Source organism: Maniola hyperantus, chromosome 13 (genome assembly GCF_902806685.2).
Source record: "Maniola hyperantus chromosome 13, iAphHyp1.2, whole genome shotgun sequence".
NCBI lineage: Eukaryota > Metazoa > Arthropoda > Insecta > Lepidoptera > Nymphalidae > Maniola > Maniola hyperantus.
This window is the reverse complement of record NC_048548.1, coordinates 4984938-5129116: the sequence shown is the minus strand read 5'-3', so window position 1 is coordinate 5129116 and position 144179 is coordinate 4984938. Positions and strand designations below refer to the sequence as shown.

Genomic DNA, 144179 nt, shown 5'->3' with positions numbered 1-144179 from the left:
TTTGTTTATGTCCTATTATATAGATTCTTTAAAAAAAATATTAGAAAAATACAAAATTACTCAAAACCACCCTTAAATTAGTAAATAAACAGTAGGCAAGTAGTGATTTTCAATTTGCTTAAATTTGTGATGTTCGAATACGAGTAATAACAATAATTAAAAAATAGTAGGGAAAAATATAAGGCTTGACCTGCCTATGTACATAATATTATCTACCAGTACCTACTCAGTTTTTTTTGTACAAATTATACTTTTATTAAAACGAATCTAAACAATTGAACATAAAAATTACAGTTCGAAAATATCATCTCAACCACCGCAAAACAACAACCAACCAACCTACTCAGTTAATGTTAATATAATAATTTTACATGGATATGAGGAAGTATTGTTTATGTGTTGCTTTGGAAACAGGAAGGCGTTACACATCACAAAGGGTGTATAATAATTTACTTGGAAACTATACAAACAAAGATTAGCTTCCTGACTTTACGGAAGAGATGGGACCTAAGATTAATGTTCGCGTAATGAGTCAGCTTTAGTGGAAAATCAGTAAGCGATTGTGGTATGCCTTGGGGATTTTATTCACACTGTAGTAGATAACAGCTATTAAAGCTATCGCACACATTATCACGTGTAATAAAAGCGCGCCCGATGAAATAAAAGCGAGGTGTGAATGTTTGCAGTCTGACCGTAAGCTATCTGACATTGACTAAATAACACAGGTACGATCTTAAAAATTTGCTAATACTATCGTCTGAGCGTCTAGTGGGTAAGCAACAGCGGTGATGACGGCGGTAAGTGATGACTTATCTGGCTCAGTGGTGAGCGCTATGGTCTTATCAGTCGGAGGACATGGGAAATTTGAATTTTATAATTTCTAAATTTCCTCTGGTCCGGTCTGGTGAGAGGCTTCAGCCGTGGCTAGTTAGCACCGTACCGGTAAATCCATGCCACCAAGCGATTTAGCGTTCTGGTACGATGACGTGTAGAAACCAAAGGGGTATATATCATAGCCTCTATAAAAACTGCCACCTTCCAGGTTAGCCTACTTCCATCTTCGACTACATCATCACTTCCCACCAGGTAAGATTGTAGTAAAGGGCTAACTTGTATCAGAATAAAAATAAATAAAGTTCCAGTGTTTGTACGGTAGCTATCAAAATTTATGTTCAAATCAAACGCTCCCGAGCCATCCTCTTCCTCCCTCCTCCTCCTCAAGTTCTTGAGACTCAAATCCTCGAAGAAGGCTACGGCCATGATTACTCAGTCAACATGAGCCAAAGCCAAAAGCGTAGAGATTGAGTTAATAAAATATATTGTGTCCGCCGTGTATGGAGTTTTAAAATTACATTGTCCTTCCACCCCACAACTCCTCGGTGTTCCACCCTAAGTGAAAGATATACATAAATGGTCTTTCAAACTAGTTATTTTGATACAGTCACGTTGAAAATATATTTATACGATCACTAAATTAAAATCATTAAGAATTATTAGAATTAATTATTAGCTTAATATGTTACCCTAGCACTTGATTACGAACTCGCCTGATATTCCAGACATGAGGCAATACAATAATTATAACAAGCATTCTAAGAAAATGAGAAATTTCCTAGAAAGGTAGTGCTAGGTATTAATAAAATGAACTAAGTGGGTATTTTTTGTATAAAATTCTGCCAAAGTTTCTCTTCCAAGTATTCGACGCAAATCAGAAGTTTCTCTTTCAAGTTTTCTATGAAAATATTTTAAAGGCAAACGCAACTTGGAATTACATATTTAAAATAACAAGTTTCAGAAAGAGAATCGCAATAAAAAAGCAATTTTCCTCAGCGCGGGCCCACGCCATTTTGCTATTACCTAATATAAATATTGCTTCGTCTATACTATTCAGAAGTGTAATTCCCTAAGCAAATATACCTCGTCGGAAACGCTAGTTTTGGTCTACGGGGAAAATTGCTCCTTTTTCTATATAAAACTGTTTTCAGGAAAAATCTACGTGTATCCATCTAATATTACCCAATATTCGAAAGTCGCCAGTACACAGTGATTCAATAAACCTATCCCATAAAATGAAAAAGGCGTGAAAATGTTCCGTCTTCGTTTACTTGAATTTCACATCATAAAACAAATTCCTCTCTGTTTGACTGTATGTTTAATTTACTTACTGATTTGCACACCCGGCAGCTGAACTAGTCGTGATGAAAATAGTCATAACAAGACTGGCATTCGTTGTAATGCGAGTCGCGCATCAGTAATCGAAAACCTTCTCGCAATTCCCAACAACAACTCTACAAAGTTATTCAAACGGATGAACTTTGCGCTACCATACAGGTAATTAACAAACCAGCTATATAAAATACATTGACTTTTTGTAACGAACAGACAAACAAAAAAATTTAAACTAAATTTAATTTAATTTTAATTTAATATTATAAAAATAGTAAGTAGTAGTATATATTTATCTTGCATTCTGTAAAACGTCCTCGCAGGTTACTTCACCTCAGAAAAACACCTAGTCTCAGGGGAAATCAGAAACTTTGATAAGTATATAAAGTCCAAGTACCCCTATGCAACAGCTTGACTAAGGTAAGTTCTTCGTCTTTGCATGTTTGCCGCTTCAGAACATAGTATGCTTAATCAATCAATTTGTAGTTTTAACTCTAGCGACTGCCATCTAACCTCCGCAACCAATTATGATTGGACTTATGGATTAAAAAAAGAATAAAAGCCTTGTTTATGACTAAAATCCCCGTTTTCCCTCCAACTAAGCGAAAAGCTTGTGCTAGGAGTAGGTATGACATTATAGTGCAACGGGTGGGGTTTCAACCGGCAACCTTTCGGAATTCAGTCCGCTCCGCTCAGGTAATTAATTAGCTCTTAGGTACTTTTAAAATAACCAAGCTCCATAAAAGTTCACGCTACAGACCCTCAAAGTAAGACGTCATTAGTCCAGTTACCGACTTAGATCAACTTTACTTTCTAATATACCTATTAGATGGTTCCCGCGACTTAATTCGCGTGTCCACGTGTTTGGGAACTCTTTCATTCAAAATGTAACCTATGTCCTTCCCCAGGATATAAACTAACTCTGCACCAAATTTCATCAAATTTCTTAAATGATGGGTCGTGAAAAGTAAGTAGACAGACAAACATATTTTCGCATATTCTATTATAATAGTGTGGATAAAGTAAGATCACACCACCGTCAACTGCTTTTATTTTATGATGACGTGTTTTTTTAAAGACCATTGTTCAAGATAACTTTTTTAATAAAATAACAGTACCTAGATAGAGTAAAATTAATGTTATGAAGTTCGAAGATTCAAAGGCTGTTCGTTGGCAGCTGTCGAATGGTGCTGCAAGTTTTTACAGCATCGTAAACACAAAATGAAATCATATTTTAACGATCCAATAGATGGGAAAACTTTCTTTATAACTACAGCCGTTTTGTGCTTTATGATGATTATTAGGGAGGGTTTGTCTATATTTTATTTGGTACCAATTTAAACAAACTTATTTATTTAATACGGATTTTTTTTTGTTTTCAGGGGAATAACATCATCTCAGATCGGAGTTTAATACAAAGGCCCCAAAATAAATTATCGTAAATTCAAATCGTCCGAGCTTCGAGCTTTTTATATATTATATGACTACTCTGGCCATATTAGACCAACTGTTTTATCAAAACTATTCACTATATCGTACATTTGGTTGCTAAGTCCAGTTGGACGCTAACGCCTACCTTGCGTCCAATGGTCTTGGACTTGGACTTGCATTGAACATAATGATATAAACGTGGTCGTCGTCTCAGACCGGAGCTTAAAACAAAAGCAATTCCAAAACACAAGTTCGTAAATCGTAAATTTAAATACTCCACCGAGTTTCAAGCTTTTTAAATATAAAGCCTGAACAGTAACAAGCGTGATAGTGGGTACATTCCCTCGAAAGTTGAAAGAAAACTTTCCCCTTTGTACGGCAAGTGCTCAGTGTGATACGCACGCTCGAGCCAATGTGGCGTATATTCAAGCGAGAGGCGATTGTCCCGCGACTGCTGCGCAACGGTACGTGATAACAAAACTTCCAGCCGCGCTTATTGTCCACGGAGTATAAAAGATGTACTGTTTTACATTATATTTTGTCTGGAATGACGATTGGATTTCCAATATGAAACAAGACTACTGGTCGTCTTCTTCTTCTTCCTTACCTTATCCCACGCTACGTGGGGTCGGCACAGCAACACAAATAAGACTACTGGTCGTATTAGACCAAATGTTCTATGAAACTATTCATTTTATCGCACATTCGGTCACTTAGTCTAGTTGGACGCTAACGCCCAGCTTGCGTCCAATGGTCTTGGACTTAGACTTAGAGTTGCATTGAACATAATGATATACACGTGGTCGTCGTCTCAGACCGGAGCTTAAAACAAAAGCAATTCTAAAAACACAAGTTATCGTAAATTCAAATACTCCACCGAGTTTCAAGCTTTTTAAATGTAAAACCTGAACAGTAACAAGTGTGATAGTGGGTACATTGCATTCGCTCGAAAGTTGAAAGCAAACTTTCCCCTTTGTACGGCAAGTACTCAGTGTGAATCGCACGCTCGAGCCAATGTGGCGTGTATTCAAGCGAGAGGCGATTGTCCCGCGAATGCTGCGCAACGGTACGTGATAAATAAACTTCCAGCCGCGATATCTTTCAGATATCTTTTATACTAGTATAAAAGATATCTGATTTACATAGTCTGTCTGAAATGACAATTTGGATTTTTAATATGAAACAAGACTACTGGTCGTATTAGACCAAATTGTTTATGAAACTATTCTTTCTATCGCACATTCAGTCAATTAGTCCAGTTTACGTCCAATGGTCTTAGACTTGGGGACTTAGAGTTGCATTGAACATAATAATCGATTGATTGATTAAATCGGGCAGTAAAAATGACCCAAACAATTACAGGCCAATATCAATTTTGCCGACTTTTAGCAAGATATTTGAAAAAATTATGCTCAACCAACTGCTCCGACACTTCAATCTGAATAAATTACTTCACTCTGAGCAGTACGGTTTTACTAAGGGTCGATCAACAATTGATGCGGGCGCAATGCTTTTAAAGCATATATTCGATGCGTGGGAGAACTCACAGAATGCCATTGGAATTTTCTGTGATTTGTCTAAAGCGTTCGATTGCGTTGAGCACGAGACTCTTCTAACTAAATTGAGCCACTATGGAATTAAAAACACTGCGCTTAGCCTCATTGCGTCTTATCTGAGTGACCGTATACAAACCGTATGTGTAAATGATGTGAAGTCATCCGGATCACCCTCACTAATGGGCGTTCCTCAAGGCTCTATACTAGGTCCCTTCATGTTCTTGGTATATATAAACGATTTACCATATTTCGTTCATGATACTTGCAATATTGTGCTATTTGCAGATGATACGTCCCTAATTTTTAAAATCGATAGAAATAAAAACAATTTTGACGATGTAAATAATGCCATATCGCGGGTCACACATTGGTTTACTGTCAACAATTTACTTTTAAATGCAAAGAAAACCAAGTGTGTTATATTTTCTCATTAACTTAATGATAAATAATGATATGTTAAAAGTGGAGGAGACCACCGTGTTCCTGGGAATCACGTTAGATGCAAAGCTTCAATGGAACGCCCATATATCAACACTTGCTGGTAAACTCAGCTCTGCTGCTTATTTTCGACAGGTAACTGACGTGGAAACTGCAAAAATTGTGTATTTTGCCTATTTCCACAGTATTATGTCTTACGGAGTCTTGCTGTGGGGTAAAGCGGCAGATATTGGGAAAATATTCGTATTACAAAAAAGGGCAATACGTGCAATTTATAATTTAAAACCGCGCGATTCCCTACGAGAGATATTTAAGGAAATAGGTATTCTTACAGTAGCTTCCCAATATATTTACAATAATATAATTTTTGTACGACAAAACATTCACAGTTACAAAAAAATCAGTGATCTCCATGATAGGCAAACTAGAAACAAAAATAAGCTAGCTACTCCTGCGCTCCGCCTCTGGAAGGTGCGAAAGTCATTTGTGGGAATGAGTGTAATATTTTATAATAAAATTCCACAAGCAATTTTAGACTTGCCTTTACACAAGTTTAAAAAATGTGTTAAAAGTATGCTCCTAAAAAAAGCATATTATACAGTCGCAGACTATGTAAACGATAAAAAAGCTTGGATTTGACTCGCTCCAGCAATGCACGGGGCTGCAATGGCTTGTATAGTACGGTATAATAACATTGTAAATTGAAAAATTAAAAAGAGCAACCGCCGAGTTTCTTGCTGGTTCTTCTCGGTAGGAACGGCATTCCGAACCAGTGGTAAATTAAACCTGACTATTCATAAGCACTTTTAAAAAGTTTACATGAATAAAAAAACATTCTATTCTATTCTATTCTATTCTATTCTATTCTATTCTATTCTATTCTATTCTATTCTATTCTATTCTATTCTAATATCAACATTGCCATCGTCTTAGACCGGATCTTAAGCAAAACCAAAACAAAAGTTATCGCAAATTCAAATACTCTCCACATATACTGTCCACAGTGCAAGCCTAGCAGGAAGCCTAGCCAAGCAAGAAGCAGTGATAGCCTAGTGGTTAGGACGTCCGCCTTCTAATCGGAGGTCGGGGGTTCGATCCCGGGCACGCACCTCTGACTTTTCGGAATTATGTGCGTTTTACTTAATTAAATATCACTTGCTTTAACGGTGAAGGAAAACATCGTGAGGAAACCTGCATGCCTGAGAGTTCTCCACAATGTGTCTCAAAGGTGTGTGAAGTCTACCAATCCGCACACGGCCAAAACCCTTCTCACTCTGAGAGGAGACCTGCGCTCTGTAGTGAGCCGGCGATGGGTTGATCATGATGATGATGATGATACTGAAGACGTGATCTCTCCACTTGCAAGTGATCTCCATTACACATGAGTAATCCTGAGCATTTTTAATTGGTCCACATTGTAATCTTTATTTTTTTCTCACTTATTCAAGAACGGTAGATATAGTTACATTGTTTTAGCTTTATAAACCCATACTGCTCTTGAACTCAGCACAAATCAGCATATTTGCACCACATTCCTAAGCTTTTTAAATCAAATCTTTTGCCATTGAATAAATGAAAGGAACGAAAGTATTCGTTCTATATCCCATTATTTATATTGAATCCAGATTAGTTCTAGGGTGAACCGAAATAAATGATATTAATACTTGCAAAATCTATCGTCGAACACTCGCTGCGACGCGAACGCGTTTGCCGATAAATTAGCAATAGGATAAAAACTCTCTGTATGCAAATTAAACAATAACTCGTGGTATAAGCGTATAATAAAATTTATCTTAGCGCAGTTTATGATTTATTGTTATGGACATTTATTGGTCCACTAGGTATAGACAGTTTATTGTACAAAAGTTAAATCGCGACAGGTTTACATCGCAATCGGGGTGGGGATTCCCCGCATACCCGTACAGCCCCCGCGCTGCGGTGCAGGATAGAACGCATAGACACGGTAATGTTATATGATAATATTACCGTGGCATAAACTTATTGTAGAGATAATCATATCACTGATAGAACGGGTGACGTGCTGATGTGCGGGGCGTCCCCCCACCTATGAAAGATTACAGATTTGTTTGTGAAACCGGAGTTATCGTAAACATAACCGGAGTTTTATTTTCATATTTTTAGAAAGAAGTCAAGCTTTTTCAGCGTTTACAGTCTTCATAAATTGTACCTAAAAATAGGGTAAGACTTACCAAATTTTATTGACAGAATATAAAAAAAAATGAAAAAAAAAATCTTACTATAATAATTTTATCAGGTGGTAAAATAAAGTTTTTTTTATACTTTTTAGCTGATTTGTTTTATTTAACCGCAAAAAATATTCAAATCAAACGCATTATTTAATCACATATATTTTTGTAATGAAACTTCGAAACTCCTGAACTCTGGATTTGGAACGCTCATTATCAAAATCAGAAGCTGAAAAATAGTTCGATTTTCAAGCCGACGTGTTTTTAATTTATATTATTTTTGTATATCTAGTGTTTGTGTTTGCTTATGATTTCCTAACTACCTATATTTTATGTTAATCAGCTATCCTAATTGTATTTATTTTTGGTTCACAATCGTTGTGTGTATTCAAATATTAAATAATAAACAAACAGAACATTAACATATTAATGTCATACCAAAATAACCAATCAAATATCCAATCTGTCTCGCATATATGCCATTTTAGGTGGATAAACATTGACCAAATTTTAGAACATTTCCATACCAGTTATACAGCAATTAGTCAAAGTTGGTCAATTCAGAATTAATCACTATTGTTCATACATCATATTTTGTGGGCATCGTTATAACAGACTTTGGAAGTTGACCAAGTATTTTTATTTTATGTTGTTAAAATAATTAATTAATGAAAACAGGTACTTTAATTAGGTATATTTAGAATAGTGTAGAAGTAATACCTACTTTTAATTTTAAACTACTTATGTATCGTTAGCAACTGAGTATAATTCAACACAACAATAGCGGTGTTTAAAAGTTGCAAACAAACAGATTTTGTTTTGAAAACGCTTTTAAAAGTAGTACTTCAAAACTAGGAGAAGAATTATTGTACTACTTAAATATCCAACATTAAAATGTAGCCAGTTTCAAAACCGTGGCTACTTATCATTCTTCGTTATTATTCGACTGCTTATTTGCGCAAAACTTTAATTAACTTCGAAATGAAACGAATATTTTACTAAAGCGGAATTATAATTTTACAATTGCTTTCAATTTCGTACTTAGCCTAGCCTAGATATACAATTAGAACTACGAAAAATATCAGGAATTTTTTCATTGCCTTGTGCAAATTAAAATGTTCAATTCGGTAGGTACACAAAAGAATAACTGAAAAGGATCTCTCATATAGACTTGTAAAACACCCCATTCGATAACTCTAAATCCAATGTACTTACAAAAGAAATAAAAACAATCTGAAACTCAACCGTTATTTTATCCAACCTTTTTGTTCTCAAAGCCGCATAAAATTCCAATACGAAACTATTATCTACAAAATATAATTCTATAATATTCGATATTTTCATAAAATACTTTAAAGATAAGAAGCGGGTTTAAGAAGGACTTCCTCACGTCTTCATTCAAAATCCATCGCACGTAATTGCATTATATTCAAGTGCGTGTCTAGGGTGCCAAGTTAACTTATAGTTATCCTATCTTTAGGTACTTTGTCGACATTTTTACAATAAGTATTTAGAGTTTTAAGAATTAATACTATCGTGAGTGGTACTGATAATTATTCTGAATAAACAGAGGATTAATTTACGTTAAGTTTGTTTGTCCTGTGCTCTGAACTAATGCTTTTATAGCCTTTCCGGATCTTGCCCAGCGGTAGCGCAGATAAAAATCTCAAACGATTCAAAAATAGGTATACACTGAGCATAATTAAGTTCATGTCATGGGAATAAATCGCTACATTGAGACATAGGTATAATTAATTCTAATTATTATAATTACTAGCTGCCCTAGCTGCCTAGCTGGCGAACTTCGTTCCGCCTAACAGTCGATTTATTTTTTTTAAATTATTATGGGAAGACACTGCCTCCTGAAACACAATTTTCTCTACCTCAGGACGCAGGGCCTGATAGCTTGTCAATTATACACTTTTGTTAAGATAATAAAGATTATAGGTGGGTTAAGTTAACCATAGACGTGGTGATCTTATTAAAGTTTTCAAAGCATTAGTTAAAACATTACAACAAAAAAAATTGAAAATAATATATACCTCAATATAGGTAATTATCTTCTTATTACGAATTAAGTTATAAAAATAATACTAGTATCTGAAGCAAAAACATCTTTTTGTATTCATAATTATATTATTAGGTAACTGGGTCCGGAAAGAAAAATTGTACCAAATTAAGAAAAGAGCAATTAACAAAAAATACAAAAGAATTTTCGCATTTCTTTGACCATGCCGTAAATTAATCAAAACCTTTGATCAATGTAGGAATTTAATTAGCCCTATTTCTTTTACCGGTGGAGACGTTTCTTACATACTTGTGGACGACTCGACTTATATTGGAACTTGGACTGAATTCTTTTATTTCTCCCATTAATTATATGTACCTTTGTTAATAGTATAAAGGAGAATGAAGGTAAAGGTAAAAACGTCTAAGTGTCTGTCTATTCGAAGATGGAGACGTTAATAAGGAGATCAATAGCTACGGACATAAAAAGGACAGGATTCAGGAACATAGGCTATTGTCGCTGGGGATCGACATAATACCTATCAATTCATGTAGGAATTATTAGGCTTCCGTACCTCAAAAGGAGAAACGGAACCCTTATAGGATCACTTTGTTGTCTGTCTGTCTGTCTGTGTGTCTGTCTGTCAAGAAACCTACAGGGTACTCCTGTTGACCTAGAATCATGAAATTTGGCAGGTAGGTAGATCTTATAGCTGACATTTGGGGTTAGATCATACAAAAAAAATTAAATTGTGGTCATGAACTAATAATTAGTATTTTCAATTTTCGAAGTAAGTAACCATTTCAAGTGGGATATCATATGAAAGGTCTTCACCTGTACATTCTAAAACAGATTTTTATTTATTTTTATGCATGATATTTTTTGAATTATCGTGCAAAATGTCGAAAAAATACGACTGTAGCACGGAACCCTCATTGCGCGAGCCTGACTCGCACTTGGTCGGTTTTTGGTAAATAAAAATGATTTGAATCGACAAAAACTGTGACATATGAACAGACGGTGAAGAAAAGTAAAAGATTATTATGGATAATGGATTCCATCCGCACGAAATGTCCAAGTGATTCCGAGTTAGCCGGTTCTGTTTTTTATTGTGTCTAAAGATATTGCCTGCTGTCGAAGTATAATGATAAAAGTTTTAGCAAGATTTGTGTGTATGACTTTACGATTAGGAACTTATGATTGACAAATATTTTATAAAGAAGAACTTTTGTTATCGGAGTTGTGTTTACCGCCTTTAGACCGACTATTAAATGGGATTTGTGTTTAGGTCGCCATTTTGATTGAGTGGTTGCATTAGCAATTATTGTGTCCTAATTAAGTTAATATTGCAGTTAGGTTATTATACAAGGTAAAACTCTCGATAAGCCTTTGCACGTCGTGATTAATATTTAACTTCACTTCTGGTATGTTTATATTTTTTTCAAATTATAGACTAGCTCGTGGCTACAATCAAACGTACTGGTAAGTAATGATGCAGGTTAAGATTGAGCGTGTATGCCTTGCGATTTGAACGTAGGTTACCTTTCTCAAACTCATCAAAATTCGAGGAGAACTTAGTTTAATTCTAGACAGAATTAACAGATGTAACGGCTTAAAAATCCTTGACTGCAAGAAAGCATATTCCTTAAGCAAAATATTGTAACTACAGATGACAAAGATCATTACCATCATGATCAACCCATTGCGTCCACTATTGAGATATATTTGAGTCTCCTCTTAGAACAAGAAAGGCCACGCTGGCCCAGTGTGGATTGGCAGACTGCACACATCCTTAAAACATTATTGAGAACTCTCAGGCATGCAGGTTTCCTCACGATGTTTTCCTTCACCGTTGAAGTACATAAGTCATACCTATTTAATTGCTTAAAACGCTCGTAACTCCGAAAAGTTAAAGGTGTGTTCCTCCAGACCTCCCGAATAGAAGGCCGACGCGAAACACTAGGCTAACACCGCTCTATATGACAAATATAGGTATGATTATTATTATTGGTCGCTAGTGTAAAATAACGTAAGAAAAGTAATCCAATTTGAATATAATTAGGTATCTGAAACAAAATGAAACGTACATTTAACAATCGTTATAAAGGTTCAAGAATAGAAACGCCCTCATTACCATTATTACACTGCTCGGTTGCGCTGACGATTGTAATGTATTCTGCTTTACAATTTAAATATTACAATTTTCCTCTAGGTCTACGTGGCAAAAATTACAGGAATCTAGGTTCCTAAAACTTATTTATTCATATACTTAACTACGCATGATATACATTTTTCACACCACTCGCTCTAGAATGCCTTATCACAGACCTGTTAGCTAAGGGTATGTCATAACATTCCTATTACTTAGCCGGGTTGTAGTGTTGTACTGAAATCCATTACGTGTTAAAGGATGTAATGTAGCCGAAGTAAATTCTGTACAGTTAGTATAAGATTTCATAGTTTTAAAAATACCAAAGTCGAAATCGACTGTTTCCATACATCTACAGGCAGCGACACAGCGGAAATATTGCGAACTAAAGATGATCGAGTGTTTGCGAGTATAGCTTTCAACTTTACGATACCAATTACCACATAACTACGTCACCATCGAGAATGGTTTGCGTTTACCTACACCAATACCAATATCGAGTAATTTGGCAGTACGAGTCCTAAGTTTGACGTCCTAAAACTAGTAAATGACGTCATTTTCGCTTATGGATACGAGTCGATAGTCGAATTGTAACTCACCAAAAAATACTCGGTGAGAGAAGCGTGAAAGCTTATTGATAATTAAACAAAATGATGAAATTTAATAAGTGAAGTGCCTTAATTTGCCCACGGAGGCAAGGAGAATGTTTGGGAAGGTAGTCAAAGCTAACCGTCGTGATTGTGTAACTTAAATTTGGTTCAGCGGCGTAATTTGTGATGTGCGCAGTGTATCGGTCAAAGAAACAGGTTCTCACATAGCCCAAACCCTCCAGCAAGTTGAAGTGACAGTGAACAATCCATGCATGTCGTACTGGGTTGAGCATCCGTCAAAGAAACAGGTTCTCACATAGCCCAAACCCCCCCGTAAGTTGAAGTGGCAGTGAACAATCCTTGCCTGTCGTACTGGGTTGAGCATCCGTCAAAGAAACAGGTTCTCACATAGTCGAAACCCCCCAGCAAGTTGAAGTGGCAGTGAACAATCCATGCCTGTCGTACTGGGTTGAGCATCCGTCAAAGAAACAGGTTCTCACATAGTCGAAACCCCCCAACAAGTTGAAGTGGCAGTGAACAATCCATGCCTGTCGTACTGGGTTGAGCATCCGTCAAAGAAACAGGTTCTCAAATAGTCGAAACCCCCCAACAAGTTGAAGTGGCAGTGAACAATCCATGCCTGTCGTACTGGGTTGAGCATCCGTCAAAGAAACAGGTTCTCACATAGTCGAAACCCCCCAGCAAGTTGAAGTGGCAGTGAACAATCCATGCCTGTCGTACTTGGTTGAGCATCCGTCAAAGAAACAGGTTCTCACATAGTCGAAACCACCCAGCAAGTTGAAGTGGCAGTGAACAATCCATGCCTGCGTTCCTACTGAGTTGAGATTTGGTACCACAGCATACCTACAAGTACCTAGTGGGGTACCGACCGATGGACCGTTCATATTATAGAGTAGGTACCTAACATGAAGTGGCTGAATGAGGATGCCTCAAGACTGGATGTAGAAGACAGACATCCACAGGCTAAAATGATAGATAATGATAATAGTGCATCTCGGATGAATCATTTTGTGCAGCGATGACTGGATGTAGAACACAGACATCCACAGGCTAAAATGATAGATAATGATAATAGTGCATCTCGGATGAATCATTTTGTGCAGCGATGACTGGATGTAGAAGACAGACATCCACAGGCTAAAATGATAGATAATGATAATAGTGCATCTCGGATGAATCATTTTGTGCAGCGATGACTGGATGTAGAAGACAGACATCCACAGGCTAAAATGATAGATAATGATAATAGTGCATCTCGGATGAATCATTTTGTGCAGCGATGATTGGATGTAGAAGACAGACATCCACAGGCTAAAATGATAGATAATGATAATAGTGCATCTCGGATGAATCATTTTGTGCAGCGATAGCCATCCATACATATAGCTCGCAGAATGCATTTACTTGTAGCGTTGTAAGATCGATCACAAAGAGTATGTCACACCTTGATCATTGAGGCAAAGGTAAGATATGCACAATTTATTACCTACCTATACCTAGGTACCTAATACCTACATAATATTATTCTAAGCCTTATGGGTAGGTACATCAAACGTGTGGCTCAAATTTCCTACTAAGTAGGTGCCTACTTACATTAATTTATGATTCAATTATACATATAAGTTGGTACCTACATCTGATAAAATCAACCCATTTTTTCACCAGAATAGAAACCTAGGTAGGTACCTACCTACCAGGTATATTAAGAAACATACATACAATAACAGAAAATACCTACCTACTACCTACCATTACTTGCATCCATTCACAAACAAGAAAGTAGGTACTTAATTTATCTATATATAAAAAAGGAAAAGCTGACTGACTGATCTATCTAATTGAAATTTGTGTAGTCCTCGCGGACAAAATCGCGGGCACAATCTAGTATAGAAGGGTATAAGTTAGTAAAATTTTGTATGAAATGGACCTACCTACCAAATTTAGCTAGCTTATTATATTAAGTATTTTTCTAAAATAAATTATTATTTTCAGGTTGCAGATCATCTATGGTACCTAACCTATACTTACCAGATTATGTTGCCTATCTTCCAGCTACCTAAGCTAGGGCCACTAGAACCTAACTTAATTCAAGAGTCAAGACTGCAACTAACCTGGGGGTCATCAGACTTGTAGAATACCTATATAATTTGAACTGTTTATGATGTACCTACTTAAATACACCTTATGAATTTTACAGCTGATGTAAAATACTTATACGCATACCTACCTACTTATAGTATCTAATTTAAATTTAAACAAAAGAATTTAATTTGTTTTATTTCATCCTAAAAAAAGTAAGTTTTCAGATGATACTAATAATAGTTAAAAAGTATCCTGGAATTTGCCTGCCTGGATATTTCCGGGAATCTATGATCAAAACTAAATTAAAATGACAGGTTTATGTGTATTGCTGTTCCTTTCATAAGCTCCCTGCACTGCAGAAAAGGATAGCAATACATTTAGACCTCGTCTAACAGAATTAGCCACACTGTCCCCAACTGTTTGTGCACCAAGTCTCATCAAAATCGGTTCAACACTTCAAAGACTAGCTCACAATTTTTTTAATTATGAGCTTATTGAGAACGTAACAGGCAATTTTCAATTTTGTTTATTTGTATGAACATTTTGAAACGTGCAGCCTTGATGGGGGTAGCTGAGGTAAAAGGGAGGGGAGGGAAATCATTCCCTTGGAAGGAGTGATTTTCCGCCGGGGATGTATACTTTTTTAAATGATTTTTAATTTTGATAAAATTGTCATTGACTTAAAACAGCCTCGGTAGGGGGCGGCGGGGTAAGTCAACCCCTTCACTCCTTCAGCCAGAGACTCACTCACGTTTTGTATGGATGAATCCAGAGACTCCGGAACGTCCCTATCTCCTCTTCTTTTCTCCATCAAGGCGGCAAGTCTCAAAAGCTAGCCCGTTGTATGTAGGTATGAATTAAAATGCCTATAAAAGAATCTTATGGCATGACTAGCTATAAAAACACTATGTTCATAATAGAAAAGCAGAGACAAAAAACATTTTATTTACTATTAAATTTTTATATTGTTATAAAACTGTAGTTTGTTGCGCAGTGTTACTGCACTTAGATGACTTATGAGGATTCTGTAGAGTGTAGTCTTGATGCAGCAAAATCAACTTGCATTCTTCTAACAAAGTGGATTAGGCAGGTGGTGTGGTCATTCACAGGCTGTTAACATAACGTAACTAACTGGTCCACAGTTATCACTGAAAAAATAGAAATTATTGATCTTTAATTTTTTAAATTGCTAATTAGACAAGAACTATTCTTCTTATTTTACTATCTATCTTAATGAGGTCTAAGTTTTATTTATAATATTAATTAATAAGTAGATGATGCCCGTGACTTTATCCGCGCTGATTTAAAGGGTAAAAGTAGCCTATCTCCTTCTCCAGCATGTAACAAAGCTCCACACTAAATAATTTATACTCGCAACTTCATTTATCTTGTGGGAACTGTTCGATTTTCAGAGCCTAGTTTATTTAAAAATAGGCTATATCCATCCCCAGGATGAAAGATCTTTGTACCTTTTGTCAAAATTGGTTGAACGGATGAGCTGTAAAAAGCCAGCAGATAGATAGACAGATAACCTTTATACATACACTAAAATACAGCTCAAACTCAAGGTCCCGAACTTAATTACATGTCTTAAACAAAGAAAACTGAATTGATTATTAAAGAGTTGCCTTTCTGTAATAGATTACCTAGATGTTTTATTGCAACTTTAACTTCAGTGTACCACAAGATTATGTCTAAAATGTGTTGTCATTTATCAAGCGGTCAGTAGTCAAAACTGTTCTAACAAATATAATTATTAATGATGGCTCAGCCCTTTTTGAACTCATTTAATGCTAGGTACCTAGTAGACAGTAATTATTTAAGTAGGTAGGTACATATGAAGTTATGTTATGATTTAACTATACTCTTCAAACCTGGCCACTTGTCTATGTGTCAGAATTCAGATCAAGAGATTTGTATTACCTAGTAATTAGTACATTATGTGAGCGTGATCCGAAGAGAGAGAGTAAACTTACTTAAGGTCGTCAGTCCAGCGGGTTGGAGGTCGTCCCACACTGCGCTTGCTGATACGCGGTCTCCACTTCAGAACACGTCTGCCCCATCGGTTCTGCGGCAGACGTGGCCTGCCCACTGCCAGTACAGATTTCTAATTCGTTGGGCTATGTCAGTCACTCTGGTCATCCAACGGATTTCGTTGTTACGGATTTTGTCCCTCAGAGTTACCCAACATAGCCCGCTAAGCGACTTTGAACTTGTGGACAAGGCCAACTGTCAGTGTCCACGTTTCAGCACCATACGTCATCACAGGTAGGACACATTCATTAAAGACTTTCGTCTTTAGGCTTTGGGGTATCGACGAATTGAAGACTTGACGCAATTTTCCAAATGCTGCCCAGCCCAGCTTATTTTTCTGTCAGCTTCCTTGTCGAAGTTGTTTCTACAAAGTTGTATTACGTACAATAATATATACCTAATAATCAGTAAAACTTCAGTTTTCTAGTTAAAACTAAAGCGATTGTTCCGTTTGTTTCAGTCTCAACTCTCAGTTTCAGTTATGATAAAAGGTTATGTTGGTATCGTTGGTTTGTTTTGATTTATTTTTTTACTGACAATGACAGAGTAACAGACTAGAAAGCGGTAACTTTTTTTTTAATCTGATGAAAATTTGGCTCTGGACACAAGTTTCTTGAGGTTTTTAGTGATCTTAGACAAATTACCATAGACACACACACCATAGACTAAGTGGTGGACTGTCACTTGTTTGTCATTGTCACGCTGTCAATCTGTCATTGTCAATCTGTCAAAAACGTCAATAAACGAAATAATAAATGCCAAACTCAACAAAATGGCAGCGTATATCTGTCCCCCTTTTTTTGCGAACGTGTAAGAGAGACAAATTGTGGCGAGAGTTGGACCATCACGTTTACTATTTCTTTTACTCGATGAGTCCAATACTGACTGTTATGGCCAACTCATACTGCCGGACAATACGTAAACATTGACCGTGAGGAGTAAACGAAACGATAAACGATAAATGCATTGTTCAATCTTGTACTAACTGTACTGTTCCTTACAAGAAGTTTTTAGTTCAAGCTGCTACTGCTGTCTCGCTTCGACGTTAAATTTATTAATTAATTTTTGTTTTTTCTTTGTTTTCTTTTTAAATACCCACAAACAAAAAATGCAAAACTCAAGATTTTTCTTTTAATTTATTTAATTTGAAAAAAAATGTCGAGTGAAAATATCACAACGTTGAAATTAATTTTTTTTTTAAATTTACTTTTTTTTAATCACCTACAAAAATTGCAATATTATTTGCTCCCAGAAACTTCTAAATACAGGTACCTAATATATTAAGCATACGAAGATTTTGATTTTATTGTCTTGCGAGGTGTGAAACGTAGAATATTTAACTTGGGGGTAATACGGTATAAATATTAGACGCCCTTAAACCCCACGCTTCACTCAGGATTCCAAATGCAACACCCCCGCTACGCTTGGGAGTTACTCTCACATCCGTTGTTACGCTTGGAATTATTTATCCCCCGTGTTGAATATCTACTATTGTGACCTCAAATTTGGCACCTCTTTTACAAATAGTTACACACTATTTATGGTAACCGCAAAGAGCATAATATCAACTATCCACGCATTTATAGGGCTCTTTTACGCCGAAGCAACAACATTTTGTGACAAGAGTTGTACAAGTAGAAAGTCAGGATAACTTTGATATTTCCATATATTCCACCCACAAAGATTTGCACGAATCTAATACAGAGGCCTTAATTAGTTTCAGTAGTTCTCAACTAGTGAAGTCGGACAGCAAACGAGCTGCTCCAGTTCTAACTTAATACTAGGTTTAGTTAACTATTCAAATAATAAAGTTACATTTCGAGCTTATTTTCTCGAATAGTTACAAGTTAGGGCCCATTTCTCAATCGCTAAATCCTATACTTTAAACAAGCAATTCTTGTATATTTTAATTAACTATAGTTTATCGGAAAAAGCTCTAATGATTTGTATGAAATTTTGTATTAGTGTAGATTGTGTTCAACTTTCCGAGTTTATTGAGATCCCGCGACAGTTCAGCTGTATAACATGATTTCTCAAAAACTTTAAGACAATAGAAAGTATAAAACTACGTCTGTTTTCAAGTCTATCTAAATAGATCATAGATTTCTGTTGTTTCATTGAGGAATTTTAACGTTTTGACAGTTTTTGTATTGGAAATCTCTCAAAACTTCTAATGAAAGAAAGTTACATTAGGGCCTAGAGCTTCTGTTGTGCAGATGTCGCTCTTCTCTGCCACCGCGCCGCGCTGCCGCGATCAGTGTCTACCATATTTTAGCTCACCTTGAGATGTTCTACCAATTTCATATACCTATAGGTAAACAGCTTTATACCTTACCGCGAAATGATTTGTCACTGGAGCTTGATTCATTACACGCGCTTTAATCTTGCAATTCTGTTTCGCCGTAATTCACACCCGCCCTTGTTTTGGATACGTACTTAGTGTCTATTCAGACGAACCACGCAACAACGACATGACAGTGGTAAAGATGTCAGCAGGTCAGTGCTTGTGTCTGTATAGTCCCACTGAAGATGCTTAAAGTGGCGATATCGCCTACCAATCTAAATCTAATCTAAATATTATATGAAAGGAAAAGATGACTGACTGACTGATCTATCAACGCACAGCTCAAACAACTGGACAGATTGGGCTGAATTGGCATCCAAACAGCTATTATATCGAAGACATCGTTTCAGAAAGGATTTGTGAAAGTTCAACCCCTTAGGGGGTAAAATAGGGGCTTGAAATTTTGTGTAGTCCACGCGGCCGAAGTCGCAGGCATAGTTACTGAGAATAGTTCGGTAATTACAATACGGTCTGCCGCTTGCATGTGAGTGTTAAGGCTAGTTGTGTGGTCCGCGATGTCATTGTTATTGACAACACCTTCATGAGTCGTGGCAGCCGTTGAACGCGATTGCAAATGAATTGTGTGAGTGAATGGAACCATACCATTTTCAGACAATTTTGTACCTGATTACATTTAGTCGTGCTGTATTTGTGGCACATCTGAAAGAACTCTTAAATTAATTGATTCAATATTCAAACATTACATATCTCAAAGAGATTTACTTAAAGGATTTAGGATATTTTCCATACCAAAGTTTTGATTATAAAGCGTTTTATACAAGTAGAATCTAAGCGTGTTGCAATGCTCACAGTAGTGTAGTGTGTCGTCGAGGCGTGACTTCTTCATTTATAAAGTTTTAGTAATTATTATTGATACAGTAAATTGACAAGGAGTAAAAAAAACTAATCATAAACCTGCGCAGTGGGTCATTTATTGATCTATTTGGTGGTCCGAAACGCTATGCCACGAGTGTCTGTGCTGCCGCGCTATTGGTTCGTCAGGATACTGACAGTACACATCCGCTACTGTCATCCAGACCACTTTTCACTTGACTTCTACTGACTTATTGAAAAGTGAACATAAATCCCTTGGTGTGAAAATAAACGTAGTTAATAACCAGAACGCGCATACTCGCTAAATCTAATAACTTCCATTTAGCAACCCCGGTATTGATTCGTGTTGGCGTAACCATACATCATGTTGGCAAGCGTAGTAATTTCATAAACCGCTGGGCTGGTACCGACGGCGTTTATTATTATAAACAAGCCAACTATGCTAATGGAGAATAAAAACAGTACGGGACGCGGTTTAACGGGACGTGCACGAAAATTACTTAGCTGCGGGTAGTTTGCGAAACTAGCTCTATTAAAACTTTTAAACAACACAAGCATGAAATTGTAGAGCAGGGATATCGTGATATTTACTTTTGGTTCCTATTATTGTAAACTTATTGGATTTGCGAGAATACGGTTTAAACTATTTTGAGCACGATTAGAACTTTTTCAAGAAATTATTTGTTTAATAAAAATTGTAATTTATTAGCCTTTAGCTTCGGCTGCATGAAATACGGGTGAACTTTGGTAAAATCGGTCAACTAGGATTGATTAAGCCCAAATAAAAGTGATATTTTAGTCAGTAAATATTGCTTGATTTAACCTACCTACCTATTAGGTACAAGTGTTTGCAAAAGACGTGTACAAATAAATAAATAAACTAAAATTTTCATAAAATTTTCTGACAGCCTTAAAGGAATAGAAAGGCTGATATAAAACTTTGTGTATTTTATGAGATCTCTGTATAATACAAATAAAAAAAATTGTATACGATTTTAAGTAACTTAAACGGTAGAACGTGGTTTTAAGAAAGGTCAACAACAATCGGCTAAATGTGCCAGTTTGTGATTACCATTTCACCCAAAACTAAGACGAGCTAATGTAAGCCATGAAAATGAAGTTGTCCTATTAATAGGTTTCGCAAAACTTATTTAGTTTTATGGAGTTCACATACAACCCTCGCCAAACATAATCCCTTCAGAAATTGTAGCCTAAAAGCTGTATAAGTTTTTTGCAAACTCCCAATATTCTTGAACAGCTTAGATCATAAACAAGTACGAATATGGCTAAGACGTGTTTCCGCATTCTTGTAATGGCGTACAGCAGAAGAGTTCCCGGTTCCCGTTTATAGAGTCGTTAGAATATAATTTCATCTCGTGTTTATGGCTCCATAAAAAGTTCGCAGCCCTCATATTATTAGGCTGAGAACTTGTTGACTTAAATGGCAGGTCTTAAGACCCAGAACAAATTGTTTCTGATGATGACGAATCACGTATTGAACCTTTTACACAATACCATCAAAATAAAATTCTCGTGCAACAAAACCTTATATAAGGTAGTGTTTTAATGTAAATAAAAATCAATCCAATTAATAATGTTAGTGCAATTGATGCAATTCCGAATATGAATAGCAAATACCAATACTGTTATGTCTAAATTTTATAAAGAACTAGCGATAGCCCGCGACTAAAAAAGCGTACTTAGTAAAAATTATTTTTTTGGATATACTTTTTTTTTGGAGCTTGCAATTTTAGGTGGAACTTGAATAATATTATTCAAGAGCCCATAAGCATCAGCAATCGGTGGTAAATCAATTAATTTAGGTATCGTAAGATAAGCAGATTCGATAATGCGATACTTAATACTTAGTGTTAAACATGCAATTCGGCATCGATGGGTCCGCAAATCGCTGATTGTTAATGCTTAAATTATTTTTTATACTTTATTTTTAATGTAAATTGTAGACCCAATTGAAAACTTTGAAGAAATCGTTGACTAGCTCTTTGACTATACAACCGCTGCCAATCACCGACCGTAACCTCTTCGAGGCGTCTCGTTCAAATTTTACCTCCAATTTAAGACTGCATTTCATTTTTTCTCCTTCAATATTTTCTTTCCGTGATTAACCTCTGTTGAGAAAATTGATTTCTTCTGTAGGAGCACAAACTTAGGAGATTTTAGAGGACTTTAAGGCCAGCGAAAATTTTGCAAAAAATCGCAAGCAAAAAAACGCACGCGTGGAAATTCCCTTTACCGTTTTGTACGCGTAGATACCTACGTTTTATGTGGCGGATTCCTGAAAGATTTGTCACTGGACTATAAGAGAACATACGTGGCCTTTTATTTGGCCATTTTTCAGCACAAAAATACAAGTGACGAGGACGAGTTGGCGGCATTATGGTGGCATGTGTGTGTGTGTGTTTGTCGATATCAGCTAAGGTTAGTATTGACATTACTTTTGCTGCTCCGTTCTATAGTCACGAGATTGATCGGAGAAACATGTTTTGCTTTTGTAACACGCACTCACTACAGCAATGTTCGAAGTTGTATTATTATTTCAAAAGTGCACAAGGTAATGCGTTGATGTTCGTAAATGGTTTGGCGTACTTACCAATGTAACGCTCAAATCTGAGCTTATTACATTACAAGTGAATGCTTCTGGTAAGTAGTAGGTAGGTACACACCTTTATGAAAAATGCGTTTCCGCTTCTTACGGTTATGCAGGCTCCTTTAAAATACTACAATCTATGTCCATGTCCGCGACAGGTCGAAATGGCATTCGGGGTATGAGGCGGTGGGACGCGCCTCACACCCGCACGTCACCCGCGCTTGCCCGCACCAGGTTAGCGCAGGGGCTGTGTGGGTGTGCGGGGTGTCCCACCGCCTCATACCCCGACTGCCATTTCGACCCGTCGCATACTATACGTAGAATGTAAATATCATAAGAATCAATCTAACGTCTCTATATTAACGTATTTTCATTTTGAAGAACCCGAACAATTGCTGCCTCACTTTAAATTTTAATTTCAAACCTAAAACTCAGTTTGAAAAGAAAAATCCGACGAAAGATTCTCGAAATGAAACCATTTTGCCTTCAATTGGAAAACGACCACTTGCACTTATGAAATGAGTGAATGAATGAGTAGCACAATAATTAACTGTAGTATTGATCTCACACCTAGCGGTCTATAATTCAGAATTTTGCGTCCTGCATTCGCTTTTATCTATTATGCGATCACTTAGTCCTCTATATACGCACATAGGGTTGCCAGGCGTTCGGATAAAGCCGGATACAGTCAGGTTTTTTGGTTTCTTGAGCGGCCAAATTAGACGGTGTCCGGCCTGTCCAGTTTTTGTTAGGCTTTTTTCGATTTTACATTTTGCAGCAATAATAATTAAAGTAAAGAATAGTGATTACTGAAATAGGACTGGTTCATTCATTAGTTTTGTTTAATTTTGTTATTCAATGAAAAAGGCTTTTCCGGCTAAACTGGCTGGTCTGTTCGACTTTTGGGTTTTTAGAACCCTACACACACAAAAGAAGTCGACACAGTTAAAATTCTGTCAAATTGAGTTGAGTGTACTAAAGCGTCCTTATTCATTTGAGACAAAAGACTCTAGTGCGAATCACAGTACATCTTACAGATTGTACGATGGTGCGGAACCCTTCGTGTGCGAGTCCGACTCGCACTTGACGGACTTTTTTATTTTAATTTAAATAGAGCCAACAGCGAGAGCCACGGCAAGGCCAAGTTTTTGGTGCTATTGTTGCACTCGACACGTCCGACGCCGTCGAACTTCATCTGTAAACTGATTCAGTGACAAATTAAGGAAAGTGTGATCAGAAACGTAAACTTGCATTCCTTTCCTACATCCTACCTAGGACGTCCTACTTCAGGTAAGTGTAATAAGCCTTTAACAAAACAAAAAAATTAGTACTTTGTCTGCATGATTAATAATATTATGGATCTTACTACTCATGCCAAACTACACCTTCCCATTTGTGTTTCTAGTACTAATAGTCTCTGAGCTAAGCCGCGGATGGACGGCCGGAGGGACTGATGGACAGACGGCGAAACTAGGTATAAGGGTTCTCTGTTTACTACGTTATCCTAAAAATGCATATTTACATATTATTACATTTACACCGCACGTATCGCGTAGTTTACGTAAAAAGTTATACTAAGTCTGATAATATGATCATCATAATCTGTATAATTTACCTCCATTTAAATTAGAACTGGAATTTCAAAGATTCAAGTTCAAAAAGAAAAGTCTCTCTTACCTTTTTTCACGTCGTTTCTTTTTAAGTTCGCGGAACTGTGTAAGGGCGGCAGTTGTATAAAAGACCAAAAGAACTTGGGTGTTAAAGCTAAAAGGCAGACTAAAATTCTAATTACTTAGACCCTACAGTAGCCCAAGCATGATCAGTGAGACGACGCCTTCTCGCGGCGCGACAATGTATTTCAGTAACCTCGAGAGCATCTCTCTCGAGGTTTTTGTCACACTGATAGTACTTGGACTGCTGGCATGCTTACATTTTACCTTACGATGTTTAAATGTAATAAATATTATGTGTGTTTGTTTATACGTAAAAATATTTTGTATGCTTGATATTATGTAGGTACTAATTATGTGTAAGGTATTCAATCATGAGTTCTCTGTGGTATCTTAAACTACAGAAAAGGGAATATTATAAAAAGCTCGATAACTATTAGCAAGCTGAAGTGGCAATGGGCAGGTCATGCTTGTCACTGAGGCCATATGGCCATTGGAGCACGAAAAACCTTGAGTGGAGACCGCGTATAAGCAAGCGTATTGTGGGACACCCTCCAGTATGATGGACCGACTATATAAAAAGCCTGGCGAGAAGTGGCTGGATGAGGAAGGCTGAAGACCGGGTGTGGTGGCGCTCTTTAGGGTAGGGTCCAACAGTGGACGTCCACAGGCTGGTGATAATGATGATGATGATGAAGAAGCTTGATTGATACTTAAAGATAATCTTATTCGAGACATAAGACATAACCTCTTAGGTATGCTGTGCCATTACAAGCTAAAAGTAGGGAGTTCCTAACAGAATAGACTCGTGAAGATCCTCAATCACATAGTCTATTCGTCTCACGTAATCGCAATATATTCTCAAGCTTATAAATATTACAGTCGTTGTCGCTAGCTCTTTTTATCGGTTGAGTTTTTAAATTTATTTTAGATCAAGTTTTCTAAGAAATAAATTTATGATTACAATACTTACTAATTAATGTTTTAATGATGATTATTATTATTGAAAATCTACTACTTTACTATTGCTTAAGATAAACGTAGTAAATAAGAACGAAAATAAGAATAATTTATTAAGATTTTTTTAAAATTTTACGCGCTCTCCTGTAAAGATACGAAAAATAAGAAACGACGTTATTCTTTGCAGGTGTCGATATTATCCAATATGACCAAGTCTTAACAGAGCTTTGTTTCTTAAACCCTGTATATTGCTGGTAACAATATTGCTCACACATTCCTTATCCTCAGCTGAGAGCCTTAATCTACAATAGCCTTCAGTCTTCACCGACAAGGGAATTTAATTAACCCAATATCCGTTAGCCTCAAGACCTTGACCAGATGTTTGAGCCAAGTATTAGTTAAGGTAGCGTAAGAATGTTGACTTGGGCTTAATAAGGCTAACATTATTTAACAGCAACCCAAGCACAATCAGTGCGACAACACTTTCTTGGTGCTTATTTTGTCGACGCAAAAGCTACAAAAGAGATATGTCGCTCTGATTATGCATGGGCTGATGTATCAAATTAGATTAAAAGAAAACGCATAATGACGTTTCTCTTCGTACCTATTCGACGCGACGTAGTACGACGTGCCTGTTCTGATAGTGTTTTTTTATTGAGTGCTTAATAATTATATTCTGAAAGTTCGCTGTTGCCGGAAGTAGAGCGAAGTCAGCGCGGACTTTTTTTGACGTCATCAGCGTTTTTTTATGCGATCGATGTTTTTTTTCGTATTAGATACAAAATAGGCTTCCGTTTGACGACAAATTATGAGGTCTAGGTTGAAGCCCGCTTACCTAGAAGATGCCTATTCACTGTTTCTTGAAACTATTTAGGTTATATTATGTGCCAAATTTGACAGAAGACACAGACGTCGGGAGGGCATTCTAAATCTTAGCGTTTCGTATCAGTAACATTGAGCAAAAACGTTTCGCGTACCTACAACATCTTACTGCACTCGTCGCGAGAATGTTTCGTATTAAAAAATACGTCGTAATATACGATCACCTTAATTAAACACATACTCGGATATGTATCACGATGTACATAGAAGCAAAATTGCTTAATAAAGCGCTTTTTCCTCAGAAAAGCGCGTAGCGATATTTTATTATGTACAATAAACGATGTTGCGTGTCTCGTATAGGTGTTAAATTGATCGCATACCAAAAAACGACATCTGAGAATGTAGGAGCTAGAACCGGAAGAAGCTTATGCAACCAATTTTTCAATACTTAAAATGCGTGGATCTGCACTTTACGTAGTCGAAATTCAACGGACAGGTACAAAGCGATTTGCTTCCTCATTTCAAATTCTAACCAATGGATAAAAAATGCCGTACCGGCTTCAGTTTTCCGCTCAACTTTTCAATCTTTTAGGCAACTGCGTTCCACTTTAGGCTGCATCATCACTTGCCAGCCAGTTTGATTGCAGCCAAAAGCTTCGCTTTAAATTAGAAAAAAAAGCAATATTCGGCCGCATCGAGCGGACTGTGGAGCGGATCTCTCGATAACGCTCTACGCGTTGTGGCATATGGCTCCGCGCGTGTTAATCTGAGAGGCTGTACCAATTATTTATTAAAAACATTTCAATACCTGCTTTTCTAGGGATCCTTACAAGAGCGATGAAATTTTAATTTTGTCAGAAGATGTCAGCGATATCTCTGAGACTCCCGCGTCGGACGCGTGCGGCCGACACACTACATTTTCATCATCATCATCATCATCATCAACAACCGATATATATCCACTGCTGGACATATACATAGGTCTCTTGTAGGGACTTCCACTAGCCTCGGTCACCACATAGTCATAGTGTTTGGTATTGTCGCGAGAGCCGCGGCGCGACCGCCGCGTCGCGCAGTCCGTCGCTTCAGCCGCGACTTACGGAAGTCTACATACAGCTACTTACAGCTCTTCCGACTCCTACAGCCGTGTGCGATCTTCATAAACGATGTTGCGTGTCTCGTACAGGCGTAAAAGTGTGTCAGAGCAAAAATGCGTGAACGGGCGGAATGAGGAAATCCTGTAACAGAATTATGGATAATGGATTCTGTACACAAAACGGTGACTGGTAAATGATTCGCAGCTATCTGAGCCATTCTTATTACGATTGTTTTTAAAGAGGGTTGTTTTTAGGGAGTGGCAAATTCGATCACTTGACAAAAAGTGAGAATTGAACTATATTGTTTACTTCCTCGTCCTTCTTTGGTCCTTCTACTTGTCTGAGTTTCGATAGACATTTTTGTTAGGTATATGTAGTATAGGTACCTACATAAAACAAAAATAGGTTATCAGCTAGTTATCGGGCACAAACTATCGGCAGTCGATCATTTTATGAAAGTTTCATCAAAGTATATACAAATACTTATCTTACTATCGATCTTCTTATGAAGCCTTAGAAACTTCGACCTCGAGTATGAAGCCAATATAAACCTTACTCCCTGAAAAGTTATGTAGCGACCAATTTGAATGCGCTTAATGAAACTGTCTTTGTTTTCAACTTCACAAACCGAATCGTTAATTAACAGACTTTGTTACCATCAATATTGTGTACTAAGTAGCCAAGTGGTAAGACGTCAGCCTTCTATTCGGCGGGTTGGGGGTTTGATCCCGAGCACGCAACTAGCTTTTTGAAGCAACATTTGACCAGTGTGGTAGGCTATGGTCAACCCCTTCTCATTTGAAAGGAGACCCGGGCTAAGTAGTGAGCTGGCGATGGCTTGATGATGATGAAATAGCTATAAAGAAATACCTACCTTTCTTAAATAACCTTTTGCCTAAAGGCTACAAGGCTATAAGGTATAGAGCTACTAAGAAACTATAAAAAATTAACTATTTTATAGCCATTCGCTTCTACTTAGAGCACATGAAGACAAATCAAACGTGAATGTTGCTGATTCAGTAGGAAAGGAGAAAAGATTAGGTTTATCCAAAGAAAGGGAACTTTAGTGAACGGCGTAGCTCAAGCCTACGAAAGTGCGTTAAAACGCTACGTGAAGATGTTCGAGTGTATACACACAAAGCGCACCACACGACGACGTCGTCATCTCGACTCGATCTCATCGACTTCTAGTAAGTAGTGAGACATGTTTCATACAGTTTGTATTACAAACAGCACGCGCGTTCATTGTAACCTCCTGCAGTTCCCATTTTCACGCTTAAGAAAAGTTGCCTTAGCGCACTCCTCAGCGCTCTCCATACAAACGTAGTTTGGGTTTGAACTCAAAATCAAATGCATTGAAAGGAGATGTTTCAAATTGTGCCACATTCATCTTCCTTTCGGCTTCCTTAAAAAAATTGTTCGCAGCAGAAAATAATGTACATTGGCCTTTAGACATGACATTTCGGCTTTGTAGAGCGTTGTCTCTGTCACTCATACCTATATGACGGTTTGTCGGTCTCAACGACCGCTATCTCCTTCCAAAGGTCGATGTACATTATGTTCTGCTGCGTACTGTAGAACTAGGAAACTGTTACCTGTAAAAAAAACTGAAAATTAAACTTACTACACCACAAACCATTATCTCTAATGATCTTAATGAAAAAAGATAAGAAAACATAAAAACGAACTCTCATTTATGATGTGGCTTATATAACAGAAACAGCTTATATATCCTGTTGATATTGAGTCGTTAGGATATAATTTCATCTCATGTTTACTGCGCCGTTAAAAGTTTGTAGCGCTTCTTATATTTCCTCGAAAATTACCACTCATTTGACGCATCAATATGATCCCTATCAATATTTTTATTTTTAAATATACTAATAAATTACTTATACTAGCTACTTAATAACTGTTATACTACTAGAAATACTAGCAGACACGCGGATTCCGGCTTTTTACGATACGCGTAGAAACCATTTGCGAAAAATAATACCTACATTATCTCAATAAGATACCTCTAATTAATTGTTTTCTGAGAAAACAAAATATGAAATCATAGATAGACCTTCTGGCCTAAGAGCCAGCGCGTGTCAGACCTTCCTTATTTTATAAACACTGAGAGTTTTTCTGCGTATTGTCCCCAACACTGGGAGGAACGTTTGTTTGGACCATGGTCTGCCAATCTGATTTCAATCAGTAAGTATATCAAAAAGTCTCGGAAAATCAAAGAGTTTCCACGGAATTTTTAAAAACCTAAATTCACGCGGACGAAGTAGCGGGCATCATCTATTATTATGACTAGTTTTATTTTAGATCATGCGATGCTATCATTAGTCAGCTCTTACAGTTCCATTTTCTCTACGGTGAAGACGAAACAATATTTATATTGTGTAATGTAAAAATGGCGTGCCACGAACAAATTACCGACCGAGGAAAATTGCCATTTCCTTTGCCGTTTATTATAGGCTTATTAGGTAAAGGGGCGCAAAGTTTCTAAACTTAAACCGGTCTTTACAATCTTAAACTAGACAATGATTTTCGAAACAATGATACTACAGTACATACAAAGAATTTAGTAATCAAAGTTTGTTTTTTCTTTTCTATTAATGTTTACTTTTACAGTTTTTTGGGTTCCGTATCTCCAGAGAAAAAAGGACCCCTAATAAGATCGCTTCGTTACTTGTCTGTCGTGTCTGTCAAGACCGTTTTTTAAAATATCAAAAAATAAGAATTTAAAATGAAACATTATTATGGAATTTTATTTTAACCTTAAGAACTGACTGACCGTCATAAGATCAACATCAAAGACTAATCAGTTCGGACTAAGCAGTATATTGGATGCATTACTGGCTTTTGTGGAACCTGATTGATGATACTTGGCTAAGATGCATCGGCATTTTCTTTTGAGCTTTGTGTCGTGAACCTAAAAGTAAAGTAGTATATAGGAGATGCAATCTTCACTTTCATTAATGCTTAGGAATTTTAATCTAAATTTAAAATTAGAAACACTGGACTGTTTAACCGATTTTAACGAAATTTGATACAGAGATAGCTTGCATTCCGGGGAAGGACATATAAGCTATGATCACATGGGATTTTTGAAACCCTTATGAAAAGCTTTCCACATGAAAGCAGTTGCGAGTAACATCTATTTAGTATAATAGAGATGGCTTGCATTGCATCCTGGAGACACACATAGACTACCTACTTTGATTTTGGAAGATTAAAAGTTCTTATAAGATTTTTAAAAACCTAAACCACCACGGACAAACTCGCGGGCGAGTCAAGTCCGAAGTCAGGAATTCTAAATTAACCCTCATAAATAAGGGCTAAGTAATTAATCTATAGTCTTATGACCCAAGAGCTGGTGCGTTATTTCGCTCAACGGTTGAGCCTTGCCGTTCAGCGAGGTAATAGCGCCAGTGTTTTGGGCACAATGCCCATAAATGACCGGCGGCCGGACCGGATTTGGACGGCGTATATTTTTTGTAAATATAAATTTTTTTGTGATAAGTTTTTCTGTATGTATAATGTATATACTATATAAAGCTTTTTTTTGTTGTATTGAACTGTAAATTTATAATTAAATTTATGCAAACAACAATTAATATCTATAGTTATTTCTATAGATACTCTATAGAACAAGTACTATTGATTAGTTTTACACACATCCTTTGCTTACCTATTACTTTGATTCCGAAAAAACCATCGTTTAGAATTATTATAGACGGTACTGATTCTGAGCACATCTAAATTTTAGAGTATTCGCATCATCTTCTTTCTAATGTAATATGAAAAGGACAGACACAGTTTGATAGTGTTAAATTTAGTTTAGAGCTACCAAGCCTCGTGACTTTAGCTGCCAGTCGCGAGCCTATTGTTGAAATTTGTAGCGTGCACTAATATTTAGAGTCCTTAAATGTAAAATTCATGTTCAGTCCTTTTTAGGGATGTTAAAAGAAAAAGATGCAGATATTTTAAATATAGTTTAGAGAAAGACAACAGAATCGGCGCCAATGGGTGTCCAACCTGCCACAGTCAGCGGTCGGCACAGTAGATAGGTATACAGTCAACGCCATCGAGATTTGAAGAACGTCGAGTATTACAAGATTTTGCACTTTATTTCACTCAAGAAATCTTGAAGACTTTAATAAGCCGCGTAACTTCGGGAGTTGAATTTAATTAACAAAATTTTTGGCTTATGTCTGAAAGGAACGTTTCTTTCATTTCTTCGATTATAATATTATAAGCAATGTCTCTACATCTTTTTCTATTTATATACTCACTAGCTTATGCCCGCGACTTCGTCCACGTGGACTACACAAATTTCAAACCCCTACTTTACCCCTTTATGGATTGAATTTTGAAAAATCCTTTCATAGCGGATGCCTGCGTCATAATAGCTATCTGTATGCCAAATTTCAACCCGATCCGTCCAGTAGTTTGAGCTGAGCGTTGATAGATCAGTCAGTCAGTCAGTCAGTCCGTCAGTCAGTCAGTCAGTCAGTCACCTTTTCCTTTTATATAATTTAGATGAAGATTACATTTCTCAACTTTCCTTTTTAATTTTTCAGTCATGGGTTTTTTGAAGAATATTATGTTGACTACGCTCTTGTAGAATCCAATCTCAAAATTTAATTTCTTAACAGAAATTTCAAAGAATTAAAATCATTATCAAAGAGTGAATATGTAGAGACACAACCTTGAAACGATCGCGATTACTGGCAATGTGGACGAAAAGATATTAGATAAACTGTAGTTTAGCGTGGAGCACCCTCCGGTATTACGATGGACTGACGATAGACCTAAAGAGGGTGGAAGCGGCTGGATGAAGAAAGCTGGAAACAGAGTGTGGTAGGCCTCACTAAGGAATGCCATTTTGGTTTCGCTGGAGAAAATGCACTTACGCAGCCCGCCACAAAAGGGGGTATGTAGGAGGCACTGCTCAGTATATCCACTAAAAACCCAGCGGCACAGTCCGAGTCGTGAATGGTACTTGCGAGACATAAGTACCTAACTACAATCGCGCTACGCCTGTAGGCCGAACTTGAAATAGGGCTGGCGCGTTCTATTTGTTCATGAACACATTTTAATTTCTTTTGTGATGTAACCATAAGAAGACGTTAGTAGGTACTATTATATCTTCTGTGCCTATACTAACTAACTGCAGAGGATGTTTACACTTCCACATATTCATATGATGATGTCGGCGATTTTTTAATTTCGAACATAAATATCATCATACAAGTTTTATCAAACTTTGGTTATAAGTTCAAATTAGTCTTTATACTCGCTTGATGTTACCGTATATAGACACAATTGGCAAGAAACGCGCTTCATACAAACACTGTTCATTAGCGGGCAACCTTCGTAAGTTGAATACAAAGGAAACTTTAACTAAGCGCTTTCAAAGTACCCGCTGTATAAGTTTTGCTTGTACGTAGAGGCTGGGTGCTCTATTTGAGGTTAGGGAGCACCAGGTGACTAAAATTATGTATCTTAATTTTGTTTTCGAACTAGTTTGTTTAAATGCACATTGCACACAGAGATTTTAATTTTTTTTTAGATTTTCTGTGCATGCAAAAGATCAGTTTCGCACTAAATAATATAAATGCCAAAGGATGTCTGACTATGTGACAAAATTAAAAATGGAGATAGCTTACATCCTGAAGACGTTTAGGCATTACTTAGGATACTTTTTATAGCAAGAAAACAGAGAGTTCCAACAGATTTTTTACGAAATCTAAGCCCACGCGTCAGCCTGTATAAAATAAAGTATGTTGTTTAAATTTATGTTCTCTATAAAGTTTTACCGTATAGTATAAATTGTTAAATAAGTATCCTAAATTAAAAATTTCCGTCGGAAATTTCACCTCTCGAACAAAAAATAAAAAAAACCTCACACCTGGTCTCGACTGCAGTTACCACTGCCCGCCGTTCACAGGAACTGCCGCGAACAAAAAGTTACACATTCATTTATTTTTTTTGTTACCTACCTGTAAGCAAACGGGTTGCAATTTTTTAAAGCACGCTCGTAGGTGTCAAAAGATGGTAAACCCTGTGCCTAATCCATCTATGTAGTCTGTGTAGCCACACTCTATAATATGTCCAATGTCACATACTTAATTGTACTCAAGTGATATTGATTAATTACTTAAAACGCACATTACTCCAAAAAGTTAGAGGTGCGTGCCCCCCGACCTCCGATTACGAGGCGGAACATCCTAACCAATAGACTGCTTTATTTAACAATATTGAACAGAAAGTAAACATTTTAAACTACTTAATATATTTTGAAAAACACTTTTTTATTAATGATTTTACAACTCCAACGTAATAAAAAGCTATGGGGGGAAAATATTATATTAAAACACGTGAAAATTTTGTACACGATTTTATTTTATGTCATGTATGCCCCGTTTAACAATACTTCACGTTGCTTTTATATTCCATTAGCGTAGTGGTCCTTGTTATTAATAGACTAGTAAAGCCGCCATATTGTTTTGTTTACAAATAACTTTTGTACCCACTACACATTACTTAAAAGCCACCAAGGGCTTTGTAACTCGTGTAACTACGTCAGTTAATATTAAGGTGGATATTAGCAAAAACAATAAAGAAAATAGCAATAACAAGAAATTAATCAGTACCCATATTATAAATGTGAAAGTGTTGTAGTTAGTTGGTTTGTCCTTCAATCACGTCACAACGGTGCAACGGATTGACGTGATTTTTTGCACGTGTATAGATAATGACCTGGAGAGTAACATCATAGGCTACTTTTATCCCGGAAAATCAAAGAGTTCCCACGGGATTTTTAAAAAACCTAATTCCACGCGAACGAAGTCGCGGGCATCAGCTAGTATTATATAATAAATATATAATTTGAAATGTATTTATTTCTCTTTGTGTTTTATAATTTTTCCCGCTTATGCCCGCGACTTTGTCCGCGTGGACTACACAACTTTCAACCCCGATTTTACCCACTTTAGAATTAGAATTTTCAAAAATCTTTTCTAAGCGGATGTCTACGTCACAATAAATATCTGCATGACAAATTTCAGCCCGATCCGTCCTGTAGGTTGAGCTGTGCGTTGATCGATCAGTCAGTTAGTCAGTCATTCAGTCAGCTTTTCCTTTTATATATTTAGATTGTTATTATGAATATTAATTTTAATGTCTTCTTTATTGATCTGTTTACATAGCCACAAAAATATATACAGCTCCTCTAAACAAATAAGGTATAATTCTATTATTCTCATACGTCATATTATATCGATACAAAATACTTAATACTTAAAAGTTTAAATTGAAAAAGTAAGTTAGATAAAATATCCAAGATTTTTTTTTTTAACGTGACATTGATAAAACAAATAGTAATTCTGCGGCAGCACCGGAAATCCATTAACTCAGAAACGAGGACATTTTTTACCATCCACGATATTTTTTCTTTTGAGACAAAAAACGTACCTAACAAAGGGAAAACGTGTGAGCATTTAATTTATTGCGACTTGTGTCTATCAATTCTAAGTTATTTCGCCAAAAATGTTGATAAAACATATCCATACTTTAGTTTTCGTACTGGGATGAATTTAAAGACAAGTTTTCGTATCATTATTTCATTGTAATTTTTACACAATAGGTAACAATACCTGTCGTCGTCGTCCCGTCAGGGTATGTGGGACTCGCAGGCCGAGAGGCGACCGGAATACCCACTAAGACCCAGCGGCGCCCTTGTGTGTCGCCTGGCGACTGGGTCCTCCTGGGTTCGCCTCGTCCACTGTTCTCTCAGCTAGTCAGAGGGACACGCGAAGAAACCTCCCCCCTGCCAACAATAGATACCGGGGTGCACCGACCCGAATACTGCTCTTCCCTTCGGACGTATACAAAAGGGACCAGCAGCACACTGGGAGGTTACCAGGCTGGCACCCCCAGTTAAACCTCCCTGGTAAAGACTTCTAAGCTTTGAAACACTGACAAAATCTGTTGTAAAAGGCAAAGATGTTACTATTAAAAACTACCATTTACAGACCACTTTTAAAGCATGGGATCACTTTATAATGCAAATATAACATAAAATAAATAAAAAATATTTTCAAAGTGCAAAGAAACCACGAGAGGAAAACGTATCAAAGATCAAAGCTCGCTCAATTGATTAGCCGCATTGATTAATCAGTATGCGATTATAATCAGTATTTATGCGTCCTTCCAATTTTACTATAGTTACTTAGGCTGGGTTCCCACTTCCCACACTGATTCATTCCTGTAGAGCATAAACAAATATAGGCGAAGTTAGATCCACACATTCTTACAGCCTATTATATAAACTTACTCGCTACGCACTCGGAGACAGACATATCAGTACCCGTAGTATAAGGTTTTACGTCTCACCAAACGTTGCTAGAATTCGAGAATCGAAACACATTAACATCAAAGTAAAATGGACCTAAAGAGCCTTGAATTGAAGTCAAAAATTCAATGCCACTGATTTTAATTTCGCAAGGTTTCCGCTTGGAGCACTGGCTGTAGATGTGTAGACAAACTTGAGCTTTAAAACAAGGCATTTAAGATCCAGTTTACTATAACGCAGAAGTGTTTCGACTCTCGAATTCTAGCAACGTTTAGTGTGACGTAAAATCTTATACTACGGGTACAGGTCGCCACATAAATTCATGCTCAAGGAGCAAATTTTTTATAGCATAGCAAAAGTAGATGATGCGTCAAAATATCTGAATTCCAATGCATAATTTAGAAACTTCTAGGACATAAATTATTATCTACTCTAGATTTTTGAAGCAAAAATCTAGTCTGAAACTTATAGATGTACCTACTTATATACTCGACGATCAAGCTTCATAAAGGACCAATAGAGCAACGAAATAGCGTCTACACTATACAAACATGTTCGTCAATCATGTGGCATGTGGATATCTAGCCTAAATACCAAGGTTATTCCAATATGTGCGATCATTATGAAGACATTACCACATTGTAGCAAATTACTCTAACAAGTTATATTTATTTCCATGTAATTTAGTGTAATGGATGTTGGCACACCGGTAATGCGTGGCGTGTTTTGGTTGGTAAGCCTTACGTTGCTGATAAATTGCTCAGCCGTTACTCAGCGGTTGTGAACTAATAAGATCGAAATTATGCTCCCTTGATTGTGATTTGTTACATAATATATATTTTTAGCTAGGAATATATTTCCACAACTCGCTCGGTTTGGTTCATTATTAAAAAAAACGTCAAGTCAATCGACTCTTTTCGGTATGCAACTAAATAATACGCCAGCAATTTTCAAACCGACTATAGTAGAAATTGCTGGACACTTTTATACTGCTAACGAGGTTCTTTAAATGCATACTAACATAAATCAGGTTTTATAGGAATACATGATAGATATTTATTAATATAAAGGTTGAATGCACATATTTTCTTTCCACTGCTTGCAGTTGAATCTACGACAGTAAAAATTAATTCGTACGTTTTCAAAAGTTTAATACAATTTTCAAGTTTTTAATAAAAATGAGCACGCCGAAAAAGTGAAGTTGATCGAAATCATAAATCATTACAATTTACTTTTTCAATTACTTATAAGCTATAATAATATTATCGTTGTCTAACTGTACCTACAAACTGCATTATTGTAACTTCTTGAATTCATTTTAAAATATTGTAATCGCAAATGAAACTACAATAGGGACTTGCCTGTCCCAGAAATGTTTATTATCCACGCCACGTAATTACGAGAATATTCAGAAAAGCAAATAAATTTCCCACGAGGCTCTCCTTATTTTAATGTCATTAATATTTGGAAAATGTTGTCGAACTACGATACCGTAATGAAGTGAATTATAATACCGATAGTGCGTTGTTTTGTGTATTACCATACCCACACACTACGCGTATGTTCAATGCAGATATTTTTATAGCAATTTATTGCTGGTTGTCTTTGTTTATACGTACATATTATTTTATGTGAATTAAATACTAGATGATGCCCGCGATTCTTTCGCATGGACTTAAGATTTTCGAACTCGTGTGGGAAATATTTGATTTTCTTGAATTTCGATAAGTAGCTGTTTGAACTATTTGAATTTCAATCAAGTAGGTAGGTATTCGTTTAAATAAAAAAGTTTGCTTCATATACCATGGGTTTACACTTTACAGTAACACGAAAGGGTTGGAATTTAGAGCCTTCTTTTAGGAGTAGGAGAACTACTGCTGTTTCAGAAGACTCCGCTCTTACTTAAAATATTGAATTATTTTTTAAGAGAGATAACGAGCAAACAAGCAGGTGTGTCACCTGATGTTAAATGATTACCGCCGCCCATGAACATTTGCAGCAACAGAGGAATTTGTGGGTCAACCCCTTAAATAACCCCATGTTGTAATCTAGTGGGAACGAAGCCGATGGGAGTTGATACCATAGTTTGCATGGGCGTGGAAAGAAGGATCTGGCACAACAGATGGGGTTTTATTTAGTGTTTATAGACATACCTAGTGTTGTAACCAGATTGTACCTACGTCCGTAGTCATTACTCATGACGAAATGTTGTAAGTTCACGGCACTGTCATGGAGATTAAGTTCCGCTTGTCCACAGGTGCCACTTGACAGATAAGCATAATTTACGACCGGCGCAGTATTCCAACACCGTAATATTAACGTTTCTGACTTGTATTTCGTGTACAACTAGTGTAGTACAGTAGTGTAGTAGTAGTGTGTACAAGTACTGTGTGTAGTGTAGTGACTAGCTTATTCGGTTACAGATCATGAGATCCCCCGTTCTACCTACTCTCGGATTGGGACAAAAACCTATTTGGGTTTTTCTGTTTAGAATTTCGCAGAAGCCGCCTGGAGATGCTTAGTTGACGCCCCAGTGCCAGTGCTTCGGAGAGCACGTACGGTCGTTGGTCCTACTCCCTGTGGTGAAACCATAGGGTGACAAGACGGACAGAATGCCAGAGGCCCCTGGCTGGAGGGGCTCCACAAGAGGAAGAGAGAAGAAATGCATTGTCAAAGGTTTTTTGTTAGATCATATTTTCGCTGCCGGACTTTTTTGTTGTGCAAGCTCTACTTAATAGTTTCTCCCGGAAAATTCTACCTATACGTTTCACGAGATACTTGCTGACAGACGGACGGACGGCTTAGTAATAGGGTCCCGTTGGCATCCTTCGGGTTCGGAACCCTAAAAAAGTAAAGGCGTCGCTTGCGCGCTATAAGTAAATACCTCCTGGGTATCCGTTGCTGTAGTGTCCAAGAGTGGTCCAAGATATTAAAGAATACTGTTCTAAATAATATCTGTCCCGGCTTTACTCACGTGTGTAGTCGACGTTAGCCCGACTAGTTTAAACTAGTTAAAACGTGTAAATGCTAAAGAATACTGCTTGATAAAAAATATAATAGCTGAAGAGAAAAGATTTTAATCCAGTTATTCCAGTTTAAAACATTATTATGGTAAGACCTTAATTTTATGAGGGATTTAGTTTGTTTGGACCATAGAAATTAGAATAAGTGTAGAAGTGCTAGATTTTCACCACGTCACGTCTCCGTCCGCTGGACATCATAGCGTGTTTTTGATAAAAGTAGACTTATTTGCATAGAGTTTTACTTTGGATACTAGAGATATTAATATGTTCTTTAATTAAAATTATACAAAATTTACAACTACCTACATTTTCAGATAAATGATAGATGATAACTTTTATTAGTCGTCATTAACTTTTATTAATTATCACTATCAAAGCCCACTGTCTTAACTTCTTTATTTATCTAAATTTGTCACGAGCATGGGGCTCACTGGTGTCGCGGCACCAAACCGCGCATGCTGCTCCAAGCTTCGGCGCCCTTCGCAAACGTTGCAGCTCACTGGTATTGTGACACGATGCCGCGCGCATCGTGGGGCAACATAAGTGCTGCCGAGCCCTTGTAGGAGCTGATTGGTGAGAATGTTCTTTTTTAAAGTTAGTGCCCATGATTTCGATAGGTATGTGTTGTAGTAAATCACGTTACCTACGCATACCATCGTGGACTTAAAGGTGTTTCGTATAATATGCGAGCCAGTGACGCACTGTAGTGCGTTCGTAAATAATGTAACGTGGGTAGATTCAACTTTTTTAGAAAATCTGATGATTCCCGTTACCGATTGTTTCCAATTTTGCCATTTTTATTAGATTCATTTGTTAGGGTCAGGCGAGGCCGAGTCCTTAAGACAAGGCCATAACGTAGGTAAAGTGCTTACCCCTTGAGTACATTAAACAAATCTGGCAATCTAAGATCTAGCTGGGTACTTTCGGCGCTACGTTGACGAGTATGCTATTCAGACAGCCTGCCTTGCACGTTTGACGAAAAAAAGACGTTCCTTTTCAATGAGGCCCTGAACAGGAAAAGATACGTCAGAACATCACTGAGCGACTCACCACTGAGTCCAAGGTAGCAAGGTATCTTTGCTAATTTACCCACGGTGCAGTGAGTAGGTAGTACTCCTACGTGCTGGGAGCGTTGGCAGTCAAAACTTGCGCCACCATTTGGTTTGTCTTCACTTTATGGGTATGACCAACTACAACGCTTTCACAGCCACCGAGCCTAAGAAGGCCGTACTGCCGCGCGTTACTCGTATGTGGATTTATTTCCATGACTTCACCTTCGACTTTGAGTACTAAAAGCGCACGATGATGTGTTATGGCGACTATTTTAGCTCCAACCCTTTAAATCAACAGCATCACCAAGACGAGCAACTGGGCTCAGATGGTGCAGGTCGCAGATCAGGACAAGCTCGTCGAGTATCTGTAAGTGGTACAGCTAGACTCTCATCGGTATTAAAGTGTTACGCTCTATTACCGCTACTCACCAGTAGGAGCGGAAGCGTGGTTGTCGTGATACCGTCGTCTGCTGCAAGTCTTTGCCGAGAAGACTCTGAACCTGATCCCGAAGTACTTCTGGTTTCCTGGGCTACTTCAGTTCGTAGTCAAGTATGTGGCTCACTGCCTGGTTTGTATATCAAACAAGCGATAGATCTCTAGAGTCTAGCAGACAACAGTGCGGTTGCTGAAACTGTACGGCTTGATCAAGTGGCATGGCGTGAAATGTGACGCTCCAGGGCGACTGAGCTGCTGAGTGAAATCGTGCCCGGCAGGGATGCCTATGCTAATCAAAATCGTCGTCCGCCTCGTGTGTTTCAGGCTGGAGCCATGGTGTTTGTGATCAAGTACTCCCAGTCCACGGGGAAACTTGATCCTGGTATGCGGGGGCCATACAAGGTCCTGAATACCCTGCCAAGCAGCCGTTACGAGCTGGAACTGCTGAGTGGGTCGTATGGCACGACTACTCAGGTGGCAGTGGAGGGCATGGTGCCCTGGCGAGGAGAGTGGCGCCTGGACGCGTGTACTGCTTTCTTCAAGTATGAGTTCAGCTTGTTGGCTACTTTGTGGTGGTGAAGATTAAAGTCGTGATTTTGTTAATCATAGCTCTAAAACTCTTAGCCTCCTAACTAAAAAGGCCTTCCTTGCTCCCTTACCTACTTATCTAATTACGGACTGACACACGACATCTATTTTTCTGCTATGACTAAACGAATCACGGTAACGCTTTACTCCTCAAGGGAAGTTCAACATTGGCTGGTTGAGATGCACTTTGATCAGACTGTTGCCCGAGCCCGGTGGTCTGATGATGGTCATCTCAAGTTCCTGCTTCATCAACTAGTTCTCGAGCCTGATGGACGCAGGGCCGTAAGGCGGTCCATCTGACATCTACCGACATGGACGCATGGCCGTAAGGCGGTCCATCTGACATCTACTGACATGGGCGCATGGCCGTATGGCGGTCCATCTACTGACATGGACGCAAGGCCGTATGGCGGTCCATGGGTGCGCGCACTAGGTTTGAGACGTCTCATAGGTTGTTAGGTGTCACCTTCTCTAGGTGATAGGGACACCCCATAAAACTAAATGATATATCTACATGTCTAGCTAATACTAAGTCGCATTTCGAATTGCTTACCCATTGTGTTACCATTTATAGCTATGCAGTTGTGCTATATCGAAACTAATTTCAGGTGATGACTATGAAGTAGTTGGCCCAGGTGCTGGTCCCCCTTCCGCACCTGAGTCTGCCCCGGCACCTCTGCCTCTACCGCTGGGGTAGAGGCAGAGGCATCGCTCCATTCGGCGAGCTCCTCACCGGTCTCCCCTCGCGCACCGCACGCCGACAGCGTTGCGGCGCCAGCTGCAAGACTCCGCAGTGAAGATCTCACGACCTTTTCTGGCTATGACGGTGGACAAGGACGCCGCATGGTCAGGAGAGGCCGTCTTGGATTATAGGCGGTAGTCGCCTATAAAAGCGAGGTGCGTCCAAGTATGACGCTCATTTCGCTACTGATTTTTGTGCTGTATTCATCGTGGTCTGGTTTGAATTATGTTTTTCTTTATTACTGACTTTTACTTTTTGTGTCTTTCGTGTTAAATTTTGTTCCAATCATTAAAAGTTTGATAATTGTAAAAGTATTTGGTTTTGTGTTAATAAATTGTGTTTTTTTAATTGAATTTTACTTCTGTACCTAAAAATACAATAATTCTTATCTAATTACTATACAAATCATGCCCGCGTGGAATTGTGCCAAGAATACTGGCTGCATTAACGCGCTAGACAGCTAGGCTGAGCGGTTGCGCAAAAAATGAGCCAATCCTTCTGTCACCAGATGAGGTTATTAATTGCGGTGAAATGTATCGTAAAAAATTAGCACTAAGACTCCATGGCCCCAGCCGCCAGGGACTCCACGGCAAACGGAACAGAATCAGAAATGTAACTCTCGATAAGAAAGGCATACTTGCGCCGCTTGTCGTTTTCAGCCATTTCTGTTCTTTAATTATTTTTAACCATTTTTGCAAGGGCGCGACATGCCGGTCTACGTATATTAAAAACAACACATACCATTTCTACGACTACCTTATTTAGAGTTCCGTGGTTTGAAATGTTAACAAGTTAAACATTGTACATTGGCAATTAACCCATTTAATACTGCTCTGATGGTTTTTAATATTATTTAAAATAGGGCTTTGTACACGAATACAACTTAATTTCGGGCGTGATGCATGAATAAATTATCAAGTTTAGATTTGAGTGGTTTCCGTGGTATCAACATTTACATTCTGAGTGGTTTTAATATTAAATCAAACGAATTCATAATGCTGGACTTCATTTTGAACAGGAAAATATAAATATGCAATAATTTTACTTTTTGACGATAGAGCGTAGTACGGGTTCCTTCACTTTTCAAAATCAATTTATAAATCCAAATTTATTTTCAGCAGCAACAAAAACTTTCTGAATGCGCTACACATTAATACGCTGAGCAGGTTGAAATTAATTTGTATGAGCTGAAGAACCACAGCTTGAAAGGAATTTCCTTGGGAAAAATTCCATAATTCCATCCTCGTTCAATCCGAAATTGCGATCGCCGAATTCCAGATAAAATGTTTTAGGACCAAAAACTTTTGGGGTTTTAATTGAAATCCTCACCCGAAATCTCCGGCCGGGCATTACAAAATAATATTATTATTCGATTTTCATCCCGCAAGAATACGCCAATCGGAGCGAATATGGCTCTCTTGTTGGGATGGATTAGGAGTGCCCTAAATATTAATATACGGGTAAGAGGCTACCCGTATACTACTATAGGTATGTTATGTATTATCTGGGTTCACTTACTTTCTGAATACCAGTCGCAACAAGGATCGTGTTGATCGTGGTATTCACAACTCATTTTTTTTATTTATGCGAAAGTTAGTTTGTTCTTCAATTACGCCGCAATGGAACTTTTATGTCGATAAATGGTTAAAGATCTGGAAAGGAGTGACATAGGCTACTTTTTATTCCGAAAAATCAAAGAGTTCCTACAGGATATTATATTTTTAAAAAATCATAAATCCAAGCGGACAAAGTCATCAGCTAGTTCCCCTTAAACGATTCTAGTTCGAAATCTTCGACATAAGAATTTTCGTTTGATACCAAACTTTGGTAAGCATAGATTTATAGCGATTTTTTTCTGGACATATTTTTGTTTTTCATATCAACCATAAACATGAAATCACACCCCTAGGAGTTAAGCTATTCGGAATATGTTAAAACAAGGCTAACAATATGCGAGTTTCTTGCTATTATGCTAATATCCTTCAGCAAAATCTAATGTCCCGATTATTAATACTCACATACTAAATAATAGTCCGGGACAGGTCGAGATGGCAATCGGGGAGGGAACGCCCAGCACACCCACACAGCCGCGTGATACAGATCGCGTACTATACCTACAATTATTATCTAAAATATCAGGTAATATTTTACCGCAACGCGTCACGCCAAACCATGCTCGTGACAAGTAATCAAAAGTGCCGCCACCGCGCTTAAAACAATATGCACTTATGGACTAAGAGCTAGCGCGTGCCAGACCTTCGTTATTTTATAAAAGCTGAAAGTTTCTCTGCGTATTAACACTGGGAGCAACGTTTGTTTGTATCATGGTGGCTTTGGGAGATAACAGGTGATAAAAGTATTTTATCACCTGCGAGACACCCTTTAAGTTCAAAAGTTTAAGGGCGTCTGACAGGGGTGGCCAGCGGCCACAACACTAAGTGTCTGGCAATGCATGACGTGATTTGGATCTAATACTATTCTGAAGAAAATATGTAAAAAAATAGACTTTATACTTTAACGTAAGATTTTTTTACACCTTTATTACCTGTTATCTCCCAAAGCTACCATGATCCAAACAAACATCCAAAAAAACGTTCCTCCCAGTGTTGGAGACAATACGTAGAGAAGCTTTCAGCTTCTATAGATTAACGAAGGTCTGGCACGCACTGGCTCTCTCTCTCTATTATAAACTGGTGTAGCAACACTAAATTTAAAAAATATTAAATACTAGCCGATGCCCGCAACTTCGTTCGCGTGGATTTAGGTTTTTTAAAATCCCGTGGGAACTCGTTGATTTTCCGGGATAAAAAGTAGCCTATGTCATGTAGTCCCGTTGTCCCCGTTAGCCGTATCCCCGTTAACGGGGACATCGGGATTTGAATAAAATTATTAAAAACTTATCCCGTTGTCCCCGTTGTCATTTCCGTTTAACGGGGACATCGGGATTTGAATAAAATTATTAAAAACTTATCCCGTTGTCCCCGTTATCAATTCCCCTTCAACGGGGACTGCGGTAAATGAACAAAATTGTTAAAAACTCTTTCCGTTGTTTTCGTACTCTGCTCCCTTTGACAGTATCCGAGAGTCGACATTATTATTTAATTAAACTAAGTACTTCTTTGGGAGCCAGTGGTCAAAGTCGTACGTGCCAAATCTTTTTGCAGATAAAGATATTTATTTATTTATTCATTATTTATTTATTATGAGTGAAGTTGGCAGTGGGAGACGTCGAGCATTCTGATTGGTCAAAAAAGTCCTCCTCCAGAAAAGTATCTTATTACTTTCTATGATATTAGTACAATAGTACTTATAACTCTATGATTGCAAAATTGACATTCGAAACGGCCAATCAGAGACGGCCTCATAATGACCAGCAAATTGTCAAAATATCATTGCCTTACAATATCACTATAGTGTCCCCGTGACATTACAATGACACTAAAACCAGACCGTTAAATTTTGAGAAATGAAGTCGATTGACAATCTACCGTTTAATTATAATATCACTACTGAAATTATAATATCACTGCTTTGACAATATACCTGCGACATATACAGGCTGAAATTTTAATGGTTGTTTTCCCCAAAGCAAAATGATTGTCGTGGTATTACAATCGATTTATAAATAAATAAAAATATTTGAGTCAAAAATGACAAATTTACAATCGAGAAAAGACCTCGAGAGAGACCTCGAACCAATAGTGATACCACGTGCGTGCAGGCTAGTTTATGCCATATCACTACGCGCGAGAGCTTATTTTGCTCTAAACTTTTTCACTTTATTGACAGCGTGGTTCCAGTGGATGTACCTACCCACTATTCACGTTACATCTAGGGAGGTACTACTGTTTCTCACACTTTAGAGTTGTCGATTTTTTTTTAATTATTTTAAGATAAAAACATTTGTATTTTTTAAGTTTAACTCAAAATTTCCATAGTACTACTGAGGGCAAATCGTTCTGCTGCGGGAAGACAAACACTAAAATTTCACCGTGTATATAGAAATATCACTCACTCACTGAAGTAAAAATCGACATTTAGGTTATTAAGTTTAAATAATAAAAATCTGTATAAGTCAGTTTGGGAAATTCCCCTCGTAAGGGTGGTAAAATAGTTTTATAGAAAAGTTTTAAATATTGTTATTTTAACTTGCAATTTGAAACGTAAGTTCTTTCTAGGGGGTAGGTATCAGGTAAGAAGATTCCCCCCTATGGGGATGAAAGGGGGGTCAATGGTTGTATGAAAGACCTATGTTTTTGAAGTTAGAGACGTGAAAATTGTCATTTAGGTTACTAGCTTTAAATAATAAAAATCTGTATAAATCATTTTAGATAATCCCGCGACTTCGACCGCGTAAAATTTCTGGTTTCTCATGAGATCAGAAATTTTCCCGCTGCAAAAGGCGTCACTAACCTACTCACCTTAAGGCACAGAACCCAGAATACCTAAATGCCAATTTTCATATCTATTACTTCAAAAACATAGGTTTTTCATGTAACCTTTCAACCCCCATTTCACCCCCATCTGAAAAAGAAACATTTTACAAAAATACACTCCATTTTCGTAAAATCTTTCTTTATCAGATACTTTTTTTTTTTTTTAATTACCAACATAAAGAATGTTTAACAAATCTAATTTAGACACAGCAAAAAACCACGAAGGTTTAAAAAGTGTGTCATTCCGTCTATTTCTTAATACATAATAATAGTGCTTCTATAAACAATTTACATTGTTTATAGAAGCACTTATTACATTACATTTGATACAAAAACTTACCCCTTAAAAAGAATATTCGCTTACAAAATTTCATCCCCTATTCTACAAACCTTAAGAGGGGATTTTCCAAAATAACTCAAGCCTATTGGCGATTTTCATACCTATAACTTCAAAAACATAGGACTTTCATATAACCTTTTAACTCCAATTTTACCTCTGTAAAAAAACCTCTATGTTTTCGTAAAAAAATCTTAGATAAGCGTAGGAGTTGCAAGTTTATTACGGTTCCTAGCTAGTCTGTCGTGGAAATCACCGTTTTTTTTGTAACGGAGAATGTTATGTCTAACAAAAATTATTATATTATTGTAAATATATTGAGAAGCTACTATAAGAATATCTATTTCCTTAAATTTCTCTCCTAGGGAATCGCGCGGTTTTAAATTATAAATTGCACGTATTGCCCTTTTTTGTAATACGAATTTTTTCCAATATCTGCTGCTTTACCCCATAGCAAGATTCCATAAGACTGTGGAATTGACTCTCGGATACTGTTAACGGGGGCAGAGTACGGAAACAACGGAAAGAGTTTTTAACAATTTTATTCATTTACCGCAGTCCCCGTTGAAGGGGAATAGAGAACGGGGACAACGGGATAGATTTTCAATAATTTTATTCAAATACTGTTGTCCCCGTTAAACAGAAACGACAACGGGGACAACGGGATAAGTTTTTAATAATTTAATTCAAATCCCGATGTCCCCGTTAACGGGGATATCGATAACGGGGACAACAGGACTACACCGCCTATGTCACTCTCCAGGTCTTTATCTATACCCATGCCATTTACAAGTAAAAAAACATCGGCGAACTCCAACCTATGTATTATTTTGCTAGATAATAATATCTAAGCATAAAAGACAGCAAACAGAAACAATGGAGCATCACTCACATAACAGAGAAACCGCGTCTTAAGATTAATGCTCTCCTAATGAATCAGCTTTAGTGACAAATCAGTTCGCGATAATGGATGTCTTTGTGCGTTCTCGCTCTCTATTTTACTCCCACATAACTTCTTAGCTTTATCCACAGACTCAAACAGAACGATAGATGCAACATTGCAAAAATCGTAGCATGCACATCAGTGGCGTGACTCGCTAACTGAGTTTTCAACACTGAATGATAACCACCGAGCTCATTTGACAATGGTTGGTCACTGCTTCATTGAGTGATATTTAAATAATGAAAAACTATTCAAATGGAGTAAAAATAAGATCAAATGAGCTCGGTGGCTGTCATTCAGCGTTGTACACTGAGTTAGCGAATCATCCCGCCGCGCTGGTCGTATGCATAATTCAAAATCATTTTTAAAATGATATTCTTTTCATGAAATCAATCGCAATTTTTCACACCCACATTTATAACACCATATTATTTTTGCGCCACCAGATCAAAAATATAATAATTAAAAAATAATATGTTCATGCGGCACTGACGCTTGGTGTTTGACGCACATGACCGATGCTGATCTCACATTAGATACAGCAACAAAGCAAAGTTAACAATGCTATTATAAATCAATTTAATCGATTGTGGTGATGGCATTTCTTTGGTGAATCTTGATAAATCTCTGTGATAAATTTTCAGTATGAACGATCCACTTCCAAAATCGGCTTCTCCAAACGTTTACTCTGTCCATATTTTTCATTTAGTTTGAGGCTTTATCATTCGCAAGACGTTATTGTATGGAATATTGCCGCGTAATCTAGTAAGTAAGTAATTGATGTTCGCACTCCAGCAAGCCGTTATACGTGCTGGTTGGAAGTCACTCTTACATTTTGTTTGATAAATCGTACTTATTGTGAACGTTTTATGAGAGACTAGAATATGATGCCCGCATAAATTCCGGTTTTTTAAACATCTCGTGGGAACACTTTGCTTATCAAGGATGAAAATAAACCTATGTCAATCTCCGAGATGCAAGCTATCTGTGTACCAATTTTTTTTTAAATCAATTAAGCAGATATGGGCCGTGAAAAAGTGACACATAGACAGACAAACAGACATACCTACTTCCGCATGTATAATATTAGTATGGTTCTTCTAGAGAAGTTAAAAAAAATGATTTGAAAAATATAGCAACTAAAAGAATGCGCGACAGCTCGAGATGCCAATCGAAGTACGAGGTGGAGGGATGCCCCGCACACCCACTGCTAGCTGCTAGGGTTAGCGCTGGGGCTGTGCGAGTGTGCGGGGCGTCCCCAAACCGATTGCCATCATGACATGTCGCGTACTGTAAAGCGAGTATACTATTTTTTATTTTGCGTTGAATAGAATACCTTGAAGCGAGTATTCTATTCAACGCAAAATAAAAAATCCAGCCTTTTTTTTCATAAACGTTGATCTTGGTCATAACGTAGAATCAGTTTTCAATGGTTTCAAAATAAATTGTACTTTCTAGAAACCAACATTGTCAGTTGCAGCAGCTACCAAAAGTTTGTAATAGAAAGTTTCGTAAGAACTTCCTGCTACCCCTGAGCCCCTGGTACTGTGCTTTCTTTTTATTTATTAGTAGGTATATTATTCAGTAATTTCTACCTACATTCGAAGTATATTTTCATTAGGTAGGTAGGTATCGTGGTTCTTCAACTTTCAACGACAAATCATAACTTTAAAATCTTCCAAACAAAATTTTGCTGTACTCTTTCTCCTATAACTGCCACTTGGATACACTTGTTAAACGATTTGTATTTTCCATTTTTTTCTTTTAACATAAGCACACTTTACTTACGTAAAAGATTACACTTCCGTAAATACATAAGCCATCAAAATAGTTCCAATAATGTATATTTTTGATATAATAAAACTGATTTGACTTTAACTTCTGCCATTACCGTATATCACGAAAGCCTTTAGTTAACCTCAAAGCATATCTATAATTTTATCCTTATCTCTTTTCGTGCAACAAAACTGCCAAACTTTCAGTATTGCTGACCTAGATATGTCATGTTAAAGAGTCATTTATTATTCTAATTTATGAATTGTTTTTGTTTCTGTATAGAGGAATAAAAAACTTAGCACACGTAGACCTTACTAATAATTACGTATACCTACTGTATATTTAAAATTTTACTATTATCACAATGATTTTCAGTGAAAACTATTTACGTAGGTATCTCGTCAGAAATCATGTATTTAGGTAAGTAGGTACCTACCTCCATACCATACCCTGCTCGAAACCATATGCTGTCTCTAAACTTATGTGGTACAAATACATGATAATTATGATTGTATGATAATTTTATACAAAGATGACGATAGCCGTTCAAAAATAATATGCTATAGATTACAAAATATATGGCTTACACCACATATTTCTACTTACAATTAACAATTTTTAATTTCGCTTAAACGAAGGTGAACCGTTTATAAAATCTAGCTGAATGAGCGGTAATTAAAAATAAAATATCGAAAAAAATTGCAGCCATTAAAAAGAATGAGTGAGTGGCCTAAGTATTAGTACGCAGATCAGGGTGATATTAAGGAGAACGCACACCGCTGTAAAACCCACAAGACACCCAGGAGCCGCAAAAGCCGCCGGCCGGAGCCGCAAGAGACGTATCATTCGCATTTTCAGTACTAAAAACTAAGAGCGCCTTCTGCGTCGCAATGTGCTGCGTGCGGTGGCTGCCGGGCTTCTTTGTTAATCCATATATGTAAATAAAAACGCACGACTGCAGCGCTAAACCTGCGCTGCGGCCGCGCGTCAGTTCATCAATTGAAATTATATGGATGTGTGGCCTCTGTGTGGCCACTTTGCGACCAATTTGAAGGCACCCTTATGTCAATAGCATTGGGCGTGCCATCAAAAGGCATGATAATATTATTATGATAATAGTTTACGTCAGCGTCAAACTCTACTGTCTTGTCAGACTTTTTTAAATGCGTCCGCTGCGGCAGAATTTTACTGTTGACGTCACAAAAATTTCCAATATTGAAAACTGCGTTGCATGCGGATCATCTCGTGGTATACGAACACCTTCTATGTAGGTATAGGTATGAACGCACAGGCCGAAACTTTCGCTGGAATTTTCCTTGTTGAAAATTCCATCCTCGTTCAATCTGAAATCGCGACCATTGAATGAACCTCGTTTAAATATTTTTAGAATTAAAAGGTTTTGGTGTAGGGAAGGGTAGAAGGACTTTTGCATAATATTCGCTGATAATATTAGAATATAAATTAAAGTTAGGCTGTACTAAAAAATAAATAAAAAAGAACTCTGCGTTTTTACTAATACCTAGATACTCCAAAAAACATTAATGTTAAAAAGTGCCAAGTTTGCTACGCTTGAGCGAAAAAAGATTTATGAGATTACGTCTCTTTGCGAGAAGAAAAGTTGTGTGGTAAGAAAAAGTACCTACTTACTTGAACTTGTTTGTGCAAAATGTAAAATGTTATATTACAAAGCGTGCGTCGTGAGCTGCTTAACTAACTTGACTGGGCACACTAGCTGTGCCTAGATTATTATTAAGCAACAACAAACTAAGAGAATACAACAATAATTATTGCTGTGCGAGAGCTTAGGGGCAATGACCACGTTGTTACACGAGCGTATGAAGTTAACTCGAAGATAAGAAGGACTGTGGTTAATGTATATCATCATCATAAAAGTGATAAACCTATGGCCGGCTCACTACTAAGCGCGGGTCTTCTCTCAGAATTAGAAGGGTTTGCCATATTCTAACACGCAGGTCGCTGGCCAAGTGCGTATTGGCAAACTTCACACCCTTGAAAACATTATAGAGAAATCTCAAGCATACAGGTATTCCTTTCGATGTTTTCCTTCAAACATTAAAGAAAATGATATTAAATTGCTTAAAACGCACATAATTATAATAACTCTGGAAAATGAGAGGTACGTGTCCGGAATCGAATTCCGGACCCCCCCAACTGGGAGGCCGACGTCTTAGCCACTAGGCTATCACTGCTTTTTGGTTTGGTTTATGTAACATCTGAGCAGGCACGACACATTTTGATACAACGTACGAATTTCCAGGCAAAAATTAATTGGCATTTTCTTAATCGCGTTCCAGCTTATAAACCTCATCATTATCAGGCATGATAGTTGTCAAGCGGCTAGCCTTGTAATAAAAAAGCTGATGACCATTTTTGCCCTCGAATAAAAAAATTCAGGAACATATTGTAGTCGGTAGGTTAATTAGGTACTAGCTGATGCCCGCAACTTCGTACGCGTGGATTTAGGTTTTTGAAAATCCCGTGAGAACTCTTTGATTTTCCGGGATAAAAAGTAAAAATGTCCCTTTCCGGGTCTTAAACTATACCCATGCAAAAAATCACGTCGATCCGTTGCTCCGTTGCGACGTGATTGAAGGACAAACCAACAAACCAACAAACAAACACACTTTCACATTTATAATAGGGGTAGTGAAGTATACTTTTTAAATTAACATTTCAAATACCTAAACAAACTTATATCAGTAATTCATATCTTGTATCAAAGTGACACAAGAATGTATGAAGAATCCTTATCTGTGAAACCATCTTATTACTAGCTTTGCCGATTTTTTGCAAGAACAATCAATCACAACAAGATATTATTGAAAGAAGAAAAGTAAGTAAGTAATATTTCAATGTAATCTCAAATCAACGGAAAAATTGGACAGACGCGTTAAAGAGACTGGGGGGCAGTAATTGACAGGTGTTATTTGGAAACGGTTTATATTGAATTGAATGATATAAATGTCGGTAATATATAGGGTCTTCGTCATCATCATCATCATCAACCACAACCTATAGACTTCCACTGCTGGACATAGATCTCTTGTAGGGACTTCCACACGCCACGGTCTTGCACCGCCTGAATCCAGCAGCACCTTGCGATTCGCCTGATGCCGTCTGTCCACCTAGTGGGGGATCTTCCAACGCTGCCTTTTCCAGTGCGAATAGAACGCGACAGGTCGAGATGGCAATCGGGGTGGGGTCGCCCCGCACATCCGCACAGCCCCCGCGCTAACCGGGTGCAGGATAGCGCGGGTGACGTGCGGTTGTGCGGGGCGTCGCTCCGCCTCATACCCCGATTGCCATCTCGACATGTCACGTTCTATATATTATATGGCTTAAACAATATACCTACTATTATATACGTACACAACTTTCAAATGTATTACTGAAATATTTCAAAGTCAATTTATATAAACAGTATATAGTGTACCTACTGTTTTACAGGCATTGCATACATTTTTAAGTAAGTAGGTGTGTCTTTTTATAGTTCTCTTTCCCCATCATCTAAACGTTAAGCAATGACAACAGCAACAACCACATCGACTTTTTGATTTCAAAATTTCAGCCAGATATTTAACCGTAAGTACCTAGAGGCCAGGCTGTAAAGGGGCGAAAAATTATTACTTCATACATCCATGGGGGCCACAACCTCAGAAATATAGAATAGCAATAAGACACAGAGAGGTCTCATATTATTATTAATCTTTCTTTATGTCCCAATTTACAAAAAGTCATATTATAATAAAAGACACCCATTACGATTGTTAAAATTTGAGAGCAATCCAAAGATGAAATTCTTTCGATTGTCAAAGCGTTTCTCATAAAAGTAATTCCATTTTTTACCATAATTATTTAAGAGATTTCGAAGAAATAAATGCGCTGTAATATTTCAATGTGAACTGAAATTAGAAAAAGTGATGAGAAAACGAGTAGGTAGGTACTCGTAAAAGGGACTTAGTTACTGAATTAAAATTTAAGATAATTTTGGATCCAATTAATTTTTTCTTGGTAAAAAAGAATTGCCTGAATTAATATTCAAGATAATTTAAGATTCAAGTTTTTTCGTGGTAATAAAACTCGTGACATTTTGTGATTAAATGGAGATGATGCAGTATTACCTAGGCTGAACAAGCTCTCTTGCAGAACATGCCTATTTCATGCCTGGTTCAATAAAATTCCGACTGGTTAAGTTTGAAATAATTTCTAAATTGGCTCAAGTCTGGTCTGCTAGGAGGCTTCGGCCGTACCCAGTTCTCTCTTTCTGAGTGTTGTATTTCTCATTGTTGAGAATCGTGACTCCTTTCCATTACATAATGGTAGGAGATTTCTTAATATGATAAAAATGCGTTCCCAGATCCTTCCGCATACAACTCTACTAAGAGAAGAGATTTCGACTCTTGGGTTTTGCAGTTATTACCGATTTTAGTGATACTAACCGTTGTCAGTTAAGCCGTACCGCCATGAGATTTATAGCACTCCGGTTTGTTAGGCTATAGATTTAAATATCAAATGTTAGCCCGGTTCCTAGAACTTCCTTACATTCTTAGATAAGTTCGCCACTTATCTTAGATTAGTCCACCTAGTCCAGTAGTCGAAAACCAATATCTTTAAAGCCAATGAAATACATACAATACTGAAGTAAAAAATCCGTTTTATCGATATTATCAGCTGCAATAAAAGTTGCTAGAGCCTAGACACAAGATAAAATCGAGCATTCGACGCTTCGTAGTTCGTTGTATTTTGAAAGCGGTTGAAAACTATTATTCACTATCGTTTTCCTGTTATAAACTGCTACGTAATGACTTTCGAGGCAATACTCATTTCGTGAAAACACCATCGATCAAAGAGATGTCACAACTAGAGCGTACGATGTGGCTTACTCTGTTGTACACAATCTCTAAACTAACCAAAACCATAGGTCTAAATATGTTACTACCCCTTTTATAATACCTACTCCCTGCAGAAAACGTAATAGGTATTAGATTTAGACTTGTTAATTTATATTAAAGATTTATAACGAGTATCTATATTAGGTATGTATAACTGAATTAACCACAATGTCCCGCAAAATGGTCTGACTGGTGCATAAGGCATCCATGAGACGTGCCACGATTACCTACTGCTGTGATTGATAGATAACCTACCGTCTCATGGAACCACTAACTGATGTTTGTATAACTGGATAATTCAGTTTTCGATTAATCTTTCATCAATTTATTATCAAACATGTTTAGGTACTATTTTTATTTTTAAACCAATTTGAAATATCTAAACAATGCACAGATAATTAGTTTTTTTATTATTATTATTTACAAAAAATAATATTAATTGCGGTTAAATGTCTCGTACAATTTTTAAATTTGAAACAATTAACAAAACAAAAAGAAAATTCAAATTTAATTATTAGAAGTCGGGCATTACATTTTAAATATGACGATGTTATTCACATGTGAAAGATAGGTTTTTTGACGCCTGAAGTAAGAAATTTGCTTCTCCATGCATATCATCTTACTGCCACAGGTATATTATTTAGCAGATGCGCATTTTCCCACCTCGGCCTCGGCTAGATATTGCATTTTCAGTCTGCTCATGACGCATGTTGTGTTGCGGTCAACTCTGCAAATTGCTTTTCCTCGCGATAAATATTTTAATCCGATTGGTGGTTCGTTACCAATTAATTGAGGTTTAAATTTTATTCGGAACAAGTGCTGATTTTGTTTTTTTATGTAATTGTCTTGTTAGCATGTTAGAATAAATTGAAAATAGAACAATCTATTTTCGGTCGATGTTTGACAAGGCTCGTCACTACCCATATTATAAACGCAAAAGTGTGTCTGTTTGTTGATTTGTTGGTTTATTTTGTCCTTCAATCACACCACAATGGAGTGATGGTTAGATGGATATCTATTAGTTTTATTTATTTTTGCGTACCACCTATATTCTAAAATGTTATTCAAATCGAATCGAATTACGATAGCAAAACAGCTTCCGCTTCAAATGGATGATCCGATACAACAAATTGTATTGTTTAATTACTTTTGTTATGTACCTATTTTTCAAAATATTTTCACAAAAAATAGTCGGCATGCAGCATGACCGCAGGTAGGTACAACGTTTCTTTTTTAATGTAAATTTTACAGTACTTACCTACCTTAAACTTAAAGCTAGCCTTATCAAATTACTGTACGAATCATACCCGCGTGGAATGGTGCTAAGAATACGAAAAATGCAGCCATATTTTCGCATTGGACAGTCAGGCTGATCCTTTGCGCAAAAATTGAGCCAGCCCTTCTGTCAACATATGAAGCTTTTGACCACGGTGAAATGTCTCGTAAAAATGTTTTGCACTTAGACTCCATGTACCTACCATGGGGCCATCCATGGTAGAATACAACATATGTCATTCAATGTTCTCAGCGTACATATTCAAAATTCTTTGATCTTTTATCGTTATGTATTTTATGTCTTTTTTCTTGTACCTTTATTCGTATTTAAATTTATTATTAATCATCTAGTTAGTGTAAGTGGCACTGCCGTTCTAATTAGATATAAAATAAATAAAATAAATAAATAACTTTGCGAGAGAATGAAAAAATTTAATTGTACAATTTTTACCGAATGCAGTAAATTCTCTGAGTCTACTTCTACTATGGTGAATTTGCATGCATGGTGTAGTTGAATAGAACATTTCGAATGACGCACAAACTATATCTATACTTAATCTATCTCAAAATTTACAGCCAAAATTACTAAATAATTAATCTACTTATCTGTGATCTGTCGACAAGTTACTTGGCAACTACATGCGTATTGGACCTTACATACTTAGAAGTTGAGTAGAATTATTGAAAGACAAGTAAGTCTCTCAATACCTCAACCCCTATTTTTTCGAAGTGTTTAAAGGTCTGGAGTCTGGACTTAGATCGATGACCTCCCTGGCGTAGTGGTGAGCGCTGTAGTAGAAATAGGAGGACCCGGGTTCGATTCCCGGCAGGGACAGTTCTCTCTGGTCTATCTGGTGGAAGGCTTCTACCGTGGCTAGTTATCACCCTACCGGGAAAGGGGTATGGGTTTAATAAAACTGCTTCCATCTTAGACTGCATCATACCTTACCAGTTAGGTGAAGGCTAACTTGTAATCGATAAAAAAAGTATTGTTAGTACTTATCCTCAAACCTAATATCTATCTTTCTATAACTCTCGGGTCTAGGGCACAGGGCATCGATAGGACCTAGAGGGGGTTCTAAAGGTCGTAGATAGGAATAAAAATGGTAGGAATATTAGTCACTATATACTCGCATAAAGCCTCAGTGGCCTTAAAATACGCTCAACGCGCGACCCAACGTGCCCGGCAGAACATTTCGATTTAATACATAAATAACATCGTTTCATTTAAATAATAGGTTTAATTAAACTTTCACCTTCAAACAATTACGAAGATTTACACCCGAATAGGTATTTTTCTCGTATACAAAGGATATTTAAAAAATAAATAAATAAATAAATAAAATGTTTTTATTTCGACCAACAAGGATCATATTGGTGTTAGTAATTACACGAAACTTAAACCTAATTGTTAGTAATTATTAATATTAGTGTTAGTAATTACACGAAACTTAAACCTATTTGTTAGTAAAAAATCTATAACTATTTAAATTAGGACAGGATCGATTTGCCAGCACGTGAATCATACAACAGTGATTCAAGTACTGGCAGTCGATCCTGTCAGAAAATACCTTCAGGAGGCCGTTGGGGCTGGACCGGACTCTACGCAACAGGGATGTGCACCGCTTTCGCATAGTAGTATAAAAACAGTCTACATGCGCCTCGGCGAACATCCCTGACGCGCTGCAGAATCTGGGCAGCCCCATCAGCATCCTGAATGCATTATTATATTGTACACGCAGGGCATTGTACTGCTTTTGCGTGTAATCGATCCACAGGCTGCTCGTGTAGAAGGAGGTGCAATATGCTCTGAAAAGAGTGATTTTGACGGCTACAGAACAACGAGCAAACCTGCGGACGATCATGTTCGCCCTAACAGACAACGCCCTGCGTTCTCTCTCTATATCTGCATCGTCTTTCAGGTCAGAGGATATAACATGCCCCAGGTATTTAAACTGCTCCACTCTCTTTAGTGGAGTCTCATACAGCTTTATAGGTGGTACAGTGGGAGGAAGTGTTTTTCCCCTGGCCTGAAAGACCATGCATTCACTCTTCTTGACATTGTAGGTCCAGCCGTGACTGTGGGCATAGGTCTCACAAATGCCCAACAGTTTCGTGATACCACAGACAGACGCACTCAGCAACACCATGTCGTCTGCATAACTAATGTTATTGAGACACGCTCCATCAATATGACATCCGACACGCGTACTGCTAAGTGCCTCTATCAGCGCATTGACGTAGAGGTTGAAAAGCTTAGGCGAGGTTAAGCCCCCCTGCCTCACGCCACACTCCAACCTATAAGGCCTAGAAAAGCTTTCCGACCATCGCACGACATTGACCTGGTTTTCATACCAAAATTTGAAGATCCTGTTAATTTCATCGGGCATTCCAGTATCTTTCAGTTTTTGCCACAGGATGTCGTAATTCACCAGGTCAAATGCCTTGGATAGATCGAGAAAACATGCGTAGACGGGGGTACGTTTTTCCGTATAGTACCGGACAGTTTGCTTAAGACACAATATGGCTGACTCTGTAGATAAACCAGGTCTGAAACCAAACTGGTTGTCATGCAGCTTAATGAACGTATCCAATTGTGTATTAAGCAAACCGTCAAGTACTTTAGCAACAACTGTAGCAAGGGAAATCGGCCTGTAGTTAGACTTGTCACAGATGTCCCCAGTTTTATGTATTTTGTATTTAAGATCATAAATATTTCACAAACGTTTATTTCGAGAGTCGTCCTAAATTTTTATTCCCCTAAAGAGGTCATAAAGTTGTGCTTGTAGATACTAGATAAGAAGTTATGTCCGAGGGGCCTTTTCGTATTTCGGCGGGTTCGGACCCTACTATCACATCACCGATCTATCACAAATAATTGCTGCTTCTTTCATAGTTCCCGAGGGCATATAGTATACTATCTTATGTCCGCGACATTGTCCGCGTGAGCTACTCAAGTTTCAAACCCTGTTTTACCCCCACAGAGATTGAATTTTCCAAAACCCTTTCTTACTGGATGTCTACGTCATAATAGCTATATGCATGCCGTATAGGACGATCCATCCAGTAGTATGAGATGTGCGTTGATAGATCAGTCAGTCAATCACCTTTTCCGTTTAGGTATGTATTTCGATTATTATATAGGCTACCTGCAGAGCAAAAAAAGATGTAAAATGTTTAATTTTTTACTAGCTAACTTGTCACACCGTGCACCAGTGCGGTGGATCTAATAATTAATTTTGAAGCCTCATAACTCTCTGTTCAAAGAGTGCACCGAAATCCAACAGGTCGGTCCAAGGTAAATTAAATTTTTTAACTGAAAAATCGGGAAAAGCTTAACATCTTAACATCTCATGCGTAACGTCATCTATCTCTATCAGCAGGATAACCTACGCTATCAGGTTGAGCGAACGTGATTAACGGGGGGTCCACTCATGCTTTCATAAGGTGATTGTACAAAGCTGCGACGGGAAAAATAATGTGAAACAATTATACCAGGATAAATCTCGACAGGCCACCACAAAATATATTATAATCCTATTAGTGGGATATATCCAACCTACACAATGTAATGGCTGAAAAACTGATTAAGTGCGAGTCAGAACACGCATAAGGTTGGGTTCCCTAGTGGTCGTAGTACGTGCGCGTTCAGTATGACCCGGCGTTGCCGTTGTCATAATACAATGCGATTACGCGATGATCCCGAGTTCGTGCGAATTTAACTCGTACGAACGCGCGATCAAACAAATTGATCTCGAATAGGTGTCCTAATTGGCATTAGCGCGACTTTCGCGTATTCTCGTTCTAAATGACGCAAGCACGCGATGGTCGCATCGCTTACTCGCACGATGATCGCGTAATCGCGTTGTATTAGGACAACGCCTAACAGAAGGCACTATACGAAACTAACCAAACCAAACCAAGACAAAACCAAGTTGCTGAACTATGTAAAATGTAAATAGACTTTTTAACCCTTATTTATTACAAATCAACATAAAACGTTACCTAGGAATACACCAACGAACTAAATCGTACACCTTTAGAAGTTAAAAGCAGTTTAAAAGTTCCTTAGAATTCGTAATTCTGTACCTCTTTCGGTTTCACCAAAAAGATTATTTATTCAAGGTTTTAGTAGATTTTAGGTTTAAAAAGTTTCTAGTATGTGGCGTTTATTGCACAAATTCTGGTAGGACTTTTATTAAAAAGCAGCACTAGTAAAAATATAATTTCTTTTAAAGGATACGAATACCTACGCTCTAACGGAAAATATTCTGTGGTAATTTCGTAAACATTTTCACATAATATTGTTAGCACATATTCCTATTTTATACCCATAACCCACCTAATTGTATAAACAAATAATAACAACTGTCGCAGAACTCCACATAATTAAAAATGAAACTATCATTATTATCAGTAGGTACAGGACGCGACTTTGTAACAAGAGTAAAAATATTGATTATGTATTGTAAGTACGCGACAGGTTGAAATGACAATGATGTTGATCATGATGATAATGGTGATACTAATTTTAACAGCTTCATAAAACACGAGTCTTATTTGGAAAAGTCGTTCCGTTCCATACATTTAATTCATTGGCGAAAGTGTAATATGAATGAAAATGTTCAAAAGATGAGTTTTCTTTTCAAAATATCTTAAAACGACTAATTTTACTTAGCAAAAGATCTTCGTCGAGCCGGAATAAATAAATAACAAATGTATGTAAGTGCTTCCAAATGAAAAAGGCCCCGAGCGAAACCTCCCGTGATGTTCAATTTGCAAAATTACATTTCTTTGCAAGTTCCTCCATTTAAGCGTCAGATAAAACGTGGAGACGGTGCCCGTGATAAAGACAGATTAGAAATATCTTGAATATGACATGTAATTCTGCAGAACCTTGGCTCTTATAACAGAATCCGTGAAAACATTCGGAAAAGTGAGAAAACAATCGAATAGCCTTGAATTTATGTATCTATCCAGAATGGAAATATGATTTTTGCATTCTCAAATCTTTTTTAGGGTTCCGCACCTCAAAAGGAAAAAGGAACCCTTACCTATAGGTTGTCTGGCTGTCTGTCTGTCTGTCCGTCTGTCTACAGAAAACCTAGAGGGTACTTCCCGTTGACCTAGAATCGTGAAATTTGTCAGGTAGGTAGGTCTTATAGCACAAGTAAAGGAATAAATCAGAAAACCGTGGATTTGTGGTTACATCACACACAAAAAAATTAAAATGTATTAATGAACAAATAATTAGTATTTTCAATTTAAAATCCTAAGATAAAGTGGAGAATATCAAAGGACTTTACCTGTATATTCTAAAAAACCGATTTTTATTTATTTTTACGCATAATAGTGTTTGATTTATCGTGCAAAATGTTGAAAAAAATACCCGAGTACGGAACCCACGGTGTGCGAGTCTGACTCTTACTTAACCGGTGATTTTCTATGTCGCTCTGGTTCTAAATTCCTCTTTTTATGAGGATATTAATGTGATTAATAATTGTATATCTGAAACTAAACCAACTAGTGTTCTGTATATAGTATATATTCTGTGCTACTAGCGCGACTGACTAATGTCCTTATATACTTACTACTCAATTTGAAGCCATTTTGTATAGAATTATGGACTGGATATAACAAGCGCCCCGGGCGCGTGGATGGGATGCTGTGAAGAAAAAATGTATGACGCTCTATGGAATGAAACAGTTGCACGGTACGGCGAGCGCTTGTTGTATTTCTTCCCATACATTTTTATCTTCACAGCGCGCAGCGTGGCGTCGCGATTTTGTGATTTTTTATGATCTAAAATATGATACCTAATTGGTCGGTCTAGTGGGTAATATTATTATTAGAGCTCTCTTCTGTCTATGAAATCCAAATAGCTTTTCTATACGAAGGTACACCATTAGCAAAACGACTTTTCTAATTAACGTTTCACGTACTTAACAAACGATTATGCTCGTTAATCAACGTTGACGAAAGTCAGAAACTGGACGCAGGATTAAACTTTTGTGGTTGGTAATTTTGCTGTCGAATTTAATCCTACGCGGGCGAAGTTGCGAGTGGATTCAAGCAGACAGATATTAATACGCAATGCAGCATCGCTCAACAGAAAACGATGTTACTTATTGAGACCACCGAATTCAAAATACGCATAGAAGTAGCAAGCTGAAGTGGCAGTGGACAGGCCATGTCTGTCGCAGAACCGATGGCCACTAGGGCAAGGGCTTCCAACCGTACTCAAAAATAAAATATTGTACTCTACATATCTACGCCATACATAAATGGCAAAATGTGAAAGGGACCATCTATGTATGTACGATCATTTACTATAATTCACATTTAGCAAAATTAAATGATTTCATTTCATTTCATTTCATTTCTATATCATGTAGGTGTACTATATAATCTATAACATTAATACAGTATGCTAAAATACTCTTTTTACACAGTTTACTATACTAGTGCCAGTCATAATATAATATTATGCAAACCCGTTATCATAACCAAAAAGTAGACTATTTACTGTTAATATGTTGGTATCCCCAGTCGTACAATTCTTTTAAAACTATGAGAAATTCCTGCAAATAGCACAAAAAGTACCTTTAAAAAATATATAACATAAAATATGATACCTACTCTTTTTTGGAAGTCCGTACAAGTATTTAAATCCTTCGAAATCTGAAAGAAAGAAAGAAAAGACGTTTATTGAGCAAACTGTGCCACACATCACATCTTAAAACTAAGAGCTGGTTATGCTGGCGCTTCTTCCACCTGAGCATAAGCCCAAAATCTGCAGATATACTCTATTTCTTCTAATAAAAGTTGGCAACTAACTGAGGCAGGCGTGTTCTGGAGTGAGGACTGCTTATCAGCAAGTGCAGTTTGTGAGGACCTCCAACCAGCTGACTGGATATCTTAAGAAGCTAGCGGGAAGTGGGTGGATAAGGAAGGTGGAGGACCGTGTGTGGTGGCGCACTCTTGAGAACGCCTTTGTCCAGCAGCGAGCGTAAAGAGGCTAATTAATTGATAGAAGTAGTAAAGGAGGTAAGATTATCACTATCTAGTAATAGACGATGATCTGTAGTGAAACTTCAATGCGTATTATTGTAAGAAAAGACGTATTTGCAAAGTGTTACAGTTTAATATCAGTCTAATACTAGAGATCAATGTGGCTAATTCCGTTGTACACAATCTCTAAACTAAACTAAAATGTCACGTCTAAATCTATTGCTATCCCTTTCATAATGTTGCTTGCGGAAAAGGATAGCACTAGATTTAGACCTGTTAATTTAGTTTAGTTTAGAGATTGTGTACAAGAGAATCGGCCCCATTATGTCCTTCCAGCTCCTAAAAATAGGCAAAATGCTGTCCTAGTATTAAAACCAGCAGATAGTACTATTTCTATTACCTTAGTTAACATTCTGTGACTGAAACATTGAGCTGGTAGCAAAAACATGAAAACTATTCAGAAAGGCGATAAACCTCGTTACTGGCGCCCGTTCGTTCGCTCGTTAGTGAATTTGGTTACAGACCGTTCACTGTAACTTGTCCCTTGCCGTCATGTTGGCACCATTGCTTCGTCAGGTTTTTATTCCTTATTTTAGACGATTTAAAGGTTATTATTGTGTGAAGTGCAATGGTGCCAACATGACGGCAAGGGACAAGTTATAGTGAACGTAGTGTACCTACTGATGGTGATGACCGGTCAAAGTTTTAGCGTGACTGATGCAAACCGTTTTAAGCTATTTCGATTTTATTTTTTCCAATTTATATCTTTGTGTATAATTTGTCACATAGGAATGGATTCCACAAATGTATCGCTCCATCTCGAAGCGACAACTCGTAGGTGGGTGGAGCCTAAAATAGTGTTGTTTCCGTAGATTACGGAAATCGGAAACGGTATCCCGAACAGATTTCATCTGTTTTCTGTAAAATTTAAGGGCCCGAAAACCAAGCAACTTAGTCAATAGTCCTGGACCTACCTATATTATGAATAACTATTCTCCCAAATATTAGGTTTCACGTTCTTATAAAACTTATGTGCTTAATCATCAGTAAAAATAACACGGCTCTACTCAGCAGCTTTTCTTGTCATTTCCACTTCATTTACTTAATTTCTGTAGGCTTAGTGAAATATGAACTAGGGCGACAAAAGAAATGAATAAGTAATAATCAAATAACAGCGGACACTGAGAACTGAAGCAATTAGGCGTGATGGATCGAAGAACTTGTCTCCCTCTCCCTCTAAATGACCTGATGCTTAATAACGTCTTGTTCGTTACGACTGATCTTTGGCGATTTGTCATTGAAAATTTGGAAGTTATTTAGAAGTCCAGGGATAAATCCAGCTAAATTCCGCAAGCGGAAAAATGTTTGCCGGATTCCACTCGGATCATTGATTGTCCGTGGTCCTACATCTATTGCTGAGTTGTACTAGTAGTATCACGGGTAATTTAGTTTTTCGGTGCTACTACCACTAAAATGCGTTACCCGTTTAACTATTATTTTATCACCCATAGAACTACCGGTTCGGGTAGTGTACCACAGCAAATAAGTATTTACTATTAGTAGGACCATGGAAAAAACATATTACCCATTGAACTATTGGTACTTGGTAGGACCAGTGGAAATTATTTTTTCCATGACATTACCAGTAGAATCAAGCAGTAGGACCACGGGTAATAATGACTCAAATACGACCTTTAGGAATACCTACCTATAGGAATATTACAAAAGCGCTATAGATAGATATCTGTGCGGACCAAACACAAAGAGAATCCCAATATAATATCTAGGTAAAGTGAATTGGGGTCATAAATTCAGGGATTAAAAATATTATTTGAGTTTTAGGGATTTATAGAATCACACTGAACCGATTTCCCCCACAGGGGTTGTATATTATAATAGTTAAGAGACATACAGGGTATAAAAAGTTAGTCTCAAATCGTTCGTAATCTTACTCGAAACCTTTTGAGATTGGTACTTATTTAAATAAATTTTTAGGAGTTTATTCTCCTTTAATTGAACTTTAATCACCGGGCTTAACATTCGACCTTTTAATTTAATCTGTCTTCCTATCGCCTAATAAATTGCGGAAGAAACTGTGGTGGTCATTTATCACAGTGTCACTTAATTATGCGACGGTCGCCGGAAATTTTTGTTGCTAAAAGTCTTTATTTTCTTTCAGAAGCAACTTAGTGATGCCCTCTTTGATGCAGTGGTAGTTACACCTTTCGAGAAAAAACAAGGTTCGAGTTAGACTTTTAGGGTTCCGTCGCCAAATGGCAAAAAACGGAACCCTTATAGATTCGTCACGTCTGTCTATCTGTCTATCCGTCCGTATGTCACAGCCATTTTTCTCCGAAACTATAAGAGCTATACTGTTAAAACTTGGTAAGTAGATGTATTCTGTGAACCGCATTAAGATTTTCACACAAAAATAGAAAAACAACACTAAATTTTGGGGGTTCCCCATACTTAGAACTGAAATTTAATTTTTTTTTCGTCAAACCCATACGTGAGGATAGGTCTTCAAAAATGATATTGAGGTTTCTTATGACATTTTTTTCTAAACTGAATAGTTTGCGCGAGAGACACTTCCAAAGTGGTAAAATGTGTGTCCCTCCCCCTGTAACTTCTAAAATAAGAGAGTGATAAAACTAAAAAAAATATATGATGTACATTACCATGCAAACTTCCACCGAAAATTGGTTTGAACGAGATCTAGTAAGTAGTTTTTGATCTATCGTGCAAAATGTCGATAAAATACGATTGTAGTACGGAACTCTGAGTGCGCGAGTCTGATTCGCACTTGGTCATTCTTTATTAGATAAATTAATCTCTACAGCCAACGATCTCTAATGTCTGTAGAAAATTCGTATTTTCAACAATATTAGCGTTTTAGTACAATGTCGCCAAAAGCCAATTAGGTTCCAAATCATAGCCGCTATAGGTTGAGGGTTGATCACTCACAAACTGAAATTTACTTAATCAAACGCAAACTTGTAAAACAACCAACACTAGGTATAAACTGCAAAAACAACACGAATATAACAAAAACTCATAAAATACAATATTATTATTCCATATCTTATTGCCAAACGTTGAAAGAAAGATAATTTTCTTATCTATACTAATATTATAAAGAGGTAATGTCGTTATGTTTGTTTGTACCGATTTTAAAAATTCTTTCACCAGTAGAAAGCTACATTATTCTTGAGTGACATAGGCTATACGGGATCTTTAAAAACCTAAATCCACGCGGGCGAAGCCGCGGGGATCAGCTGGTATCTAATAACTAGGTATACACACTTGTGTTCGACAGAAGTTTTTAGTTGTCTCCTGGGTGTTATGATGCTTACCCGGATAAAGCCACCCTTTATGGTAATCTCGGATGTAAATATGTATAAGTAAGATAACACCCATGTTTAGGATACGCCTTGTAGGGCTTTCGTAAGTATGTTTAACCCTACGATTGGGAATATAAAGTTTTATTTACGAGGTATTTTAATAATATTTACATTTCACTTGACTAGAGGTTTCCATGGGTTAAAAGGATTTTTAATTTGTAAAAAGTTTTTCGATATGGATAACCACCGAGATTTTTTTTTTAGAAATTCAGACCAAGCAAAACGACAACGCTTTCTTACACCTTTTGCTTTGTCGCTGCAAAATCCGCGACTGGTGTCGATGTCGCACTATACTAGCGGCACGCTATGATGGCCGGTTTGACGTTTGTCCGCTCATGAAGTTCCGTATTAATTGATAACGACTTTGAAGGAAATAATTGTATTACTTTATTGACGATAGTGATGTGCAGAGATTCATAAATTTTATCGAATGTAGTTTTAGGTTTAGGACTCAAAATTTATTTATTAAATTGATTTCTTAAATGTATACAAGTGTAGAAAAATCAGTTTGCACCATTTAAGGGGTGAATGTACTTGTGAATATGAACAATTTTCACTATGTGGACAAACCTCTGAAATCGCAAAAAAATATCAATAAATTTTTAAAAATGGAATCTAATACGATCGTCACATAGGATCGCTGGCTAGCACAACTACTACCTCCGGCAAACTCGCGTCAATGCTCAATGCAAAACAAAGCAGTTTCGAATTGACGTTGCTTCGAAAAGTATAAACTGTCAGTGCAATGCGATTGTGATATAGTTTTGACCTGGCTTTGGATTTCAAATATTGATACTGCATTACTGTTGACCCTTGCTCGTTAATTTGGACTCTGTTCAAGCCCTTTGTTGTGGATTTCGTCGATATGACCGAACGTACGCAGAGAACTGTTCTAAATAGTCAGACACGTGAGTTCCTAATACGCCTTCGTAACTATTTCGATCGTGAAGCTCAAAATGGAGGGCCAATTTTACCTATAACGTCAGTGGTTGAACGCGTAGCTGATGCGCTTAATATTGGACAACGAACTGTTAGACGGATAACTAAAAAAAAATATGGCGAGACTGGCACAGAAGAAAATAAACTTCACACACCAAAAAAGAGAAAACGAGCAAAACCAGTCGTAGGCATCGATAGCTTTGATGCCGATGCTATCCGAAGACATGTTTACGGCTACTATTTACAGAAGGAGTATCCAACAAGAAAAAAGTTGGTGCATTCACTGAAGGAAGCTGGATTATTCTTCGGTGGGGAAAGTTCTTTAACGAAGATTTTGAAGACCATTGGATTTCGATACAAAAAATGTAACAAACGCAAAATATTGATGGAAAGATTTGATATAGCGATGGCAAGGTATACTTTTTTACGGCAAGTGAAAGAAATCAAAAATTGGCAAAATGTTGTGTTCTTGGATGAAACATGGCTTAATGCTAACCATACTGTAGGCCGTTCTTGGAACGATGACACAGCAGCATCTACTTCCAAAGTTCCTGTAGGAAAAGGATCGCGACTTATAATTTGTCACGCCGGAACCATCAACGGGTTTGTCGAAGGTTCTCTCATGGCTTTTGCGTCAAAAACCACTGGAGACTATCATGAAGACATGAATGGAGAAAAGTTTACTGAATGGTTTACCTCAATGTTGTGTAGCCTCCCTGAACCATCTATTATAATTATGGACAACGCCCCATACCACTCGATGCAAATTGACAAGCCACCTGCCCAATCCCAAAAGAAAGCTGATATCGTCGCATGGCTTCGTAAAAATGGCGTAGATGCAAACATGAATATGTTAAAAGCGGAATTAGTACGTCTTTTAAAAGAAAACAAACCAACCAAGATCCGATACGTCATTGACGAAATAGCATTAGAACATGGGCACAGAGTTATACGGTTACCGCCTTACCATTGTGAGTATAATGCGATTGAGTTGGTGTGGGCTCAAATTAAGGGATATGCTGCAAGACACAATACAGAACCCCCATTTACCACAAAAAAAATGCTAAAATTATTAGAAGAAGCTTGTGAACATGTGACTAAAGGAGACTGGGAAAAGGTTGTGAATAGAACTGTTAAATTAATAAGGGAAGATTATGAAAGAGATGTGAAAATAGATAATATTATAGAAAACGAACATATAATTATTAATGTATGTGATGATAGCAGTGACGACAGTGAAAATAGTAGTATGGACGAATCTGATTAATTATGGCCTTTTGTGGCACCTTTTTCGGTATCTTTTGTATTCATATGTTTCTTGTGTGCATATAAAGTATGTATATTCATTTTCGTTCAAATATTCAGTTCGTTCAAATAAATTAAATAAACATATACATTTTTGTTTTATTAAACCTATTTAATCAGGTACAAAAACAAAACTTAATTGTTTTTTGTTCGAGAATAAATTGACATTCCACATCACTATTGTAATGTGTCAAACCGGCCATCATAGCGTGCCGCTAGTGTAATTAATTATTATTTATTTGCTTAGGCTGTAGAAACAACGTGAACGTTGTGAAGTATTATCGGATGTTTCTGTAATTTCTGGTCACAGAAACTACGATTCGATTTCACATAACACTCGCGTAGCATAAGATGAAGGCAAGTTAAAATTCGTTCTGCCCATTTTTTTTCTTTTTTCAATAATATCATAATACCCTACTTGTACAGTCAGAACCCACATAGAGCACTGGATAATCATTACAGTATCATTTATTCGCAAATAGCTTTTACACATCCGGATGTAATTGCTTTCATACATTCAATATGGACTAGACATCATAGATTAGTCATGATGCGGCTCGTTGCGTCTGTTGCCATCCTTCTCTAGCTCATGGAAAATTCAGGACACGAGCTTCGAAAGCATTTTAACGTAACCATGCAGCCTGTTGACATACCTATTGTGTTTTAGGAATTCACTGATGGACATAATATTAAACAAGTAATGCCATACAAAATGACGGTAATTTTTGGGGTCGATTTGAAGTGCCACACTGAAAGTACCGACAGGTACCGTGAATTGACACTGTATCAAATGGTCTTCGTGTTGACAGTAGGTATGTTATCAGTTATCACTAATTAGTTGTGAGTGCGCTCACTGCTTTGTCGCTTTGAAAAAACAGGTCGGCAATCGCAAATCCAGCGTGTATTAATAGAGGTCAGTGTAGCAGTGTAATGTCGCTGTTGAAAAGATTTATTTGTTGGCTACGTGCTTGTTGTTCAAGTGTTGTTTGGCAACGTACTGAATCCACTGAACCAGTGAAAGGATGATATCATTAGCAGACGTTGTCTGAGCACTATCTACTCTATTCAACCGTTAAGTATTAGGCAGCTATGGTAATGGTATTTAGGAAACTAAAGAGTAAGGGTTTGTGGCGTATGGAAGCCCCTACGAGAGACTTATGTCCAGCAGCAGTATCGGTTGACAATGATGATGTTGATGATCAAAGAGCATCTAAGTACCTACCTACGCCGTTGCACCATTTTTGATGTTCGAAAAAAAATTATGGTAAAAAATTCTGCATTAAATTTTATCAAAATCGATCTTCAAGAACCCGAAATACCCCTTGATCAGTGTGACAATCTAAAAATCGCAAAAAAACAACTTCACACTCACTCAAGAGTCAAGAGGGAAAGGACAAATAGGTAGGTGCTTTGCTAAAACTTCTTACGAAAAATATGAAAGTAAAACAGCAAAGCTAGGTCATACCTAACCGAAAAAACCGGCCAAGTGTGAGTTAGACTCGCGCACGGAGGGTTCCGTACTCGGGTATTTTTTTCGACATTTTGCACGATAAATCAAAAACTATTACGCATAAAAATAAATAAAAATCTGTTTTAGAATATAAATGTAAAGCCCTTTCATATGATACTCCACTTGGGATAGTCATCCTACTTTGAAAATTGAAAATACTAATTCATTGTTCATGAACACATTTTAATTTTTTTCTTATGATCTAATAACAAATTCTCGATTTTCGGATTTTTTCCTTTATTTGTGCTATAAGACTATGCTACTTGCCAAATTTCATGTTTCTGGGTCAACGGGAAGTACCGTATAGGTTTTCTTCACAGACACGACAGACGGACAGACAGACAAGGAAGTGATCCTATAAGGATTATTTTTTCCTTTTGAGGTACGGAACCCTAAAGATCCATAATACCCACATCTGGCGATAATACCTTATGCAAGCAAGGAAATTTCATGAATATACTTAGCGAGGAATTTTCTGCATCCTCTCCCGGTCATCGCGTCGCATAACAGAGTGACGTCATGATAAATGACCGCCCAACCCAACCCTACCGTAGAACAGACTACACAGTATGAATACTGGCTAAATTAAAAGCAAAGAATAATAAGCGAGCAATCCATCAAAACTCGGTAAAATTATTAAATAGAGCGCATTAAATATACCTAGGTACACTCTGGTAGAGTAACACTAACCTCTACTAATACACGCTAGACTTTCGATTGTTGATCTGTTTTTGAAGCAACTTGATTTTCGCTATTCTGGCGCTGGTAGCAGCAGTGAGCGTCATGTGAACATAGGTACCTTTTCGGAACTAAATATGAGTGATAAGACATCTATCAACATAGTGTTTACACGAGGACAATTTGACAAGTGCTAATTTCAATTTCCGGTACCCTGTTTACATGTTTTAGTTGGGTGCTTCGAATCGGCACAAAATATAACTGTCATGTTGTATGGTACACCTTTTCCAGCTTACTCATTTTTATATTATAGCCATTTCAGTGCCTATGAGGGATGGATGGACGAGGGAATTTTTGACGTTTTCGTTGGGAATAAACAATCATTTTCATTTCTAAGGTATCCTCTAATCGCCATGTTAGGTTGATGGGTTGGCGATCGCTGAGTTGGAATAAACAATCATTGTTCATTTCAAAGGCACGCCCTAATCGCTACGTTCGGGTTGACGGGTTGGCGATCGCTGAGTTGAAATGAATTGCACGTCGCGATGTCACTGCTGTGCGATGTACTGTGCCATTAATTTTATTTAATACATAGATGTTGTCACAAGTTTATGTACATATTATACAACGAAAAGCTGACTGACTCACTGACTAACTGATTGATCTATCAACGCACAGCTCAAACTAATGGACTGGCTGGGCATGCAAATAGCTTTTTATAACGTAGACAACCACTAAGAAAGGATTTTTGAAAATTCAAACCCTACGGAGGTAAAATAGGGGTTTGAAATTTCAGTAGTCCACGCGGACAAAGTCGCCGAACATTGTTCAGCAAAATATATATTTCCTGTCCTTGTATCTTTTAAACGATGACGACAACGATTCATTAAGTACACCAATTACTAACCTATTCGTGGGTTCTGCCCATTGTCAGAAATAATTTCCGTTTTAAAGAATAAAAAACAAATATATTTAATTAGAAGAAGTTAATTATGTACATATATGCATCTTATATTTATTAATTCAACTGTGAACGCATTGGTGGTTCCTTTATAAGTATAATTATCCCATGAATATGTTCAAGAGTGACCTGGTGACTGGTGACCCTCTTGCTCGTTTGCTCGCTGTTTATCTTTTAAAAAAACAACTTTTTATGATAAGAAACTACCTATCCACAAAGAATAAATACTGATCAACAAAGGAGCTTACACGTACTCGTAGCTAATGTGATTGGAACATAAGCTTCTTCGATCAAACTATCAGCCGAGATCTAAGAAAAAATAATAATTTATTCTCGAAAAGGCTTTAAGAATTCAGGAACGAATAAAAAGAAAAGATACGTTTCTATCTTTGCAGAAAAATCCTTAATTTCGAATGAGATAAATCGTGGATCCATCGGCTGCGAAGCGGAAGCGCGCGTCGAGAGCGTTTGTCCGGATATTACTACTTTCACCTTCAATACACGTTAGTTCACTCACGTACACTCGTTGAATAGGGCCCAATACGAAGTAGTGCTATAAATGTGCCATTTGTTTCCATTCCAAATACGAGCATAAAAGGTGCAAATCTAGTCAAACCCCAATATACTTAGGTTGTCTCAGAAAGTTTTGCGAGATTTTTTATCGTCTAAGCATCTAAAGTCGTCTCTTACTTGGAACAGAATATGAGCTTTTCGAGCTTCTATTAATGTAGGGGCTGTTTGTGTTGTGTAGAACCATGAGACTACCTCTTCTTAAAAACTTCACTAAGATTTGTAGGTTTAGTTAGTCCTCATAAATAGATGATTTTATGGTCTATGGTCCTTATTATATTAGTTGGAATCTGACAAAATTGTTGTATTTAAATGTTTTGATGATTCGGGTCGTTTTTACGCTTTTCTAATTTATAGATTAGCGCTTGGCTGCAATCAGACTTGGTGGCAAGTGATGATGCAGCCTAAGACGGAGCATGCTTGCCTAGACGATGCCTATTCACTCTTGACTTGAAAGTACCCATCCCATGTTATAATTGGAGGGGAAAACTCTCTCTCTCTACTCTCTGTCAATGTGCCTTAAGCCATAAATCTCAATTTTTATCCCGTTTTTAGTCAACACAGTAGGTATTTATTAGGTCGTGGGCACACCCGTTAATCACATTCGGTTGGCCCGTCGCACGACGTAAATAATCCCATTGATAAAGATTGATAATGCGTATTTTCCGAGAGTCTGACTTTAATACTTTAAGGTCACATCATGGCATGATAGCGTTTAACGTGGGGTTAATAAATTTATCAGGCGTATAGCGACGCGCCAATACGCCTACAGATTTTTCCGCCTGTCAAATTTTGTCTCGTTATCGGACTACTGAATGGTGTCTGTTTAAATCATTGATGTAGGAGGAATATAAATACCTATTTGTATGTACCATACATAGTCGCTAACTCGCCTGTCTCGCACTTGGCCGGTTTAATTGTTAATTTACAGACTAGCGCTTGGCTGCAATCAGACCTGCTGGCAAGTGATGATGTAGCCTAAGCAATTTTTGTAATAACTTTTCGTAAATACTTACGAAATCGTTTTTATCCTGCTAAAAATATGTCAAAGAAAGTTTGAAGGAGGAGGTAGGTATGTTTGTGAGTTAGATGCTGCTATAAGGTTCAATCTAAGTTATTAACTTTAAAGTTTTAAGTCCACTGTTACTGCACCTAATTTTCCACAGACACAATTAGTGAGCGGGAGACAAAAGGAATGAATAAGTAATAATCAAATAACGCGGACAACCGCTCTGGGAGCTGAAGCAATTAAGGATGATGGATCGTTGAACTTGTCTGCTGGAATGACCCGCCGCTTAATAACGTCTTGTTTCTTTCTGAAGGATTTTACGTAATTTGTCACAAAAGAACTTCGGGATATACACGATAATGTAGCTTTGTATTCTTAAATTGTTTGCAAAAAACGTTCGTTTTTCATATTCGCCACTGACAGTTTTCAATACAAAAATAAACAGTAAAATGATGTGATGAAAACGTAATCTCGTGCTTATAAAAGAAATTTTTAAAAGAAAAACTAGTTTAGGAATCCGGCTTCTTTATCTGGTCGATTGCCCTCGATGCTAGAAAAACTCGTAGCTTCGCTGTTTATTGTATACAATAATGATATTGTAAACAATAAAATCCCATAAGTCTCCACTGTCATAAACATTTTATTTCCTCCGCATCAAGCCTTTTATGGATCAAAAAATATGAGAACCACCGAGCGGTAGACGGGACTGCGAATGCGAAAAGCGCCGACTATACTGGCTCACTGTGAAAATCCTATTGAATCGTTATCGGACCTACACAGTACTCGTAGCTTAGGACTTAACGAATTATCTCGCCTGTCAGTGCACCCGACCAATTGTGAATAACGGACCGGAGAATTTATAATCATTCGTGGACCGCTTCGGCCAAGCGCGCTCAATACAAAGCGGTTATATTCCTTTGTCCGAAATTGATTTCGGTAATATAATTTGCATTTCTATAAATGAACATGAATACTGAATACGATTACGCGTCTCCTTTAGGGACCTTGGATAATGGGCGGTGAAATTCAGGCGTCGGTTAATTGCGCTGTTCAGTCAGGCTGATTAACATTTCCTGATAAAGGCAACATTAAAAACATATAAATACATACCTAGATATTATTTCCACAAAAAAATATTGTCAATTAGTAAAAAAAACAAGCTGTATTTTTTTAATTTATAGACTAGCGTTTGTCTGCATGAGACCTGGAGGCAAGTGATGATGCAGCCTAAGATGGAGTGTGCTTGCCTAGAAGATGCCTATTCCCTCTTGACTTAAAAGGTTATGCTGGAAAACTGATACCTACCTTCATTATTCTACTATTAGTACAGCCTTCGATATAGGCAATAACCTTCTGTAAACTGTGAAAGAAACGTTGCAATTATCTACTTTTGATCTATCCGTGCAGGATTATGTCCATCATAACATAAAAGAGCTCGGATATCATGCATTTGTGTGCTTAACTTTGTTTGGATATATTTTTGAACTCTAACTGGATAGTGGATATAATAATGACGTTGGAATAAATAGGTCATTAACGCAATTTTAAAGTTATAACAATAATAAGGTATTAATTCGTACATCCATGGTTATAATTAAGTTAATTTTAGAACAGTAGATTTTTGGCCTTTGGAAAAGAAAGGGCAGTGCAGTTATAACTAGGTTACCATGTTACTTATTGGACTGCATCTTCACACAAGTTATATCAGTCAGACAGCTTTGAAAACGCCTAATAGATCATAAATACCGGTATAAAAAATGTGTTTTTGATATTGATTCAGAAGCCCAATTGTAGTTGTAGGTGTAGCGAAGTTAAACGCAAATTAAATAGACCCGACTACGGCGAAGCCCAAAAGGAGGCTTATGTATTTAATTTTAAATTATTTGTTACAATAAGAAAAGGCGTATGTACTTTTCTTGATTATTTATATGCTAAGACTAGGTAGTTAACGATCAGATAGAAGTCAAAGTGACTATAGGTGACAAATTTTCAAGAATTGCAAAAATGTTATTTGGAATGGTAGGTATCTACCATAGGTGGAATGAAATATCTACGGATCAAACGTTTGCAATTCGTGAACACACGTCGAAAGCGTTTGTCCGGATATTGCTTCACTTTCACGATTCTCACGTTCGCTCGATTTAGGTGAATGGCACGTTAGCGCCACAACCTACCTAGTCTAAAATAAACCTAAATAAAATAGCATGTATAGTATGCGATGGGTCGACATGGCAATCGGGGGGTGGGTGGGGGGAGGTTTTGCACACACGCACGGATAGAAACAAAACTAATGTTAATGATTTTAATTTACAATTCATTTGAAACTAGACGATGCCCGCGACTTCGTCCGCGTGTATTAACATTTTTCAAAATCCCGCGGGAACTCTTTGATTTTCCGGTATAAAAAGTAGCCTATGTGTAATTCAGGGTATAATCTATCTCCATTCCAAATTTTATCCAAATCCGTTCACCCGTTTTTGCGTGATTGAGTAACAAACATCCACACTTTCACATTTATAATATTAAGTAGGATTATTAAAATTTGAATCCGAACTCAATATTCAAGTTGAGTACAAGATCCGGTAAAAAAACTAACAAATAAAATTGAAATTCTGCTTAGAAACTTTATCTGAATCTAAAACTAGAAATAAATTCGAATGTTGAACAACGTGTGTACCTACCTATACCTACGTCTATACCTATTCTAAAATCCATTTAAAGTTAAAAGCCCAGCGATTTCCCTTACCGGGCAGGATTTGGAACTCTAGTTTGTTACAACTCTGCAGTTCATAGTCTACATCTACGCCGATTTGTAAGAGCTGCAAAGGGATGTAATGTGTGGGATACATGGGAATATTAGAGTAGAATACTGCTTGTGCTTTGTAGGCATTGTCCAATCTTCATTTTTTCCTAACGTTTTATAAAATTTAATAAACGTCACGAATGATGCGTAGATCCGTGCTACGCGTCGTAGCATGTAGAATATGCTACGACCCGGTCGCGAAACAGGCAGCTTTCTCAATAATATTAATTTTATAAAAATATAGTGCGAGTCGAACTCGGACACGACGGGTTCCATAGGTATCATCGTTAAAGAAATAACAATTTTTTAATTTTCATGGAGGCCATTTTGTTTTTTTTATTATTAACCAGCTTATGCTCGCGACTTCATCCGCGTAGAATACACAAATTTAAAACCCTTATTCCATCCCCCCTTATAGGGGCTGCATTTTCAATAATCCTTTCTTGGCGGATACCTACGACATAATAGCTATCTGCATGCCAAATTTCAGCCCGATCCGTCCAGTAGTTTGACCTGTGCGTTGATTAGGTATAGTCCGCGGTAGGTCGAGATGGCAATCGGGGTATGGGGTGGGAGAGGACGCCCCGCACACCCGCACGTCAACTGCGGTCGCCCGAAGCGGGTTAGCGCGGGGGATATGCGGCTGTGCGGGGCGTTCCCTCTCCGATAGCCATCTCGACCTGTCATGTACTATAATAGGTAGAAATAAATTTTTAATTTTTATTAATCAAATTACCTATCTAGTTCAACTATTCAGTACCATTTAAGTTTTGTAAAATTTAATTAGTGACCTCATTTTTTTTAAAGAATATTAGCCATGTTAAATGACTAATATTCCCCTTTCCTCTCCAACTAAGCGTCAAGCTTGTGCTAGGAGTATGTACGACAATAGTGCAACGGGCGGGGTTTGAACCGTCGACCTTTCGGTTTCCAGTCCACTCCTTTACCCGCTGAACTATTAAGGCTTTATTTTATTTATTTTAGGCCTGCTTGGCCTATTATCCTACCTTCCCATTGATTAACCAATACCTACCTATATCTAACCAACAAACCAACGTAACCTACGAATAATAATGTTATTTGTGGTAGGTACCTACTTATCTTAAATTACCTAAAGTCACATGACGTTAGGTAGGTAAGTATATCCCGGAAAATTTCAAAACTGGATCCGATCTGTTTCGAATTAAAAATGCTCAGTCCGACGCTTCTCGTTAATCTCTTTTCGACGAGGTTTTTCATCCCCCGCCACGTGACCGTGTGTACTGTGGGTAGACCACGTCTGAATAGATTACCTTTCCATTAGCGTCCGTGGGAACGGATCGGTTCCTTCCTGTAAATGAATAATCAAGTGGGGTAATAACCCGGTTTCTGTGTTCATGTTTCAACATCAGAAAAAAATAAAAGAGTGACGAAAGTCTCGGATCTTCTTATACTTTGGGGTTATGTAAGTTCTTGAATACCATGTATCACTTCGACCGTCTCCGATCCATTGTGTGCATACACTTCACATTTTCTTGTCGAATCCAGTGGCCGCCAGATACAGCAGCACTTTTTTGACTGGAATTGAAGTAACATCCTCAGGGTATACGATGTGTTTCCCTAGGTGAATGCTACGTTTGTGCATTAGAGCAGGGCAGTAGCAGACCATGTGCAACGGAGTCTTGACAGACTCGTGGCACAGTCTGCAGTCTGAAGAAGAGGAAGAAGTATCGAATACAAAACATGCATCGGCATTGCCGACTGCTACGTATCGCACTATAGTTTTCGTTTATCATTAACATCACCATCACCCACTACTGAGCACTGGTCTTCTTTTCAGGATGAGTAGGGTCAGCCATAGCCCATAACGATGGCCAAGTGCGGATTGGCAGATTTCATCCCACTTTTGAGAACATTATGGAAAACCGTCTCGGAGAATGCGCAAGCATCGCGGTTTTCCAGGCGCTCTAATAAATGGTTTGGATTTAGTATGTCACTAGCTAGTGCCGCGATTCCATATTTTGTTTGCTAAAACAACGTCATTGCGCCGTGCGTCGCTTAAGGCCGCAGCGTCGACGACAGCGGTAGGCAGGGCGTAAGCAGCGGCCGGAACGGGGTGACGACACATAATAAAGGTACAGTACGCGGTAGAAAATGTAAATCGACCTTTAGAATGACATTTCGTCTTTGTAGAGCGCTGTCTCTGTCACTCATACCAATGTGACGTTTTGTCGGTCTCAACAATAGAGACAATGCTCTAGAAAACGGCTCTTTCTAAAGGTCGATGTACATTATTTTCTGCCGCGTTCCTACTGTACGCAATCATTAATAGTGCAGTCCTGCAGCGCAGACGACAGCAAGGGGGAACGACTGGGCGGATTGGTATCGTGTCCTCGCTCCGCTCTCGCCGCCCCGCCTACCGCTCTCATTGAGACCGCGACCTATCGTTTCGTTTCAGTGAGAAGCTACCTACTTGTTAAAGTGAAGAGTGAAGATTTATTTAGCTGCGTTGGGCGATTTTGTAATGTGTAAAAACTTCAAGGTCAAATCACCAACATCGACATGCTAAAGGTGCTTGGTGTACCTACTGATAGATGTAAAAATGAAATATCAATGGTTTTAATTTAAAAATGAAAAACAATTATTTTTGAATTTAACAAAAGTAAGTTATAAGTTTTACTTACCTAAATATATTTTAGATAATAATAAAATTGGTTTGCCGGTAATAATTATTTTATCACCATAGAGCCATCTAGTATGCAATGTGTAAATTATAATAGAACAGGGAGTCAGGTAATTGTGGTTCATGACTGTTTGTCCGATAGATTCTTCTACTTTAGTATAATAATTATTAATATTCCCTTTAATGAAAACTCTTATAAAAAGAAAATGGTTCAAAATGGTCTCTTGAAAGTTATAAAACATTCACAGTTATACTCATTATCATTGTTGCCAACTAATAGACGTCCACAGCTGGACATGTCTTGTAAAGATTTCCATATGCCTCTGTCTTGCCTTGTCTGAATCCAACAGCTCCGTGACTCATTTAGTAGGGGTCTACCAACACTACCCTTACCACCATTCTAGGCCATATTTTAAGGCCACCATTCTAGCATCTTGTTATAAATTACTAGGATATAATTAATAAGAAAACTTGAAAGTATCACTACTTAGACCAACCAACCAACATTTTATTAAATAATATTTACATTACATCAACTAATAAAAATATTTAATACTTATCCTAAACGTTTTTACATATTGTGATTACTGTATTTTATCTGAAGATCCTTCAGCTAACAGTTCTTTTTCTGCAGATGCTTTAGCCGCTTCAATCTGAGGCTTAACATATCGGAAGTATCTGTAGAAATGTTCTCCAAGGATTACTGACCCATACAGAGTTAGAGCCACACAGCAAACCACTACACCTTTATGTAATTTATCATATAATATCTCACGAGCGTATTTCTTCATCGTTTCTGTAATAAAAAAACAATACTTATTTTAGATAATACATAATATATTATCTAAAAAAGCAACAATATACTTATAATGTAGATATAACCACATAACGATTTAAACAAACAGAGTATGAAAAAGGTTACGGTGCGGCGTCCAATTTTAAAACAAAAATGAGCTCAACAACTTGCATTATTGTAATAAGTTAGTGAATACAATGATTGATAGTAATTTATTACCTGAATTAATTACTTTCTATTTATTAACTTTATAAACCTTTTATAACCTAAAATTTTGTTTGTAATGGTAAAAATATATCAAAAGTCAAAGTCAAAAAAATGTCAATGTCATTTTCAAAGTCCACCGACAGACTATCCACCAATCATCCACCACTATAGTAGCTGTACACGTTCCGACTTGAATGCCCATCATCCAAGAGACGGAGAGTGTAGCTGGAGCATTTATTGCGCACATTTTTGAGCTAGGTACGTAGACGGAGTAAAAAATCTGGACAAAGAAACGTTTGCTTTCTCATTCACACTAAAAAGAGAGCACAGATAAAGTTACTAGGTGATAAACAGAGACGCAGCTAACCTATTTTTTGTCCTTTACCGTGTAACCGATTTTTTTAAGGACTACAACTTTAGATGCAATCAAACTTTGAGAATTCGTGGCGTCATTGTATTTCTCATTAGTTACTTACTTGTTTTCACATAAAAAACGTTTAATACAAATATTGTTGAGCGGTTTATACAAATATTGACTACTAAACAATGGTAATTGTCGTGTTATTCATCGTTACGTCGTACTATCGCTATCTCACACGCGGTTACACAGTACTTTAGTCTAGCTTTTTTAATCAGTCTACGGCTAGGTAGCACCACAAAACTGTGCCACAAAATGTGTAATGTCATGATGACAGACTATAATGGGAATGTCCAGTCAATGTCAATTAAATTGTCAAACAATAACATACAATAACACATTCTTAGTTTTTATAATATTTTTATTATAATAATTTTTGATTATTTAATACAAGTTATGCAGTCCAATTTTGCATTCAAGACATTCAGTAAAACCAAATATATATTGCAACCTAGAAGGTTCAATTCAAAAGTACCTGCATATCCAGTGATAACATTAGAGAAAAAAGCACACGAAAGAACCGAAGTTGATACAAACACAATAGCCCTTTTGGAGAGACTTTCCTTAGTGAAATGCGATACTGACGAAGGTGTTAAGGTTTTAGAGGATTCGATAGCTTTTGCAGGCAAAATTCTTCATATAGACACCACAGGGGTGGAACCTCTTTATACAGTTTTAGAGAAGGAGTAAGTGCCCCTTTTTCTTCTCTTTTTAGCCATTTATAGACTATATAATACAAAGTAACGGCAGAAAAATACTGAACAGATTTTATGTACGTTATTATTTACCATGTCAGGCATAGGTGTCAGCTAGTTTGATGAAATTATAAAAGTGGAAAATATAAGCAAATTTTTTTCTGCATACCTATAACAAGTAAAGATACAACCACTGGTTAGGAATACAGATTCTACTAAGAGCTGCCAAGAAACTATAGAAATTATAAAGAAGGATATATAATTACTGTATTCTTTAATAAATATCTTGTTCATGAACATGGCTTTAGTTAGGTTGTTTAAAATCCTCTTGGAGCTCTTTTCCAGGACAAAAGTATCCTAGGTACAAACTATCTTTGTGTAAAACATTAAGAATAGTGTTTTAGTGGTTCAGCTGTGTAAAGATAACAGACATACAGATAGGCACGTCTTGTAAGTCCATCGTGATTTCTTTTGATCAGGAATTGTCTTGACATATTATATTATTTAACATTTCACAGAAATCTAACTTTAAGAGAGGACAAAATAACCCAAGGCAATTGTCAAAAGGATATATTAAAGAATGCTGCTGTGACCGAAGATGACTATTTTGTTGCACCCCCGGGCAACATCCCACTACATGAAGTGCAACCAGAAATAAAAACTACACAAAAGGCAAAGAAAAATGAAAACTGAAATCCAAAAGCTTACTTCTTTAGCAACATTTTTAAATCTAAAACATTCAGTCAAAACAAAAACAGTAATAAGTTTAGAGCAACCAAGTAAGATTTTACTAGAAAATATTTACACTAGTTGGTTGAAATCAATATACAGTAAAACTGTACAACATTTCCCTGTATACTTAAATAAAGACAAAGCATTAAAATCTCAAAAATTCTGTTATGGTTTGATCAAACCACAATCAATAGATATTGATGAAATATTAATAGAACTTAGGAATAATCATTATGAGCCAAAAAGTAGAGTAGAGCTGAAGCTGAACTTAGTTGTACCACAGCAAGATGTGATGCAGTATTTCATACAGTGGCAAAGATACAGGAAATATTGGTGGAGCTCGGTAAGTATATGTTATTTTAAAAGTACCTACTGTTTTCAATTTTGTTTTATTTTTTGATTTAGTAGTTCATTTTATAGTGTAGTTTTCTTTCTTTCTAATATTGTCTAAGATCCACAAGGTTCCTTTGGAGTGACGTTTTCTGTTTTACTACTTGTCTGTGATTCAAAAGTTTCTTTTGGGATAAACTTTTCTATATTTTTATTGCTTGTCTACGATTCACTAGGTTTTTTTAGGGTAAGGTTTTGTGTATTTTTATTACCTGTTAAGCTACTAGGTTTTTTGTTGGAATTAAGTTTTCCTCAGAATAAGGACTGTTAGAAGTAGCCCTATTGTGACACTTACTGTTTGAGCGAGATAGCTAAATGCATTTAAGCTCCGTTTGTCCTTATCACCGTGGCCATTTTTTTTGTTTGTCAAAATGTATTTGTACGTGAGTATTTGACAAACAACGTGAAGTGTAGAAGGAATGACATTTCACAAGTATGAAAATCTGCTTGAGCGAGAGGGACTGAGGGGGCCACGCTAGTTGCAAATCTGGACATATCTGTGAAGTTTTCTATTATTAATTGCCAAGTTCTTTTTGGGGGTGAACTTTTTGAAACTTAAATTATTAGGTACTTATTTGTTTATTATTCACTATGTACTTCATATTTACAGATAACAACCACACCAAGTCTGTTCAGTATAAATGATATGAAGCAAGGAGAAGAAAGTGCTGATGTGAATATCATAGCCAACTTTAATTGGGAGCCGCAAATTGTAGAAACAATCAGTATTAACAGCAGTAGTCTGAACAATAATAATAACGTAAGATAATGAAACATAAATAGATTTAAATGAAATTATTTATTTTTTAAACTTTAAAGAGAAAAAATGCATTTTTTTTAAGTACATGTCTAGATAAGTTTTAATTTTTTTTTAAACTTATACTAAAAACAGTTAATTATGTCAGTGTTGGCTGAACAAAATGAAATTGTACATTATTATTTTTATACACAAAAAAAATGAGAAAACTGTATGATAGAATGTAGCAATACAAAAATAGGCAGCCTTATCGCTAAGAAGCCCAAATTACTTTTTTAAGGAAAAAGATTTCCATTCCAATGTATTATTTTTTCAACGAAAATTATATATTCAGAAATTATTGCTAAACAAAATAACTACCTCAGCCTTAGCTTTTTTTGATTGCTAATAAAAGTAATAACTGATAATATGTTATGGTTTCTTATTTCAGAATAAAACTAAAACATCTAGTCTGACTTGTAACATGGGATTAGAGAAAGCGTTACTTACACTTTTATTAGATGGCATTTCAAATGCTACAAAAGAAGAATACTTAAGACTTCACAATAAAATGGCTCCTTACAAAATTTCCTTTGCATTGGATAGCGAAGGTATGACTAGAGGTAACCAAATTTGAAATAAACTTAATAAAAACTAGTTCCCTGTAGCTTAAGGAAGCTGTGATAGTCAGTGGTTTAGGGTAGAAACTTTCATTTTGGGGGGCTCGGGGTTTCGACCCCAGGCACACATTTCTAACTTTTTAGAGTTATGTGTGTTTTGGGTTGGGCCTGCCCTCCATGAAATATTTCAAACAGACAGATTAACATTTACAGTAATGAGGATAACAGATGCACTTTTACAGTAGTGTGGATAGAGACTAATGATTAGGATTAAATAAAACAAACTAAAGAAAGTTGTTGATCTGTAACGTTTTACATTTAAATAAACGTATGAACCTAGATTGTTGCAAAGGAAAACTATGGGTGTGTTTGTGTGTGTGTGTGTGTGTGTGTGTGTGTGTGTAAGTGTAAGTGTAAATGTGTAGGGGTAAGTAAGAAAGTCTCTAAAATCTAACTGAAATTAAGTAATGTTGTGTAAGTAAATTAAAATAAAAAATAAATAAATTATATTTATTTCTATTCACTTTAGTTATTATTATTTATTGAGAATATTATAAAATTGTTATTGCTCCACAGATGAGAAAATATTAAGTACGCTGAAACAGTTAGCTCGACTGATATTCCACAAACTGAGCTCTAAGGAGATTTCCAGTTGGCTTCCAACTTTTACGCTGCCCTTACAACTTCAGGTAAACAAATCGACATTTCTATTTTTTTTTAAATACAAATAGCAAACAAACGAGCAGGCGGATCACCTAATGTTAAGTGATTACCGCCGCCCACAGACTACAGTGTATAAAGGGAGATAGCCGCCCATGAACATTTGCAGCACCAGTGGAATGCCGATGCGTTGCCGGCCTTTCAGGAATTTGTTGGTCCACCCCTTGAATAACCCTATGTTGTAATCTAGTGGGAAACCGCCGATGGGAATTGATTCTACAGTTTGCATGTGCGTGGAAAGAAGAATCTGACACAATGGACTGTCGAAGTGCACCTGACACCCAGGTGGTGAGGGTGAAATCAAATTAATTTGTTTGCCCATACTTTGAAAATCAAACTTAGATCCTTTCGCTTGTAGACCACAGAGGTCTGTTAAAAGGTCAATGAGGTCAACAAACAAATGAAAGTTATGTTTTACAGATCAAAGAAAACCTACACATGGGAGTAACATACACAGCAATACTAAACGAAAATACGCTTTCAAATGGGATTTTTCATTTGTTAAACAGCAATACTATGTTGAAGGTAAGATTATTGAAAGTTCAAACCATTTTTAAAATTAAAGTCAAAGTCAAATGATTTATTCAAAATAGGTACAATAAATTACTCTTTTTGATAGTCAGATGTTGGTTTGTAAGATATAGTGGTGATAATTATTACGCAAACTTAAAACTAAAGCTACGAGGGTTACTATACCCTATCCACGGAAAGAAGTTAGAATTGCGCTCTCTCTGTTACGTAATGCCATACAAATGATGGAGCTAAAAATCTCAGTGGGCGCTAACTATTTTCAGTCACTAACCAATCACAAACGAAACTATATTTTCTAATTGAATTTCGAATGTTTTTTGATAACATGTTTTATAAAGTTCAGGTCCAGGTTTCCCAGTTGGGGCAATATGGATTTTTTTCTTTAATAAAACTACCGTGCCTCTTCCAAATTAAGAAGAGTTTAGTACAGTACGCTGCAGAAAGTAATGTACATCGGCCTTTAGAATGACATTTCGGCTTTGTAGAGCGTTATCTCTGTCACTCATACCTATATGACGTTTTGTCGGTCTCAATGACCGGGACCCGGACAACGCTCTACAAATCTGCTATCTCCTTCTAAATGTCGATGTACATTACTTTCGGCGGCGTACTGTAGTGCGCTCCAAATACGAATCTTTGAGCCCTTATAATTTTGAAACTACACTTTTTTACGGAAATCTGGCAAACCAGAGACACATATTTGTTTCTAGAAGATGTCTACAAAATTTTATTCGGTTTGAGATTGGTTATTTAGGTATTCAATAACAAGAACCAGACTATGTTTAAATGGAAATTACTGTGGAGCGCGCTAGGAAAACTTCTCTTAAAATAGCTTCTTCCGCAGTCAAAGAATTGCTTGACAATTTCATGTCGCTTATCGCCATACTTCGTGGCTTTAAAATAATTTTATCTATCAGAGGCCGCGGTGCCGCAATGCGTTGACTGCTGCTCAAAGGCTGTGGCTCCGGACACGGTCAATAATAATATAATCAAACCCCGACAAAGCGTGTATAAGTATATTATCTACAACCAGCTTAATTTTCGACGCTTATCAAAAAACCTCTTAAATTGCGGCGTGTACTCCAGATAAGGCGATAAGCAATAAGCAAACTCATTATTCATTCCATGTTTTATCGTTGACACTTGTTTTATAACTGCTAAATTAACGCTATCACCTAATTCTTAAGATCCGTAAGGCTCAATTCAAACCGGGATGGCAGTGGCCGGCAAACGACGATGCGACGTGGCTAAAAGAGCAGGCCGCGTAATCGAAAAGGAATTACTAGGCCCGCGCCACTAAGCACTAAATTCGGCAAGCAAACTCGTGTGTTTGGATTGAAAATGATTTTAACGAGTAACAGAAAACTCGAATCCTAAAAATAGCCGACTCGGCACATCACTATAATTGCGGGCTGCGGCGGGGGTCGAGCAAAACGAGGAGCGCGTGGCTAAGCGGGCAGGACCGCTGAAAAGACGCGCGGGGCAGCGAGGCCGCTGGAGGCTACGCGGCCCGCTGCGCGCGTCTGCAACCTTTTCGAGCTTCTCAAGTGATACTGGTCTTTTAAATTAGTAATATTATAATATAAATGAAGTATAAAATTATATATAGTAAAGTTTAAAATTCTTTTACACTGTACGCAGTAAAAGCGCCCGCCGCGCCACTGCCATCGCGCGGGGTGATTACGTAAAGCGTTGCAGCAGCGACAGCAACGCGAAAGCAGTAGCAATCCGACAGTTCATTTGCTCTCTCTTCCTATTTTGCTTTGTGGCTATTGCTCTCTCTCTAGCCGGACGTTTGACAGCAATGATCGCGAGATTTACGCCTGTCGCAAGAGGCTCAATTCACACCTAGTGTGAATTGAGCCTAATATTAGTATCATTGTTCAAATCTAACGCAGACGACCCGCTTTCAATCTGCGGCCGATTTTTGCTCGTCGACGACGGTCAGAAACTGTGTCCGAATTTTTAATTAAGTGCGCTGACGCAACGATCTGATTTTACTGGGACATAATTTTATTATTATACGTATTAAAGTAGTCAGTAACTAAATTATTTTATTGTTACAGGAACAAGTACATGTTGCAGATTTCGACACCTATGCTGCTTTATTATGTGGAAAACATTGAGAGTTGAGACATATTTTTTTAATCTACATTTTGCTCTCAAATCTATATTTTTTTTTGTTAGAAAGCAAGAAAAAAGTAAGAAAAAAATTAACATCTTTTCTTTTAATAAATTGATTTGATCTAATGTTATGTGCCTACTTAGTTAAAGTGGTTTTAGAACTTAAGTAAGTAAAATAATGGTTTAGAACAACAAATTCGTAGATTTTTTAAAAATATTTTTTTAACTTGAACCAACTTATCAATAAAAAACAAGTTCAATTTCACTTCCAAATTTAATTCTTATTGCATGACATTTTTACATTAGAATCTTATCTTAGGCTATATTTAAAAACTTTCCAACGGTTTGATCTTAATTTAATTAATAACATTCTAATGCTTGATCTTAACTTTTATCATTTAATTAAAAGAATATAATGTTTAAATTAAAATAAGATCATCAGATGCGTTATTGCAAAAAAATACTTGGTACCTACTAAAATACAGTTACCTATGTAAACATGGAATTCGATTTTCAACGAATTTATTTGTATTTCAAACACAATAGGTAGGTATCTACTTTTATAGTAATAAAAATAAATACTTCCAAAATCGAATTAAAATTAAGTAGTACCACCATATTTAAAATGTTTATGTAATTAATTATTATTAGAAAACAGTAATTATTTGCTATTACCAAGTAATCTGTCATCTATAAAGGCATTTTATTTAAAAAAAAATCACCCTTCAAACTATTACCGATTTACGGAATGTCCTTGCTTGGGTTTTGCTGTGAACTTTAAAAAAATCTTTCGCGAATCTTCTGTTTCACGTTTATAACATTTTCTACGATATTGAAAATGAAATAGCAATAGCAGTATCGTCAAATGGTCCATACAGAATGTACGGCGTGGCTAGCCAGTCATTATTTGTGCTAAATTCAATAAAATCATTTCAAAGACATGTTTGTCAAAAAACTCAAGCTTTAACATTTAGTATCATCCTCGTTCGTATAAAATAGGTCATTGGTAAATAAGGTAATTAATTAATACAAAAAACTTCATTATTTAATTAAGAAATAATATATTAACATATACTTAAATTATTTTAACTGTGTCACACATTCGATGCATCACATAAAACGCACGCCGCTAAGTTAATAATAATATGGCATGTCCACAAAACGTCGTGGCCATGTCAAATATGCAGTACAAGTCGTTTAGGGCCCTAGCACACATAATACCTTTAGCATCGGCTATCAGCGTTTTTTTGTCTGCATCACGTTTTGAGGAGGTATTGAAATCGCGCGTTTAGCGTTCGGACGCGGCATCGAGCTTCCGAGAAAAAAGGCGATCGCTGCGACTGTTCATTATTGCGGAGTGGATCATTCAAGCACAGCATCGAGCTTCCGAAAAGCAACTAAAACGCCCAACGCTGATGCTAAAAGCATCGTGTCTACTATGGCCCTTATTAAGTAATACTAAAATGGTTTCAGTCCCTGTATTACGAAACTTGCGACTATAGCAATGTGACTATCGCAATAAGTATTATTATTGGCCGAATTAATCAATGGTATTTTTGATAAAGGTGATCGCATACCATACTCGATCGCAACGCATATACCTATTATCACAATTGAAAATAGGTACGTGTAGCACAAACAGCACCAAAATTCAGCCGTCGAAAAAATTACACCGAAGGTCTACTGATATTTACTCACAATATTTACCACACGCCTGATACTGCTGACGTATTCAGTAGTCTGTACTGAAAAAGTTAACTCTTGGCGCCGTTTGTAAAATTCTGACGCGCGCCTGAATGCTTATACATTTTTTACTAGACCATGCGCCCTGTCAGATCTGCCACACAGATTATTGACAATCTCAGGAATGATTGCGACGGCAAGTTTCGTAATTAGGATTCCAGTATAAAACTTGGTAAGACATGCACACTATTAACTATTTAATAGTAATTAGTTGTATTTTTGGTTTCCAAAATTAATGAACGATATCCGTAAGAACCAATTTTGTAAACATAGGAGTCCTATGGCCTATGGGCATACTTGTTAGACAAGGCAGGGGAAAAGAGATAATTTGAATGAATTAAGTAATTTTATTTTAGCTAGTTCAATATAAAAGAAAGTACAATTAATATTTCTGGAACCTATATGCATAAAAATTGCATAATTTTTCCTTATAAAAATCATTTCAATCTACAGAATGCTTCACAATTTTTCAATACTTTTACCTTGCTAATCCATACTAAATTATAAAATATACGAAAGTACTACCTTCTCACCAATTTTAACGAAATTTGGTGAAAGATTTGGTCGAAGACGAAATTTGGTACTAAATCCACGCACGCGAAATTGCGGGCATCATCTAAAAAGATTCTAGTACATACTAATATTATAAATGCGAAAGTGAGTCTGTCTGTCTGCTAGCCTTTCACGGCCCATCCGTTCAACCGATTTTGACAAAAATTGGTACAGATATAGCTTGCATCCCGGAGAAGGACATAGCCATAGGCTAGTTTTTATCCTGGAAAATCAAAGAGTTCCCACGGGATTTTTAAAAACCTATACCCATGCGAACGAAGTCGCGGGCAACAGCTAGTATAATATAAATATGTCACATACCTATATGACGTTTTGTCGGTCTCAACAATAGGGCCAACACTCTACAAATCCGCTATGTCCTTCTAAAGGTTGATGTACATTACTTTCTGCCGCGTACTGTATATCGAAAATCATTTTGTTTAAATCCTTGTTTGGTTTTAATTTAATATTAAATTAGTATCCATCAGGCCCTTTCGTTTAGTTAATGTTTATTGATTCTACCCCTATCTACAAAATCTATGTACGCCCATCTGCCTTATGATAAAGTAAAGTTAGTAAAGGAATCACAAAGTCATAGTATACAAAGTAACAATAGTACATGGTTTCAGTAAACATAATGACAAACGCTTCATAATAAATGTTTTCACAGCTGCAAAGAGTCACTTGTACAACTAGGTTCTTAGGTAATTAATTATTGACTTATATAAAATATACTTGAAGACATTTCTTGTCAGTTTTATATTGCACGCTAAATCGCTGTGTGGTTTAGGCTGGCAATTGTAGTTTCTTCCCTTTAAGAACTGAAACAATATAAATAAAAACATCAACTATCATAAACAATAAAAATATAACAAGAGAGAGAGATGAGAGAGTTTACATGATAGAAGAGAGGTATTTGTTAAATTTTAGGCTGCAGTGCAGTGTTAGCAGAAGCATAACAATACTTATAGTTATTTAAACGTCTTTTCAGAGTGAGGTTTGTATTTTTAAGGTACCATTAAGTATTTTGTGGTATATTATTATTATTATTATTTATTTATTATTTAATTAGAACGCCCATAAAACCAATTACACTAATTAAACTACGAGTACAAACTAACATAAACATATAAAAATTGTTAAAATTATAAATTTTAAAAAGCAAAATTATAAATTTTCACAAAAGTGCAAGATCTGACCCTGATTATATGCACACAATTGTCCCTTGTGTTTAGGAAAAGGTGCAACAGGGGAGCTTAGATTTTAATGTAAATTTGTGTTGTTTTTTTTTCAGCCAAATAATAATTATACTTTTTACGCTTGACATCCTAAAACTCTGTTGAGTGACCGTAAGGTTGCAATCTTATTAAAACAGACAATGAGAATAAAAGAGAAATAAAAATAGTTAGATTTTTCGACTGAAGCAGTGGATGTGAATTTCAAATCTGATTGGGTGCAAATCTTTTCTCTCACTTCAGAAAAAAATGTACACTGAAATAAAGTGGACTATTTCTTCTTAGACTGCTACCAGCTGAATAGATGATTTATTGTTGATCTTTAATTATGTTGATCTGCACTGTCGACTAAAATAAAATGCAGCAGCTTGAACATATATTTTTTGGCATACTACTCACACCTATTAGACTAGGAGACTAGTAATCATTATTTACCTTTAGTGATGTAGAGGTAGAAGAAATCGCAATACAGCACAGTTTGCACGACACCAGCGATTACCGCTATAGGCTCGAAATGCTCCTCAACAATGTAGCGGTATATCTGAAATGACAAGTAATATTTACATGAACATTATTTTAGAAAAAAATAATTAGCAGTTTCTGCTTTGTATAGCATTGTATGCGTTTTGTCGCAGACTTGTCAGTCTCAACAACAGAGATGAAACCAAACAAATAAATATTTTATTTGTCAAATTGTGAGCACTAAACAATTTAACAATAAGTCAGTACAATCCCTTACACAATCAACTGTCACCGACAGTGTAGCTGTAGGGCGATTGTCTAAAACCTGCATCAATCATTATTACAATCTCAATTGTTCTGATTGGCTGAATTTGTGCGATTCTTGTTGCAACAATGCATTGTGGCCAATAGTGAGTGAGCATTAACCAATCAGAGATGATTGCGATCGTGACATTGTAGCTGTCAAACAACCGCGGTAGGGCTTCTGCTTTATTGTCTCTTTCTAAAGTTCAGTGGGTAATGTTTCCTACTGGGTACTATCATCAGTACCCTATAAATGTGAAAGTGTTTATTTGTTGGTTTATTGGTTTGTCCTTCAATCATGCAACGGTGCAACAGATTGAAGTGATTTTTTGCATGGGTACAGATGGGTACCTGAAGAGTGACATAGGCTACTTTTGATCCCAGAAAATCAAAGAGTTCCCACGGGATTTTTAAAAACCTAATTCCACGTGGACGAAGTCGCGTTAGCTAGTAATTAATAATACTTAACTTGAAATTGTAATTTAGCATAATGTTTGAGTAACATCAAAGATACCTTTTTTATCAGCAGAAAATAGTAATTCGGTAACTATAAAGATGTGTGAAGTTGACCAAGTTTGCAGACTATGACCAAACTGAGAGGGGTTTGAGAGACCCCCATTCTCATTAGTGAGCCAGCGATGGGTTGATCATGATGATGATAATATTCACAAGACATATTTTCTTGTCATGCTATTCTCAGATCTCTACATATATATATTACTTGTTTTTCTAAAAAAATGATGAGGAAGCCAAAACAGATTTTAATGACACCAACTCATTTTTTTTTCTCAAACTTGTAATAAAAAAATATCAAGATAAACACCAATACGATGTTAAACAATACTCACCCAGTTTAAGAGATAGAGACCTCTGTAAGAGCCCAGGGCAAACAAATAGTGAGATGTGATACTTTCAGCTTCTCCAGTCTTGGACACCAAGAATAACTGTGGTAAGATTGCAACCGACTCCAAATAAATTGAGAATGTCCATAAAACCTGAAACATAAAGTGAGATTGTCAAAAAGTCATTATGCAAAATATAATTATAATTAAAATAAAATTGTTTATCCTGTGAAGAAAATCCCCAATGAACTGAGTACTTTTTTTCTGTGTACTATAGCCAGAGAAGAGGTTCTCTATTCAATTATGAATTGAGTATACTAGTATTAGCTGAGTATACAATAAACGGGTGCACAAAAACAGACTTTTTAGCTCAGTTTATGAAAACCAGTTCTCATGTACCTACCTATAGAAAACAAACATAAAATATGGAATCTAAATTTTGAATTTTATTCATGTCCTTTAATATGAATTGGATGCTTTTGCAACTTTTGCCACTCACTTAAAATTTAGTTTTTAAAACAAGTTGTGTTTTAGTTCAACAGCTCAGTTGATGAATCTGTAATCAGTGGGCATTGATTCCATTGCTTTTAATTGGTCAACCAATTTAAGATTCTCTTTTACTTTAATTGGTCTTATTTTAGTTTGGTAAAGATCTTCATTGATGACAGCACATCTTAATAGACAACAGAATCCCTCCCTCAGAGGAAATATCCCTCCCTCGTAATAATGTTGGCACATTAATGGATAAGTAACACCCTAATCAAAATACAGTAAGTAAAATATTAGATCAAGTTTAGATTGTGTACCTATATGTGATGTACTAATAATTGCTTTAAAAATTATTCAAATTGTAATTAGAAGAGGATACGCAATGATCGTTCGTGATGAAATTAATTGCTATAAATAAGGTTTTGGTATTATTATAGATCAATGAACTATACTAACCTCCAATGCTGTGAATTCGCGATTAACTAGCAATGCTAGTATCAGAGTCGGAATCAACAAGAACTCAATCCTAAATGTGTCGTGGTTGTGATCGTAGGTGGCCTTAAATTTGACATACATCAAATACACTGTAGCGTAAGATGCCGCGATAAAGACTATTTTCATGATGGTGTTATAAGCAGACACGTAAGCCGTTAGCAAGTCCAAATACCGCGCCGTGTATACCACGGAAAATAGTATTTGCGATTTTCCTGATATTCCTGAAATATTTAACAAAACAATAGAACAATATTACACACTGTACACTTGAAAAATAAAAGGAATATGCCGGTTGTGATTACCTGCACATGATCTGGTTTTCCATATTTTAAGTAGCAGTATAATTATAGCTAACAGGTGGGATAAGTCGGCGAGTAAACGAAATATATTCATGATTTAATGTTTTACGGAATAGTTAAAATAGACGCCGCGTAAAATAACACTCAACAATCTCCTCATTCAAGCAAAAATGACGTGGCTGAATGACAGACAAACCTAAAGAATGTTTTTGTTGCCAGTATCGAAACTGAAATCTGTAAAATAACGAAACTCGGATACGTCTTGTACCTATTTAAAAGGCCCTGTACTGTATACTATCTCTATGCCCTGTACAGTGTACACAGTTGTCAACCAGCTCTCAGCCACAAAGAAGTTGGAAGTACTACTACGTAGTACACCCAAGATGACCTTCCAGTGGTTGTGTCGTGTCGGATCAACTCGACATAACAGCATTCAGTCTATAATTCTAAACAAAGCTTTTGCTCTTGCTTGTTCTAAAGTCTAAACCTAAACTATCTCTAAACGACAAGACAAACAACATAACTACAGCCAAACACCATAGATGGCATGCCTGCCAATCGGAGCGCTCCCAAGCGTTGCGTTGGCTACCATATTACGCAACAACAGCAAGTGTGTACTGTGGACGAGTGTGTGGACGACACACTTGTTGTTTGCTGTTTATCGAAAGCATTTGGCGGATCATAAAAAAATATAATAGAATATTCTTTTTGGCTTCTGGCTCAAAAAAACTAGAACCCAGAGCCGTAATGATTTCTAGATTTTTTTTTGAGAAATTCTGTACCTATGAGTATCTTAGATGAATGACCATAAGTCATCCATAAGTATAAATGTTATGAGTCGGTGGTCTGTGTGTGTCAATGTGGTGTCAATCAATGTTATTGAAATTCCAGACAGGGCGATTGTCTAAAACCTGCATCAATCATTATTACAATCTCAATTGTTCTGATTGGCTGAATTTGTGCGATTCTTGTTGCAACAATGCATGGTGGCCAATAGTGAGCGAGCATTAACCAATCCGCGGGCCGATTGCGAATCGACTGCATCTATCATTTAATGACAGCATCAATGTCAAAATATGGTTTTCCTATCACGGTTCGGTGAGACAGTCCACAAAGGATAGATGTGGACAAAAAAATGTTTTGACAGTTCATTTACACTATCGATAAAATTTATTGTATGAAAAATGCTATTGCGGACGCGTTTTGAAGTTTGATGTCATATAAGAACCTCGACAAATCTTACGTCAAATGAGGTTTTCATTGAAACAACTCGAGAGGTGTTTTTATCAGTGACATAAGCTATCCGCAAATCGTTTTACTACTCATATTAATTAAAATAAAGTTACGAAAGGGATTAAAAAGGCTATAGTAATTCTTCTGCTAGATAAGAAATCAATTATTAATTTTAGAAGCTAGTATAATAGTATAAAAGCATTTTTTAGATTAATATAAGTCTCATAAGTACTTTTAAAAGAATATGTGATGACTCTTTCATTAGTAGGTTTGATGCACAGAGTACATTAAATATAGAGGTATACTAACACTGAAAAATGAGAATCACAGAGTACTTTTTACATGCACCTAACTTCTTGGAGAACAGTTATGTGCATTTTAAGTAAATAATTAAATATCATTGCTTTAACGGTGATGGAAAACATCGTGTGGAAACCTGCATGCCTGAGAGTTCTCCAAAATGTTATCAAAGGTGTGTGAAGTCTACCAATCCGCATTTGGCCAGCATGGTAGACTATGGCCAAAACTATTCTCACACTCAAGAGAACCGTACTCTATAGTGAGCTAGCGACAGGCTGAACATAATAGTATACCTTTGACTCCTTTGAGAACAATATGGAGAACTCTCAGGCATGCAGATTTCCTCATGATGTTTCCTTCACCGCTAAATCAAGTTAAGTATAATTAATTGTTTAAAACGCACATAACTCTTAGAGATGCGTACCTAGAATTGAACCCCCAACCTTCAATTATTCAGAGGTGGACATCCTAACCACTAGGCTCTTCGGGGGACTTCTTCTAAAATTATTATTCCCCAAAGTAATGTCCAAAAGTCAAATCATTTTCTGATTTAATTGATTTAGCTTTGGAAATTACTTTGGAATTTAAATTATTTAGGCAAATAAAACAACAGTTTGATGATTTTTTATGTTTGCTTTTATTAAAGTAGATTAGATTCTGACATTTTAATTATATCACCATCTGCTTCTTATAAATCTAATCTGGCACCGTTCATTATTTTATTTGTCTCTGCACGGGGTCCAAGAGCTAGAGTTCACAACATATCCCAATCCATATCTTTGTCAGGATGAAGAAATGAATGCAGCACTGTATCACATTTGCCTGAAAAAAAATTATGATAACTGAGTAAGTGACCACTGACTGTTGCTTAATCTATACCACTAGGCACTACCAGCTTCTGTTTAGGTATGACGTTGTCTGCGAAGACTTTAGAATCAGTGTATATGGTATCTTTGTTACTAATTTAGCTAATCCAAATTGTTTCTTTAAATATTTGTGGTGCGAAGGAGTAAGAAACATCCAAACTTTCATATGAAGAGCAACGTTTTAGGCAGCTCTAGATACATAAGGAAACATACTCGAGAAAGCACTTGTAGTGTGGAGGTACTTACTATGAAGTCATAACCACCAGTAGCAATGGACTCAATTTGTATAATAGGTACTTTATGAAACGCTGTTAAAACTCCTCTAACTTTTCGGAGTTTAATACCATTGTAACAACTAAATATCACTTGCTTAGCTGTGAAGGAAAAGGAAGATCGTGAGGAAACCCGCATGAGAGCCTTTACTTGTATTGAATGATAACGTTTGTTAACTTACGAGTTCTAACTTCCAAGCAGCCACAGTCCGTCAATAAGGGTCCCAATACTTAGGCAAATCAGTGCCCAGGCATTTGCGTATAAGTTCAGTGAGAAAAACTAAGTCTCCGGAGTCCGAGGAGCAAGCAAAGTTGCAGAATTAATCATAAAAAACAAACGCGTAAACTAAGGAAAAACAACAAAAAATTGTACTTTGTGGTCTGGGGTTCTAAATAGTTACCACAGACTAACTACTTATTTGTAATAAGTAACGTAGCCAAATTTAGGAGACTGTTATGTCCATGTAAATTGCTAGATTACCAAGTGATTACCATAGATATTCGATTTAGTCGGGTTATAAATAGGTCCGCAGGCCGATTGCGAATCGACTGCACCTATCATTTAATGACAGCATCAATGTCAAAATATGGTTTTCCTATCACGGTTCGGTGAGACAGTCCACAAAGGATAGATGTGGACAAAAAAATGTTTTGACAGTTCATTTACACTATCGATAAAATTTATTGTATGAAAAATGCTATTGCGGACGCGTTTTGAAGTTTGATGTCATATAAGAACCAAGACAAATGTTACGTCAAATGAGGTTTTCATTGAAACAACTCGAGAGGTGTTTTTATCAGTGACATAAGCTATCCGCAAATCGTTTTACTACTCATATTAATTAAAATAAAGTTATGAAAGGGATTAAAAAAGGCTATAGTAATTCTTCTGCTAGATAAGAAATCAATTATTAATTTTAGAAGCTAGTATAATAGTATTAAAGTATTTTTAGATTAATGTAAGTCTCATAAGTACTTTTAAAAGAATATGTGATGACTCTTTCATTAGTAGGTTTGATGCACAGAGTACATTAAATATAGAGGTATACTAACACTGAGAAATGAGAATCACAGAGTACTTTTTACACGCACCTATAACTTCTTGGAGAACAGTTATGTGCATTTTAAGTAAATAATTAAATATCATTGCTTTAACGGTGATGGAAAACATCGTGTGGAAACCTGCATGCCTGAGAGTTCTCCAAAATGTTATCAAAGGCGTGTGTAGTGAAGTCTACCAATCCGCATTTGGCCAGCATGGTAGACTATGGCCAAAACTCTTCTCACACTCAAGAGAACCGTACTCTATAGTGAGCCAGCGACAAGCTGAACATAATAGTATACCTTTGACTCCTTTGAGAACAATATGGAGAACTCTCAGGCATGCAGATTTCCTCATGATGTTTCCTTCACCGCTAAATCAAGTTAAGTATAATTAATTGTTTAAAACGCACATAACTCTTAGAGATGCGTACCTAGAATTGAACCCTCTAGGCTAGACTAGGCTCTTCGGGGAACTTCTAAAATTATTCCCCAAAGTAATGTCCAAAAGTCAAATCATTTTCTGATTTAATTGATTTAGCTTTGGAAATTACTTTGGAATTTAAATTATTTAGGCAAATAAAACAACAGTTTGATGATTTTTTATGTATTCTTTTATTAAAGTAGATTAGATTCTGACATTTTAATTATATCACCATCTGCTTCTTATAAGTCTAATCTGGCACCGTTCATTATTTTATTTGTCTCTGCACGGGGTCCAAGAGCTCGAGTTCACAACATATGCCAATCCATATCTTTGTCAGGATGAAGAAATGAATGCAGCACTGTATCATCTTTGCCTGAAAAAAAATTATGATATCTGAGCAAGTGACCACTTACTGTGTTGCTTAATCTATACCACTAGGCACTACCAGCTTCTGTTTAGGTATGACGTTGTCTGCGAAGACTTTAGAATCAGTGTATATGGTATCTTTGTTACTAATTTAGCTAATCCAAATTGTTTCTTTAAATATTTGTGGTGCGAAGGAGTAAGAAACATCCAAACTTTCATATGAAGAGCAACGTTATAGGCAGCTCTAGATACATAAGGAAACATACTCGAGAAAGCACTTGTAGTGTGGAGGTACTTACTATGAAGTCATAACCACCAGTAGCAATGGACTCAATTTGTATAATAGGTACTTTATGAAACGCTGTTAAAACTCCTCTAACTTTTCGGAGTTTAATACCATTGTAACAACTAAATATCACTTGCTTAGCTGTGAAGGAAAAGGAAGATCGTGAGGAAACCCGCATGAGAGCCTTTACTTGTATTGAATGATAACGTTTGTTAACTTACGAGTTCCAACTTCCAAGCAGCCACAGTCCGTCAATAAGGGTCCCAATACTTAGGCAAATCAGTGCCCAGGCATTTGCGTATAAGTTCAGTGAGAAAAACTAAGTCTCCGGAGTCCGAGGAGCAAGCAAAGTTGCAGAATTAATCACAAAAAACAAACGCGTAAAGTAAGGAAAAACAACAAAAAATTGTACTTATAGTTACCACAGACTAACTACTTATTTGTAATAAGTAACGTAGCCAAATTTAGGAGACTGTTATGTCCATGTAAATTGCTAGATTACCAAGTGATTACCATAGATATTCGATTTAGTCGGGTTATAAATAGGTCCGTGCTACCAATACGTCATCAAAATGTCGATAATGACCAAATGCGATATAGAGCATTAGTCGTCCGCGATAGCAAATTTATCAACTGTAACGATCACGATTCTTAAGGATATTTCTATTGCGATGTCACATGTCAGTTTACGGCAATCGGCCTGCCGTGCTACCAATACGTCATCAAAATGTCGATAATGACCAAATGCGATATAGTGCATTAGTCGTCCGCGATAGCAAATTTATCAACTGTAACGATCACGATTCTTAAGGATATTTCTATTGCGATGTCACATGTCAGTTTACGGCAATCGGCCCGCAGAGATGATTGCGATCGTGACATTGTAGCCAGCAGGCCGATTGCGAATCGACTGCATCTATCATTTAATGACAGCATCAATGTCAAAATATGGTTTTCCTATCACGGTTCGGTGAGACAGTCCACAAAGGATAGATGTGGACAAAAAAATGTTTTGACAGTTCATTTACACTATCGATAAAATTTATTGTATGAAAAATGCTATTGCGGACGCGTTTTGAAGTTTGATGTCATATAAGAACCTCGACAAATGTTACGTCAAATGAGGTTTTCATTGAAACAACTCGAGAGGTGTTTTTATCAGTGACATAAGCTATCCGCAAATCGTTTTACTACTCATATTAATTAAAATAAAGTTATGAAAGGGATTAAAAAAGGCTATAGTAATTCTTCTGCTAGATTAGAAATCAATTATTAATTTTAGAAGCTAGTATAATAGTATAAAAGCATTTTTAGACTAATATAAGTCTCATAAGTACTTTTAAAAGAATATGTGATGACTCTTTCATTAGTAGGTTTGATGCACAGAGTACAATAAATATAGAGGTATACTAACACTGAGAAATGAGAATCACAGAGTACTTTTTACATTTTAAGTAAATAATTAAATATCATTGCTTTAACGGTGATGGAAAACATCGTGTGGAAACGTGCATGCCTGAGAGTTCTCCAAAATGTTATCAAAGGTGTGTGAAGTCTACCAATCCGCATTTGGCCAGCATGGTAGACTATGGCCAAAACTCTTCTCACACTCAAGAGAACCGTACTCTATAGTGAGCCAGCGACAGGCTGAACATAATAGTATACCTTTGACTCCTTTGAGAACAATATGGAGAAGTCTCAGGCATGCAGATTTCCTCATGATGTTTCCTTCACCGCTAAATCAAGTTAAGTATAATTAATTGTTTAAAACGCACATAACTCTTAGAGATGCGTACCTAGAATTGAACCCCCAACCTTCAATTATTCAGAGGTGGACATCCTAACCACTAGAAATTACTTTGGAATTTGAATTATTTAGGCAAATAAAACAACAGTTTGATGATTTTTTATGTTTTCTTTTATTAAAGTAGATTAGATTCTGACATTTTAATTATATCACCATCTGCTTCTTATAAATCTAATCTGGCACCGTTCATTATTTTATTTGTCTCTGCACGGGGTCCAAGAGCTCGAGTTCACAACATATCCCAATCCATATCTTTGTCAGGATGAAGAAATGAATGCAGCACTGTATCACCTTTGCCTGAAAAAAAATTATGATAACTGAGTAAGTGACCACTGACTGTGTTGCTTAATCTATACCACTAGGCACTACCAGCTTCTGTTTAGGTATGACGTTGTCTGCGAAGACTTTAGAATTAGTGTATATGGTATCTTTGTTGCTAATTTAGCTAATCCAAATTGTTTCTTTAAATATTTGTGGTGCGAAGGAGTAAGAAACATCCAAACTTTCATATGAAGAGCAACGTTTTAGGCAGCTCTAGATACATAAGGAAATATACTCGAGAAAGCACTTGTAGTGTGGAGGTACTTACTATGAAGTCATAACCCCCAGTAGCAATGGACTCAATTTGTATAATAGGTACTTTATGAAACGCTGTTAAAACTCCTCTAACTTTTCGGAGTTTAATACCATTGTAACAACTAAATATCACTTGCTTAGCTGTGAAGGAAAAGGAAGATCGTGAGGAAACCCGCATGAGAGCCTTTACTTGTATTGAATGATAACGTTTGTTAACTTACGAGTTCTAACTTCCAAGCAGCCACAGTCCGTCAATAAGGGTCCCAATACTTAGGCAAATCAGTGCCCAGGCATTTGCGTATAAGTTCAGTGAGAAAAACTAAGTCTCCGGAGTCCGAGGAGCAAGCAAAGTTGCAGAATTAATCACAAAAAACAAACGCGTAAACTAAGGAAAAACAACAAAAAATTGTACTTTGTGGTCTGGGGTTCTAAATAGTTACCACAGACTAACTACTTATTTGTAATAAGTAACGTAGCCAAATTTAGGAGACTGTTATGTCCATGTAAATTGCTAGATTACCAAGTGATTACCATAGATATTCGATTTAGTCGGGTTATAAATAGGTCCGTGCTACCAATACGTCATCAAAATGTCGATAATGACCAAATGCGATATAGTGCATTAGTCGTCCGCGATAGCAAATTTATCAACTGTAACGATCACGATTCTTAAGGATATTTCTATTGAGATGTCACATGTCAGTTTACGGCAATCGGCCTGCAGTATATATAATGTACTCTGTGATTGTAGCTGTCAAACAACCGCAGTAGGTTATTGATTTTCAGTTTTATAATATTGTTACATTTTTGGACAATGGTGAGAATTATTAATAAAATAAGGTATTTGAATTCTCGTGCTTTCAATAAAAGCATTTATAAAACGTAAGTAATCATGAATTTAAGGATAGCCTAAATCGGCTAGCGATACGACGGTCGGCTGAATAAAAATAAGACTTCCGTCGGTCGGTCGGCTAGACACGTCTTCCATCTCTTAAAATAATCGTAATATAGCTTCTTTGATTTATCAAAAGTTCCAAGGTATTTTAATACCTAAAACTAAATGGCAACTAAGTTCAAGTTTGGACTTATTGTTTATCACAGAAGCTTTAAGATACAATCCTTTTTTATACATCTATCCATTCATAATAGGCGCCTGTACAGTTCTAATATTGATGCTGAAGCAATTGAGGTATCAAGAATAAGAAATTTCAGCATAGTTGCACACGTTGACCATGGCAAAAGTACCTTAGCTGATAGGTTACTTGAGTTGACGGGAGCTATAAAACCTGGCAACGAAACCAGCCAAGTATTGGACCAACTTCAGGTAGGTAAGATTTTATTTTTAATCAGAACCAAATTTTCTTACAAACTCAATTCGTGACTGACATACGGCAATAAAAGAGATTTTAAATAAAATATAGTCTCAGTACTTGCTCCAACACACACTCCTCATTATTGCTCTCTCTAAATATCTCTGTTGGTTAACTGTATTCTATTTAAACTGTGTTATAGAACAGTATTGTAACAAATATTTTAGGTGGAGAGAGAAAGGGGCATAACTGTTAAGGCTGTAACAGCATCTTTAAATTACAAATACAAAAATAAAGATTATCTTCTAAATCTCATAGACACCCCTGGTCATGTTGATTTCTCCAATGAGGTAAGATACTAACTGTTCAACTAAGATTTTGAGATAGTAAAAGCTGCTAAAGAAATTGTATAACATTCTCTAACAGTTGTTTTTTGTTTTATAGGTTGTCCGTAGTGTAAAAGCATGCCAAGGTGTAATATTCCTCGTTGACGCTAACGAAGGCGTTCAAGCACAGACTGTAGCCGTTCATTCTCTAGCAAAAAGGAATAACTTGGTCATAATACCAACACTCAATAAAGTTGACTTGCCTCGAGCGGACCCAGAGAATACCAAATCACAGTTAAAATCCCTATTCAACATCAACCCAGACACTGTTTTAAGTATATCAGCGAAAAAAGGATGGGGAGTCAAAGAGTTATTAGAAACTGTAATTTTAAGAATCCCACCACCAAATGCAGATTTAAGCAAACATTTTAAAGCAACGATTATAGATACATGGCACGATAAATACAGAGGTGTTATGTGCTTGGCATATATTGAGTCTGGGTCGATAGAAGTTGGGCAGATTGTAAAGTGGAGATCAGATTTAAAGCAGCATACTCTGAAATATTTGGCACTTCTACGACCATCCGAGGAGCCTATACAGAAGGCTGTTGCAGGGCAAGTAGTAATGGTGGGTAAGTAAGATACATAAGCATTAAAATTGCCATACTGCCATTCTTCCATACTTAATATTATAAATGCGAAAGTGTGTCTGTCTGGTTGTCTGCTAGCCTTTCACGGCCCATCCGTTCAACCGATTTTGACAAAATTTGGCACAGCAATAGCTTGCATCCCGGGAAAGAACATAGGCTACTTTTTATCTCGAAAAATCAAAGAGTTTCCACAGGATTTTAAAAACCTAAATTCACGCGGACGAGATTGCGGCCATCATCTAGTGTTAAATAATTCATTACCTAATTTATAAAGCCAGGAACAGACTTAAACTTTAGAGAAAAAAAAGGAACCCTTATAGGATCACTTCCTGTCTGTCTGTCTGTTGTGTCTGTCAAGATCCGTCAATGGAATCGAAACCTATAATGGTATTTCCCATTGACCTAGCATCATGAAATTTGGCAAGTAGCAATCTCTTATAGCACAACTAAAAGGAAATATCCAAAATCTGTGAGTTTGTGGTTATATTAAAAAAAAGTGTTATAATTCCCGCAAAATTGCTAATGCGCGTGGCCGCCATTTTAGTTTCGTCAGCACTAGACTGAAATTTCGGGCTGATGGTATATTTTTATTTCGGCTGACGTCATGTCGCTGTTAATGAGACATGGTTCCCGCGCTATAGCAATTTGTGGGACTTATATTTCTTCTACGATGGTACGGAACCATACGTATGCGAGTGCAACTATCAGTTGACCAGTTTTTTCCTTTATTAAATAGGTTGTGGCCCCAAAGGCGGTGGGTCAGTGGGCGATGAGCTACTGTCCCTAGAGTCAGCGGAGACAACGAAAGTAGCCTCGGCTCCCGCAGTGAAGCACATGGTGTACGCGGGAATATTCCCCGCGGACCAGTCACAACACACGCAGCTCAGTGAAGCTATCAAGAAACTGGCGTTGAATGATTCGGCCGTCAGCGTCAATGTAGATTCTAGGTTAGTAATAAACAAACTTCCTTAAATCGTCAAATATGTTGGGCTAAAAGTTTTATGAAATGGACAATACGGTATTTGACAACTAGTTAAATCAGTAACTTTTTATCAAACGTCAAAACGCGGGCTTAGTATGCGAGATTCTATTAAATACTGTGTGCTGGAATGTGATGTCACATCATATAATGACGTACTTTTTTAGTTTAATCGATAATTGAAAATGGTTATTTCACTTAAAACTAACAAAGGACGTGGATTTTACATACAGTACCCAGAAGGAAAAATTTCACATCGAACTTTAGAAACATTTTGACATTTTGGCTTCGTAGAGCAATCTGTCACTCATGCCTATGTGACGTTTCATCACAGTCTCAACGACAGAGACAACAACAATTTGAAACCATTATCTTATTCTAAAGTTCGATAAACATTATTTTCTGCAACATACTGTAAATTAAAGACAAATTAAAAAGAAAACTGTACTTACCTACCTGCTTCTAAAAGAATGTTGAAAATATGCAATAACTAACTATAAATTTATTGTGCAACATTTCCTAACAGGTATCGTTTTAGTGTGAATAGAATGAGATGTATATATTTATAACATGTTATTCTTATGGTATTTCAGTCCAGCCTTAGGTCAGGGATGGCGAATCGGGTTCCTTGGTCTATTGCATCTGGACGTATTCACGCAGCGCCTCTTACAAGAACATAAAGCTGAAGCTATACTGACTGCACCCTCAGTGCCATACAAAATTAAGTAAGGATAAACTACCAACCTCTTAGTAATCAACTAATCACTAACCATAATATTATAATAAAAATATTAATATTTTTATTCAATTAAACTTTTACAAGTAGGTACTTTTGAATCGTCATATTATGCATTAAAGATTATTTTATTTATTAGATTATATTATATCAGGTAGTAATGTAAAAAATGGGAATTAAAAGAGTGGATATTAGTGCTCATTCAATTATACTCAAGTCTTTTAACTAAATTGAGTAACAAGACTAATAAAAGTTGTGCTGTCCTTTTCCAAAAAGATTATTGTGAAAAAGATGTAATGGTAGTGCCATTAGATATTTGTGTTAAATTGAATAGGCACCGTTTTAATTTTGGTAATTAGGAAGATTTAACAATTATTATGTATGTAATGTTCAAAATATTTTTATTGATGTTTTCATTAATTCGAGAGTTAAATAATACATATTTCTCTATTTTCAGAGTGAAGGGAGCCAAACTAATAAAACAATACAAAGGCGAAGAGGTTATCATCACGAATCCTTTGCAGTTACCTGATCCCAGCAACATCGTCGAGTATTATGAACCGTTTGTTACAGGTACCTACTCAACCAATACTACATTACTTGTCCAGCGGGGTGGTTCGCTAACTCAGTGTCCAACACCCAATGATAGCCACTGAGCTCTTGAAATTGGTTGGTTCTCCATTGCTGCTTCACTGAGTGATATCAAAATAATTTTTTGTAGAACACCTCCAATAAATTAAAAATAAAATGTCAAATGAGCTCGGTGGCTATCATTCAGTGTTAGGCATTGCGTCAGCAAATCAGTGGGCAAGCTGGAAATAAAGGAATTGTTGGCCGAGTAATATTAGAAAGACTATGAGAAGGACTTCTAAATTGATTTTAAAAGGTTGAGGCGTCAGCCGAGTCCTTTTAAAGCTAAACGAGGTCGTTAATATTGCTATTTTGGCCGATTGATATTTGTATACTACTTTCTCCCATTTGTGAGGAAAATAATTTGAATGAAAATAATAACTTCAAAATGACGTAAATCAAGTTTTAAGTTTTAACGCTTTGCGGATGCGTCTCTATTTACAACCTCTAGAGTCACATCTTTATAAATCGAAATTCTCCAGTTTCTGTCGTTTTTTCTAGCGAGTAATCGAGTAGTCGACACTAAGCAGTGCAAAACATTGATTAAAAAGTCCTTTTAGATTTAAAAAAAATTTCAGGTACAATAATAACACCGGTAGAGTACATTGGGGCTGTGAACACTCTCTGCGTGGATCGTAGGGGGACCCCCCTCCCATCGAGCGCAGTGGACGAGAAGATGACATTGATGCAGTTCATACTACCACTTTCAGAAGTAGTTATAGACTTCCACGACACATTGAAGAGTTTGACCTCCGGATTTGCCAGCTTCGATTATCAGGACTACGGGTTTCATCCAAGCTCCTTAGTTAGAGTATGTTTTGAATAGGTAGTTTCATAGTTTGTACGAATTTTGAAGCTTCATTCCCAGATTAGTGGATGGGATTGAAATTCAAGGGTTGAGATTAGTAGATGAGACTGAGATTCATGGATGAGATTAAGATTAGTGTATTCACTGATTATGGTGATCAGGACTGATATTGGAAAATGAGCCTGAGATTTGGCCCTGGGCCTGCAAATGTGACATAAATTGAAATTTGGAGCTCAGAAGAAAGTGTTTTCTTGAGATTTGCGGATAGGAATGAAAATAGCAAGTGATAAGCCTGAAATGAGTAAATTGGGCACAGATGATGGGGAACAGTCAGATTGGAGCGAGACTTGAGATTGTGATTGTGAGATGGCTCTGAGATTGAGAGATGAGTTTAAGTCTGAGAGATAGGTCTGAGGATGAGATTTGGGCCCGAGATTGAGTTTTGAAATCGATTAAAAATTAGAATATACACTTTTTGGTTTTATCAAAAAAGTATGTCTGTCTATAATATGTTCTGAAATTCTAAACATATTGCTTGTCTTATATACAGATGGATATACTAATAAACGGCGTGTTAGTGGATGAACTAACAACCATAGTACACAGCAGCCGTTTAGAATATAACGCCAGAAGACTGACGTCGAAACTCAAGGAAATGATACCACGGCAAATGGTGCAGGTAAATCAAATCATATAACATATTACTGTACCCGGCAGGAAATATTGTCATCATCATCATCATCGCGTGCCTTCTTCAAAACGAAGTTTGGAGGTCATCATGCGAAAAGCTTCTCTATTTAAAGCCGCTTCTTTCTAATTTGGGTAACTAAGTCCTGTCCTGAACTAAGGAAATATTGTATCAACCTTAAGAAAGAGATAGCGGTTTCGTAAAGCATTGTCTCTGTCTTCGAGACCGCCAAAACGTTACCATAGGTATGAGTGACATAGACAAAGCCCTACAAAGCCGAAATCTCTTTCTAAAGGTCGATGTACAATATTTCCAGCCGCCTAGTGTACATGGCCGCTACTTTACCAGCGTGGGTTGAGGTTTTCAAAAATTCAATGGGAACTCTTTAATTTTCCGGTATAAAAAGTAGCCTTCCTTCCCTGGGGTACAAAATATCTCTGTATTAAATTTCGTCAAAATCAGTAAAACGGATGGGCCCTAAAAAGCTACTAGACAGACAGACATACTTTCGCTGCTGTGATATTAGTATGGATTTATGTTACTGTTATACAATACCGTGTGTTTCGAATGATTATAAAAAGTAATGGAATGGGACTGATCCTAACATTAAATAAGACTTTCACAAAATAATGGGCTACTTGACTCATATCTAATTTCGTCCAATAAATCATTATTTATTATAGTATTTTGCTTAAGACAACGAAATATATCAATAACAATTATTAAAAACGCAGGATGAATATATAAATCCAATTTTAAAAAATACAGTTTTTATTTTTATTTGAAACGCAGAAAACGCTGTCAGCCATGATGTGACGTCATTAAATATGTAAACAAAGAAATGTCATCCCTATGTCACGCGGGGACTAACGTAGTATCCATATATATAAAATTTAGAGTCCTGACTAACTTATATATCAACGCACAGCCTAAACATCTAAACAGCTGGTCCTAGATACATGAAATTTGGTGGGTGTGTTCTTTGTAGGTAAAGAGAAGGTATCCACTAGGAAAGGATTTTTTGAAATTCCACCCCTGAGTGGGTTAAATGGAGGTTTGAAATTTATGAAGTCCACGCGGGCGAAGTCACGAGCATAAGCTAGTTTTTATATATTTCTAAAAACTCATAGTAAACGTAAAAAAATATCGTTTTCTCTTTATAAATTGAATAAGTTATTACAACAAAGTGATCTTTGCAAAAATAAATTTGGGTTGAAGTCGTTAGTCATATTATACTTAGGATCCCTTTAAGCAAGTCTTCGCGTGTTACGTATATTTATTTCACTGGGCACTCTAATCCACAACTTTCCTGTGGTCTTTATCGATGCGTTTTTTACATTCTCGGATGATACAATAACGAAAATTACTATATTTTTCATGTACACTAGTATAGAAGTCATGTTTATTAAACTTTGGGAGGTTATGCTGTTGTTTACAAATGCATGACGTCAGAGCACAGATAATCTATCGGCCAAACATGGCCGACAGTGTTTTCACCTGTCTAAGAAAAATATATTTTTAAATGAAAGTTTTACGGTTTTTAGGGCGCAAAAAAATATAGTGTTAATTTTTTTGATATAATAGCACAAATATTAACCATTTAAGACCAACTTTAAAAAAGTGTCAAGTAGCCTATTACTATTTTTTTGTACAGGTCGCCATTCAAGCTGTTGTAAATGGAAAAGTATTTTCACGAGAAACGCTTAAAGCCTATAGAAAAGATGTAACTGCTAAACTCGTAAGTGAAGATTGTTTACAGTCTATTTTAATCTTTCATTAGAATTTCATTAACTAATGTGGAGATTAAACTAATCTTAACATATAAAAGGAAAAGGTGACTGACTGATCTATGATTAATTTTATTGTTTATACCTAGTTCAGAAATTTAAAAAAAAACATTTTCTAATATGCTTATAATTTGTTGCAGTATGGTGGCGATGTCACGCGAAAAAAAAAGCTATTGAAACAGCAGGCCGAGGGGAAAAAGAAAATGCGAAGTGTTGCCAACATTAAAATACCAAGAGACACATTTGTAGATGTACTAAAAAGATAGTATTAAAGTTCTGAATAAATAATTTATTAGTTGTTTTATTGTTTTTCTTTGCTTAAATTATAATCAAACCACGAGGTATCAATTCAATAACTGGTCAAGGGCATATCACACGTATGATTTATAGGATTCCATAGGGTTGCTAGTTGCTAAAATCTTTGACGGTAAGCGGTAGTTTTTCCCCACAAAATTCTAAGAACTAATAATTTAAAAATGCCTATTTAGCGAAGAATCTGTCGAGGTGTACCAAAATTTTTCGCAGCATTCTATTGTATTCCGCGAAATATAATAGAAAGCGCGCGATTTTTCCCGCGGTGATTCGCAGCACGGGCTTACCAAAGATTTCCTGTGGGACCCTAAAAATGTAGGCAAGGAGGTAGGTAATAAAGAAAATTCCATGATTTAAAATACTTAACTTTTATTTTAAAAAAAAGGATTACAATAAAGTCATTGGATAGCTAAAAAATCATAAACAAAGTAAAACAGTACCTATATCTATAGCATAATAATCGTATGTAAAAATAATAATAAGAAAATAACTTGTATAGCAGAATAATTATTATTAATGAACAATGAGTTAACATTTTTGTAGGGTAACTCTGAATTAATATTATGAAGCACTAAGAAGTAAGCCTAATTATTTAGGCTGACCGTTCACCAGCTAACATACCACAGAATGTCTTGCAGCTGCATATTGACCAGGAGCATTCGCTTGTAATGCAACAGCTCGGATTCGATCGTGACATAGGCGTCGGCAAGATGCCAATAGTGATACAGCTTCGAACATTGCTGTAGTGAGCGAGTGTTACAAAAGCGAATGTTACTCTGGTCAGTAGGTTTGATATTGGGGCCCATTCTCTTGGACACAATCTCTAAACTAAACTGAATTAACAGGTCTAAATCTAGTACTATTGTACTTTCCTCCAGCACGGACAGGAGAGATTGGCTTTTGAACCAAAAACACGGCGGTATATAGACTCACCCACCATCGCGTTTTACCTCATTCAGTCAAAGGTTTCTTTTATTATCAGTTATTGACAGAAAAATACTGACCTGCTCCTAAAGTACCAGACCCCGCAGAATGACAGAATTTTGACGAGTCGGACATGACTTAATGTTCGCAGAGCGAATGCGACAAAGTTTTCTGACAGACGATTTCTGGTATGCGACCGGCCTTAAGCTGCTATTATTTCTTAGTTGGCAAACGCTCAGTCTTAGCCTTTTTTCGTATATTATATACAATTTGCAGTACTCATAATTTCAGTTAGGGCCGCTTTTTCAATCGCCAAATAATGTTTAACTGTGGAATTTTGACGTTTTTGTATTGAAATCTATAAAAACGTTATTATTTTTCTGATAAAGTTAATTTGTCGATAGAAAAATCAGCCTTCAAAAAATATCTAAATTTATAACAATTAAAATCTTTTTAGAATTTCACTATTTTATTTTATTTTAGTTTTTAACTAATAAAAACTTTTTCCGAGATCCATTAAGGCAACCAAAATGATATTATAGGGTAGTCATATTATTATAACCAATCATAACAGGTCCATAATGTTACATTTAAATTTCTTAGATCATTTTACTGATAACAACATTATTATAAATGTACAAAGATGTATCAAAATCAAGCATGTGCGCGATATAATGTATCGTTAAGGTCATCGTATACCGCAAGAACCGCACCGCAGAAAATGTGCGTCGACAGTAGCAAGATTACATCATATTACGCGTAAAATCTGAAAAAGGACTTTCCATATTTGCTCTAGTATGTGTCAATTGTCATGTCAAAAGTACGGTTTAGTATGGTTTAGAGCAAATATGGCGAGTCCTTTCTCAGGTTGTACGCGTTATGTCGAACGCATCGAATAAATGTAGATGCAGTCTGATTAGACCTCTGCGCACACATTTTACGCATTTTCAATAATGAAAAATGTGACTCATGCAACCATGTGCGAACTCCTTTATTGAATTTTAAGCTCCATTTTGAAACATTTTCTTAATCTTAAATATAAAAATTAATGTGTCGCGTATCGTCCATCCGATTGAGTAAAAATTTTGTACACTTTGTTGTGTACACTTACGAAAGGTGTGTCTACATAGTACCATCAACGCAGAATAGTAGGTAACAGCAGGTATTAGTAGGTAAAACCTGATCAGATAATATATAAAAAAAACTTGTTCTGGGGGCGCTACTAGTAGCTCTATGGTATTGCATTTAAATAAGTGTATTATTAGGTATTTTATTTTTCTGCAGGCTTTAATATAAATAACGCGCACATTTGATTTAAAATATTTGGTACTGTATAAATAAAACTCATGTACCTACCTAATAACTGCGTACAGACCGTACAAACGAAACTAAGGAGTTTTTTTTATATTTTCGAAAATTTATATTTATTGGCGACGTCCCTAATCTATACAACCATAAGTGGGACCATATTTTAATTTTGCAGATTGCATATATTTTGTTCGAGTTTATCATGGTCTGCACCCAGCTTAAACTTTTCCAGCCTCACTTTTTAATTATTATTCTAAGCCTAGTAAAATTAAAATAATATATTTTTTAAGGATATGTAATGTCAATGCTAAAAACTAATAAAATAGCTCAGTACAAAAATAATGGAAAAGTAAAGACCCAAGCTGTTACAGAGATTTTATGTTTTTATTAATACTTAGGCCACTTTGGCCTAGAAAATTTGAATAGGCTAAACCATTAAACAATCTCTTTTGAACTTTTAAAGTAATTTGTAGTAGGTAAATCAAAAACCAAATTAGTAGGTAATCAAATTATTAATACATGTATACACAAAAATCCAGGTTAAAGCCGCGTCTACACCAATAAAAATATGCGTCGTGTTGAAAACGGATGAGAGAAAATGTTTTGGCCGGACACAATAACCACGGCTTGGCACCGTGACGCACGGCATCGTACATACTTAACTCTCAACATAAATCAACTTTAATTACTAAACCAGCGACGGGCGCGTGAACTCTCAACCAGGGAGGTTGTGGATGCCAATACTGTGACACCCGCTGATGCGGATCATTAAAAGTTCACATCCGCGGAAGCGGATGTCTGAATTAATGCATGTTCCACATTTGCGGATGCGGATGCGTTGGGCACCATTGTACACTTTTTGATTGATCAGTTAGCAAACGAAGATATCAATTAGTAAACACGCTGGTACGCGCCACTCTGGCCCCACCCACTTTCTTTGCAAGTCGTTACTTGTTGCAAATATGAATCTGCATCCGTAAAAGCTCCGCATTAATTAATGCAGATGCGGATGTCTGAATTAATGCGAATGTTATGCATTTGCGGATGTGGATGCGAATATCCGTAACACCCCTGCTCTCAACGGCGCCACACCGTAGTACTACGACGCCGTGCCATGGAACGACCGCGCCGTGCTGTGTGTATATTTGAATAAATTTCGCCGCAAATTCAAAAGATGTTTAAACGCGCATTCATTTTCATTTATGCCGAACAAAACTCAAAACTCTTTCTTGGTGTACACGCGGTTTTAGACCAATTTCGCATTGACTGCTCAACATACAAAACTATATTATACACATCACAATATCTATACTTTGTTTATAACAGTCGCATTGGTCACCGATATCTCAATATCGTTCAATAAATTTATTTAGGTTAAGGACACATTAACGATTTTTTGGCGCCTCGCACTCCACTCCACACACTTGCGACTACGATTAGAGGTTAAAATTTTAAAGAACACAAAACAATTTGTCTTATCAGCAAGTATGAACCGATTAAATCGGTTATTTTAAAAAGAATACAAGTCAGACATTTTGTTAAACCTGAGTTATGAATATATTATGCGAATATAAGCGCTTATTTAAGTTGCACGTTGCCACCGAAAATAGCCCTATACAGCTCCTTACACTCATCATTAATTAAAAAAAACTGCAGATTTTTGTACCTCTCGAATATTTTTAAATAGTGGACTTGTTCTTTTCATAGAACCGATTTATTTATGATGTCGATTAGCGAAAGTTTACACTAGCGCCTTTTTGTCTTGTCGTATCTACTTACTAGTAAGACACGACCTAAATAGAACTTACGATAGAACGTAAGATAAAACACAAAAATCAGACAATTTGTCTGATATCGAAAAAAAACTGCCCTTAACATTTTGTTTTGCTGGCCCTTATGACTATAAATATAAAATTCGATATAATATATTGTTTTGGAATAGAAATATTTTGTCGAGCCCTAGTGTAACCTTACCATAAGAGTTTCATAACACAGTACCATTACAGCATTGATAAGAAATTAGCATGTTACTAATTCGATCGTACTAATTTCTTCATATTAGGTCAATTCCACAATTATGTGTTGGATACCACTTATCTGTCCTCTGAGGTTTCCAGGAATTGCGCGTAGACGTCTCTGGTACATTCACCTTTTTCGTTAAACTTGTATTTGTAGTATGACCCATCAGCACAAATAACTGTAAAAAAAATGTGTAGTTTAATTTTCAAAGTCAAAGTCATTTATTAAAAATAGGTACCATTATGAACTTATTGCTGTCAATTGTTGAATTTATAAGATCCATACTAATATTATAAATGCGAAAGTGTGTCTGTCTTTCTATCTGCTATATTATTAGCCTTTCACGGCTCATCCATTCAACTGATTTTGACGAACTTTAGTACAGCAATAGCTTGCATCCCGGGGAAGGACAAATGCTACTTTTTATGCCGGAAAATCAAAGAGTTCCCACGGGATTTTTAAAAACCTAAAGCCACGCGTATGAAGTCGCGGGCATCATCTAGTAAATAATAATTGATGTAATAAACTAACTAAAGCTACGAGGGTTCCAAATGCACCATGGTCTTTTTAGGGTTCCGTACCTCAAAAGGAAAAACGGAACCCTTATAGGGCCACTTTGTTGTGTCTGTCAAGAAACCTATAGGCTACTTTCCGTTGACCTAGAATCATGAAATTTAGTAGGTAGGTAGAGCTTATAGCACATGTAAGGGGAAAAATCCGAAAACCGTGAGTTTGTGGTTACATCACAAAAAAAATTAAAATGTGTTCATAAACAAATAATTAGTATCTTCAACTTTCAAAGTAAGATAAGTATACCAAGTGGGGTATCATTTGAAAGGGCTTTACCTCTATATTCTAAAACAGATTTTTATTTATTTTTTAGTTTTTAATTTATCGTGAAAATTTCGAAAAAATACGACTGCAGTACGGAACCCTCGGGCTGCGAGTCTGACCCGCACTTGGCCAGTTTTTTCCAAAAAAAAAACTACAAAACTATAAAGAGATTTCCCACTTTTAATAATGTAAAATATATCTTATCAACCCTTTTATTAAGACTCCGTACTATAACATTAAATTGAAATAAAGCAATAGTAAGTGTTGTTAACCGATACTATTTTCGTTGGTGGAATCACGAAGGGGCGTATTTTAATTTTATAAATTCTAAGTATTGCGTTTTTCAGTAGTGCTGTAATGGATTGTCGTAACTTTATATCTAGGACTATTACGGAGTTTATAGGATCATCATTTCGATCGACAACTAGTTCTCTTTCATCTAGTCTAGTCTTAACTATCTTGTCTTTTAGGCTGAAATCTATAGAGCATACTTTGACTTTGCTCAGACTTAAATTTGAGTTAAAACGAGCCAGATTTATGTGAAAGATATAGCTGTCTCGTTTTAACTCTGTCTTAAGTCTAAGCAAAGTCAGAGTGCGCTCTATAGATCTTGCGCCCTTAGATTATTTTAGTGGAGTTGACTAAAAATCGAATATTTGTTGGATACGCCCTCGTGATTCGACCGCAACGTTTTGACTGTAGCCCTTTGACAACTCACCAATAATAGAACTTTTGTCCACACCAAAAGCACAAATGCAAGGCGGCCCATTAGGTATGGTGAATTTACAAAAACTCCAGTTGCTTGAGAAGTACTTTGGTAAGAAGTTCACAGTCGCCAGGCTGGATTGTTTGTTCAATTTCTCGTCTTCTAAACTGAAAACGTGTACCGTGCCATGGTCTGACGTCACACAGAGGTTGGTGCTTGTGTGGTTGAAGTTTATGCAGTATATTGTTGCCTGGAAATAATCATATTTTGGCTTAATACACTGGTGGCGTACAAACTATAGTCGACGCATTTTAAACTGAGTCGTCGAGTTATGTCTGTTTCGCTCGCACTTACCTACGACCTGTAAGTGCGAGCGAAACAGACAGTTAACTCGACGACTCAGTTTAAAATGCGTCGACTATAGTGAACTTTGCATATATGTATAAGGTGTCACAGTAAAATGTATAAATATAATATACACTGTGACTTTTGAGTCATCTTCAAAAGGCATAGCCTGTCATTTTTTAACATTTTGCTATGGAACCCTGAAAAAGAAAAATAATGAACAAAAAAAAAAATTTAATCAAATAAATACTTAGGTTAGTAATCTATTTACTAGAATAAATGATTGTGGAGATCCAAGGAACAGTATTTGCTGGCTGATGCACTGCATCCACCTTTGCTTTTGCTATAGGTTTTTAGTGAAGTAAATTTTTATTTTTAGGGTTCCGTATCTCAAAAGGAAAAACGGAACCCTTATAGGATCACTTTGTTGTCTGTCTGTCGGTCTGCCAAGAAACCTACAGGGTACTTCCCGTTGACCTAGAATCATGAAATTTGGCACGTAGGTAGGTCTTACAGCAGACATTTGGGGAAAAATCTGAAAACTGTGAATTTAGGGTTAGATCACACAAAAAAAAATTAAATTGTGGTCATGAACTAATAATTAGTATTTTAAATTTTCAAAGTAAGATAACTATATCAAGTGGGGTATCATATGAAAGGTCTTTGTGCATTCTAAAACAGATTTTTATTTATTTTTATGCATCATAGTTTTTGAATTTTGTTTTGCAAAATGTCGAAAAAATACGACTGGAGTACGGAACCCTCGTTGCGCGAGCCTGACTCGCACTTGGCCAGTTTTTTACACAGGCAGACGATCTGGACCAAACTAAGAGCTCTTTGTTCTTCGGAATCCAATACATTTATTCTCAAAAGTAGAAGTTCATTATGGGATTTGTTTTACAAGCAAAAAATCCCAAACTGCCACAAACACAATGAGTTTCACATAGGTGCTATTTGAAATTACAATATGGCCAATTCTCTTGTACACAATCTCTAAACTAAATTAAATTAACAAATCTAAATCTAGTGCTATCCTTTTCCGCAAGCAACATTATGACAGGGATAGCAATAGATTTAGATGTGTTTTTAGTTTAGTTTAGAGACTGTGTACAAGAGAATCAGCCACAATGTAGGCTATTAATTAGATATTAGTCGCATTTTTTACCTGATGTGCTCCTCTTCTTAGTTCCGCCAACTTTTGACCAGTGTTTGTATCAAATACTCTGATAAGAGTGCCCTTAGTGGATGCTGTGGCCAACCTTGTGCCACCAACGTTTAGTGCCAAGCAGCTTAATGGGGCTTCGTGAGCCACTATGAGATGACCTTCTGGGGCTGCACTCGTTCCTGCGAGGCTAGTTAACTCAACTAGCTGTGGATGTAATATTATACTAACTTTCATAATATACAGGGTGTAACCAGAACGCTGACAAAAAAGAAGACAGGTGATAGTACTGATGATCAGTGATGATACATCATCACCGATCATGATACCATCATCATAAATAAATTTAAAAAAAAGTGACTGTCATAATATAAATACTAGAAATAAAAATAAACTTGTAATGCCCGCCTCTAGGCTCAGTAAAGTTAGCAATTCATTTGCTCGTAATTCCATACGTTTCTATAATAAGCTTCCAGAAGACATATTGGAGATGTCTCTCAACAAGTTCAAAGTTTTCATAAAACGTAAACTAATTGAAAAATCCTATTACAATGTAAAGGATTATTTAAATGATAAGCAAGCTTGGGAATGAGTTGCTTAACGACTTTGTGATAGTTCTAATAAGTTTCAATAATTTTGTAAAGTGGTGATAATAAAAAGAATACCCGGCTGAGTTTGTTGTGGGCTCTTCTCAGACCTGGGCGCGTTTGGAACCCTCGTAGCTTTAGTTTTAAGTTTGCGTTATAATTATCACCACTATATCTTACAAATCTAACACTATACCAGACAATCAATAAGAGTAATTTATTACCTATTTTGAATAAATCATTTGACTTGACTTGACTTGACTTGATACCACAAAAAAAACGCGAAAACACTAAACAAAATTCCTAAATTTTGAAAAATTTCACGATATATTGCAAATAAAACATCTGATTGACGCTGAAGGTCCATCGAACGTTTCGGAAGTAGGCCACTCGAAGTCAATGCCGCGTCGTAGGCAGGTCTTTGATCGGAGTATTGCACGCTATACATTGCGGGTTCGAAAAATACTAAATCACTAAAACTACAAACTGAGGCAAATGGTTATTGGTATTGGATTGTGTTTATGTAGTATAACAATAACGCTAAGTTTTTGCTAACGTTCTGGTTACAACCTGTATACATTCAATTCAATTTTATTTTATGGCGCGCGGTTGCATCAGACGGGCGCAATTTACTTCGCCAATCACGTGTGGAATTGAAGAGTCACGTTATGAATGGTTGGTGATAGATAGCAATATGTACCAAAGATATTATTTATTCTCTACAGTCTACATTATAATCACTAACCATATTATAAATGCGAAAGTCTGTTTGTTCATTGGTTTGTCCCTTAACCACGTCGTAATGAACCAACAGCGATATGATTTTTTGCACAATATAGTTAAAGATGTGGAGAGTGGACATTGGCTACTTTTATCTCCGAAAATTAAAAAGTTCCCACGGGATTCTAAAAACCTAAATCCACGCGAACAAAGTCGCAGGCATCAGCTAGTAACTCATACATTCGTTGTCAGCTGAACACGGTCTACTCATCCATCTTGTATTTGCACTATTTAAATTGAATTGTCATCAAAACTAAAGCTGAGTACCAAAATTTAGATCAATCAGACCTATTATCTGGGCTATCAATTACTAATTTGACCTACACATGACAAAAACAAGGCAAACTAAGTTAAACTGCTTTAAATATCACCATCCCTTTATAGAGGAGGAATATACACTTGATAAAGATACAAAGAAATAAAATAAGAGATAAGTATTATCAAACATTACATTAATATGTTCATAGATAGATTATCTACCTACATTTTTCTTTTATCATTTACTGATTTTTTTAAATTTTATTATTATTAATTCTTTATTTGAACTTAATAATAGTACATTTTCAGCTTGACATCCTGAAACTCTTGAGTTTATGTGGATGTTGCACATTTCTCATAAATATCTAAGATACTGACTGTAAAACTGATAAGAGTTGCTGTTTAAAAGTATATGGATAAATCCATACTAATATTATAAATATGAAAGTGTGCCAGTCTGTCTGTCAGTCTGCTAGCCTTTCACGGCCCATCCGTTCAACTAATTTTGTCGAAATTTGGTACAGCGATAGCCTGCATCCCGGGGAAGGACATAGGCTACTTTTTATCAGGAAAAATCAAAGAGTTCCCATTTAGCACCAAGATTTTTAAAATCTTAAATCTACGCGGACGAAGTCGCGGGCATCATCTAGTCTTTAATAAAACTAAGGATCCAAGATTCAGCTTAACTACTATTACACATACAAAGCTATAGGGGAAACTATAGCACATAACTGAGTAGGCTCCTGCGGAAGTGGAGCGGTGCAGGAGCGTGACAGTTGTCACACGTTGACCAATCACTTAGCTCTCGTGTCACGTCATCACACCCTTCCCGCACAGCTCCACTACGGCAGTTACCTATTCAGGTGTGCATTATGAGTTCGAGTTATCTGTCTGTTTCGCTCGCACCTACCTACGACCTGTAAGTGCGAGCAAAACAGACAGATAATTCGACGACTCAGTTTAAAATGCATCCACTATAGTAGTTATTCTTTAAGATATTCACCTGAACATGCCCAGTTTTTCTGCTTGGATATGCAAGTAGAGCATTGTTGCTGTTTGGACAAACCACACACAAGCCTCTGGAGTTGGGACAGGTCTCAAACACATGAAGTAGCTGAGGCTGTGCAGTGAAAGTGTAGACCTTTATCAAATTCTCTGAAATTGTTGAAAATGGGTATTAAGTCGATAATACATTTACAGTACTAGAGGAACCACCAATGCATTGCTAGCCTTTTAGGAATTTGTTGGTTCGCCCCTTGATTAACCCCATGTAGTAATCATTAGATTACAACATGGGGCATAATTATTGGCATTAGCCAATAAGTATGGTTTAATTAATTTAAGGCATTAAAACTATTCAAATACTATAGAGCTGCAAACAATTAGTATTAAACTGGTTTAATAACAAAATCAGCAGAGCATGATCTTGAACAATAATTAATTTTAGTTTATAATCCTAATTTACATAAACGAATAGATTATGCTCAAAATTGGGTGTTATATCTACCTTTAGTAAGTTTAAATGCTGTCTATACTATTACAAATAGATGATATACTACAGTGCCATGTAAAAATTAATTGTATAAAGTGATACTTATAAAAAACAGACAGACATATTATATCAACAAACCCAAAAATCATTTAATCTAGAAGCTTAAGATTTTGCATTAACATAGACCCCCCCACTAAGTAAGGAATTCCAGAAGTTTTATGCGAAGCTAAGGAGGATCAACTAGTTAGTAAATAGGAGTTTTAGAAAGTTTACCCAAAACAACAACAATCCGATCTCTTCTCAACTTCACAGCTTTTACAGGACTGTTGAAGTCTAGTGAAATAGCCGAATCCTTTTTCAAGTCATCCCATATGATTACTCTGTTCGGAGGGTACACGGGCGTCTTGCCTCCGCCGACCAGTGCCATGTAGTTACATCTAAACAACATTTCGACGTACGAAAGACCACCTTCCGCGAAATTTTGTCTCTCTTTTTCCTTGAGAGGATCGCTGTTGAACACCCTAAATCCGTTCTCAGTTCCACAAGCGAAACAACCTGAAATAAATTACGATACGGAATCTTTACTAAACGGTAAATAATTATGAAAACATCAAAACAAGAAGTTACGTTTTCACTTTCAACATGGTTACAAAGCAATTTATTTCAGCCACCTTGATCTTGATTGAAGCCTACGTACAGCAGGCCGTTCGAAAAACTGTTCTCCTCAGATAAATTCATGGTCAAATACCTAGTTAATTTTTACGTAAAATAACAAGTAGGTAAATAATTATAAAATCATAGTTGGACTTTGCGGCGATTTGACAAATGACAGATATCATAGACAAATTTGTTGACAGAGCCAGGTTTTGACTTGACAACTCTCTAAGTCTAAACCATAGAGCAATAGGGTTGTGCCTCAGGCTAAGAATCAAGAGACTTGTCAGACGTGTATACCCGAAAGGGACAAAACAACAGAAGAAATAATACTAATTACGTATGAAAGGTTATGTTTCATAATTTGCGTTCACTACAACTTTTACACAGCAATGCACCATAATTAATGGCTTCTACACACCATCAATACTAAATTTATAACAGAAAACTAAAGATAAACTCGTAATATTTGCAATAAATTACTATCACAGAGGTTAGTTGGACACAAACTAAGACGTGCCCTACAAAGAAAAGCTAAACTATGACAAAGACAAAAAACTGTGTTTATATCTCTATCACTCTTCAGAGCTTTTCTATACACCTAGCTTGCTCTGACAAGGTATTATAATTTTAATGCCACATCTACTAGATTCTTAAATTACTGAGGATTGTGCCTATGCAAATGGGTTTATGACCTTTATTATGTTGTCGTAAAAATATGTACCTATGTAGTGGGAACGGGTAAGATTGATATTATAATAGCAGGGGGTTTTAGGATGTAATTTAAACAGTTTTGTGTAAGGTATTTATTTGTGGAACTAAGTACCTACCTTTTACTTAAATCTAAATATTATATAAAAGGAAAAGGTGACTGACTGACTGACTGACTGATCTATGAACGCACACCTCATGGACGGATCGCGCTAAAATTTGGCATGCAGATAGCTATTATAACGTGGGCATCCGCTTAGAAAGGATTTTTGAAAATTCCACCCCTGAGGGGATGAAATAGGGGTTTGAAAATTGTGAAGTCCACGCGGATGAAGTCGCGAGCATAAGCTAGTAATTTATAATACAAAAGAAAAGTTAAATACATTTTACTTAAATCGGCTTTTTGTGCTATAACAATATTAACGCGACAGGTTGAGATAGCAATCGGGGAGGAACGCCCCGCACACCCGCACAGCCACCGCGCTAACAAGGTGCGAGCAAGCGTGGGTGACGTGCGGGTGTGCGGGGCATCCTCCCACCTCATACCCCGATTGCCACCTTGATCAGTCGCGGACTAAACCTACATAATCTTAGATAGTTACATAACGCTATATAAGTATAACAATGAATTAACATCACTCAAACTAAACCTAAATAGCGGGAAAATAGCCCACAGCTCCAGCAGGGAATATTAAGTAAATATTAATCGTCGCAGCTCCCATTATCCCTTCTTTAGCGTCCAGACGATAAAAAACCAAACCTAGCGTTAATTATTACCACTGCGGCTCGGGTGGGTTTTAATTTTGCGTCCATTGCCTTTGTTGTTATAAGTAGCTATACGTTCGCGCCAGTTATTCACCTATGTAGGCAATACCTATTTGGTTTTCGTTAGGAGATATATTTTCAAAGTACATAAGTACCTAGTATACCTACCTACCTACCGTTGTTTGTTGAATGCTAGACCGCAGTGCAGTGCGAGTTGAAATTGCACTTTAATGCGTGGTGACAAGAATCACTATTTATTTGAATGCCTTTTCAAAGAGATCCTTATCTGTACCCGGAAGGTACCGGCAGAAAGTAATGGACTTTCCTTTAGAAGCAGATTTGTAGAGCATTGTCTCTGTCGTTGAGACCGACAAAACGTCATATAGGTATGAGTGACAGAGACAACGCTCTACGAAGCCGAAATGGCATTCTAAAGGCCGATGTACCTACATTATTTTCTGCCGCGTACTGTACTAATTCTTCGACATAATTACCATGAAATCATCATACCTATTAGGTATAGGATTTTTTACTAAGCTTGAATATCCATCGTTCGATCGGGAGGCTGGTGTTTGCCGATCTAATGGCGTTTTCAATTTGCATTCAAATACCAACTTGCATAGCTGAACCGGGCGCGGACGGGCGGGCAGGATGAATGCAAGCCCGAATACCCGAACGATGGGATACTCGGATGCTCCAATTCCCAAATCGAATTATCCTAACGACGCGCTATTCAGTATCGCTCCTGCAGTAGGTTTGCCTCTGCCGGTGCCATCGATATTTTGTTATCATAACTGCTACCTGCTGATTTAGTTAAACATGAAATAATACTCAATAAAGATTTTTACACATTTAGTACCTACTTAGCCACATAGTTGCTCCTCTCAGAATTAAAAGTTTTAGACTTTCGGCCATAGTCTTCCACGCTGCCATTATAAACGCATTTCCCAGCAATAAAAAAAGTTATCTTTCTTTGAAAATACTAATTACTTATTTATCTGCTGTCTCCTTCTAAAGATCGATGTTCATCACTTTCGGCCGCGTACTGTACCTGCCAAATTTCGTGATTCTAGGTCAACGGGAAGTGCCCTATAGGTTTTCTTGACAGACGAACAGACGGCCATACAGACAGACAACGAAGGGATTCTATAAGGGTTCCTTTTTTCCTTTATGTGTTATTTCTTGTGGGAGTTAACCCGTTTTTAAACTTATCTTGCCTTATAATTAAAAGTAAATATTTTGCAAATAATAAAAAACCGAAACAAATTACCGTTAAAAAAGGATTAGGTACCTATATAATTATGAAACAATTATTAAAATTAGTATTATGAATTAAGAGCTAGCGCGTGCGAGACCTTTTTTTATAAAAGCTGCGTATTGTCCCCAACACTGGGAGGATAATATGGCAACCCCTGCCAGACACCCTTTAAGTTCAAAGGTTTAAGGGGTCTGGCAGAAGGTTGCAACGACCCTAAGTGACTGGCAATGCATGACGTGGTTTTTAATACTATTCCGTAGAAAATATAAAAAAGTTGACTTTATATGATGGTGTGCGAGCCCGACTTGCACTCGACCATTTTTTTTTGCTTTTTACATAAATAACACTGTTCCTTTAACATTTCAGGTATTATTATGATGTGAATGAGGAGTCCTGCAAACAATTCGTGTACGGCGGTTGTGGAGGCAATCGAAACAAGTTCGACACCATGCTCTCTTGCATGAAGACTTGTGACAAATAAACTAGGGGAGCAAGCGATTCCATTAACAATTACCTATATCTAATATAAACAGGAACACTATTACATATACATAATATAATATGTACAACAGCTTTACTCACGTAGCCGACTAGTTTCGAACCCATCCGGGGACCGGGGTCCAGGGTCCTTTTCACAGGGACACAGTTCGCTCACGCGTCGCGGTCGTGGTCGCGGTTGGTTAAACAAACACCTATCTACCATAAAGGTAGACTAGCTACTTACTTGTAGTCCGTATAAAATGACTTGTCACGCGTCATTTTAACCCTATGGGTCAACTGTCATGTCAAAAGTACGGTTCACCTTTAAAATAAGGACTAAAATTTTGACATAACATTTTATACATAAATGGAGCATGAGAATTTTTTTTTTACGCATTATACTTATAAAAATTATCGAAACACTTTACGTCACAGTAAAATAAATCTAAAGTCCAACCTTCACGACTGCCCAAAAAAAGGAGTGAATTTGTTTTCAGGGATTACAAAGTATGTGAATTTCGTTACTCCACCTTAACCCCTAAATACCTGAAAAAACTTGGATGTAAGTATGGGGTATCGTTAGAATCCTTACATCATCCCTAGTAACACTAGCTTTAAGTTTATGAAAAAATATGAAAAATTAAATTTAACTTTTTACTTAGTTCATTTTTCTGACAGGGCAGTTGTGTTTTTCATTTTTTAATTAACGACTTGTTCGTGTATTCAGTCGTACAATGCGAAATAATTAATATTGTCAGGCACGTAGTCACCAAACTTTATTTCAAAGTTACTGTTTGCCGGTTTTAATGTCCATTTTACATTTTATTGTTAAAGTTTTTCAATACCTACTCTAAAATCTATCAACTACAATCAACATTGTCTAATTTTTCAAACTCATGTTCAACCTACTAATATAGTCTTGCCTTAAATTGTTATACTTTTATACTTACCATTATTTTACTTATCCTAAATTCTAAAACATTTTTGCCCGACGAACGGGATGATTTATACGAACACCTGGCGGGCACGGGCCGTGCCACGTCCCGCGCCCGCCTCGTGTTGGCATAAATCATCCCGCACTGAGGTTCTCTCGGTGACCTACGGGCTAAAACCTCCTGACTTGTCTGGCTGTCATTCCAGTTACTGCGATGTAAGTACAAGACATCAGGAAGGGGGCTGTCCGGTCGTTCACACGTTGTCTCATTATTTAATGGATAACTTCGGATACATATATTCAGGAGGAAGGTATAAAAGACATTTATCTATACCCTCTTCATGTTCAGCATCTGTGGCACCAGGCAGTATTTAGTGAGAGGCCTCCGTTTCCGCGTGTTTCGATTCTTATATTTTCTTTGAACGCACTGCACTCGAACTGTTAAGTGTGTCCTCCTCATCGAAGTAGGGACAGCTTTTTTTGCTGGCTGTTTAGCCGATGGCACGAAGGTAGCAATGTGTTCAATACTTACACGCTAACCAGTATATTATGTATTATCTATGCACACTAAAAAAGAAAATTTTAATGTCGAAAATACCTAACTACCTATCTTATACCTATGTTACTGATAAAATACAGCTGTAGCCAACTGTATATTTTTAAATTAATTTACGTAATTAGATAATTAAAATGTATCAGTAAGGTAGTCAATAATATATTTTATTTAGGTTTTATATTATTCGATTGTGTGTGTTTATAAATAAAAGCGAGTCCTATAGTGTTGCATGAGAACTCCGATCTATTGGTTACAGTAAGGTTCAAGTGCCAAATTCTTTTGCGATGAGTAGAATATTTTGTTTTTGTTTTGTATTTACTTTAATTGAGGTTAGTACTGTAGTTCACTCTGGCACTGTAACCAAGGAAGCTAAAAATATGAATGTTGGTAAGTTGTCAACCAAAGTATGAGTAATATCAGAAGAATTAGGGATGATTAATTATGCCAACACGTGGCGGGCGCGGGACGTGCTACGAACGAGGCGTGGACGAGGCACGGTACCCGTAGTAGAAGATATTTTTACGTCTCACCAAACCAAACCAAATTCGAGAGTCGAAATACTTCCGCGTTACAGTAAACTGGATCTTAAATGCCTTGTTTTAAAGCTCAAGTTTGTCTACACTTCTACAGCCAGCGCTCCAAGCGGAAACATTGCGAAATTAAAATCAGTGGCATTGAATATTTGACTTCAATTCAAGGCTGTTTAGGTCCATTTTACTGTAACGCGGAAGTATTTCGACTCTCGAATTTGGTTTGGTTTGGTGAGACGTAAAATCTTGTACTACGGGTACTGTTCAAAACATCATGAATATTTTATATGAAGCAGATCATGTTTCACCGTGTGGCGTCCGTGCACGGACATGGCACGGACCGCGCCACACGGAAGCTATCTCTTGAAACAAAATATAATATAATGACCGCGGCTTCGTCGGCGTGGATTTGGTTTTTTCCAAAATCCCGTGGGAATTCTTGATTTTCCGGCTCTAAATATCCTTTCTCGGGATGCAAATTATCTCGGTACCTATAGTACCTACCCTTCAAAATAGATTAAGCGGATGGGCCGCGAAAAGCTAGCAGACAGACTCTCGGATACGCTTATATTAGTACCTATGGATAGACATCTCTCATATTGTTTTTGTGTATTAATATTAAGTAGATATAGTAGTAACCTACCTAATAATAAATTTCCAAAAATTCAGGGGAAAATTTCACGCCACCCGCTCTTTGCTATCTGCAATCTGAGATAGGATACTGCAAAGCAACAATTACGAGGTAAGTGATCATAAATCATAATCTTTGCTATTTTTAGGGTTCTGTACCTCGAAAAGAAAAAGGAACCCTCATGGGATCAAGTCGTCGTCTATCTGTCAATACCTGTTGCGGACAGGAGCTTCGAGCCATGCGCAGCGCCGGCAATGACTGACCCTGATTGGTCGGCTGCTGACACCCCCATGCCCCGCTACGACCTCACCACCCGCGATCGCCTTGTTTCCCGCTCAGCACGACCTTATGCGCTTGCCGAGTGGGAGAATTAGATATAAGGTCAATTTTTATTGTATAACTTACTATCCGCGCACTTCTCTCATTAGGAGACTCCGTTATCGTGGCCGGAGACCTTAACGCCAAACATCAAAGTTGGAATTGCCGCTCCCCGAACTCACGAGGACGCCAACTCGAAAGACTGACGCACCGCCCCGATCTTAACTTCATAGTTATAGCCCCTGACACACCGACTCGTTATCCAATGACCGACAATTCAACAGACAGACCAGACATACTCGATATAGCTCTTCTAAAGAACATCGCCCTTCAGGTGAGTCCTTTGGAGGTGCTGTCCGAGCTAGGTTCAGATCACCGTCCCGTCCTAATGCGGCTAGGACCCCCGCCCACCGCGGCCCCCCCGACCAAAACAGTCATTGACTTCAAGAAGCTCTCAGAGCATCTTAAGTCTATAGACTCAGTGCACATCTCTCAAATTCCTGACATTATAGGTAGTCTAGATGAAGCGCATGCAGCCTCACTGCACCTTACTAATCATATCCGCGATGCTCTAAGCGCCTGCTCCCGACAGATGCCGAACGGTTTCACCCGTCGACAGTTGCCGGACGACGCCAGAGAGCTCATCACCATCAAAAACGCTAAACGTAGAGCCCATGACGCATGTCCTAACGCCGACAACCGGAGAGAACTCTGGAGAGCCCAGAGGGAGGTAAAAGCTCGCCTTGCCGAACTCCGCGACGAACAATGGGACAGGAAGCTGAGTGAGCTCAAGCCATCGCATGTAGCCTACTACAGCCTGGCGAGAGCTCTCAAAGCCGACCCTGTCTCGGCCACTCCTCCGCTTTTACGTCCCAATCAACCGCCCGCCTTTGAAGATGTCGATAAGGCCGAATGCTTGGCCGATAGCTTAGAAGCCCAATGCTCCCCGAGCACCATCTCTGTAGACAAGTCCCATATAGAACTAGTCGAAAACAAACTAGCATCTATCTTCTCTTCCGCCCCAGGTGGCGATCCAATCCTCCCGACGAATAGCGGCGAAGTTCGTCAAATTATCAAAGAATTTCACGCCAAAAAAGCCCCAGGCCCCGACTCTATTAATAACAAAACTCTAAAGTTACTCCCCGACGTATTAATCAACCTCCTGGTTGTCATTTTCAACACCCTCATGGCGGGATGCTCCTTCCCCGACAGGTGGAAAGAAGCTACCGTTATAGGCATCCCCAAGCCAGGGAAACCTAGGAACCTCCCTACTAGCTACCGCCCCATTAGTTTGCTCAACACCCTTGGCAAGGTGTATGAGAAAGTCATCCTCAACCGACTTAGGTCCGTCGTAGAGGAGAAAAACCTCCTCAACGACGAGCAATTTGGCTTTCGAACCAGACACTCATGTGTTCATCAAGTGCACCGCCTCACGGAGCACATCCTTCTCGGTTTCAACCGATTCAAAACGAGAGGCATCCCAACGGGAGCCCTCTTCTTCGATGTAGCCAAAGCCTTCGACAAGGTGTGGCACGCCGGCTTGATCTACAAGCTTTACCATCTAGGCGTGCCCGAAAGACTCGTACGTTTACTACGAGAATTTCTCACCAATCGAACTTTCCGCTACCGTCTGGATGGAACCCTATCCTCCCCAAGACCTCTTCGAGCAGGAGTCCCTCAGGGCTCCCTGCTCTCGCCACTTTTGTACGCGCTGTACACCAGCGACATTCCCAGATCCCCTCATGTTCATATAGCCCAGTTCGCGGATGACACCGCTCTATACAGCTCCGACTTAAACTACCGGAACGTTAAAGCTTGACTCCAAAAGGCAGTCAGTAGCCTAGGCCACTGGTTCCGCCTTTGGAGGATAGAGGTTAACCCGGAGAAAAGCGCAGCAGTGCTCTTTCAAAAGTCCAAAAGGAAATCACAATACAAACTTCGACAGACTGAAATAACTCTTTACGACCGCCCCATTCCCTGGCAAACTAATACCAAGTACTTGGGTGTAACCTTTGATGACAAGATGAGCTTCGCCGCGCACATTCGTAGAGTCCGCAAGAACGCAGCGTATGTGCTCTCCCGTCTTTACCCCATGATTTGCGCAAAGAGCAAAATGTCACTTCGACATAAAGTCACGCTATACAAAACGTGCATCCGCCCAATAATGTCTTATGCCTGTGTTGCATTTGCACACCTGCCGCCCTCCTCTCTCAAACCTCTCCAAGTCCTACAGAATAAGTTTATGCGTACGGCCACTGGCTCCCCGTGGTACATGCGCAACGTGGACCTCCACAGAGACCTCCAACTCCCGACAATAGCTCATTACTTTAAACAGCTTTCCAAAAATTATTTTGAGAAAGCCATTAGACACCCCAACCCCCTAATAGTTGAGGCAGCGACTTACACCCCTGACCGAAACGACCCCCCAGATAAAAGACGCCCTAAGCACGTCCTTAACGACCCCGACGATCAAATCATGACCGACAATGCACCCTATCTCGTAGGGATACACAATTCAACCTCATCACAGCGTCTTCGCCGGCGAAGACGAGGTCCCCGATTTCTAACGTCACCCGGACGTGGGCTCACGCCACGGCCTCGGGGGCGTACGGACTAACCAACAAAACCGACAACTCCACCCATCCCAACGTCATCCTAAGCCGTGGTCCGAGCCTCACAGGAGGCGCCCTTAGGAGGACGTTGCCCCCCGACCTCTCGAATTATTTCTTCGAGCCCTAGGGCTCACCCCCAGGCGGAGCTTCGCGCTCGCCAACCCCCCCGGTGACGCTGTAGCGGCCAATAGGGCCTACGCAGCATAGTCAATCCGAAACAACAAAAAAGTATAACTTACTTCGCCTCTTGCTTCCGAACGAAGAAGACCTCAGAACTCGAAGTACCGTGAACCATTGTGAACCTTGAAAATTGTGAATTAATGTGATCAAGAAAGAAATACAGTCCACTGAACCCTCCGAGGAATTTGATTTGAATCCCTCCCCAACAATACCGTTTTTCTTGGGTACGCGTGAAGGCATCAAGTTTAAATTAATATTAAATACTCAGGTCTAGGTACAATCCCTTGGAGCTGTGAAAAAATCATTAAACTTCTAAGCCAATGCAATTAAAAGATACGTATACTTACTTGATTAATTTGTAAAAACAAATTCCTGAACATAAAAAGCGTGGGTCAAACCCTTTCTTAAATACTATAAAAATATAAAATATTGTTTTAAAATCATTATGAGGTTCCCTAGACAGTTTTTGGAAAAAACTAATAATAATGACCGCCTAAGTTGTAAGCAACTAGCATAGTTACCTAGGGAACCCTACGTTATACGTCGTTTTCTGACACTGTACGCACTTAACCAGTTATTTTAAACTTTTCAGATATTATTACGATATAAATGAAAGATCCTGTAAAGAATTCATGTTCGGTGGCTGTGGCGGCAATCAAAACAATTTCAAGACCATGTCTTCTTGTACGAAGACTTGTATCGGACAATAATTCACAGGGGTTTATTCGTACTGCGTTCCAAACAAACGTATTTTGGTTCTTATTTGAATACTAACCAACCAAACTCAATGAAAAATATTCAGTTTCAAAGGCCTCAAGAATTTACATACAAATCTTTAAGCCGTGTAACTTTATAAAAAAAAGATTCCGACGAATTGAGAACCTCCTCCTTTTTTTGAAGTCGGTTAACTAGTAAATTTTATAGAAAACTGGTAAACCAGAGACGTAGATATTAGTATCTAGAACGTGTCTACAAAATTACATCGAGTTTGACTGTTTAATATTCAAATGAGAACTAAATAGGTACATAATAGGTACCTATAGTATGCGACAGGTCGAGGAGGGAACGCCCCGCACACCCGCACAGCCGAGCACGGGTGACGTGCGGGTGTGCTGGACATCCCCCCGCCTCATACCATTGCCATCTTGACCTGTTGCGGACTATAGGTAGGTCCCTACGTTTGTATCAAGAGCGCTGGGGAGCGCGCTGGGGTGACTTCTCTTAATTAACTCTCGACTCTAGTATCATAAGGTCGGATGTGGATTTTTGCTACTTTTCAGGAGAGCCAAAACAAAAATGCTAGGGAAATCGGGTCATAATTTCTAAACTACTAGAGATAAAATTTCAGTTGTTTTTGTAATATTTAACACTTAACTGTATCTATCATTAACCATTACTAGAAATACTTTATCATTAATAAATAAAATATAAACTCACAATTTCTTCAAAATGGACGATATGCGACTTTATGCTGGTAATATTCGTAACTGTGCTAAAAAATTGTGTGCATAAGTTGTAAACCGACTTTATGGCTGCAATTTTTACTATTACAAATTTGAAATAAAAGTCGGATCTATTACTTAATATTTCATAATACGTCTTAACTGATTATACATAAGTAATATTCGGACAAAAGATCACAGTAGTTATCTCACAAAAATCATTTAGGAGTTTTGTGCGATAGCAACAATGTACCTATCTGATTTTTCTGAAACTGATTAGTTAGATCTGAAACATAATAATTGCATTCGCCCGATAGTCTGACCATTGCATCCGTGTAAACCTTGTTACTTCTGAATGAATGAAAATAACATTTACAAATTCACAAATAAAGCCCATTAATTAAAAACAACGGCCAAAAATTGAAAAAAAAATACAAAGTAATTAGAAACCTACAGTGGGCCAAACATTTTTTGTGGAATTGCATACATTGCGGTTAGATCAATATAGAAATCTAAAACATGCCAACATAGCCTGATTTTCCTTATAATGATTAGGTACGTAAAGTAAGAATGGAGGTCAGCAGGTACCTACTGCAAAAGTTGGTTATATTTTACAGTGGATAATGGTTTCTCATTATGTCGTATATTGGGCGAAAGCGGGGAAGAATTTTAAGTTTATATGTACCTATATCATACTAATGAAATACAAAAAAGTCTTCTTTAAAGTAGTTTTTATAAAATAATAACACCCAGCATTATTGCGTTAGTAGTAGCCAGGTAATATATTCCGAAATCTGAAAATCCCCGCCGTTCTTATTTTTTTTTTTGATATAACAAACGGTCCTGATATATCACCTTTGTAAAGGGATGTGGTCTTTAAAAATATGTTGTAGTGCCAAATCAAACTTATCAAAAAGTTTTGTTTCCTTCGCATGTTCTTGTAAACTGTGACCAATCTCTTAGTTTAGTAATCTGCATTGTTTTCAGCTGTTCCCTTTTTTTCTATTTGTGCATGGATGACATCTTACTCCACGTAGGTACATGTTGCATTTTAGCATAAAGCTTGTGATTTATCACCTTTTAGTGTGGTAATCCTTATAATAATCATAAGTAAGCCATAACGATTATCATGCTCCAATTATGACCGACACAATTATCAGACCACAAAGTCAATTCTTCAACAATTTCGAGAATACTTTGTTTCTTCTCTAGTAGATTAATGAAATAAGACAAGATACTGTTTTATTCCTTCCGTTGCAGCTGATGTTTTCAGACTACATTAAAGTAGCAACACTGCTGGTAGCATCATGAATCGTTTTTAAGGTGCAGAAACTACGCAGGTATAAGGATTTACTGTTAGTCAAATCCGGCATTGCCACTTTTGTAATAAAAAAAATACTTTCTGCTTTTTTGAAAATTCCATTGCTTCTGTTTCGACTGTTCTTTTTAACAGATACTTTTTTAAACTGTTTCTTTCGTGTTTTAGTTAAGTTTTTTTTATATTTTTACTTTCACTTTTATTAGTTGTTTAATTAATAAATTAATTTATACTACTTTTATATTTAAATTAACATAATCTAAAGCTTCCTATAATTAGGTATGTTTCGTTAGAATCACTATCATCACATATTGTAGGTACCTTATAATTTCTGCTCTCGATTAATATCAAATTCGGTCGATTATAAGACGGGTAAAGAAGAAAATAATTGATTAGGTACTCTAATTTTTTAAGGCTACCTTAAAAACCTAGTTTTTGAACTGATGATTTGAACTGTGATTCAAGGTTTTTGCTTAGTGGGGTTTTATTATAATATATGTTTAGATTTCCATGGTGTGATTTTCGTGGTCCTAAAAGATTTTCTAGTCTACATTTTCAGAGCTTTATTCTGGCTCTTTACTTTTTTCCCGCAGTTTAGTCCAAAATTTTGGTGAAATAGGATGGATCTCTTACCTATTAATCACATCAACTTTAATGTAGTCACAAACAAAAAGCTTTATTTCAACTTACTTCCATGAATTTTATTGCAAAATTATTTATATTACAAGGCAAAAAGTCTTAAATGATTCACAGTCCAAATATTAATACAAAAAATTCGAAGCATAACATCTGTTGTGATTTTACCTAACAAAATTATTACATATTTTAGAAGCAGAAGTGCGTAACTGCAGTACCAACTAGTATTACAAATAAACTTATTTCGTAGCATAATGGTCGAACTCAAAATACACCTATCATTTTTCTCCATTGCTTTGGTGCATACATACGCAAGTCAAAAAATATAGTTATGGTTCTCCAAATTTTTAGAATGTGTTCAGATACGACATTATGCATGTATTTATCTTTGCAACGAAAAGAGATAGAAATACTGGTGTCAGCTTGGCAGAAAGAGCCCGAAATGCTCATTACCTTTATGTAAAAAAGTGAGTTTGGTCGGAAGTACACATCCGACCTTATGATACTAGAGTCGAGAACTATATTTTAATTATTATTGTTGATTCGTAAATTCATATCCTTTTCTTTGTTCACTTCTTTTTTTTGTTCAATTTTGTTATTTGCGATCAGTCCTAAGACTTTTAGCAAATTAGGTGTAGGTTAGAATTATCCTACTTACCCAATTATTATTTCATAATTTAAATAAAATTTAATTTAGGTAAATAATTAAATTTTAAAATTAATTAAATTTTAATCTTTATTGTTTTATTGTTTGTTTTACTTAAAAATCAATGAGTGTTCCTTTATATACCTATCATTAGATATATAGGTATAATAAATTTTAATTACCTCGTTGTTCTAGAAAGTACCTAGTTAACATGTTCTACTAGCTTCGATTCCCGGGTCTGGCTAAGAACTAAAAGGGATGATTTTAACAGCTAAGATTCAATGACCGGATTGGGGAAACTGGATTACTTAAATGTTAGCTTTTAAATGGTGCTACTTTCATCTTATTATCACCAGGGCCCAGGAATATATAGAAGCGTTTCGATCTCCTTTGTGGTTACATCATAAAATAAAATTAAAATGTGTTCATGAACAAATAATTTTAGTATTTTCAATTTTCAAAAATTAAGATAACTATACCAAGTGGAGTATCATATGAAAGGACTTTACCAGTAGGTACATTCTGTTTTTCTGGTTTCAACTCACTGGTTTAGAATAATAAGTGATCTGGTGATACAGGGAATGAGAAAAATGAACCTTTTAGCTATAAATCTGTTAGACGGGCGATAAATTAGTCTCAAATTACTGGCGTTGCAAAATGTAGCGCCCGCAGCGACACTGAAAAATCGGAGCTTTCATTTTGGATTTTTAGCACGCTTTTTAATCTTGAATTTCAAAGCATGTTTTATTAAAATACTTACACTAAAAAGACAGATACTCATAAAATTAAAAGCAGTTAAATATTTCTATACTTTCTATTGACTTTGCAATAACAACGCGGTAGGTACCTAGCTTGTTGGAGTCTGTTAAAAAAGTTCACTTTATAGTCTATTATATTATAGATACAGTTACTTAATATTAAAAAACCGGCCGAGTGCGAGTCAGACTCGCGCACCGAGGATTCCGTATTCGGGTATTTTTTTCGACATTTTGCACGATAAATTAAAAAACTCTTAACCCTAAAACTAAAAAACACGAGGACCATTCTGGGCTTGTAACTGACTACAAATAAAGAAGGCCGAATTTCTTGATTTTGTACTAAGGTACTTAAATGATTGTAGTTTAAAGATTAAAGATAATAATTATGTACCTATTCATACATTCATTCTCGAACAAAACAAATGTAGGTAAAGCCTAAATAAATTTCGATTTCTGTGCACAAATAAATTCCAAATGTTCAATGCCGCAAACGTGGATTCTTTTCATGATTTTCTCCGCTTAGCTACAAGTAGCTACATTCATGATGGTCGCAGTTTGATTCGTTCTAATTAAGTTGTGCCCACCTGTATAGATTAATTAAAATTAACCGCTATTCAATCTTTTGCCAAAAGGGAGGAAATGTCCGGAAATGACTCTAGAATGCCTTACAGACTAGCTAAGGGTACGTCATAACATTTCTATGAATTAGCCGGGTTGTAATGTTGTACTGAAATCCTTGAATGTTCGTCAGTATAAATTGGACCAGGGTAGCAAGCAATAAAAACTGTCTTATTATTGGCACTGGAAATGACCTCAGTTTCACGTTGGCACGTTAGTTTGGGTGGCGTCAGATAAAATTGGATAGGATTGCTTGTTGATGGGCATTCATTTTCATAAGAACTAGAGCTAACATAGATAAGAGTCTGGCGGCCTTGGATAAGTTATATGTCTATTGCTGCTCAGCTATGCTGGCGGCAAATAGTTGACATCGGTGACAGAATCATCTTAATCGCTCAACGTAATTAGATCCTCCGTGTCATTTAACTTTTCTGCGCAATTATATTGTTTTAAATAGTCGATATTTATCTATAATATTAAGATCTGATTCAATATTTGTTACAATAATTGGTTGGCATTTGATTTACTAGTGGTTCTGTTAGTAAAAGCATATTAGTAGTAATGTTAGATTCGAAAGAACACTTATCAGTCAGGTATGTTTAAACAAAGTGAAGTCCTGATTCACTCAATGATAGACTCATCAACACCCAGCCTAGAAACTTAGAAAGCTGAAATTTTGCACAGAGCTTCATTTAATAATAAATGTAGACATAGAATAAGGCTGAATTTTTCGACATTCCCTCGGGATAAAAAATACAGACGATCTGTATGTTTGCCGGGCAGTGGATAGTAAGAAAATATTGAAGAAGAATGCTCATTGATCTAATAACAAAATTTATTAATAATAAATAAATAAAAGTAAATATAATTACAAAATACAATACGATTATGTACACAATTTAAAATTATTATACGAGAATTTTATTTATCAACACACAAATTAATTTTCAATAGCCATCAGCAATATAGAAAAAGGTTGTGTAAATGTATAGACTGATGAACTTTTCTGCGCTGCACAGAACGCAGTCAATAATATTCACACGATGTTCAGCAAAACGTCGCGATCTCTTAAATAATTAGTATGATGGATTGTAGGAAAGTCAAAATATGTTATTAAATGATGCTTAATACCTAAGTGGCGAAAATGCCCCAGTTTTGATATACAGGCTGGGAAAAGTATGACTCCTCCACGGGAACTACCTTAATTCATTAAGTTAAATCATTTTACAGAAAACATTCCCTCATTTATAAAAAGAAACAAAAAAGCATTCAAAGATTTTCTATAATTAGATTTTTGGAAATTTTATCTTTACCATTGACTTTATCGGCTAGTGTAATAAAATAGCGAGTGTATTTTTTGAATTTTTAGCTGGTTCGATTCCCGGGTGAGACAAGAGAATTTTAGAAAATCGTTGAATGCCGTTTTGTTTCTTTTTTTAAAAAAAAAGGCAATGTTTCCTTAAGTAAAATGGTCTAACTTAAAGATTTAAAGTAGTTCCCCTTTAAGGCCCATGATTTTTTCCATCCTATATATATCCCATATACATAATATCCGATCGTGACGTTTTACCAATTACCCTGTATATTATTTCACATCTTTTGTTTCCATTGTTTCCCTTGTTTTGTATCTCGTTTTGAATTTAGAACCAGCTAGGGCTTGCAAAGTGAAGAACTGTTTTAGAGCGTTGAATATCCTCGAATAGTACTTCGATGAGCTGATCGACGTGTCAGATTTAATCTTTCTGCATCTTATTTTTCTGCCGCCTGAAAAGCGAAAGTGAAACCTTAGCTTACACGAAATTATGCTGACCGCACATTACCAGTATATAGGTACGCACTTGCCGCACGCACCGTAAAAAATCTCTTTCTCATACTGCCTCTTGATTGTTATTGTTATCATGCTGTATTTATACAAAATTCGTAATTTTACAGCGGCGATCACACAATCGCGGCTTGTCAAATCATGAATTTTGCATGGTATGACAGAACGCTGTCATATCAAGTTCAATATACTCACAAAAAAATATAGAACCAACGTTCTAATAACACGACTGGCGTTATCAAAGCTTGAGCCACACTCTCCGAATTAATGCGGCTAAGCACATCTGCTAATTTGTGAAAATGAATTGCGGATCTTGTTACGTGGATAACGGGTGTGGCTCAACTTATAATGTGCGACCAGCTCAAACGGGAGCAAACAAAAGGAAGACTTGATATTTACATATTCTTACCATCTCGTGTCGTATCTCTGCATTGATCCTCTCGCACAAGTCCGTAGGTATGTCGTCCTCTGTAACGTCTTGTAGGACATATTTTAGCTGGGACGTTCTGAAATCATTAACAAAATACTATGCTTTTACCACTAAAGAAAAGTTTTTACATCGGCAGGAGGAGACCAAAGCTCCCACGATGCTGGAAATTGCAAAAGCCGCAAGAGACGTTTTCGTCGATCGCGGCAGTGTGCGAACAACTTTAAAATGTACAAGCTTACTCTTTTCAGATTCGCTCGAGCGGAATTTCTGAAAATCATTTTTAGTGAGGATTTTCAAGTAGGTTTCGCACACCGAGGGTTCCGTACTCGGGTATTTTTTCGACATTTTGCACGATAATTTTTCCTTTTGAGGTACGGAACCCTAAAAACCACGTGAGGTCGCCATTAGGTGCTAGACCTACCCCAACGTCTATCAGTTTTTTGAATTATATGCCATACCCCATCACCTCTTCAGCCCACTGCCATAAACTACTTATAAAAGTTATTCTAAAACGTGGAAATGGGGATGATGCCTATGTCAAAAAAAATCATAGGAATTATTAAGTAGAGGGTCTTCCAAAATTCGTAAAATCTACGTCCACTATTAATTTTAAGTTTTGCACCATTTTAAATTATTCTTCTTCTTATTTTGCTTTATGGCTATTTTAAATTATTGATTTAACTAAAAAAGTACCTACCTAAATCATATAACGACAAATGTTTATGACGTCAAATCTATGTATTTCGTAGAAACTCCCTTACTAAGCGAGCGTTTTGACGTTTAATAAAAATTCCCTGATTTGTAGTCTTCATCCCTATTGATTGAAACCGCTACCTACTGTACCGTAGGCAAAATTACAAGGCACATGCAAAGCCGATAACTAAGTTCACCGCTAATTGCATTTTGACATAGTTCGCCTAACCTGGCTTCGACAAGTTCATTATAAGTGAGTATTTCGGATGCTCATATTATACGGTATACCTAACTAATGTATCATCAATTTCAACACCGGATACAGATTATTTACTAATTACTATGAGCTTGATAAGAAAGCTCAGAGATATTCAAAGAGACATCGAAATATCAATGCGAGTTTCCGTATGTGAGCAAAGAAAATAGGAGGAGCTTCATAGAAAGAGCACGGATCTCCTCTCCTTAGTACAGTAAGTATAACACTACTATTCTTACTCTGTACCAACACGCTGACCAATTGCGGTTGGTAGACTTCACACACCTTTGAGAATATAATCTAATCGAGAAGTTTAAAGGTGAACCTTAGAGTAGAGTGTCTCTGGCGTCAGAGGCGCTTGTCAATGAAGCCGCGACAGAGCGGCAGATTAACGTAAGTATCTACCTGCCAAAAATAGGGAACGTCATATCTGACTCCGAAAAGTTAGAGGTGCGTGCCTAGGAATCCCCCAAATAGGATGTCTTAACCAATCACCGCTTGATTAATTACAAAAAACCCCGAAAATATCTCTCATCAACATCATCAACAACTAATAGACGTCCACTGCTGGACACAGGTCTCTTATAGGGACCTCCACACGCCACGGTCTTGCGCCGCCTGAATCCAATCTGAATCCGACTCGCCTGATGTCGTCCGTCCACCTAGTGGGGGTCTTTCAACACTGTGCTTTCAGGTGCGATGAACGACTCTAGAAAACGTCTCTATTAATTAGTATAATGTAATGGTAAAATTATTCTTACTGTATGTAAATAAGCATATAAGCACTCGTCGCTCGTCGAGGAAGATGCGGTACTTCTTCCTTGCCTCCAAAGTTGTATTCAATTGCTTCTTGTTTGGTGCATCGGGAGACCACGTCGTCGTCGAACTTGCACCACTGAAATGAAGATCGCTTCGATGTGTGGCCTAGTTGTGACAACGCATATCAATTGATTGCGGTTGTTAAGCAACGCTGACCCAAGTCGGTAACTGGTAAGGGTGACCAACTTTGGAGGCCTGAATTTGAACTTTTCGTTTCCTTCGTGTGGAGAGCACGTTAAGTCGTCGGTCCCCGTTATAATCGTTAACATTTGATAATAACTGCAAATTAACCTAAGAGCCGAAATCTCGTTCTCTTTAGTCAAGTTGTAGGTATGTGGAAGGGGAACTCACTGCATCAATATCGCAAAATATTTTTTACCGTAATAAAATTGATAGAAAAAGTGTCACGGCCCTCAGTGAAGAATACGACTATAAAGAAGAAGATAGAGCGTACAGTATTATACCACTTTAATTTATAAGCCGCATGCGCAAAATTCGTTGGCGCAGAAAATTCGGATACTTGCAGCGACTTACCTACTACAATTTTTAGGTAACCTGTCATTTTGTGGTGCAATATATTATATAATAGTATAATATATACATAAGTACACTATTCTATTCTGCAGTTTAAGGTACATGTCTGTCTGCCAACAATTATTATCAAGAAACGAATTGTTGAGCAACGGGAATCGAGTGTGTACTTAGTTGGGATAGTTTTGTCGCTGCGCTATGAGCGAGTGTGCGAGTTTGACGGGAGACAACTCGCATCGGTCACCGAGACATAATAAATATTATTTAATCCTTGTGCAAACTGCGCGTTTTGTTTTGACCGACAAGAGAGCGTCGCTGAGCGAGTTTTTTTATTTGATAGCTCTTGTCGCTGCGACAAACTAAAAGTGGTGAGAGAGTGAGTAAGTTGAGAACTTCTGACTGACAGGCGACAGTGTGTACAGTCATCGATCAATTGTTAATAACACTTTACAGTTTAAAAGTGTTGCCATTTTTTTTATAAGTAGGTAGTAGGATCTATATTTTATCTATTTTATTGACTCGGAATCTCGAAAATTTACATCGAATGTAAGGTTCCTGAGCGAGAAATTAGTCGATAGCTGGTCTATTCCTCGTTGGTGGTGGAAGTGCCTTAAGCGAGACGATACCTTTCCATCCCCCTTTGGGTTAATGAATACAATATAGTGTCCTCCGTGGTTGTCCCCAGAATGTACGAGAACCGCATGAAGAGTGTAGTGTGCTGGGGTTTGCGGTACTTCTTGTAGGTACTGGTCGAGGTTTATTTCTTGGTAAAATTCAAATCTAAAAAAAGAAAATCGGTCAATTAGTGCTAATTGGAAGGGTTCCGCACAATCATTTTTCTTTTTTTCGGTAATTTTTATTATTTTTATTATTTGTTTTTTATAGATATAGCGGCAATACGATACAATTTATTAATACACATTCTGGAACTCACCACATAATATAACGGTTCATGAGATACAGCCCGCTGACAGACGGACGGACGGATGGACGGATGGATGGACAGACAGCAGACCCTTTGTACACAGCTTCTAGTAATTGCATCTATAGTACGCGACAGGTCGAAATGGCAATCGGGGTATGAGGCGGGGAGACGACCCACACACCCGCATGTCACCCGCGCTATCCCGCACCGTGTTGTGCGGGACTTCCCCACCCTGATTGCATCTCGACCTGTCGCGTACTATAAGGTAATCACGATCAACCCATCGCCAGCCCACTACCTACTGAACACAAATCCCCTCTCAGAGTAGAATAATGAACGCTGGCCCAGTGCGGATTATCAGATTTTACACACTTTTTAGATCATTGTGGCGAACTTTCAGGCATGTAGGTTTGTTCCCTCACGATCTTTACCTTCACCATTAAAGCAATGCCAAAGTCGCATATATACATGCACTGCATATCCAAATATTATTTTGTTATTCATATTCATATCAAATCATATATTATTCAAATTGGGTCACATTGTACACTTTTTGATTGTCAAAATGGTTGAATAAGATAATAATGTAATGGTGATAATAATTAATTACATAAACTTAAAACTTAAGCAACGAGGGTTCTAAACGTGCCCTGGGCTATTCTGTATAGTGGATTATATATATATATATATATAATCCAGCTATTCTGTATAGTGGATTATATATATATATATATATAAGTAGTAGGTATTATTGGGGCATCTGGATCATAGGAGATCCATATGCCCCAATCTATTAGAATAGATGCCACAATCTATTAGAATAGATGCCACAATCTATTAGAATAGATAAACATCATCTATTTGAATCGACGTAAATGAATAGGTGAAATTGAATAGATGAAATTTTATCTATTCAAATAGAGCAAAATGTATTTCTTAAACATAAGTTTTAATAGAATACGACGCTTCTCATCCATTGGAATAGATCCAATTCATCTATTCAAATAGATGTAAGTGGATAGGTATAAATATATGAAATTGAATAGATGAAATTTACCTATTCACATTGAACAAACCGTATTTTAAAATCAATTAGGAATAGATCCAATTTATCTATTCAAATAGATGTAAATGAATAAGTATAATATAAATGAAATTGAATAGACGAAATTTACCTATTCACATTGATCAAAATGTATCTATTTGTTAACCCGCTTAATTAGGATGGATGAATTTGAAAGGATAGGTAGGTAGGTAGGTGAAACGTAAGACTAAAACAAAATAATATAAATTTGAGTTCATTTATTAAAATATAAAGTTTGAAATGATATATCACTTATCTGTTTAAATTTCAAGTAATTCCAAAATATCTATTAGAATAATAAAACACTAAAAGATGGAGTTTAGTTATTTATTTATTACAATTCACTTATTTAAATAGGTAGAATAAAACACAAGTAATCCAAATTTAAATTTAAATTTAATATTGTAAATTTGTTTTTATGAGATATTTTTACCTATATTTTGTTGAATTTGTGCTATTATTTCTTTGATTTTAATATAAAGATCGTCAAAAAGTCCACATGTGACTACGTGTTGCACTGAAACTTCTAGGTCAGTACAGATGTCTTTATTGTTTACATCAAATATCTCTATTTTCACAATTTTAGTTCCTCGCACAGGGACTTTGATATATGTATAGAGGTGATCATCGTTATTTCTTCTTTTCCTGCTTGATGGCTCAGACTGCACTCTTTCCACGAAGTTGAAGAGGCCCTCATTATCCTAGAAAAGTACTTGAGTTTAAAATCCATTACAATCGAAATCTATTATCTAAATAGTAGGAGTATTATAAAACATAGTCTTCTAAACTTCTTAGAGGATTTCAGTTTGTTAGTATTTATTAGGTTTCATAGATAAAAATAGAAAGAAAATTAAAAAACTTATACTTAATGTTAAAATTTATTATTTTACTTACTGAGGACATCGTGACACGTCCGTTGTGATGAAAGCGAATATTGAAGAAGTAGTAAATGTTTAAATAAGATTTAAAAAATCGAATTATTGGAAAAACATGTATCACCGTAGAGAGCTTCAGGTACCTACTCATGTGACATCCTAAACGATCATTGTTTGATATTTCGAAATTTCATTCCTAGTAATGTTCATGAGTAATGGGCATGTATCTACATGTCCGTTTATTGAACGTTTTACGAACTGATTTAATTAATGAATATTTTATTGACGAAACCCGGCTGCAAAGCTTGACTTGATTTACAAATACATACCTACCTTAAAAATATTGATAAATAATTACAACAATTATAATAATATTATCAATCCGCGCTTGACCAGCGTGGTGGACTTCTTTAGTAGAGGCCAAACCATCTCACTCCGAAAGAGACCCGTGTTCTGTAGTGACCCAACGATGGGTTGATCATGATGATGATGATGATGATGATGATGATGATGATGATATTATGAGTAGTTAGGTTTGACCAGCGTGGTAGACTTCTTTAATGGAGGTCAAAACCTTATCACTCTGAAAGGACACCCGTACTCGGTAGTGAGCCGACAGTGATGATGATGATGATGATGATGATGATGATGATATTATGAGAAGTTAGGTTTAACCAGCATGGTAGACTTCTTTAGTAGAGGTCAAAACCTTATCTCTCTGAAAGGACACCCGTACTCGGTAGTGAGCCGACAGTGATGATGATGATGATGATGATGATGATGATGATATTATGAGAAGTTAGGTTTAACCAGCGTGGTAGACTTCTTTAGTAGAGGTCAAAACCTTATCTCTCTGAAAGGACACCCGTGCTCGGTAGTGAGTCGACGGTGGGTTGATCACGATGATGATATTATGAGAAGTTAGGTTTGACCAGCGTGGTAGACTTCTTTAATAGAGGTCAAAACCTTATCTCTCTGAAAGGACACCCGTGCTCGGTAGTGAGTCGACGGTGGGTTGATCACGATGATGATATTATGAGAAGTTAGGTTTGACCAGCGTGGTAGACTTCTTTAATAGAGGTCAAAACCTTATCTCTCTGAAAGGACACCCGTGCTCGGTAGTGAGTCGACGGTGGGTTGATCACGATGATGATGATGATATTATGAGAAGTTAGGTTTGACCAGCGTGGTAGACTTCTTTAATAGAGGTCAAAACCTTATCACTCCGAAAGGACACCCGTGCTCGGTAGTGAGCCGACGGTGGGTTGATCATGATGATGATATTATGAAAAGTTAGGTTTGACCAGCGTGGTAGACTTCTTTAGTAGAAGTCAAAACCTTATCACTCTAAAAAGAGACCCGTGCTCGGTAGTGAGCCGATGGTGGGTTGTTCATGATGATGATGATGATATTATGAAAAGTTAGGTTTGACCAGCGTGGTAGACTTCTTTAAAAGAGGTCAAAACCTTATCACTCTGAAAGGAGACCAGTGCTCGCTAGTGAGCCGACGCGGGTGGGTTGACCATGATGATGATGATGATGATGATGATATTATGAGAAGTTATGTTTGACCAGCGTGGTAGACTTCTTTAGTAGAGGTCAAAACCTTATCACTCTGAAAGGAGACCCGTGCTCGGTAGTGAGCCGACGGTGGGTTGATCATGATGACGATATTATGAAAGTTAGGTTTGACCAGCGTAGTAGACTTCTTTAGTAGAGGTCAAAACCTTATCACTCTGAAAGGAGACCCGTGCTCGGTAGTGAGCCGACGGTGGGTTGATCATGATGACGATATTATGAAAGTTAGGTTTGACCAGCGTGGTAGACTTCTTTAGTAGAGGTCAAAACCTTATCACTCTGAAAGGAGACCCGTGCTCGGTAGTGAGCCGACGGTGTAGGTAGGTGCAGTAGTCAATCGTATTAATATTCTATAATTGAACTTATTTCTTTAATTTTAAGTGTTAAATTTGAATAACATTTTTTATTCGAGATATATTGCTGTGAAAGCTTGCTTTTATTAACACAATGCAATGCCACCCAACGCGATGATTTCGACACCCCATTGTTCTTGTACGTATCCGTTTTACTAACTATATAAAATAATTTGTCCGCCCATTGAATATTTTTAACCGATTAAGGCAAAGGAAGGGTTATGCTTTCAGCAGTGTATGTATGTTTGTATGTATTTGTATTAATGTATGTTCCAGCGTAGCGCCTAAACTATGGAGCTGATTTGAATAATGTGCTGACAGGCGATTCGTTATTATGATTCAGCTGACATTTTAGCTTCTTAATATATAAAAAGAAAAGGTGACTGACTGGCTGACTGACTGACTGACTGACTGACTGACTGACTGACTGACTGATCTATCAATGCACAGCTCAAACTACTAGTCGGATCGGGCTGAAATTTGGCATGCAGATAGCTATTATGACGTAGCCATCCGTTAAGAAAGGATTTTTGAAAATCAACCCATCATACTGATGATGATGATGATGATGATGATGATGATTGTGTTATTGTTAAACAAAGCTAACCATACTAAAAATATGACGAGGAAACCCGGCTGCAAACAATAATATAATATCAAATAGAATTGTTATGGATAATAATTATTGCATATGTCTGTTCATTGAATATTTGATCATACAAACCTTAAGTGGTATGTTTGAAAGAAGAACCAGAGGCGAGATGTTGTATGGCTTTACTGAATTTTACGCTGACGCGAAGATTTCGCCAATGGGTTAGAGGAATTCCTTTATGAGTAACTTTAATGTAAGTGTATATCCGTTTATTGAATATTTTTCAAACTAATTTGAAGGAAGAAACTTTTAATTATGACAACCAAACCCGGCTGAAAAACATAAGATACATGGAAATATTGTTATGTTAATAAATTGGTATTTATTTTTGTTAGTTGAACATTTTACCATACAAACTTTACCAATGCGGCAGAAAAGAAAACCAGAGGCAAATCATAGTCTAAATTTAAAAATTATTCATATCTTAACTCTAACTTCGTTATTTCTTTCACCTTAAGTGTTAAATTTGATTAGCATTTTTCACCTTAGGGAAAATGCTTGTGATGCTTTTTTTTATTCACACATTTACATGTCTCCAGAACTATTTAAGTTTTCATAACACATGAGGATCATCTTATTCCCTCGCTACCAGTCTCATCGTGCAGAACTCCTCAAGTCAAGCAGTTCAGAAGTTTTTCCTGTGCAAAATTAAAATGTAAGTACATACCTACGTTTACTGCTATATTTTGTAAATAAATCATTGTACTCTGAATATGACATCATTTTAATTACATAATCATGTTTATCTTGTATATTGAAAGTACCTATAGCCCAAATAGTATATATAATTTTAATAGAAGTATTTAAATAGAATATAGAAGTACTATATATTTAATAGAATTATTTTTATAGTGTAGTATATATTTTAATAGACGTTCTTTTTAATAATAAGTAGTAACTTTATAGGTGTTTTGAATAAAAGGTAATGAAACGGAGGGGGGAATATTTTCTTCTATTCATTACCTACCGATTATTCAAAAACATGTAAAGTTACTAATGTTCAATTCCATTAATTTTAAATTGTATTATTGTTTATGTTTTAAATTGTAATATGTTGTAATTGTATATTGAAAGTACCTATAGCCCAAATAGTATATATAATTTTAATAGAAGTATTTTAATAGAATATAGAAGTACTATATATTTAATTGAATTATTTTTATAGTAAAG

General features: G+C 36.8%; 5 protein-coding genes across 8 annotated transcripts in view; 2 read left to right on the top strand and 3 right to left on the bottom strand.

Annotated features, from left to right (window-relative positions):
* Nucleotides 1-36691: 36691 nt before the first annotated feature.
* Nucleotides 36692-107518, top strand: waw (Translation factor waclaw). 2 transcript variants are annotated; one of them, XM_069502681.1, is made up of 12 exons: nt 36692-36698; nt 100090-100185; nt 100453-100627; nt 100841-100963; nt 101058-101571; nt 102326-102536; nt 103162-103293; nt 103762-103881; nt 104517-104745; nt 105293-105421; nt 107085-107168; nt 107358-107518. In XM_069502681.1, exons 2-12 carry the CDS (start codon nt 100118-100120, stop codon nt 107481-107483), a joined length of 1911 nt encoding a protein of 636 aa, XP_069358782.1. In that variant the 5' UTR covers nt 36692-36698; nt 100090-100117; the 3' UTR covers nt 107484-107518. The 2 variants fall into 2 exon arrangements, with proteins under 2 accessions (XP_069358782.1, XP_069358783.1); XM_069502682.1 differs by lacking the exons at nt 36692-36698; nt 107085-107168; nt 107358-107518 and having other exon boundaries at nt 100048-100185; nt 104517-104760; nt 105293-105410.
* Nucleotides 79478-88518, top strand: LOC117987529 (DNA polymerase subunit gamma-2-like). 3 transcript variants are annotated; one of them, XM_034974557.2, is made up of 7 exons: nt 79478-79847; nt 80375-80498; nt 81589-81738; nt 82166-82325; nt 82911-83023; nt 83475-83579; nt 85652-88518. In XM_034974557.2, exons 1-7 carry the CDS (start codon nt 79558-79560, stop codon nt 85709-85711), a joined length of 1002 nt encoding a protein of 333 aa, XP_034830448.2. In that variant the 5' UTR covers nt 79478-79557; the 3' UTR covers nt 85712-88518. The 3 variants fall into 3 exon arrangements, with proteins under 3 accessions (XP_034830448.2, XP_034830447.1, XP_034830446.1); XM_034974556.2 differs by lacking the exon at nt 79478-79847 and having other exon boundaries at nt 80395-80931; XM_034974555.2 differs by lacking the exon at nt 79478-79847 and having other exon boundaries at nt 80395-80931; nt 82166-82337.
* Nucleotides 86733-92273, bottom strand: KdelR (ER lumen protein-retaining receptor). The gene is made up of 5 exons (XM_034974479.2): nt 92133-92273; nt 91792-92051; nt 90853-90999; nt 89675-89780; nt 86733-88825 (listed from the first exon to the last, which is right to left on the bottom strand). Exons 1-5 carry the CDS (start codon nt 92221-92223, stop codon nt 88791-88793), a joined length of 639 nt encoding a protein of 212 aa, XP_034830370.1. The 5' UTR covers nt 92224-92273; the 3' UTR covers nt 86733-88790.
* Nucleotides 107519-110184: 2666 nt separating the features above from the next.
* LOC117987407 (WD repeat domain phosphoinositide-interacting protein 3) lies at nt 110185-118761 on the bottom strand. Its single transcript, XM_034974418.2, has 6 exons — nt 118616-118761; nt 118218-118499; nt 117456-117607; nt 114831-115034; nt 113333-113570; nt 110185-111958 (listed from the first exon to the last, which is right to left on the bottom strand). The coding sequence occupies exons 1-6, from the start codon at nt 118680-118682 to the stop codon at nt 111855-111857; spliced, it is 1047 nt and encodes a 348-aa protein (XP_034830309.1). The 5' UTR covers nt 118683-118761; the 3' UTR covers nt 110185-111854.
* Nucleotides 118762-134644: 15883 nt separating this feature from the next.
* Nucleotides 134645-144179, bottom strand: part of LOC117987402 (ubiquitin carboxyl-terminal hydrolase 7-like) — an 18733-nt gene continuing 9198 nt past the window's right edge. Inside the window, exons 7-10 of the mRNA XM_034974411.2 lie at nt 138169-138322; nt 136954-137087; nt 135223-135319; nt 134645-134755 (exon numbers count right to left, since the gene is read on the bottom strand). Of these exons, the coding sequence (XP_034830302.1) occupies nt 134741-134755; nt 135223-135319; nt 136954-137087; nt 138169-138322 (400 nt within the window). The 3' untranslated portion in view covers nt 134645-134740. The remainder of the gene's footprint in view (nt 134756-135222; nt 135320-136953; nt 137088-138168; nt 138323-144179) is intronic.

What these genes read in the sequence shown, in the direction of transcription:
- LOC117987407 (XM_034974418.2), bottom strand. Translation starts at nt 118,682, where the DNA reads ATGAATTTATCTGAGGAGAACAGTTTTTCGAACGGCCTGCTGTACGTA. An exon ending in GAAAAACTGGGCATGTTCAG is followed by an intron (nt 115,035 to 117,455) that starts GTGAATATCTTA and finishes TTACATCCACAG; the next exon opens with CTAGTTGAGTTAACTAGCCT. An exon ending in GGACAAAAGTTCTATTATTG is followed by an intron (nt 111,959 to 113,332) that starts GTGAGTTGTCAA and finishes TTTTTTTTACAG; the next exon opens with TTATTTGTGCTGATGGGTCA.
- LOC117987529 (XM_034974557.2), top strand. Translation starts at nt 79,558, where the DNA reads ATGCAGTCCAATTTTGCATTCAAGACATTCAGTAAAACCAAATATATA. An exon ending in GTCTGAACAATAATAATAAC is followed by an intron (nt 81,739 to 82,165) that starts GTAAGATAATGA and finishes TTCTTATTTCAG; the next exon opens with AATAAAACTAAAACATCTAG. An exon ending in CGCTGCCCTTACAACTTCAG is followed by an intron (nt 83,024 to 83,474) that starts GTAAACAAATCG and finishes TATGTTTTACAG; the next exon opens with ATCAAAGAAAACCTACACAT.
- waw (XM_069502681.1), top strand. Translation starts at nt 100,118, where the DNA reads ATGGTGAGAATTATTAATAAAATAAGGTATTTGAATTCTCGTGCTTTC. An exon ending in ATGTTGATTTCTCCAATGAG is followed by an intron (nt 100,964 to 101,057) that starts GTAAGATACTAA and finishes TTTGTTTTATAG; the next exon opens with GTTGTCCGTAGTGTAAAAGC. An exon ending in GAACCGTTTGTTACAGGTAC is followed by an intron (nt 103,882 to 104,516) that starts CTACTCAACCAA and finishes AATTTCAGGTAC; the next exon opens with AATAATAACACCGGTAGAGT.
- KdelR (XM_034974479.2), bottom strand. Translation starts at nt 92,223, where the DNA reads ATGAATATATTTCGTTTACTCGCCGACTTATCCCACCTGTTAGCTATA. An exon ending in GTCTCTATCTCTTAAACTGG is followed by an intron (nt 89,781 to 90,852) that starts GTGAGTATTGTT and finishes TTGTCATTTCAG; the next exon opens with ATATACCGCTACATTGTTGA. An exon ending in CTACCTCTACATCACTAAAG is followed by an intron (nt 88,826 to 89,674) that starts GTAAATAATGAT and finishes ATATTGTTTCAG; the next exon opens with TTCTTAAAGGGAAGAAACTA.